Source organism: Meles meles, chromosome 6, assembly GCF_922984935.1.
Source record: "Meles meles chromosome 6, mMelMel3.1 paternal haplotype, whole genome shotgun sequence".
NCBI classification, from domain to species: domain Eukaryota; kingdom Metazoa; phylum Chordata; class Mammalia; order Carnivora; family Mustelidae; genus Meles; species Meles meles.
In genome coordinates this window covers 107169098-107277060 of record NC_060071.1, presented here as the reverse complement: position 1 = coordinate 107277060, position 107963 = coordinate 107169098, and the positions used below count along the sequence as shown (strand labels likewise).

General features: G+C 40.1%; 1 protein-coding gene and 1 pseudogene across 7 annotated transcripts; one reads left to right on the top strand and one right to left on the bottom strand.

Moving 5' to 3' along the window:
* Window positions 1-6952: 6952 nt before the first annotated feature.
* Window positions 6953-91506, bottom strand: FBXO34 (F-box protein 34). 7 transcript variants are annotated; one of them, XM_046010081.1, is made up of 4 exons: window positions 91374-91469; window positions 29777-29921; window positions 25448-25554; window positions 6953-10194 (listed from the first exon to the last, which is right to left on the bottom strand). In XM_046010081.1, exon 4 carries the CDS (start codon window positions 10182-10184, stop codon window positions 8046-8048), a length of 2139 nt encoding a protein of 712 aa, XP_045866037.1. In that variant the 5' UTR covers window positions 10185-10194; window positions 25448-25554; window positions 29777-29921; window positions 91374-91469; the 3' UTR covers window positions 6953-8045. The 7 variants fall into 7 exon arrangements, with proteins under 7 accessions (XP_045866037.1, XP_045866036.1, XP_045866042.1 ...); XM_046010080.1 differs by lacking the exons at window positions 25448-25554; window positions 29777-29921 and having other exon boundaries at window positions 91374-91506; XM_046010086.1 differs by lacking the exons at window positions 25448-25554; window positions 29777-29921; window positions 91374-91469 and adding an exon at window positions 90988-91216.
* On the top strand, window positions 37761-37909 carry LOC123945272 (annotated as a pseudogene).
* Window positions 91507-107963: the final 16457 nt, after the last annotated feature.

The following is a 107963-nucleotide window of genomic DNA, read 5'->3' as shown; positions in this document are numbered from 1 at the left end:
GCTTACCAGTTATATACTTTCTCTAAAGATGCATTTTTCTTGTGTAGCCATCATATGCATGTGCCCTACAGTGACTCGGTGCCTTAAAGACAGCTCCGTGAGGAGGTTGCCTTTGGAATCTGTCCAGACTTTTCAGGACAAGAAAGAAAGTGAAGTATCGGAGGTTAGAGGGGATCTGTTAAATTGAGAGGAGAACCAAGTAGTTTGGAGAATCACCCCCTCCAATCTGCCCTCTACCCCTTTTAGGTTAGATTATAGAGTGGGGTCACCTGCAGGTAGACAGGGATACCAGGAGTGATGACGGCAGAACTGTTGCCTGCAGAAAGCCATCCAGCAGCAGGAGGAACCCAGGCTAGCAAACAGAAGGGTTCCCAAATAGGGCATGTGCTTCAGGGCTACCACCCTTCTACCTCCTTAGGTAACACTTAAAAACACGTTTCTGTCTAGCGCATACTCCAGAGTAACGTCATGACTGATGCAGAAAGCAGGGTGAACCAGATGGGAAGCATGAACGATAGCTTTGTCCTTAGTGGTCATTAAAACTTACATCAGCAAAATGGAGTGGGCTTTGGGGAAGTCCTCTAAACTTCAGCTGTGAAATGCTCAATGAGAGAAAGCCACCAACACCATACTCCGAGGATCAGGGGAGAAAATACCCTGGGGGGAAAAAAAGAGCAAACAATCCTAAAATTTGTATGGACCACAAAAGACCTTGAATAGCCAAAGCAGTCTGGAGAAAGAAAAAGAAAGCTGAAGGCATCGTAAACCCCAGACTTGAAGATAGACTACAGTGCTGTGGTACTCAAGACGTGATGGTACCGGCACGAAAACAGATCAGTGGAACAGAATAAAGAGCCCAGAAATAGACCCACCTGTATACGGTCAATGAATCTATGTTATCAAGGAGGCAAGAATATACAATGTGGAAAAGACAGTTTCTAAATGGGAAAACTGGACAGCTACTGAAAGTGGACCACTTTCTTATACCATACACAGGAGAACCTAAAATGGAGTTAAGACCTAAATGCAAGACTTGAAACCATAAAACTCCTCAAAGAACACATACACAGTATGGGATTTGGGGACTATGCCAAAATAAAAAGCTTTTGCATAACAAAGGAACCATTAACAAACATAACAGTCACCTATTGAATTGGAGAAGACATTTACAAATGATAAATCCAATAAGGGGTTAGTATCCAAAATATACTTTATATAACTCACACCAAAAAAAAAAAAAACACCAAAACCAAAAACAATCCAAGTCCCAACCTGAGTATTTTTTCTAAAGAAGACAGGGAAGGGGGTGCTTGGCTGGCTCAGTCAGTGGAGCATGTAACTCTTGATCTCTGGGTTGTGAACTTCCCACACTGGGTGTAGAGATTAAAATCTTAAGACAGATGACCAACAGACACATGATAAAACCCTCAACATGACTCATCTCAGGGAAATGCAAATCAAAACCACAATGAGATACCACCTCAACACCAATCATAATGGCCAACATAAAAAAGACAAGAAGTAAGTGCTGGTGAGGATGTGGAGAAAAGGAAACCCTCAGGCACTGTTTGGTGGGAATGTAAATTGGTAGCACCACTGTGGAAAACAGTATGGAGGTTCCTCAAAAAGTAAAAATAGAATTACCATACGATCCAGCAATTCCACTACTGGGTATTTACCCAAAGAAAATGAAAACACTAGTTTCAAGTAGATAGATGTACCCTGTGTTTATGTCAGTGTTATTTACTATAGCCAACATATGGAAGCAATTCAGATGTCCACTGAGAGATGAATAGAGAAGATACGGTATATATACACAACGGAGTATTCCTCAGCCATAAAAAAGAACAAGATTTTGCCTTTTGTGACATGGATGGACCTAGAAGGTATTACATTATGTAATATGAGGCAGGTGAAGGTGATGAGGAGATACAAACTTAACCAGTCAGTAAGTCAGAGGGGCACCTGGCTGACTGAGTCTGTAGAGCGTACAACTCTCTCAGGGTCGTGAGTGCAAGCTCCACACTGGGCATAGAGCTTACTCAAAATGTAGTCACAGAAATGGAAAGTACAGCACAGGGAGGAATACTGCAACCGCACTGTATGTGACAGATGGTAAGTACACCTACCTGTGGTGAGCCCTGAGTCATGTATACAATTGCTGAATCACTATGTTGCACACCTAAAACTAATAAAACATTGTCAGCTACACTCCAATAAACGTTTTTTTAAAAGATGGGATTATAAATGAGTCCCTGTGTGTATGTATATTTTAAAAATGCGGGATTTTGGACACCCTGAATCAGAATCAGCACTGTCCAGTGGAGATAATGGAATTTGCATGTGACTAAATTTTATTAGTCTCATTAGAAAGGTAAAAATTTTTATATTTTATTCAAAATACCCCAAAATATTATTTCAACATGTAATCAATGTGAAAAAAGATGGGGAGCCAGAGAAGAGGGGGTCTGCAGAAAGGTCACACTGGTATTCTTGCCCTGAGCCACAAAATTCATATTTTATACAGGATGTACAAATTTAAGACGAGACAATTAAAAAAAAAAACACACACACAATTGTAGCCGCAACACTATCCTAGCTGCATTGTGGGGATTATGTCCCCCATAGTGCTGTCCACTATATACAACTGGATTTAATAGTGTTATTTACTGGAGAAGGCTTGCCCCTATACCTACACCCTTACAGTAAGTCCTCCTTGAATTCGCTCATTTTGGGTGTGCCCCTCTCCCCTTCCGGTTTCCTCCTGAGAACCTCTGCAGAGCACAGACCAGAACAAATTGAGGGGCCTTAAGCCAAGACTACTGGCCCCGGGAAAGAAGGACTGGGGGAGGTCCTAGCTGCGTCCTGGGGCAGCGTAATCACTACCTCTACTTAAGGAGTAGTGAGCCGGGGCTGAAATGCAAGAACTGTCCGCTGCAGGCTCCGTGCCCCGCGGGAGAACCCTGCTAGGCTGCCTCCAGAGGCTTGCTGAGGAAGACCGGACTGAAAGCCAACAGCTGAGTCCCAGGATGGGGAAGGCTGGTGGGCCAGGCCTGGCTCCACCCCTACTCGAGACTACAAGCTGTTGAGCAAATGGGACATCTCACCTCCTACCAGACGGGGACTGACACAAATACAAACTTGCTCTCCACAATTTACTGAGTGGCAACTTTTTGAAGAACTGCATCATACTCTTCGTACTACTTAACAGACACCTGAAAATGCCAGTTCACAGATCAACTGTTCGGGGGTGGTGGGCGGAAAGGAAGTCATTTAAGTAGCACAGGTGATACTGCCCTGATTAACTGGGAGATGGGTTGTGCCATTCCTCAAGTCAGTTTCTGCAGAGCACAGCTCAGCCTCAGCAAGAATACCTCCTCTCTCATGCCCTACACATTTCCCACCACCATGCAGGGTCTAGACCATTCTCTACTGGGTGATGGATGCAAAGGATTTCCAAGAGTAATTCAGCCATATGCCATTTCCCCCCTAAATGCCAACTTTAGAACTTAATTCCTGCTGTGTTTCATTGTTCCAAAGAGAATTTGAGACAGAGTGTCCCCAAACCAACTTGTCCTGAGGCCTTTTCTCTGCTCACTAAAGCGTGAACGGGAGGGCCTTTGAAGGGGGCTCATTTTGGTTTTTAGAGGAGCATCACCTCTCACCAGGCTCGTTGCATTTTAAGAGACTGTCACCTCTCTGTTCCTGACTCTCCGGCTACCAACACTAGTGGCTCAGCTCCTCTAAGATAACACCAAAGTCAAATGAGCCACCCAGAATAGGGGTGCTGCCTGACTGGTTTTGCTTAGGCATAAATACACTGGAAGTCACCCAAGGGAGCACGACCACAAGGATGTTTGCTCTTCCCATGAGGTTGTGCAAACACCAGCTATGGCCGTGAACTCAGGAACAGCATGAACGTCAATAGAAGGGATTGCACCTTTCCCACGGAGGTACTTTTACCAACTCACAAAGATTGCAACACTAGCTTGTTTGAACCCAGAGGAAAAACAGGGATAGAAAAGATCTGCTTCACCAAATGCCAGGCAATGTGCACAGTAGACAAAGCATTTCAATGGTACCTGACAGGGAGAGCTCTTACTAGTGCAGTCCGCCATATACAGCAAGAAGTTTGGCGCAGACTGGCTTCGTTCTGGTTTTGAGGTAGGCTGTCTCTTTCTGTGGGACAAAGGAGAGGACAAATTGCCAGTCTGCTAAGAATGAAGGCAGTGAAAGCTGTGGAAGATGCCTGGGAATACCCATGTAATAAAAAGTCTCCAAGGCTAGTCCAGACAAGTAGGCAGAGAAGCCCTTACAAGTCCAAGTTAGAAGGGATAGTGGAACAGAGCCCAGAAACAGAGCTCCTAGATCACGCATAATCATCAGCCCACAGCCTTCTGCAGCCACAAGGCCCAAAGCAGCCCGTGGTCAGGAGAGCCATGGGCAACAGAGTCCAGATCATACCAAATGCAGGACTGACAGTCACCCAGCAGATCGGGGCTGCTGTGCGTACGTCCCTAACCAAGAACGCCCCCATGGGACCAGCTATAATCCTCCCCACCAGCATTCTCATACTTCAATTTTTTTTTTTAATTTTTTTTTTTTTAAGATTTTATTTACTTATTTGACAGAGATCACAAGTAGGAAGAGAAGCAGGCAGAGAGAGAGAGGAGGAAGCAGGCTCCCTGTGAGCAGAGAGCCCGATGCGGGGCTCGACCCCAGGACCCTGGGATCCCGACCCGAGCCGAAGGCAGAGGCCCAACCCACTGAGCCACCCAGGCGCCCCCATTCTCATACTTCAGATGGAAAATTACAGCATCCCTCAGGGCCATCAGAACTTGCCAGCACCCCTCACAGTGAGATGGTCACCAGCAGCACGTACCACGTGTGAGGCACTGAGAGGATGGCAGGACGGAGCTACTCTCTCTGAACCTAGAGTAGTCAGGGAGCAAGATCGACCCATAAGATGGGACAGTGGCAGCCGTGTCAGACGGCAGCTAAGTGAGGTGGGTGGGACAGGACAGGGTGCTCCCCAAAGAGGTGCCCCTGAACACGGAGCGAACAATATGCTCAGGCGAGGTGCGTGGTCAGTTTGGAAGGATCCTTTCACGTGGCCATTTTAGTGCCAGAGTCATTTTGATAAGGCCTGAAAACAAATTTTTTACCTTTGCCCCTTTCAACCATTTCCAATTCATCCCTGCCTTGGATATCTGGTGTCATCTGCTGAGTAGGGGACAAAGCCAAACTGCCCCAGAGACGGGGCAGAGGGCTGACTCCCAGACTTCTCTGATTTTTTTTCTAACGGTAGGACAGGAAAACTAGGCCAGGCACATCAAAGCCTTTGAACAAAAGCCGAAAGGTGGAAGTCTTCTTTGGGTCCCCATGGCAGGGAGGAGGCTAGAGTCCTGGTGTCCACAATGTTCCTTCCTTTCTTGCAAGTCTCCGATTCTACAGCAGTGCAGGAAAGCAGGGAGTGCTGCAGGCTGACTGTTTTCAAAAGCTTGGCACTAGGGGGCTCTGAAGCACAGCGTCTTTCCCCGAAGAGAGGCGACACACCAGTCTACAGCAAGAGCAGGGATGGGGTGCCGCCTGCTAAAATCCTCCTAAAATCCTCCGTCATTCACTGACCTCACTGGGAACAGGGTCTGGCCGCAATGTTCAAAAGGGGTCATCGTCAGTGATTTCCAAGGCCCCTGAGGATCACATGCCAAGATGGGGTGGGGGCATTCTTACCTTGTCCTCTGCTTTCAGGCAGCCCTGAGTTATGGCTTTGTGTCCCATGCGAAAACCAGATCTGGAATGGCTGACTTGGGAAAACCAACCAAAACAATTGTTTATCCTGTGCACCACCTGGGCAAACGTAGAACCGAAAGCCAGTAACAATGCCAGCTGTGTTTTCCGGGCGCTTCCCACACGCCCAGCTGTACTCGAAATCCTGTGCGTGCAGATCTGCTTTAATCCCAAGTCATGAGCCATGACAAAGCTAGCAGGAAGGCGTGATGAGACGGCCAGTCTAAAGCAAATCACAGGGGAGGAGGGCAGGCACTGGAAACTTCAGCCCAGGACACTCAACTGAAAAGCATTTCCCACATACCTCCCTCCACTGGGGCAAGTCGTGAAAAGGGCACAGACACGACGATGGAGAGGTAAGCTCTTCTCAGCCTCTCCTTGTTCTGGGTCACAGGCTCTGGCCGAGTGTGGTCAGAGGTATCCTTATCATTGCCTGACAGGGACAGACCATTGAGAGACACTTTTCAGTGTTAGTATCCTGCCTTTTCAGGGAGGAGCAGCTTGCCTACCGATAAGGGGCAGAAGGGGCAAAAGAGCCCAAGGCGATTCCAGCGTGGAAGCCGCTCCGTGGCCACCCACCACCTCCACCACAGGTGACCCTTGCTCCATCTGGAACCATCCTGTCCCACTCTGCTTGGCTGATCTAGCCATAGCATACTCAACCTTTAACTGTCCTTTGGGGCCATGACGGCCTGCACTCACCACTTGCCCCTCAGCTCCCCCTTGGAACATTCATCATGCTTCTCCACAGCGTGAAGCTGATGGGTTCTGGTGGGTACCGGATTTCAAATGGACTGAGTTTTTAGGTCCTTCGCAGGAGCCTTCTGGGGCCCAATACCTTCCATCCCCACCCAGCAGACTTAGGTGGTCATATCCTCACTGACTTAATGATTATCTAGGAATGCCTAGACAAGCTGTGAGAACATCCTCCAACAGGAGATGCAGCAGGTACTGGGAAGACAACAAATTCAAAATAAGCATAAAGTGTTACAAAAACGTAAGCTCATAACGTTAAGATGGTCTTTTTCTCCGCAGCAGAAAAACAATTTTCTCTCCCCATCCCCTAACAACTCAAAAAATTTTTAAAATTCTTACGATTCAATTCACAACATAATTCTCCATTGATTACCTCAAAAAAGGAGGAAAAAATCGGTAACTCCGGTTCCATTTAAGATGCATGTTTTTATTGAAGTTAAAAAAAAAATTTGTAACCAGACAAAGAGTAAAGTAGACAAGAATGTTATAATCTGACTATATAATATCTTCTCATTCTTGGTGGATCACTAAAATATAACAGGATTGTTCTCTATGCTAATTATAAGGTTGTCCAGTTAAACCATTATTTGGTATCTTCAACAGGTTAACCTCTTAACTATTTTAGAGTTTCTTCTCAGAAACATTCATATATTATACAGGAAACATTCATAGTTTATTTGGGAAACATTCATATTTTATACAGGATGTACAAATTTAAGACGAGACAATTAAAAAAAACAAAAACCACACAATTGTAGCCGCAACACTATCCTAGCTGCATTGTGGGGATTATGTTCAGTCTGCTGTCCACTATATACAACTGGATTTAATAGTGTTATTTACAGAGGGGCCAAAAGCACTCATCTAGGGTAAAGGCGCTCGGGTTTAATGTGCACTTTCATAGCCCATGAAAACACAACCATTATATACACTGTAAACACCACAGGGCATGAAATCCATCTCCAACCACAAACTTCAATCTCACAGATCAAGCATACAAGGGCTAAGGTAAGGTGCCTGACTTTTCCTTTGTAAGCACACTTTTCATCCAAGAGTGCTGCTCTTCTTTCCAGAGGACGCTATTTGCTTATTTCAAATATGGTGCCAGTGCTTAAAACATTTCTGGAACCCCTTTCGGGGGACTGCCTGCATAGTCTGCAATGAACTCTTCTGAACGTCCTTGATGGTGGCGAGTCTTCGTCCTTTGGGGGTGGATTTGATTTGGGAGAACAGGCATATTCACAGGCAGGTGAATCAAACTGTGAGATACCATCCTGGACCAATGGGAGGCGCCACTCTAAAACAATGAGACCAGTTTCCTTATAGAGCTCATAAAGCAAGAGTTTAAAAAAATGCCTGAGCAATCAATGGCCGTCCTGCTGGAGGAAGTACAGATTCTCCTGGAGTGAGGGCTTTGAGAGGCAACATTCACTTGAATGGTAGATCTAGGTGGTGTTTCGCCATTTTAAAAATCAGTCCTTTTGTCACCTCTCCAGACTTCAGTACTCCTCTTCAGCTTCAGTCCCCTTTGCTTTCTTATGGATTGCCCGATTAAAGCTGTGGCAAGCAGGGACCCAGTGATTGTCGTGAAGCCCCAGCTTACAGCCGGGGAAGCCCTTCTGAGACCGGTGGCAGCACATCCAGTACCCTGGCCCGTAGGGCAATGCCTGGCAATAGGGCTTGGGATGCCACCGGCACAGGGACACATCCCCCTTCACGTATTTCTTCTTGCACTGCTTGCATGGGTCCTCTCTGTATCGAGGATCTCGCACCCAGCGGGAATCTGCCGGCCTGATGTTGTAGTATTCGATGATAAACTTGAAATAGCAGCAGGTACACTTGAGAGCCACTAAGCTCTTGGTGGGAAGTAACCTGAAGATTTTCACCATGAGGTGGTGGGGTAGAAATGCCATGTACTGCTGAGGCTCCAAAAGCTGCTGGATTTTAAACCTTGTCTCCAGAAAGTCATGAGACACTTGCTTCTTCCAACTGGACGTCTCAAGCACCGGTAACGTACTTTCCACAGGAGAGGCTGGCAGGTCAAACGCATCAGCGGAAACACTTTTGTCCTCGGAGGCGCTGTCGCCCTCCGCAGCATCTCGAAGCTGGCCCGCCTCAGGAGACTCCCTTGTGCCTTCACTCAACTGGGAGCAGTCTGACTGGTGCTGACCAGGTGGCAAAAAAAACAACATCCCTGGAAGTGGGTCTTCACAGGCCTTTAAACTAGAAGGCTGGCCCTGTTCTACCTGCGACACAGTGATACTAATGCACAAAGATTCCCTCCTTCTCTGCTCAGGATCCTGGCTCGGAAGCGGCACGAGCTCTCCGCTCGTACAATCAACAGCATCCGTGCGCGACTCCGTGGCCTGAGAGCAGGTGTGAGGAGGAAAAGGTGACCCGGCAAGTTCCTCTGTCATTTCCACATCATACCTACTGCCATTCTTCAGAGCACTGTGCTGATCTGGCTCAAACTTTGCACTGTCTGTGAGGAAATTCACACTTGCTGGCAACGGGGGACAGCCCCGGGGAGCACCGTCCCAGGCCTCATTCCCGTCAGGAGAACAACGGTCCGCTCGTGAGGGGCCACAGTCCACAGCTACAGACCCCACAGGATTCACCTGAGTGTCTGGTGCCTCCAAGGCGCCTTTGTTAGCTTTGCCTTCATCAGCCTGAGTGCCATTCGCCAGCAACACCCGGCCCACATTTCGACGGAAGCTGTTATTCCTCGAGAGGCTCCCAGGCTCACGCTGGCTCTGCTGCTTCAGGCACTCGGACTCCAGCCGGGCTACCATGTCAAGCACACGGACTGGCTCACTCTGCGGCTCACCGACCTCAGGACTTCCTCTTTCCGTGGATTCCTCACAAGCTCCTGGAGCAGAAAAGGGCTCGGAGGCTGGGAGCACGCCTCTGGGCTGCCCGGGAAGCCTCAGCACAGCAGGTGCGCTGGGGCAGTTTTTCGTACAAGTAGCTAGCAGGGCACTGGCTCTCTGCTCAAGGAAGGCGACCATCTGGATGACTGACAGAGGCCTCCCGGCATAGATGCCATCGCCACTGTCGCTCACATAATGCACAGAACAGTGCTCAATGCCACATGCAAAGGGCTCGGGCTGGTAGCACCTGCTGTTCACCTCCCTCATCCTTTCTAACTGTATTTTGGCTTTTTTAAGATCCCCTGATTTTTTCCTTCTTTTAGTAGCTCTCCCATCAATATCCCAAGAGCTTTTTATTTTCATAGATCCTATCCTATTGCTACACTGGTGGGCTGCAAAGAATGCAATTTTCTCCTTGGTGTTTCCCGGTTTCACAACAGCCCAGATATCGAGCGGCCCTTCCCCGTCTTCACCCTGGTGGATTGTTGCAGATGGTGCATTCTTTTTGGTTTTAATGTTCAAGCTGCTCTCTACAGGACTCTTCCCACTCATGCTGCACAGAACATTTGGAGAAAGAATCCCAAAAGGTTTTCGAGATGATGCTTTACCAAGAGAGGGTGAAGGCAAGACACTTGGTTTCATGTAGCTACCTTTGCATTTTTCATCATTTATAGCTTCTCGGTGGCTCATAGGAGTTCTCAGAGTTTCCTTGCTGATTTCCAGAGGTCGCACTTTCTTCTGGAGTTTCCAGTATGGCTTTAGGTGCATAACAGAGACTCTACAGGAAAGAAATACATATTTAATTAAAATAGTACCTTTGTTCTTAGAAAAGTTTTTTTTTAACATGAAATTTCGGAGCGTTGTAGCAAGTAATAGAAACATTTTGTCAGGCCATTAAATCTCTACCATACCAACTCTCATTTCAGCCAGTTTTTAATATACAGATCAAGAAGAACAAGAGCAAACCACTTTTTGTGGTGTACAGGCCAGAAAATAAATGGGTAAATTTGAGGCTGAACAGACAGTGAATTTCAGAAACTAACATTAGTTAACATTCTTACATAAAATTGGTCCTTTAAATGTTAAAAAAATAAATAACTTAGTGAAAGCTTCCAAATACAAGCTACAGTATAGAAGGAAAAGATTAAAAGAACTGGCCAGAATCCCTAGTGGACTGACACTATTTCTTTTTTTTTTTTTTTTTTAAAGATTTTATTTATTCATTTGACAGAGAGAGAGATGACAAGTAGGCAGGGAGGCAGGCAGAGAGAGAGGCAGAGAGAGAGGAGGAAGCAGGCTCCCTGCGGAGCAGAGAGCCCGATGTGGGGCTCGATCCCAGAACCCTGAGATCATGACCTGAGCCGAAGGCAGCGGCTTAATCCACTGAGCCACCCAGGCGCCCTGACACTTTTTTTTTGTTTTAAGATTTTATTTATTTATTTGACAGAGATCACAAGTAGGCAGAGAGGCAGGCAGAGAGAGAGGAAGGAAGCAGGCTCCCTGCTGAGCAGAGTGCCCAATGTGGGGCTCAATCCCAGGACCCTGGAATCATGACCTGAGCCGAAGGCAGAGGCTTTAACCCACTGAGCCACCCAGGCGCCCCCCTGACACTATTTCTAAGTCATCATAGCTAGCATTTTATTGGCTGCAGTCTGTCAAAATATTGTACTGCTTTCTAAGCTTTTCTCTTACTACTGAATATTTTAGATGTTTATAATTTTTCACCTGTTAATGTGCTTTGCCCATCTACCAGTCTTGATTTTTTTTTAAGATTTTATTTGAGAGAGCTAGAGAGCAAGAGAGTGCCTGCACATGAGTGAGCAGGGAGACGGGCAGAGGGAGGGGGGAGAGAGAATTTAAAGCCAACTCACACTGGGAGCCTGACACAAGATTTGATCTCACGACCCTAAGATCATGCCCTGAGCTGATATCCAGAGTTGGATACTTCAACAGCTGAGCCACGCAGGCCTCCCTGATTGCCTCTAGTCTTTATTTTCTAAATCATCTATTTATATAAGCTCTTAACTATCAAATTACCTCCAAATGCCTTAAATACAAAACCCATAATCCTGATTAAGTCTAAAAGCCATTTTGAACTAATTCAAATGCCATTTTATTCCTTGACCAAGGCTGGAAGAGATGGGAGCCATCTTATAAATTAGAAAGATGATTACATGTGATTACACACATTACATATGTGTTTTAGTCCTTGCTGTATCATTAATTAGCTAGACTTGGTGAGTGTACTTTGGATAAGTCACTTCCTCTCTGGGTCTGACTCAAAATGTATTTTAGTATTTAGTATTCTAACCCCTCAGAGGGGTTAGAATACTAAATTACCTAATGATCTCATCAATTTTTACAGTAAAATAGTCACTGTTACCAGAATTGAGAAAAAGTGTTTTGTAGGGATGCCTGGCCTCCTACAAAATAAACCTATAAAATAAACATCGACAATCAAAGGTTAGCGGCAAGAGCCCCCACAAGTCTAAGCATATAGAGTTTCCCTACTCTCACTTGTGGGGACACCAGTCTGGGACATACAAATTTGGCAACTTGGCATATTCTTCTATCATTCACCTTATAACATTTAGTGAGTGCCTAAACATATCAGTCTCTATGATAACTGCTTTCAGATATTAATTCTAGTTGTCAAGGATGAAAGTGATCATCCAGGACAAGTTTGTTCATCTTTCAACTCTTAATTTCTTAAGTCTGGGCTCAGCTAAAAGAAGAAACAGGAATCTGAATATCTTCTAGCTAAGTGAAGAAAAATCTTGCATTCAAGTCAAAGTATCTTTTCATAGATATCCCTGAAATAGACTAGACTGGTTTGTTGATGATTTTTCCCAATTTCTATCCTAAATCTCTGATGTACCCTCTTTTCCTGCAGTATAGCATTTTTAATAGTTTTCTATCATTTATATGTTTTTTACAAAAAGACCCACTGAGAATTTAAGAACAAGATGAATACATATTAAAAAAGCAGATAAATGAATAAAAAGAGACAACGAGTGCTAATTCTGTTAACAATTTTCTGGTTTTTCATATTCCCTTCAACTCTCCTCTAAGTGAAATGAAAGAAATGGAGGTTGCTGAAAAATCCAATAAATTCTCACAAAATGGTATCATTACAGAGTGTCTGTGAATAAATTTAAACTTCAGCAATGTGTGTGCCATTCTGCACTGCACAGTATGTTCTCTTCGCCTTCTTCCCCCACACATTATTTTAGGTGCTATTATTGATAGGGAGGGACATTAAGAAGAAACTAATGTAATTATGGAAGGCTTTTGTTTGAATTCATTAACCTGTGAAGTCAGCTCAACTGACACATTGCTAGCGGACAGGGTTTTAGCAGGATTAAAATAGGAGATGATCCCAAGGAACAGAAGTGAGAACTGGGAAGGAGAAAAGCCAGTGATATCCTGTTTGGATACAAACAGGGTGACTGCTGGGGGGGTGGGGGACGAGTCTGGAACCCCTGAAGGACGCACAACAATTAGGCATGGGCTCTTGTCCCCTACTTAAAGGCTGCACAGAATATCATCCTCCCTCCTTCTTTCGCTGGGCTTGAAGGTTCTGAAGCAGAAAACAGAAAAGTGTTGGCGAGACTTAGAGTGAAGCAAGAAACTGGAAACCTGAGTTTGGGTTGAAATCAGTGTAGACCAGGAGAGTCTGATGAAGGGCACCAGGGGCAATTGCCACAAAACCTGTAAGATAGCAGATTTCCATCTCTAACAGATTACACCAGATGGTGGCGCTGTGCCCGCCCCCACCTCATCCGCACAAACACAGACCAGCACTGTGGAAAGCTCCAGCCAGGTTTCCATGGTTGCCAATCTCTCCATCACAATTGTACTTTATGTTCACCATAATAAAGTCCTGTTCTCTTGTAATTAAACAAAATGAAGGGCTCTAGCACCTACCTACACATGAGTGTTCCTTAGACAATCAGAAATATCCTTGTAAAAAATTAAGATCCCTGGGCTCAATGATTCAGAACTTCTGGGACTGGATCCAGAATTCTTGTGATCTGTTTTTATTAGATTTAACTTGGAAAGGATTAAAGGTCATTGTTAGATCTGCTGTAAGACTGTCAGTGGGGTTCTGGATATGGGCTGAGGTAGAACTGTCCAAGCAGGTAACCTGTACGGAAGCATCTATTCTAACAGCTGGTTAAAGACAAACTATTTACGGGGCGCCTGGGTGGCTCAGTCATTAAGTGTCTGCCTTTGGCTCAGGTCATGATCCCAGGGTCCTGGGATAGAACCCCACATCCGGCTCCCTGCACTGTGGGAAGCCTGCTTCTCCCTCTCCCATTCCCCCTGCTTGTGTTCCCTCTCTTGCTGTGTGTCTGTCAAATAAATAAATAAAATCTTAAAAAAAAAAAAAAAAGACAAGCCCATTTTCTTGTTATTTTTTCCTTAAAACATACACACAAAAAAAAATCAATGGCCTTTTTATTGCCAAATTTCCTCTTTAACACCAAATCTTCAGTTTGACACTGCTTTTTCCCAGCTCTCTTCTCTTCTTCCCCAGCCTTAAACGTCCATGTTCCACAGAGTTCCTTCTTTTTTGAGACCATTATTACTCAGGCTACATATGTAAGTGCTGTCTTGTAGTTCTAACAACCACATACTGATGACTCGCCAGTGGTGTGCTATCCCAAACTTCATATCCTATTGCCTGCCTCACAGACATTGCTAGATGTCAGAAACAATCTCAAAAATCAACACAACTAGTTAATGAAAGCATCAAGTACCTTGAATCAAGCCAGAAAGTTGGGTTACTTAAAGATTCCTCCCCCCCCAACCATATCCAATCACTAAGTCACTAAAATGCTTCCCCTCCTTTCTCAAGAAACAAAAAAGTTCTTAAATATACAACCTAACCCTACACCTAAAGGAGCTGGAGAAAGAACAGCAAATAAAGCCTAAACCTAGCAGGAAAAGCGAAATAAGTATCAGAGCAGAAATCAATAAAACAGAAACCAAAAGAACGGTAGAATAGATCAATGAAACTAGGAGCTCGTTCTTTGAAAGAATTAATAAAACAGATAACTGCCTGGTCAGACTTATCAAAAAGAAAACAGACCAAAATTAATAAAATCATGAATGAAAGAGGAGCGATCACAACCAACACCAAAGAAATACAAACAATTACAAGAACATATATTATGAACAACTATATGCCAGCAAATTAGACAGTTTGGAAGAAATGGCTGCATTCCTAGAGATATATAAACTACCAAAACTGAACCAGGAAGAAATAGAAAGCCTGAAAAGACCCATAGCCAGTAAGGAAATCTCCCGACAAACAAGAGCCCAGGGCCAGATGGCTTCCCAGGGGAATTCTACCAAACATTTAAAGAAGAATACCTATTCTCCTGAAACTGTTCCAAGAAATAGAAATGGAAGGAAAACTTCCAAACTCATTTTATGAGGCCAGCATTACCTGGATCCCAAAAACAGAGACCTGATCAAAAAGGAGAATTACAGACCAATAACCCTGATGGACATGGATGCAAAAATTCTCACCAAAATATTAGCCAACAGGATCCAACAGTACATTTAAAGGATGATTCACCATGACCAAGTGGGATCTATTCCTGGGCTAAAAGGTTGGTTCAATATCTGCAAGTCAATCAATATGATACAATACATTAATAAAAGAAAGAACAAGAACCATACGATCCTTTCCACAGATGCAGAAAAAACATTTGACAGTATACAGCATCCTTTCTTGATCAAAACTCTGATTCAAAGAGAGGGAAAGATGGAACATACCTCAATATCATAAAAGTCATATGGGAAAAGCCTATAGCAAGTATCATTCTCAATGGGGAAAAATTGAGAGCTTTCCCCTAAAGTCAGGAACACGGCAGGGCTGTCCACTATGCCCGATGCTATTCAACAGAGTACTAGAAGTCCTAGCCTCAGCAATCAGACAACAAAAAGAAATAAAAGGCATCTGAATTGGCAAAGAAGTAAACTCTCACTCTTTGCAGATGATATTATACTTTATGTGAAAAACCCAAAAGGTTCCACTCCAAACTGCTAGAACTCATACAGGAATTCAGTAAAGTGTAAGGATATAAAATCAATGCACAGAAATCAGTTACATTTCTATATACACCAACAACAAGACAGAAGAAAAGAGAAATCAAGGGTCAATCCCATTTACAACTACACCCAAAACTGTAAGATACCTAGGAATAAATCTAACCAAAGAGGCAAAGAATCTGTACTCAGAACACTACAGAACACCCATGAAAGAAATTGAGGAAGACACAAAAATGGAAAAATGTTCCACAATAATGGATTGGAAGAACAAATACTATGAAAATCCCTATGCCACCTAGAGTGATCTACACATTTAATGCAATCTCTATCCAAATACCATCAGCTTTTTTCAAAGAAATGAAACAAATAATCCTATAATTTGTATGGAGCCAGAAAAGACCCCTAATAGCCAGAAGAATGTTGAAAAAGAAAACCAAATCTGGTGGAATCACAATTCCAGACTTCAAAGCTCTATTACAAAGCTGTCATCATCAAGACAGTATGGTACTGGCACAAAAACTGACACACAGATCAATGGAACAGAACAGAGAGCCCAGAAATGGACCCTCAACTCTATGATCAACTAATCTTGGCAAAGCAGGAAAGACTGTCCAATGGAAAAAAGAAAGTCTCTTCAACAAATGGTGTTGGGAAAATTGGGGACAGCCACATGCATTAGAATGAAACTGGACCACTTCCTTACACCACACACATAAAAAGACTCAAATGGATGAAAGACCTACATGTAAGACAGGAATCCATCAAAATCCTTGAGGAGAACAGAGGCAGCAAGCTCTTTGACCTCAGCCACAGTAACTTCTTCCTAGAAACATCACCAAAGCTAAGGGAAGCAAGGACAAAAATGAACTACTGGGACTTCATCAAGATAAAAAGCTTTTGCACGGCAAAGGAAAGTCAACAAAACCAAAAGACAACCAACAGAATGGGAGAAGATATTTGCAAATGACAAATAAGATAAAGAGCTCGTATCCAAAATCTATAAAGAACTTACACCCAAAGAACAAATAATATGATCAAGAAATAGGTAGAAGACATGAACAGACATTTCTGTAAAGAAGACATTCAAATGGCCAACGGACACATGAAAAAGTGTTCACTATCACTCAGCATCAGGGAAATACAAATCAAAACCTCAATGAGATACCACCTCATACCAGTTACAATAGCTAAAATTAACAAGTCAGGAAATGACAGATGATGGCAAGGATGCAAAGAAAGTGGAACCCTCCTACACTGGTGGGAATGCAAGCTGGTATAGCCAATCTGGAAAACAGTATGGCAGTACCTCAAAAAGTTGAGAATAGAGCAAACCTATGACTCAGCAATTATACTACTGGGTATTTATCCCAAAGATACAAAGGTAGTGATCCGAAGGGGAACCTGCACCCCAATGTTTATAGCAGCAATGTCCACAATAGCCAAACTATGGAAAGAGCCTAGATGTCCATCAACAGATGAATAAAGAAGATGTGGTACATATATACAGTGGAATATTATGCAGCCATCAAAAAATGAAATCCTGCCATTTCCAACGACATCAGTGGAACTAGAGGATATTATGCTAAGCAAAATAGGTCAACTGAAGAGAAGGAAATTATCATGTGATCTCACTGAAATGAAGAATTTGAGAAAACAAGACAGAGGATCATGGGGGAAGGGAGGGAAAAATGAAACAAGACGAAACCAGGGAGGGAGACAAACCATAAGAGACTCAATCTCAGGAAACAAACTGAGGGTTGCTGGAGTGAAGGGGGATAGGAACAATGGGTGGTTGGGTTATGGACACTGGGGAGGGTATGTGCTATGGTGAGTGCTGTGAATTGTGTAAGACTGATGAATCACAGACCTGTACCCCTGAAACAAATAATACATTATATGTTAATGTTTAAAAAGTTACAGTCTCCAAAAATAAATAGATAGATAAATAAATAAATAAATAAAATGCTACCTCTTCTTCATTTATAGCACAAGTGCCCTAGTTTAAGCAGCCATCTTATCTCTGCTACATGATCGCTACCTATAAGAAAGCCTAACCTCTTGGGGCATCTGGGTGGCTCAGTGCATTAAAGCCTCTGCCTTCGGCTCGGGTCGTGATCCCAGGGTTCTGGGATCGAGCCCCGCACTAGGCTCTCTGCTCAGGAGGGAGCCTGCTTCCTCATCTCTCTCTATCTCAGCCTGCCTCTCTGCCTACTTGTGATCTCTGTCAAAATAAATAAATCTTAAAAAAAAAGAAAGAAAGAAAGAAAGCCTAACCTCTTTACTGATGGAATGCAAAGTGGAACCTACCCAGCCCACCTATCAGCTTCACTCCCACTTTGCCCTACCATACTTCACACTTTGGGAGCTTATGCACAGAACCGCTACTATAGGACCCAGTAGTAAATGAAGGCCAACCATAGCACTTAAGATGCAAATTTTAAAGCAACCAGAACAATAACACTAACATAACAGTTTCAACATTGTTTTCATACTAACCACCACCCATTTCCTACTATCTGTTGATTATAAGGAATTTACTCAACACTCTGGGCTGGATATTACTTGTGCAATTTGTGAGTAAGACATAGTCGCTGCCCTTAAGAAGACAGAAAAGTCAATAGGCAATTACAGTAGAATGTGACGTGTGTTTATGAAGAGAGTCGGGTGCTGGGAGAGCCCATGCATGGGGGTGGGGAGGACAACACACAGATGGAAGGGGTGTAGGAAGGGATGAGATGGAACCGCCAATACCAAGCTTAGTCTTGAGGGTACAGAAATAAATAGGTCAGAGAATCCCTGATTTTCTAAGCTGAGCCCTAAAGGAGGATACATAAAGTCCTAAGAGGCTCAAAAGTAGATGAGGCTTTTAGGAAACAAGTTAAGTGAGAAACAGTCAGTCTAGCTAACGTGCTGTGAGCAGAGAGACAACAAGTAAATGGATTAATAAGCAACAACAGACAAGAACTTTAGCTGCTGGTTGTAAGTGGAGGTTGAGGGAGAGGTATCAAGGATGGGTCCTCAGCTTATGGTTTCAGCAACTGGATCAAGAGTATCAAGAGTGGCACCTTTTACTGAGATAGTGAAAAAGGTGCCTAAGCATTTTGGAGCAGGGGGAGAGAGGGAAGTTCGGTTGTTTTTGTTTTGGTTTGTTTAAAGATTTTATTAATTTATTTGACAAGCAGGCAGACAGGCAGGCAGAGAGAAAGAGGGGAAAGCAGGCTCCCTGCCGAGCAGGGAGCCCAACATGGGGCTCAATCCCAGGACCCTCAGATCATGACCTGAGCCAAAGGCAGAGGCTTAACCCACTGAGCCACCCAGGCACCCCAGGTAAGTTTGGCTTTAAAAAGTGTTGTCCGCAAGACAGATATCTAGTAGACAGACTGACATAGGTCTGGCCAAGAAAAACTGAAGATTTCTAGTGTTCCCCTGGAAGAACTACAGTGGGTGAGTAGGGCAGAGCCAGAAGTTCATGGTGAAGTTGTGACTCGAAGGTGATAAAGTGAACCTTAGCAACTCCTTCACAAAGGGTGGCTGTGAAGGAGAAAGTCTTTGTATGCACCTGTCATCTTAATCCTTTCCAGGAATAAGGTGAGATATAACAATGAATCAATTAAAACTTGAACAACTTTCCTCCACTGAAGGCCAAAATTGTTTTCAAATAATTCCAGTATTCCTTTTAGACTCTTAACTTCTTTTTTTTTTTTTTTTAAATAGATTGATTGATTTGACAGAAAGAGTGAGCACAAGTAGGCAGAGCAGCAGAGGGAGAGAGAGAAGCAGGTTCCCCACTGAGCAGGGAGCCCGATGTGGGGCTCAATCCCAGGACCCTGGGATCATCACCTGAGCCAAAGGCAGCCGCTTAACCGACTGAGCCACCCAGGCGCCCCCCCTTTTACTCTAACTTCTGTTTTCAGTTTTAAAAAGCTAGAAAAACTCTCGCCTTTAAACAAAGTATACAATCCCAAAATGAACCATGGAAGAGAATTTAACTTTGCTTAGAAGAAAAAAGTGCTTGGATAAATCCCAAAGTTGAAAGAATCATACTAACTTTAGTCTGGGGGCGGGGGACTTGACCAATGACAATGGCAACACAGGATCAGAAAGGATGAGATTTCTCCTACTGCTAATAATGGGCTTAGCGCTAAGAGGAAGCATAAAAATCAAAAGCAGATGCCTGTTTTCTAACTTGTCACTCTTAGTATATAGCTTTGCCTATCAAAATAGGTTAGAAGATATTTCCTGTTTCTTTCCACTTTATTAAAGGTACAGGAATGTACTCCAAAGAGGAGTCAACTTTTATTAGAATAGTAATGGGGGTGGGTGCCTGGGTGGCTCAGCCCATTAAACATTTGGCTCAGATCATGATCTCAGGGTTTTGAGATTAAGCCCCATGTCCTGCTCCACACTTAGCATGGAGTATGCTTAAGACTCTCTCCCTTTCCTTCTCCCTCCCCCTCTACCCCTCTCTCCACACACCCATGTTCTTTCTCTCCCTCTCAAATAAAACCTTAAAAAAAAAAAAAAAAAAAAAAAGAATAGTAAGAGCCACTCTTCCTTTACAAAAGGCCAGAGGAGGGGTGCCTGGCTGACTCAGTTGGTAGGGCAACTCTTGATCTCAGGATCCTGAGTTCAAGCCCCACATTGGGCATGGAACCTACTTAAAAAGAGAGAGGAATTAAAATAGACCAGTCCTTGAAAGACCATTCCCATGATACCTTTAGAGGGGATAAAAGGATACAGTAAGTAAATTCATTGTTTCTTTAAAAATGTAAAAGCTTCCAGAGAGTGGTGCCTGGGTGACTCAGATAGTTAAGCATCTGCCTTTGGCTCAGGTCATGATCTCCAGGTCCTAGGCTTGAGCCCAGGATTGAGCCCCGCATGGGTATCCCTGCTCAGCAGGGAGTCTGTTTCTCCCTCTCCCTACCCCCCCCCCCCACCCCATTCCTGCTCTCTGAGTCTCTCAAAAAGTCTTTTTTTAAAAAGGCTTCAGAGGGGGCGCCTGGGTGGCTCAGTGGATTAAGCTGCTGCCTTCGGCCTTCAGCTCAGGTCATGATCTCAGGGTCCTGGGATCGAGCCCCGCATCGGGCTCTCTGCTCCGCAAGGAGCCTGCTTCCTCCCCTCTCTCTCTGTCTGCCTCTCTGCCTACTTGTGATCTCTCTGTCAAATGAATAAATAAATCTTTAAAAAAAAAAAAAAAAAGGCTTCAGAGAACATCTTAAAATCAACTTCTTTTTATGATTAGCAAATCCAGCAGAACACTGCATTTATACATAATGAAATCTTTGTTTTTGCAAATGAAGCAATAAAGCTATTAAAATGATTTTTGAAGCCCCACAACCAGATAGTGGTGGAATTAGGATGAGAATTAGGAAAGAGTCTCCTGGATCTATTTTCCTTGCTACAAAACAAAAAATATAAAAAACCTAGGTCCAATTATGACACAAATAAAATTAAATAACTCTCACAGCATCTATTCAAACAGCTTTTTATCTTTCAAATTGGATCAGTTTTTCTTCAGTGCCACATAAAACCTCAACACAGAACTGTGATGAATTAAAGCAGACATACCATATCACATAATAAGCCATATAATCTAAAAGTATGTAGAAACGACTTCTACGGCTGTTAAAGTAGAAAAAGTTCCAAGACCAGGAGGGCGTGAATACAGGTGGAGGCATAAGAAAAGAATTCCCTTCATAAGCCTATAAACACTAACAGAATGCATCCAACTCCCACTGAGTGCCTTAACAAAAACAAAACAAAACCCTGAACAAACTACGCCAGAAAAGACAGTAATTCTCAAACTGACCTCCAAAATATTGGGGGTGGGGGACTAACATTCTCGGGGGAGGGAGTTCACTCCTTTTTTTCAAGGAACATCCCTAAAGCCATCTCATGGGATCTTTGAACTTTGCATGGGGAGGGCCGGATGGTTAACAGTGCACAATTTAATTGAAAAATCCTTTACTGTCCGTTAAAAGATACCAAGCAATAAAGAGATTAGCTTTTAGAAGCACCGTGCATAGTTTCCAGAACTCACTGCTCACAGCTTTCATCATTCTTAGAATTCACAATCCCATCTCTACCCCCCACCCCCCTTGGAAGCCAGTTGAATTTCTGATGGAGTTTCCTTACAATACAATAGGGTGGCTGGGCAGGGGGTAGCCAGACCCTCCCCCTGCTGCCTGGAGATCCGGGGGTAGGAGCAGAAACAAAGTTTAAGGCTGAGGTTGCCCCTGTGTCCTGGATGCAACAACCCGGAAAATCATGTTAATCAAGAAAACAAAACTCCCTCTAAACTCTGATACTGCATCCCCCACCAAAAAATCAAATGAACAAAAATAAGATGCTCAAGCCACAGCTCTAAGGTTGATAGACTCTTGTCCATGCCACAATGTTGTAGCTACCATCAGAAGTCCTCGATCAATCCTGGACTCAGTTCAGTCATCACCTGGGGTCATGAGGAATAGGACCTCTCGCTGGGTACACCATCCCTGCTTGCCGGGGATTCCAGTGATGTCACTGGGGAGTGGCAAGGAGCTGAAGTACTCCGTGAGGAAGAACAGGAAATACAGCACATACATGCTTCATGGTTATCTAATATAGATTCTGTATCATGATTAAAGACCAAACAAAGCTAACTTCCCAAGGGGGTGCCTGCGTGGCTCAGTCAGTTAAGCATCTGCCTTCAGCTCAGGTCAAATCAGGATGGAGCCCTGGGGGCTCCCTGCTCAGTGGGGAGTCCGTTTCTCTCTCTCCCTCCCACCCTTCTCTCTGCTTGTGTTCGATCTCAAATAAATGAAATATTAAAAAACAAACAAACAAACAAACAAACAGGGACGCCTGGGTGGCTCAGTGGGTTAAGCCGCTGTCTTCGGCTCAAGTCATGATCTCAGGGTCCTGGGATCGAGTCCCGCATCGGGCTCTCTGCTCAGCAGCGAGCCTGCTTCCCTCTCTCTCTCTCTCTCTCTGCCTGCCTCTCTGTCTGTCCACTTGTGATCTCTGTCAAATAAATAAATTAAAAAAAACAAACAAACAAACAAAAAAAACTAACTTCCCCAAAACAAGTGTATGATAAGCCTGATGGGACAATAAAGTATCTAAAACATACCAAAAAGGAGTATTACAAGTTGGGAAGGGTAGCCACTACTTTGCTCTTCTATTGTGATCACAATAGAAGCAATACCTAACAGTTTTACAGTACTGCAAAATACTGAGTGATCCGTTTACATGGATCCTCCTTCCCCCTTTTCCTGGAGTAGAGAGGAAGGCGGAGAGGAGGCTAGAGGAAAGAACACTTGCTCAGGCTATTCTGATTTATTAAATAACAGTTAGGGATAGAGACAAACTGAAATATTACGTTTTGTTAAGCTTACCATGTTTATATTAATCCAGTTAACAGTTTATAAAGTTATTTCCTATTGTTCCTGTGACATAATGCCAAACACCTAACTCTGCCATATCATAATTCATTGTTACCTGAGCTGATGAGAAATTTACAATTTGGTAGCTCCCACTAGAATGAACATCAAAATCCAATGAAACCCAATAAAGTTTAGTCCCACTCCAATCACTGATTATATACTGAAAAGTACATTGAGCATTACCATAAAAATTTCATCTCCATAGATTTTCAGATATTTAGCTTTCCTGTTAAAACCTTATTTTCCTATTCTAATATTTCTTTTTTTTTTTAATATTTTATTTATTTATTTTACAGAGAGAGATCACAAGTAGAGAGGCAGGCAGAGAGAGAGAGAGGGAAGCAGGCTCCCCGCTGAGCAGAGAGCCCGATGCGGGACTCGATCCCAGGACCCTGAGATCATGACCCGAGCCGAAGGCAGCGGCTCAACCCACTGAGCCACCCAGGTGCCCACCTATTCTAATATTTCTTAAAGAAAACAAAGGAAAAGAAAATCTCTACCCTCTCACATAGCAAAATTTTATTCCTTGAGTGACCTGATGCTTTTTACTTTGAAAGCAGTCATTCTTCCGTATATACATTTTATATAAATTTAACATATTTTTAAGGCAATACTTTCTTTGAAAGTAATGCAGTCCTTTCAAAGAACTGATCAGATCTTTAACATATATCCTCTTTGACATAAAGACGTCAACTCTCCTAGCATATAAATTTTAAAGATTTTAAGGCCAACCACAAACACAGTTCAACAATCCATTAGGTGCCAAATAACGTTTGATATGAAAAATCAGAGAACGGCACAAAATCTAGAGTGTATTGATACAACAGCACACCACAAGTCTGCCAACATACACAAACCCTGTGTTGGGCCTTAATCTTGAGCAAAGTACCACCACAGTCTATTGGGCACAGGCTGGCCCCTGGTGTGTAAATGAATTTAAAAATGGCTTATCCCTCAGGAAAGAAAAAAAGAGGCAAAAAAGTAAAAATTCAGGGTAACAAATATTAATGCACCAAGCAAAACTGTTTGCAGTACCAATGCAGACAAAAGATCTGGCAAGCATGTATTTCATGGAGCACTGGGTGTACATAAACAATGAATCTTGGGACACCAAAAAAGTAAAATTAAATTAAATTAAAATAAATAAAATAAAATAAAGACTTCCATCAGCAATCCTGGGTGAGGTGGAAGGGGTGGGGGAATTACTTCAGAAACAGGGCCCATGGTATTTACAGAAGAAATAAAGCCTAAGCCACAGCCCTGTGCCCAGCTGTTCAGGAATTACTCTTCTTTCTATCACATTGCCCTAGGATCGTCTGAACCCAGACTGAAGTGGCAGTCTATGCACTGGCTGTTCAAAGTACACTTTACAAAGAAATGAGGCTTATGGTCACTTGAAAACTGGAAAAGTTGCTGTTCTACGGCCTGTTTTTTGAGTTTACCAAAGCCAACTTAAATCCTGGTGTTAAAAATGATATTCCCAAAAAGTAAATGTGACAAATCTATACACCACACACACACACACACACACACACACACACACACACACACTATGCAAACACACATACACAAATCATTAGGCACCAGGAGCCCAAACTTATTATTGGACAAAAAAATCACATACCAGAGTTTATGCACTTATCTTAAATCTCATATAAAACTATCCCTTGAGTATACAGTGGGTCTGTCTTGGCCTTTATGTCCCCATGTCCATTCAGTTCTGCAGAATTTGACTAAGCCTGGAATTGCTAAAGCCAAACAGGAAAGACAGTGGTTTACAAACAAGGTATATAGAACTCTCAATTACAGGGTAAACTCTGGGCCTTCAGGACCAGCTTTACATAAATCCAGAATCCAAGTCAAGAGGGTTAAAAGGGCTCTTATATGTCCTATCCTCTGAAATTCCTGGAAGTATGTATTTACTTAACATGGCTGTAATCATATTATACATAAAATGTACTTTTCATCACAAATATTTTCCATGTTACTACATGGTCTGGAAACCAATCAATTGTAAATGTGTAAGTGCCATAATTTAATAAACTATTCCACCCAACCCTGGAGGTTATAATGTAAACTTCATGGATGCACTCTCTTAGGCACAGACGATTCCCAGAAGTGGAATGAATTCCTGAGTCAAAGTGTGACTATTTTTATGACTGGGTATACCTTGCCCAACCACTTTCCAGTAGAGCTAATTTACACTGCCACTACCCAAGAAAATCATGCCAGTTTTATGGGCAAAAGTTCTGTTGTTTAAAGTGAAAGCAAGCAACGCAGACCTAGAGATAAAAGATACAAATAAGTGAGATGAGAAAAATCTGTTTTCACTTCTAAAATAATAATAGCTCTAACAGCTCTAAAATGTTTACTGTGCCAAACACTGTTCAAAGCTCACAATCCCCCTAAAAACTTAACAAGTGCATACGCTTATTATCTCTCATTGTAGATGAAAAAACTAAAGCAGAGGGAGGTTAAGAAGTTTGCAGCAAGCACATCAAGAAGTCTGGATGTTCACAGTTAGGAGTCAAAGTACGCTCTTACCTATCACATTATGAAATGAGGATGGGAAGCCAATGAGGAACACATGGATGGGGCACTCCATACCACTAAGCTTATTCTCGATGTCATACATGAAGACTGAAGTCTAACTGTGAGAGGAAAAAGAATTTGGGTTATGGGTTCAGTTCTGGGTGCCCAAATTTGATAACCTACCTAAAATAAAACTATTCGTTTATTAAAATACTTAACTTCCTTTTAAGTGTTAGACTAGACCTTGGGGCTTCAGCATGAAGACAACTGACAGAATTCCTGACCTCCTGGCAAACTTGAGAAACATACATGGATCCCTTTGCTTTTCGTTAATTTGCAAATTTAAAAATGTGCAGAATAAAGGCAGACATCACTAGGAGCACTCAAATTCTATTTCTGGCAAAGAGAAACTTCAAAAAGTGAATGCAAATATGACAGTCTGGAACAGAAGCCTGAGTACAGATGATATTACCAGAGAATAAGGCTGAGCTGGAATGACTGTACAGAAAACACACAGGAGAATACACGCAGCACTACTCTCATATTGATTTATAATAGATTTATTTATAAAAATTAGTTCCAATGAATGAGAAGTGGTAGAGAATAGAAGATATGACATTAAAATATAACCAAAGGCAAATGGGGAACTACAAAATGATCAATAAGGCCAAAAGAATAAGAATATTAGTATCTATTATATTTAGATTTCATAGGTCCTACCATCTCTTTCCAGTACTAGATTATGTGAAGCTATACACAACATCTCATCACTACCCCATAAATGCACTGGGGCAAAAAGAAATAGTAACCTTGCTGTATTTCTTATTGACACTCAACTACCACCTCATCATGAGTGTGTCAGTTTGCTTGAGCTGTGATACAAAAGCCACAAGCGTGCATGGCTTAAACAACAGAAAAGTTACTTTTCATAGTTCTGGAGGCTAAAAGTCCAAGATAAAGGTGACAGTGGGTTTTGTTTTGTTTTGTTTTTTTTCCTAAGGCCTTTCTTCTTTGCTTGCAGATGGCTACCTTTTCACTGTATCCTCACAGGATCTTTTCTCTGGGTACACATGCCTCTGGTGTCTTTCTCCTATGTTCAAAATTCCTCTTTTCTCTAAAGACAGAGATCCCAGTTAAATTAGACTAAGGCCCAACCTGTCTACTTTTTTTAACTTAATCACTTAAAAAAAAAAAAAAAAAAAAAAAAAAAACAGGGTGCACACACACAGCAAGGAGCCCAACAGCAGGCTTGAACTCACAAACCCAGAGATCAAGACCCGAGCTGAGATCAAAAATCAGACACATAAATGACTGAGCCACCCAGGCGTCCCCCTGATCACCTCTTTAAAAGTCCTCTCTCCTGGGGTACCTGGGTACCTCAGTTGGTTAAGCTTCTGCCTTCATTCGTCTCAGGTCATGATCCCAGAATCCCGGGATCAAGCCCAGCATCGTATAATATATCTGGGCTCCCTTCTTGGTGGGAGCCTGCTTCTCCTTCTGCCCCTCCCCCTGCCCTGCTTTCTCTCTCTCTCTCAAATAAATAAGATCTTTTAAACACACACCATGCACACACACAAGCCCTCTCCACAAATTCAATCACATTCCCAGGTACTGGGGATTAACACTTCAACATGTGAAGAGGGGAGCAGGTTGCAATTCAGCCCATAACAATGGGGTAAATGTAAGAAACTCAGGGGTTAAGACTTGATGTCTTAAGATCACATAAAAGAAAAATAACAGGGGTGCCTGGGTGGCTCAGTGAGTTAAGCCTCTACCTTCAGCTCAGGTCATGATCTCAGGATCCTGGGACAGAGCCCTGCATCGCATCGGGTTCTCTGCTCAGCAGGGAGCCTGCTTCCCCCCAACTCTCTGCCTGCCTCTCTGCCTACTTGTGATCTCTCTGTCAAATAAATAAATAAAATCTTTTTAAAAATAAATAAAAATAAAAAAGAAAAATGACAAGTAAACTTATTCTGATCCTATCTTCATACAATCCAAGTTTTTTAAGAGAACACTTCAAATCATTCAAGAATATTCACTGCTCCAATAATTAACTCCTGGACAATCGTCTTCCTGCAAAATATGTCTGGAAAGGAAAAAAATGTTACCACTCTTATTAATTAAAATCTTATCTGTACAAAATAAGTGGTTTTTAATCTTTTCTTGCAGGCACTATAAGCCCTTTAAAATTCTGATGAAAGCAAATGAATCTTCCTGGGGAAAAGGGCACATATCCACAAAGTCTAGCATGATTGCTGTTTCAGGAGATTTACAAACCACCTCCTTAAAGTTCAGCAGGGTCCATGGACTCAGGTTAAAGAGCACTGACCTAAAGGACCATTTATTTATTTAAATTAAAATCTAAGTCTGGGGGTGGGGGGTGCCTGGGTGGCTCAGTTGTTAAGCGTCTGCCTTCATCTTGGGTCATGATTCCAGGGTTACAGGATGGAGCCCCACATTGGCCTCCTTGCTCAGCAGGAAGCCTGTCCCTCTTCCCCTTCCCCTGCTTGTGTTCCCTGTCTCACAGTCTGTCAAATAAACAAATAAAATATTAAAAAAATAAATTAATAAAAACTAAGTCTGGGATGCTTGGGTGGCTCAGCCAGTTAACCATCTGCCTTTGGCTCAGGTCATGATCTCCTGGCCTGGGACTGAGCCCCATGTTGGGCTCCCAGCTCAGCTGGGAATCTGCTTCTCCCTCTCCCTCTGCCTCTCCTCGTTTGTGTTTTCTCTCTCTCTCTCAAATGAATAAATAAAATCTTTAAAAGATAAAAATTAAAACAAATAAAATGCACTTTATACCATTTTTTTTTAATTTTATTTTTATTTATTTGACAGAGAGAGATCACAAGTAGGCAGAGAGGCAGGCAGAAAGAGAAAAAGAGGAGGAAGCAGGCTCCCTGCTGAGCAGAGAGCCCGATGCGGGACTCGATCCCAGGACCCTGAGATCATGACCTTAGCTGAAGGCAGAGGCTTAAACCACTGAGCCACCCAGGTGCCCGCACTTTATAACATTTTAAAGCTGTGTGTGTATACACACATATTGATATAAAAATCAACAGTACTGGGCGCCTGGGTGGCTCAGTGGGTTAAGCCTCTGCCTTCGCTCAGGTCATGATCTCAGGGTCCTGGGATCGAGTCCCGCATCGGGCTCTCTGCTCGGCAGGGAGCCTGCTTCCTCCTCTCTCTCTGCCTGCCTCTCTGCTACTTGTAATTTCTCTCTGTCAAATAAATAAATAAAATCCTTAAAAAAAAAAAAAATCAACAGTACTAAGAGTCAAATGATTTGCCCAAAGTCACCAAATCAGCTGTGCAGAGCTTCCCAATTATGAGTACAGTGTATTTACAGTGGTATTTCCTAAACCCTCAAATTCCAGTTGTTCTCCATTCTTTAAAAGGAAAATTAAGTCACAGACCAAAGTCATTTTGAGTTCATTTTAATAGAAATGGGTGTTTTTTTTTTTGCCCAGGAAATGATCAGACTCAAAGATTAACTGAACAAACACAGATCCAAGCTGAACAAAAAGCCAAAAGATAAGCATTGCATACCATCAACTCCTTAAGGGAAGGATGTCTGTATGGTATTTTATACACCCCCACCCCCACCACGAGATCAAGCACAGAACACTTTACACATAAGAGGAGCTCCACGAAAAGTAAACACTAGGAATTGTTCTGTAACAGCCTCTGGACAGCCCACATCTACACCAATCTGGTCTCCAAATAAAGGGGGAAATAATGGCTTAGGAAACTCCTTGAACTCAAAACACCTACCCTTCACTCTCACACAATCTAATGGATCCACCAGACTTGCTGGGTGGGACACCCAGTTGGACAAAGCAATCCCTGCCCTGCTCCAGAGATAATTTCATAAACTCAGTCCTCCAAATCCTACCTCCTGCATGAAAAAAACTGTATACCCCCATGACTTAATTTCTCTACAAAGCCTCAGTATCTTCTGTCATCAAAGGCTGATAACTTAGCAGTGGTTCTCCATCTTTTTTGATTCTGGACACTTCAGTATCTGAGAAAAAGTCAAATTCTCTGCCCAAGAAAAAAGGCCAGAGCAAACAATTCCGCACAGAGTTTTGGGAAATCTCAGGGCTTCTAATTAACAGCTCCTGCCTTTGTTCTTCCTTGCATTTTTCCCCTCATCTTCACAGTGGCCACTTGGCCTTTTTTCCCTACCCGTTACCACCATCTTTTTCATTCTTTACCCACTGGAACTACTGAAACTGCTCACCCAGATGGGGCCCTCCCTGCCCAGGTCTCATCCACTGCCCCACCCTCACCCATCAATATTACGGAATGGCTGCTATATGCCTCCCCTGGGACACTTACCATTGTCTATCTTGTCTTCCTCTCCCCTATTATACTGCAAAGTGAAAGGTATGAGTAATCATATTCCTTTCTGTAGCTCTCACAGAGCATGCAGCACAGTGCCTTGTACTTGGAAAGCATTCATTAGAGTGAATCAATGTCAAACCTAAAGATTTAAAAGAAACCAGCCAATCAGCAACAAGCTTTTAAATGGAACATTTTTGAGTAGTCAATACTTGGGCAGCCCAGCAAGTTGATGCAATTAAGCAACTCCACCCACTGTTTCCTGATCTAGTGCACTGCTAGCTCAGAAACGGGAGGTGGGTGAGGTGGAAAGATAGAGGCTACTCTCCAGGTCATGGTCACTTTTAATCTTGGTTACTTTTCTGCAAAGCAAAAAGTTTGGCTTAAGCAGCAGCTTTTTTCCAGCAGCCCTAGAGTTACCTAAAACATTCCCATGCAATGTCAGATTTTAAAGAAAAACCTACTCACCAGGCATGGGCAAATACTTCCACAAAAGGTTTCTAACTTAGTACTGTCAGTTTCACCAGAGTACAAACAACTTTCATGTTGCTAATAACCTCTAAGACAGAACTGAGATATGCACGCATTCAGGTATGAGTTAGGCAACCTCCCTCTCATTTTCAAAGCCCCAAACCACATCCTTTAAATACCAAAATACGGGGCACCTAGGTGGCTCAGTGGGTTAAGCCTCCGCCTTCGGCTCAGGTCATGATCTCAGAGTCCTGGGATGGAGCCCCGCATCGGGCTCTCTGCTCAGTGGGGAGCCTGCTCCCCACCCCCCGTGTCAAATAAATAAAATCTTAAATAAATAAATACCAAAATATACATACACTAAGTCCCAACAAGAAACACTGTAAAGTCTTCCCATGATTCTTTACTATATTAAACACAGCTGTCTAGGGTTATGTTCACACAGATTTTTTTTAAATGCCAAACCAACATTAGTGCTAAAATATTTCTGATAAATAGACTCTTACACACCCAAACTTGAAAGAATAAGGACACCAAGAAGTTTAAAAATACTTTCATCTTTAGGGGCACCTGGGTGGCTCAGTGGGTTAAAGCCTCTGCCTTCGGCTCAGGTCATGATCTCAGGGTCCTGGGATCAAGCCCTGCATTGGGCTCTTTGCTCAGCGGGGAGCCTGCTTTCCCCTCTCTCTCTGCTTACTGCTCTGCCTACTTGTGACTTCTCTCTCTGTCAAAATAAATAAATTTTAAAAATAATAATAAAAATAAAAAATAAAAATACTTACACCTTTAAAGGGCACTAAAAACATAAACTATGCCCTATTATCATGTTTGGGTTATTTTGGTGTAACAGTTATACATACATTAATTGTAAAGCCACAATTTGTTACTAATTACTTCCACAGAAAATCCTAAGTTCTCTGGTTCTAAATTAATTATAAAGTATGCAGAGTTCACACCCAGAATCTTTAGGTACTTCAATTATTAACAAACTAAACCACAGAGAAGAACCTGGTACCCAAGATCAGATTTCATTGCTGGGCTAATAGGTGGCAAAACTATACATACCAAAGAACAAAGCCATACACAGTAAGAATTAGAAATGATACAAAACTCCTTCACCCCCAAATTTCTAGTGATAAGCCTATTCCCACTGCTAATCTTATAGAAACAGGCTGTTAGTATAAATAACTAATTGTAATTCACAGACTGTTGAATTTGTGACTCATGGGTTCAGCTCTTGTCAGCCCCAAAGCAGGATCCTACTCCCTAGGCAAGATAGTCTCACAAGCGAACAAAGAGTAGCCCACTGGAAAAAGAAAACAAATATCTTCCCTAAACATACCAGCACCTTAGCTGTAAGGAATGTTTTGTACCTAACAAAGCACTTTTGCAAACATTTCATCTGGCCCTCTTTCTGTTCCTCACCTCATTTGCATCTTAGGTCCTTTGTACCAGCTGCTCCCTCTTTCCTTTCTCCCCAGTCTCTTTATGCCTTCCCCACTATGGTCCACATATCACCACAAACCTACAACCTTCAGTGTTTTTGTATTGCAGTCTGTAACCACTGTGAGAAGAGAAGATAAAAGCCAGAAACTGAAACTTGCTCAAAATCAAGCAGTGATGTAGCCGTAACTTCAAAGGTCAGCATTTTCTAATATACTACAAACTCAAAACACTACATCTTAAGTTATAAAAGATTCAAATAAAGAGGCACACCAAATTCTCTCTATGAAAATACTCTGTAACATGTCTTACTTTAGGAACTGACACTCAGTCCCACCTAATTTTAAACATTTCCCTCCAACTTTTTGAAAGCAAAGGAAAAGACAATCTGAGAAAGAGCTTTGTATCCAAAAAGCCTTCTACAGTCATTAGTAAAGAACTAAATATGACCCAGAGGCAAACCAGAAGCTAACCTGTACTAACTGGAATCTAATGGAGAGGTGACAGTGCTAACCCCAGGTTCATGCATAAGTCAGACCCTTTCTATCAGTTCATTCAGTGTTTCATATAGCAATGCCCTCCAGGACAATAACATTAACTATAATTCTTTTGCTCTGAGTAAAATGTATAGGTGAGAAAAATACTAAATACCCAAGGATAGTCAAACAGGAAATTCTTCTTCAGTTCCTGAATTCAATTGGAAAATAATTGTTTAACACCTACAGATATACTCCAATGTGCTTGAAACCCTGATTTAATGAAGGCAAAATGAAAGCCGGTATGTGAACAAAGGTTTTAGCAGCAACCCAAAGGAGAAAAGTAGAGATGAGTTATCACAGTATCTTTAAAATATGTGGGGCGCCTGGGTGGCTCAGTTGTTGGGCTTCTGCCTTTGGCTTGGGTCATGATTCCGGCATCTGGGGATCGGACCACGTCGGGCTCTTTGCTTGGTGGGAGGCCTGCTTCTCCCTCTCTCTCTTCTTGCCTCTCTGCCTACTTGTGATCTCTCTCTGTCACATAAATAAGTAAATAAAATATGACAAACACAGAAGAATTTGCAGAGTGAATGTCAGCATTCATACTGTAATCAATTTAGTTTTTCAAACTTTCAGACTTTAGTTTTTTCAGACTTCAAAATAGTGTCAAAATAATACTCAAGTATTACATATGCTATGTATTTGTTTTCTCTTTACAGTTGTGTAAGATTTAGAAGCATACAGGGTTCACTAGTAACTACATAATAATGCAATGTAAAAATTTTAAAGTTCTATCAATATTAAAGGGTTTCAATAAATTTCCTTTGGATGGGATTCACATATTAGACAAATTTTCAAAATACTGCTCCAGATCAGAAACTATTCAGTGCAAGAGTAGATGAGAGTAGCATAAGAAAAACTATTAATATATTTATGAGTGTATGCAACAGAGATTTGATTAAAACTACACACAAGGTAGAGAACCCTAAACCCACCCTCATTCAAATATGTAACACTAACATTGCACTCAAACTGCAACTATTGGGGTACCTGGCTGGCTCAGTCAGGAAAGCATGCAATTCTCTCTCTCTCTCTCTTTTTAAGATTTATTTATTTGTCAGAGAGAGAGAGAGAGAACGCACAAGCAGTGGGAGCGGCAGGCAGAAGGAGAAGCAGGCTTCCTGCTGTGCAAGGAGCCCAAAGTGGGACTCAGTGTCCTAAGCTTATGACCTAAGTTGAAAAGTCAGACACTTAACCAGCTGAGCCACCCAGGCAACCTGAGCATGCAATTATTGATCTCAGGGTCATGAGCTCAAGCCACATGTTGGGCACAGAACCTACTTAATTTCAAAAAAAAAAAAAAAAAAAAAATTGCAAATATCTGTGGGACCTAGAGAGATCAGGCCTTTCTTATTCCTGGGAGTTTTCACCAATCCTTGAAGTTGGTGAGTTTTCTTGCATTTCACATCACAAGTATAAAATAATTTCCAGGGGCGCCTGGGTGGCTCAGTGGGTTAAAGCCTCTGCCTTCGGCTCAGGTCATGATTCCCAGGACCTGGGATCGAGCCCCGCAACCGGCTCTCTGCTCCACAGGGAGCCTGCTTCCCCCTCTCTCTCTGCCTGCCTCTCTGCCTACTTGTGATCTCTGTCTATCAAATAAATAAATAAAATCTTTTAAAAAATAATATAAAATAAAATAATTTCCAATCTCTAATTTGAACATTCAAGCAATCATTTCTCCTTCTATTCAAATCTCAGTTTGGGAGCTAAGATACTAATTCAATCTTTCATTCACTCATTATTTACTGAGCACCTACTATGCACCAGGTACTCTTCCAAAGACCAGGAATAAAGTAGTGAAAAAATATAAAAATTCTCATCCTCATTATATAAATGTTCTAGCTCGAAGATAAACTAGTAAAGCATATGTACATAAAAACTCTTTAGGAAAGAAAAGGAAGTACTGAGCATATGTATCATACATAAATAATATATTTAATGCAAAAGATTTCGGAAAGCTATTTTACAGTCAACCATATAATGAAGTGAAAAAAAAAATTCTTAATAAATAGGGACTCATTAGGGGGGCACCTGGGTGGCTCAGTGAGTTAAGCCTCTGCCTTCAGCTCAGGTCATGATCTCAGGGTCCTGGGATCGAGCCCCGCATCGGGCTCTCTGCTCAGCAGGGAGCTTGTTTCCCACTCTCTCTCTGCCTGCCACTCTGCTTACTTGTAATCTCTCTCTGTCAAATAAATAAAATCTTTAAAAACAAAACAAAACAAATAGGGACTCATTAGGAAGAATACAAGTGTCATTTACATGACAAATCTAGAAATGGAATAAGAACATCAGTATAGGGGCACCTGGGTGGCTCAGTGGGTTGAAACCTTATCCTCTGGCTCAGGTCTGATCCCAGGGTCCTGGGATCGAGCCCCGCATGGGGCTCTCTGCTCAGCAGGGAGCCTGCTTCCCCCCACCTCTCTGCCTACTTGTGATCTCGCTCTCTGTCAAATAAATAAATAAAATCTTAAAAAAAAATATCAGTAAAATAGAAACAAAATGGCACATTAAGCAAGGTCTCTTTTGGAACTGAATTCAAACCTGGTGTGTGCTCACACCGTTCCTGAAATACTCTATAGATTTGAAACAAATTTTAGAAGATTTATGAAGAGACACAAAAAAACTTCAAAGAGATTTGAGACAATATAAGGGAAAGGAAGAACACCTAGGAATCACATTAAAAATCAAGACATTATTCTTTAGGCCACTAACTGTTAGCATACGAGTACAGTATTTCCTAAGTTTTAAACACAAAACTAAATTTGATGGAAAGAGAAGACTGATATCATAGCTATCTGATACAACTCAGCTCTAAATTTCTTGCATGATTACAGGAAACATACAAATCAAAACTACAGATAAGTGCCTTCTACAGGTTCCTATTCGGGAAGATGGCAAGGGGAAAGAGAAATATCAGTAGAGGAACAAAAACCAGGCAAATCAAACAGGAAAAGCATTATCTTTGAATGTAACAGGAAAATAAAGGCTAGCTATAAGGTTAAAAAAAAAAAAAGCAGTATTAAAATTAAAATTTTCCCTAGCATGGCCCTAGAAAAAAGGAAATGGGAAGGCTCAAGGGCAAATTTTATCAGAAAAATCAAATTATTGTAAAATTTTCTTTTTGGTCGTAAACAAAGACTTAAGTCCCAAAATGCCTTTTCTAAATAAAAGTTGCACAGGTATTTTAATCCTATTCCACTATCACATTTCTACCCATATCCCACAAATCCAGTAACAGAAAAATTCAGTGACTATGCAAAATAATATTGAATAGAATTCTATTAAAATTTTAGAAAGGGAGTGATTCAAAGGCATCAAGAAATTTAAAACTTGGTTAAACATCCTTTAAAATCATCCAATCTTGTTATTTCATGCCCAAAAGAAAACAAAAACAAAGAAAGTGTAATGTTTATTTGGTTTCCTGAACAGAACACTCCTTACTCTGGGGATTATCTATCAAAGAACCATGAGATGACCATCTAGCCATGTCTTCATACAGGACCAGAAAACCCACTTTTATCACTGAACTCTTGAGCTGACAAGGCTCTAAAGGCTAGCTTATACTAAAAATTAGTGTAGATTTATTAGGTCATAGTGGGGATCAAAATTCCAATTTCAGAAATTGGAGTACCTGAGTCCTCCATATTTGTCTCCTCTCCTGGTACCAATATTATTAAATCAGAAGATTTGGGTTACAAGTGAAAAAAGCAAAGAAAGAAAAATAACCTAAGGAATAATTCAACCAAGTTATGATGAATCCTGATGTACATACAGTTTTTGACTCATGACTAATTATACCCCCTTAAGAACCAAAGAACTTGGGATGCCTGGGTAGTCAGTCAGGTGTCTGTCTTCAGCTCAGGTCAGGATCCCAGGTGGGATGAGTCCCGCATCCATCTCCTTGCTCAGTAGGGAGTCTGCTTCTCCCTCTGCCTGCTCCTCCCTCTGTTTGTGCTCTCACCTGTCTCTCTCTCACAAATAAAATCTTAAAAAAATTTTTAAAAAGAACTTCCTCAACACAAGAAAATTCAGGACCCCCATCCCTTCCTAAAGGCAGAACAAGCATAGCTTGCAATTTTTTTAAGCTCCTCCTTAAAGCCTAATCAACTTCGGGTTTTTTTTTTTCTTAAGATTTTATTTATTTATTTGATAGAGATCACTATAGGCAGAGACGCAGGCAGAGAGAGAGAGGAGGAAGCAGGCTCCCTGATGAGCAGAGAGCCCGACACGGGGCTCGATCCCAGGACCCTGGAATCATGACCTGAGCCGAAAGCAGAGGCTTTAACCCACTGAGCCACCCAGGCGCCCCTCAACTTCGGTTTATTAAATACTTTCTAGTAATACAGCCAAATGGATTTTAACTTCCTAGGTATTCATAATCTTCTGAGCTTGAGCTAATTCCCTTGTTCTAAATCTCTTCAGCTGCTAACTTAACTAGACCATGTTCTTTCCTTTTTTTTTTTTTTTAAGATTTATTTATTTGAGAGCGAGGGGACAGGAGAGGCAGTGGAAAGGGAGAAAGAGAATCTCAAGCACACAGCCCAATGGGGCTGAGATCATGACCTAAGCCAAAACCACGAGTTTGGACACTTGACCGACCAAGCCACCTAGGTACCCCTAGATCAACGTTCCTTCTAAAGATGCCTGACTACATCCATTATCATCCATCTCTCCCAAATTTTGAGTCTTCGCATTTCAAAACTGAATAATATACTGACTTTAAAGAGAAGAACATACTGGAGCATTCATTCTTGCAGTAAAAGTTATTCCATGGAATTAATTTTAAAAACATTTCTAACGTTAAGAATGGGAAGAGAATATGAGAGAAAAATTCAAAATATGCATCAATTTTAGAAATAAACTGCTTTTTAAAGACATTTTGCACAAATCTCCAACAGCCCTTTCCTGGGCCGCCATGCAGTGATTCTCTATAGTTTTCAGGGCAAATTCTCTACCCCACCCTCCCAGAATCTCTAATTAAGTACAATCAGTTCCCCATATGGGATTGATTGATTGGGGAACAATTTTAATAAAATGTGAATTTTGTGTTTGCTTTTATTAGAAACACTAAGTACATTCAAAACTGCACTCAGAGGGTACACCTGGGTGGCCAGTCGGTTAGGCATCTGACTTCAGCTCACGTCATGATCTGGGGGCTACTGGGATCAAGCCCCACACTGGGCTCCCTGATCAGTAGGAAGTCTGTTTCTCCTTCTCCCTCCGCCCCTCCCCTCACTTGTGCTCGCTCGCTCTCTCAAATAAGTAAATAAAATCTTTTTTAAAAATGGCACTCAGCTTATATAGAAATACAGAAATATAAAAAACACAAGCACACACGTCAAACATCTTTTTAAAAAATTTTTTAAATAAATGTCAAGTCTACACACCATCCATACTGTTTTCTTGGAAATTTTAGAATACTTTGCGGCAACACATGTGAATTCACTGAGATGTCCCAGGGCTCCTCTGACAAATCAGAAACTGGCAAAGTGTTCCATCCAATCTAATGGCTCTAAATACAACCTATATGTAGCTTTGCGCAGTGGCAGTATCGTAGCCAATGAGGTTTATCCGAGGCGCGATTATTGCTAATTAAATACAACCTATATGTGCACCAAGGGGCCAGCCCAAGAGGCCAGGCCTCCAGGTTTGTATCCTAACTATTAAATCTCCACCTGGATGTCTCAAACTCGGCATGTCCAAAATCAAAATCCTGATTCCCTGCACACATTCCACCACCATCTTTCCTCAGTCCTCCCCATTTTGGTAAACAGCAACCCTATTTTTCCAATTTTTCCAATTTCCAAAGCCAAAATCCTTGAGTCATCCCTGACCGCATTTTTCTTTCACAAACCACACCTGGTATTCCCGTTGGCTCTTCCTTCTAAAATATACTCAGACTCCAACTACAGCTGACCCTTTAACAATGAAGGAGATTAGGGGCACAGACAACCTCCCCACCTCTATGCAGTCAAAAATCTAAGTATAACTTTTTTTTTTTTAAAGATTTTATTTATTTATTTGACAGAGAGAGAGATCACAAGTAGGCAGAGAGGCAGGAGGAAGCAGGCTCCCTGCGGAGCAGAGAGCCCCGATGCAGGGCTCGATCCCAGGACCCTGAGATCATGACCTGAGCCGAAGGCAGCGGCTTAATCCACTGAGCTACCCAGGCGCCCCCTAAGTATAACTTTTGACTCTTCCAAAACTTAGCAGCTTACTATTGACCAGAAGCCTTACCAATAACAAACAGCTGTTTAACACATATTTTGTGTATGTATTACATACTGTATTCTTAGAATAAAGCTAGAGAAAAGAAATTAGGAAAATCATAAGGAAAATACATCTACAGTCCTGTACTATAAAAAATGCACAGATAAGCAGACCCATGCAGTTCAAACCCATGTTGTTCAAGGGTCAACTTGTACCAGCCACCACCTCCACTACCATTCTGTTCTAAGCCACGGTTTCTTACCTGCACTAGTTCTCTCAATTCTACTCCTGCTTTCCATATGGTCCACTCTCAAACTCAGCATCCAGTGTAATCCCACAAAGGAAAAGGGAAATTCCATCTATCATTTTCTTCTGTACCACACTCCTATTAAAAATAAAACCACAGGCCCAAAATGGCATCATTTGGCGAAGTCACCAAATGAAGTAATACCTGACCTAATTGCAGTATCACCTCCCCTAGAAATGCAGTCTTAACCGGTCAGTCAGGAATTTTCTGATTAGCAGAAATGAAGTAATTTGTCACAATGACCCACTCCATACCCCAGTGGAAGATGGAGTAATCAGCATAATCAGACCCCTTGCCCTTCCCTTTAAGGGAAGGGGATCTAGCCCAAAACCTTTTTTTTTTTTTCTAATAACCTTCTTGCTCCACCCTTCTTCCCATAAAAACCTTCCATTTTGTACATATCCTTGGAGCTCTCCTTTACGTGCTAGGTGGGATGCTGCAGATTCATGAATCACTTAATGAAGCCAATTAGCTCTTCAAATTTATTCAGATGAATTTTGTCTTTTAACACCCAGGTATTTACTGTATCACTATTTCCATCTTTCTGCTCAAGTGTCATCTTCTCAGCGAGGCACCCCTTGACTATCCACATAAAGGAGTGCTAGTCCCCACATTCCTATTCCTTTTATCCTTTCTTTACATTCTCTGCAACAATTGCTCCCTCCCTCCTGACATGTATCCATGTTGGTGCATCTTCCTCTGACTGAACATCAGCTCAAGAAGACTTCTGTTCACTGCTTTACGAGGTCTGAAAGAGTATATTACAGACAAAACTTGTTGAATAAAAATCACCCCAATTGTTTCAAGAGAACTTCAATGTTCTAAACGTCAAAATGTCCCCAGAGTTTGTGTAAGTGGGAGTGTTTCGATCCTGAATGTCAAACTTGCCTGTTTTCCTGATAGTAATTTATTAAACTTACGCTTTTTTAGGGGGCACCTGACTGGCTCAGTCAGTAGAGCATGTGATTGTTGACCTTGGAGTCAAGATGTCGAGCCCCATGATGGGTGCAGTGGTTTACTTTTTAAAAATGCTTTATTTGCCATCACTATCCATATTATTTGGCTAGTCCAAAATGGATTTTTTTTTTTTTAAGATTTTATCCTTAAGTAATCTCTACATCCAACATGGAGCTCAAACTCATAACCCCAAAGATCGAGAGTCGCATGCTATACCAACTGAACCAGCCAGACTCCCTTCAATAGATCATATTTTGATTTACCTGAACTCTCTAATTCTATTTATAATCTAAAGGATTAGATAGCCCTCTATATTTTACTAGCTACCTGAAAATTTGGTTTTATTTTCTGACACCCTCCAAAAGTCATGGTAGATGTTTCAGGCAACAAATCTCAAATCCTCATCTATTCTTTTTCTCTCTCCACCAACCCTCTCCCCAGAACTAAGCTTTAAATACAGCTTTAAACACATTTAAGGAAAATCTCTGAGATTTAGATCCCAAACAACCTTGCTCCATAGCAAGATCTAACACAAGGCAATTCAAAATCTAACCACGAAAATTAAATCAAAGATTACATCTGTGACCCTTGCCCACACAATTTCGGCTAATCTAAAACTCATTTTTTACCTTTGCCTCATTTAATTCCCTAAGTCCCCATGATCTTCCCTGCCAGCTGTCTTCAACATGTATGACATGGAGGTGAGGGGTGAATTAATGAGCCTTAAGAGGAAGCTACTTGATAATTTTCAGGCAGAAAGTAAGCCCATCTAGATTTGTTTTGGAGTCTTTGGAATGTGACAGAACCTTAAGTGGGGACTTTACTTCCTCTACAAACTATTTCATCTGTGACTTATGTTTGCTGAAGATATTTAGACACACCTTGAGCAGGCCTGTTGTCTAATCTACAAAAAGGTATTTGGATTGTCTTAGGTCCTTCTGAAAAGCAATGGACCAGCATCCTGCCCCACTTCAAAATTGAGTTGGCTTCTTGTTACTATGGTGATGAGCACCCTATGAACAGAAACAATTTGCCACTTGCTTAAAATACAAAGCATTTTGTAGCTTTGTTTTTTATCAGGAACAAGGTGAGAGGAGCAGTAGAACCAATTATGGAATATATTTATAAACACTTAAAAGGAGTGTGTTTCTTGATTCTGAACAACAAGATTTAAAATTGTTTAGTTTACAGGAAAAAATGAAAGAAATAAATGGACTGAAGGTAATAAACATGTTGGACTATATTCTAACATGAATAGCTCTATACCATTGCTGAACTTGCCCCACTACAAATTTTCCAGAACGGAGGTTCATAGATTGGTTTTCAGACTGGTCACACATACACAAAACACATTAGTTTTCTCACTTGCATTAGTCTCCTAATAGTCTCCTACAATGAGTTTTCTGTATGTGTAACAACCATCAGCCTGGAAGTGAAGAAAAATCCACTCAACCAGATATCAACCAAGTAGTTCAAGCCCAATGCTCCTGAAACATTAGCAGTTTGAAGGACAGATGCCACAGTGCAATAAATTCCTAAAAGGAAACAATGTTCAGTGCCTATTCCTGATTTTCAAAAAATTCTTACCAAACAGGAAAACTTGACCTTAATAAAAGGAAACTAACATAAATTTATAGAACACAGCATACCCAACAGCAAAATATTAAAAAGATTCCCATCCTATAGCCAGGAACAAAACAAAGATGCCAGCCAGCACATTACCAAAAAACAAGAACCAAAATATTCAAAGGGAAGAGACAAAAATCTCTCCTTATTTGCAAACTACAGGTTATGGGGTTTTCCTGTTAAAAATCAAATTAAATATTACTTGGTCTAATAGCTCAAAAACTTACCAGACAAAAGATCAAAATATAAAATCAAACAAAAAACACTAAACAAAGAATTACCACGTCCCAACAACTCTATTCCTAGGGATATACCTCCAAAGAACTGAAGATAAGACACTCAAACAGTTGTACACAAATTTTATAGCAGCACTATTTAAAACAGGTAAAAAGTGAAAGGTGAAAACAAACCAGATGTCCATCAGTGGACGACTGGATAAACTATGGTATATGCATACAACAGATTAATGAAGTGATGGTACAAGCACTTGTAGAGAGCAAGAAGGGAGCACCTGGGTGGCTCAGTCATTTAAGCGTCCAACTCTTGGTTTTGGCTCAGGTCATGATCTCAGGGTCATGAGAGCAAGGCCCGTGTCGGGTTCTGCATTCAGCAGGGAGTCTGCTTGAGATTCTCTCTCTCTCCCTCTGCCCACCCCTCAGGAGAAAGGTATTTTAGCTATGAGGTATCACCAATGAGTACCAGTTAACAACACCCCAGAACTGATAACGAGCAGAAGCAGAGGAGATCTGTAGGGTCCAAAATAGATTAAATCCCTTTAAAAAGAGAGAATTTTTGCAGCAAACTGTCAGATTCTTCAGACAATGACCCTTCTATGTCCGATCACTTAAAAAGGGCATTTACCACCAAAGGCTCTGCCTGACTGACCTCCAAACTGAGATCATCCACTCCTTGAACACAGTAAGCAGTAAGTGCCAAGGGCTGACCCAGACAGGACAGAGGCCTTACTTACCTCAACTGTGGGCTCATAGACTGACTGCTCAGGCAGACTTCTCATTTGGTTTGTTAACTCCCTGCCCCCTGTGTTATCATGTTTGTTGTGTGACTTGTGTTCTGCTTTGTGTGCCCTGTAAGAAGCCAAGTGAATCACGTGATGAAATGTCATTGAGTTTGGAATCCTGAACCCGCTTTATAATTATGTTAACCCTGCTTCATGAGTGAATGAAGCTGACATTGTGAAAAGACACAACTTCTGAGTGCACCTTCACAGTATGCACATGACAATACTACAACATGGATGAACTTTGAAAAGTGTTGAGTGAAAGAATCCAGACACAAAAGAGCCCATATTTTACAATCCATACACAGGAAATGTCCAGAATAGGCAAACCTAGAGACAGAAAGTAAATTAATGGTTGCCTAGGGGCTTGTTGGAGAGTGGGGGCAAGGGGTCAGAGGGTGGGGAGTGACAGGTATGAAGTTTCTTCTAAGGAGTTATGAAAATTAGGTGATGGTTGCACAACTTTGTGACTATACTAAACACCAGTGAACTGTATACTCTTAAAAGGCGAATCTTATGGCATGGAATTTATATCTAAATTAAAAAAGAAAACAGTCAATAAGATTTGTGGTGGGAAAAATAAAATTCCCAAAACATACATAAAAACTAGAGTAATCAAAACAGCATGGAAAGAGATCAGAAATAAATAGTTCAAGAAAACAATATTCTAAATGATTAAAGTAGGATGTTTGAATAAACTGAGAAAACTGGATATCTGAGTGAAAGGTAGATGCCTACTTCATCATAAAAACTTAAAAGTGCCAGAATGAGTAAAATGTAAAATCCAAGGGCGCCTAGGTGGTTCAGTCAGTTAAGTGTCCAATTCTTGTTCTCAGCTCAGGTCTCCATCTCAGGGTTGTGAGTTCAAGCCCGGAGTGGAGCCTACTTTAAAAAAAAGTAAAATCCAATTCTGCCAAATATGAATGATTTTAAACTCTTAGTGGGAAGTAACTCCTCCTTCCTTAAATACACAAAATACTGAATATTTGACTAAATACAAATTCTAAATATCTATTTGTGGAGAAGACACCATAAAGTTAAAATATAAACAAAAGACTGGGAGAATAGTATTTGTAATATATACCAAGAATTAATTTCCATGATATTAAAAACTTCACCCAACCAATGGAAAGGACGCAGGAAAGAGGGGACAGTATTTTCGTATAATACTATTGGTATAAAACAAAACTGAAAAGACTACATGTAATTTGCAAATACACAGAAAAATACATTAATGTCCAGCAAACTGATCAGCTGGGAGGAGAGTTAGGGACTTTTTTTTTTTAAATCTATTTTCAATATTTGGGTTTCTGACCACAGTATCTATATTAATTTTATAATACCAAAAACAATTTAAGAAGGAAAAAAGTCTGAGAGGCAAACTTTAAGTAGCTGAGGGACACTAAAGGATTTTTAAGGAGAAGTAGCATGGTTGGTTCAGTATTTTTGACAGATCCCTGGAGCAGCTTTATAGAGAATGGATAGAAGATACACCAGTTTGGAATCAGTATTGATTCATTTCATTCAACGAATGTTAAACACCTACTGGGTCTTGGCACTCAGCTAAGCATTGGGACCAGTTAGAAATGTCACAAGTTATCCCTCCAAAAGATCATATATACCTACTTTGGGCAATGGTGCAAAGGAAATACCTATTCTTTTTTTTAGTGGGAGGAGAAGTGAGGGATGTATGTAAAACTTTTGTCATTTTAAGACATCTGTGGATAATATCCTTCTGATATTCCTTGTATTACAAGAGGACCAAGTATTCCTGATAAGTATAACCCATATTTTGACAACTCACTGAAGAAAAAAAGCAAACAAACAAACAAACAAACAAAAAAAAAAAAAACAGTATCAGCTTTGCTCTTACAAGTAACTGTCTTATTTTCAAGATTCTTTAACTTTGGAAAGTCCAAGTCCTAAAAATCTCTAAAAGAATAGATTTCAAAGCCTTCACTAGTCATTTTCCGTCCTTTTAAAAATTCTTTGGTTTTGTCAAAGATGAATAAAAAGAGGACACAATATTAACAGCCCTAAAGAAAAACATTTTAGTGAATCATATAAAAGATATTTTTAATTATGCCTTAATCTGCATTGGTTTCTTTTTAGACGTGTTCCCATTTTATCACAGCCATCTGCTATTTCAACAACAGCAAGCCAGTTTTAACAAGTTTTAATAAAGACTATGACTGTACATAAAAATTTTTAAAACTTTCTCATCTTAAAACTTACTTAAATGTCCCCTAAGTGAAAGGAGGCAGAAAAAAGAAACTGCTGATAAATTTGGTGAAAAGTTCACCCTACCACTTGGCTTAGGACATTTCAAAATCTGAGCAGTGTGGCAGCAACTCGGTTATACCCTAAGGCTCACTGCTTTACCATCTACAGCTGAGAAAAGGAGCTCTTCTGAGGTTGCTGGTCAGCAGACAATCACTGTCATTTTGACAAAGCCTACTGCCCGAGTGAGCTTTCCTTTTTTCTTTTTTTTAAGATTTTTTTTATTTATTTATTTAACAGACAGAGATTACAAGTAGGCAGAGAGACAGGCAGAGAGAGAGGAGGAAAGCAGGCTCTCCGCTGAGCAGAGAGCCCGATGCGGGGCTCGATCCCGGGTCTCTGGGATCATGACCTGAGCTGAAGGCAGAGGCTCCAACCCACTGAGCCACCCAGGTGCCCCCCCGAGTGAGCTTTTCTTAAATCTACCACAGTGCTACCATAATTCTCCCCAAACCATGCAGACAAGGTCCCTCATTTATAGATTTCTTATTTCACATGCATGATGTGGGCAACACCAAGGTAAATGCAAGTCCATTTCTGAGGACTTGCATTTATGGTATGGTAAGTATGGTATGCATGCCAGTCACAGGACCTAAATATCTCAAGACAGTCCCAATTTCACAGTATTCTATTGTTTTCACCTACGGTGATTTGTTAAAAACGTGATGATGATTTAATAGACTCATGTAAGTTTTTTTATTTTTCTTATTTTATTTTTTTTAAATATATATTTGACAGAGAGAAATCACAACAGGCAGAGAGGCAGGCAGAGAGAGAGGAGGAAGCAGGCTCCCTGCGGAGCAGAGAGCCGATGTGGGGCTCGATGTGGGGCTCGATCCCAGGACCCTGGGATCATGACCTGAGCCGAAGGCAGAGGCTTTAACCCACTGAGCCACCCAGGTGCCCCTGTAAGTTTTTTTTAAGTGAATAAAGTTCAAAACACAGATAAAAAGCTTTTCAGGCTTTCCATAGAATTTTGGTCCTGAGCACATAATCATATGGGAAAAAAACCTAACCTAATCCTTTCAACCAATCCTGAGAAAGAGATGCATTTCTTCCCAGGAAGGAGATCACCAGAAATTACAAATGATTTTTTAAAATCCAACCAAACAAAAAGAAAAAGCCATAAGGACATATGAAGAGTCTGACCTGGATTTATAAACCAAAAACAAAACCCTCTAATTAAAACACAAAAGGTGGTGAGGAAAGTAGAGACAAGAAAAAGGAGCAATAAGCAGTGGTTGCCAGAAGCCCTTTTTGCGGAAATGTTTTGGGTTTGGTTTTTTTTTTAAGATTTTAATTATTTGAGAGAATGAGCAAGACAGGGAGGGAGCAAGCACAGGCGGGGTGGAGGGGCAGGGGAAGAGAGAAGCAGGCTTCCGCTGACCAAGGAGCCCAAAGCAGGGCTGGACCCCAGGACCCTGGGATCATAACCTGAGCCAAAGACAGACACTTAACCAACTGAACCACCCAGGCGCCCCAGAAATGCTTAATTTAGCAATTGGATACTGCTGTACACTTATATCCTGTTACATATTTATTCTTTTTATCCACAGCAAAAACCTTTCAGGTATCTTAAATGCTAGAGTGGCCCACATTCTCTTTCTTAGAGATTACAGGCAATTGTTTTTACTTGAGCGACTACCCTGGTACCCTATGACATTCTTACTCTGACCTTCTCCAAAGGTAGCCATCAGTAGACAAGGGGGTATCTTAATGGACTATGAAGTAGCCTGGTATTAAATTAAAGGAAAGGAGAGTCCAACCAACCGAAACACATCAAATCTAATGTGGGGAAAGGGCACTGATTTTGAACAGAAGAGGTTACAAGTAGAGACAGAGTCTTAAGATTAGAAGACTCACTAAATGATGGAGCAACCAATGCCTGCCTGCTTCAGAGTGGATTAGGTGACCAGGTCACCAGATCAGCCACTGAAGGACAACCGGAATCGCTATAGACCTAGGATGATTAAGTACTATTATCCCAATTCTTCTCAAACCAAACTATGTGACCTGATACTGCACTATGTGTTTCCTTACGCCCCCACACATCCACATAAAAACCTAATGGCAGGTCATCTGATTTAATACCTACTTACAGTTACTTTCTCCTTTATGAAAAGGAAAAATCTCCTAGATTCAGAAGAATTATCTCCTTACTGTATTTATAGGACTTGCAAACCAGCAGGTGATTGGCTAAGCCTATTCAGAATCCCCTTAAATTGCTAAGGTTATGTACCTATTTATTTCAAGAATTATATCCTATTTATTTATTTATTTCAAGAATTATATGAAATAAATAGGTACATAACCTTATCTTCTGGGTAATACCAAATGGTGGACTAAACACACACAACTATTTGCTGATCCTCCCCAAACACCTATGTATTGTATTGTAGCGTAGTGTAGTGTATTGTTTGTTTGTTTGTTTAAATATTTTATTTATTCATTTGACAGAGAGAGAGAGATCACAAGTAGGCAGAGAGGCAGGCAGAGAGAGGGGAGGAAGCAGGCTCCCCACGGAGCAGAGAGCCGGATGCGGGGCTCAATCCCAGGACCCTGAGATCATGACCTGAGCCGAAGGCAGCGGCTTAATCCACTGAGCCACCCAGGCGCACCTGTTTTTTTCTTAAGATACAAACCCAAAGGTACAAAGAGTACTAGAGATTACAGCCACACATTTTGCAAAGCTGAAATATAAATGGCTAAAAGGTAAAGGACTCAAAGACCCAAGAAAACTGAATCCTAAGGTAAGCATCAGGGAACACTCCCCCAAAAGGATAAGCAGAGATACAATGGGAAGGGTTAACAGAAAATCTTTCTAAAATGAAATTCCCAGATGCAGTCTTTCAGACAGGCAGACAAATGCCCTTCCCTCACTCTTAAAATAGGCTGAAGGTAATCTAAAGAGAAAACAAAGGGTTATATGGACTAAGGAATCACCAGATAAGATGAAGGCAGTTTAAGTTAACATACTAGATCCCTATCCACGCTGTGTTGGTAAATACAAATGTTTAACAACTACCTGGGGGAAGCAGGGGTGGGAGGGGAGGAACAAGGGGAGTTATTTGTAATATTTGCTAAAATTTTTATGGTATAAATACTCTTACCATGGCTGCTTCAAGCTAAAAAACACCACTGTACGCAGAGTTCAGAAGATATGCATGGTAAGCTATCATTAAACAGTATTTCCACCATATAAATTAGATGTAATAATATCAAGAGCTTCCATAATAACAAAATGTAGTAAAATAATTAGGAGGTGATGAATTTTTAGTATTACTGATATGATTAATATTTCATAAGTTTGTTTAATCTTTAGTAACTGTTACATTTAGCAAGTGACTCACAAAGTTCCTAAAAATTTAAGAATTGTCTCTGATGTGCCAATACTAGTCACCAACCCTAGCCCCCCATCAATACCCTTTCCCAAAAAAATTAAAAAAAAAAATCCCCCCCTCCCCCCAAATTCAGTCAGGCCTTCATTTTCAGGCATGGGAGATTAGGAGAGACTTATCAGGGGAATATTACCAATTAGTCTAGGAAAAATTTAAAGAAAATTACACATTCTCAATCAAAATTCGTTCAGGGGATATCTGGGTGGCTCAGTCAGTTAAGCATCTGCTTTGGCTCAGGTTATGATCCCAGGGTCCTGGGATCCAGTCCTACTTTGGGCTCCCTGCTCAGTGGGAACCTGCTTCTTCCTCTCCCTGCCACTCCCCCTGCTTGAATGCGCGCTCTTGCGCGCTCTCTTACGCTCCCTCTCTCACTCTCGCTCTTGTTCTCCTTCTCTGACAAATAAATACATAAAATCTTAAAAAAAAAAATTATTTGGCCAGATCTTCCTGTGGTGAAGCTTACAACTGCTAAGTTCTACTGCATATTGAGAGCTTCCGATCAGCTTTCTAAGATTCCACTACTAAATATCAGCAAATAGCCAAGAATTGTTAGGCCTCTCTGGCATAAAAAAGATGAAACAGAAAAATCAAGTTGGAAGGGAGAGCAGGGTCAGCTTCATAGGTAAGTGACCTACACAGTCAGAGTGCCCTGCACTTAGAAGAGCTCTGTGTTGGGTTTAATTCTTTACTGTTATTGTCTTGAAATTCTTCATAAATGACCCACACTGCCACTCTGTACTTGGCCCTGCAAATTAGAGCTAGTTCTTACAGAGTTTATGCAAACAGAAGAAAACTCTGGGGGAAAAGACAGCATGAATATTTTCAGAAACATAAAAGAAAATATCACAAACATGAAGAACAGTAAGCTTAAAAAAAGAAAGAAAGAAAAGAAAAACTAAGTGAAAGTGAGCAAAACCATGCCTTCTTGGTAATTAAAAAATGCAATAGCCAAAATGAAAAACTCATTAGAATAGCATAACAAGATTGGAAGATCAATTCAGCAAGTCCATTATCTGAGTAACAGAGTTCAAGAGAAAATAAGAGGGGAAAAAAAGGAAAAGTAGGGGAGAAAATCGGGATGCCTGGCTAGCTCAGCTGGAAGAACAAGCAATTCTTTTTTCTAAGGTATTATTTATTTATTTGTCAGAGAGAGAGAGAACGCAAGCGCATAACAGTGAGCACAAGTGGCAGGCCTAGAGAGAAGCAGGCTCCCCACTGAGCAAGAAGCCCAAAGCAGGACTCAATCCCAGGGATCATGACGAGCCAAAGGCAGATGATGATGCTCATGCATCCCATGAGCATGCAACTTTTTTTTTTTTTTTTTACTGATCTGAGAGAGAGAGATCACAAGTAGGCAGAGAGGCAGGCAGAGAGAGAGGGGAAGCAGGCTCCCTGTTGAGCAGAGGGCCGGATGGGGGCTTAATCCCAGGAGCCTGAGATCATGACCTGAGCCACGAAGGCAGAGGCTTAACCCACTAAGTCACCCACGCACCCGAGCATGCATGCAATTCTTGATCTGGAGGTCATAAGTCTGAGCCCCACGCTGGGTGTAGAGAGTAATTAAATGAATTTAAATAAAGAGAGTGGGGAGAAAGTCATCAACAAAGTAGTTCCCTGATTTAAAGGGTTCATCCAGTACTCAGCACAACAGACAGAACCAAACTCACACTAAGTCACCTTACCGTGCAATTTCCAACACTGAGAAACAAAGAAAAGAACCAATCACATAAATTATCAGGAACCCAACATTTCAGAATATATTCTGCCAAAATAAAAGCATAAACCAATAAACAGGAAAACAGGAGATCTAGAAAACAAGAAATCCAACACAAAGAGGTAAGAAGTATCCCCAAGACACTGATGAAGGGAAGTCCCAGGATAAGAGCTGTGCATAAAAATAGTGGCAACCAGTCCAGATGGAAGCACATCTTTAAGAATATGGGAAACTAAGTGAATATCTGAAGTGTCAGAACTTCCTGAAAGGAAATATGGACAAGATACAATCTGAACTACATTAGTGAGTAGTTTCAAATTAAATGTAAATAATAACAAAAAAAATTAAAATTTCAGGGAAACCCAAAAGCTGTATAGAAAAGTACAAGTTTTCATAGATTACTCTATGGCTTAACTGTGAATAGCATGTTCAGTCTTTTTTTTTTAAGATTTATTTGAGAGAGACAGTGTGTGTGCAGTGTGCATGTGTGCATGAGCTGGGGATGAGGGAGGGCAGGAGCAGAGGGGGAGGGAGAAATAGACTCCCTGCTGAGCAGTGAACCCAATGAGGGGCTAAGCTCCTAGGATGCTAAGATCATGAACCGAGCCAAAGGCAAACACTTAATGAACTGAGCCACCCAGACACCCCGCATGTTCTGTCTTAACTGTGTACACACTGAATATCAATCTAACCCAAGTTATAAACAACTACATTAGGACCAGAGAAGAAAAAGTAAAAAGGGTACCTGGGGAAGTCAAGGAAGAACTAAACCCTGCCAGAATGGGAAATCCAGAAATATTGCCTAAAGCTGAGAAATCAAGAAATCAGAATACAAACATGCTGTTATGAATGACAGTGTTCAGAACCTGCTACCCCAAAATATGGTGCCTTGGTATACTGAGTATTTTAAACTGAAGAAATGTGAGAAACAGCAGGTGCAGCAAGGACTTTCTGACCTTCCCTTCTCTCCTGAAGTGGGGCCTAAGATCTTCAAGTAAGCGATGTCCTTCCTATACCTGGAGGAAAGAAACATCCCTTTTTGTGAAGATGGAGGGATACAGAGAGAAAGCCAAAGGAAATGGCTTTGCTAAGTTTCTCCAGTTTAATACCCTTAGTTTACTCTAATACGATCACATTTTTTATGACATTCCACTCTTCCAACAAATGTAGTATAAAAATACCCAGGCTTAACTATTTCTTTAGGTCTTCTTTTCCTTATGAAGCCTCCTGTGTCATATAAACCTTTTATTAAATAAATTTGTATGCTTTTCTCTTGTTAATCTGTCTTTTGTCAGTTCAACTTACAGGGCCCCAGTTGGAGAACCTAGACGGGTAGGAGGAAAAAAAATTTTCCTCCTCTACAGGAACACAGAGATAAATGCAAAAAGAATCAGCTGTAAGAAATTAAAACGTATGCCTCCAGAGAGGGAGAGTGGGAGATGAAGTGGGAGGAGAACTGCTGCTTTTCAAAACACGTCTTATAAAGCTATTAAATCATTATGCACATTTAAACTTTAATAAAAAATACAAAATAAAATCATGAGAACAAGCAGAAAATCTTCAGAATGTTTTAGATCATGACTCCCCTTTCATATTACAAGTTTTCTCAACAAATTTCTCCTTCCATTTGTTGTAGTTTTTCAAAATTTTCTACAAAATGTATTACTTGTATAATAAAAAGCATCTTACTACTGTCTAATGATGTAGGAAAGATGTTAGGGGTTGGAACCAATGGCCAAGAAAGAATTCTTCAAATGTCTTTGGTGCAAAAAGGTGGTTTTATTAAAGCATGGGGACAGGATCCATGTGCAGGAAGAGCTGCACTGGGGTCATGAGGAGAGGCTGATTATATACTTTCAAGTTCGGAGGGGGATGGGGATAGCTTAAGTCTCTGAGGAATTTTGGAAGCAAGGTTTCCAGGACCTTGAAGGGGCTAGCCCTTGTTAGGAAAAGGTCATCTATTGCTATCTAATAAAACTTGGTTATGAGACCCTTCAGATTTTTATCAGTGGGTCATATGCTTGGGGGATGCCTGCAATAATATATCTTGGGAGGTAGAGATAAAGGAAGTTTCCAAAGGAATTTTTATATGTTAAAGTAGACTTACAGGATCCTGGGGGGTCAGGCTAAGATTAAGAATCGCTTTTGCCGGGGCGCCTGGGTGGCTCAGTGGTTAAAACCTCTGCCTTTGGCTCAGGTCATGATCCCAGGGTCCTGAGATCAAGCCCCACATTGGGGCTCTCTGCTCAGCAGGGAGCCTGCTTCCTCCTCTCTCTACTTGCTTCTCTGCCTACTTGTGATCTCCGTCTGACAAATAAATAAATAAAATCTTGGGAAAAAAAAAAAAACATCATTAAGAATCCCTTTTGCCCTTAGCAAAGTATTAACATCAAGGCAGCTGAGCTCCTACAGGAATATCACTCTGCCTGTTTCAAGAACCTGTCTATGGGCTGTAAGTAGTACGGAAATTTAATTTTTCTTTTGCCTTTGTTTTCCCACACCACCTAATATTCAAAATCGTCCGTAACTCTAACTACTAGTTAAGGATATTGCTGGGTCACATGATACCTAATCTGGCACAACTCAGGAAAAGGTGGTGGTTTACCTTCCAGAAGGTAGTTAGCTCAGCAGTTGATACCAAATGACCCCATATCTCACACTGGGTTTCCCTAGGCAAGCCTGCATTCTTTCCAAACACCAGAAAGAGACTTTCCACTTAACTCTGTGAAAAATTCAAATAAACATAATTAACTCTAGAATGTGACTTTAAGGGGGCAACAAATTCAATTTCTTTCATACCTTTACTATGCTTGACACTAAAAGTTTTCAGTACACAGAAATTGTAATATACCATATGTTTTATTTGAACACAACTGGAGAGCATTTGTTTTTATTCTGTCTTACATAGCTGTCAGGTCAGCTATTAGCTGTCAGCTGTCTAGCTAGCTAGAAAAGTTATTATGGTCAGAGTTTGCAAAACACAGTTCAGATAAATAAATGTCACATCCTCTGTTCACCTTCACAATGAATGATGCGGATGGTCATGGTCATCACAGGATGTTTAAGAAGGAATTTGCTTAGCACAGAGAACTAAGCCAATCTGCAAACATATGTAGGCCAGCCAAGGCAGCTAGCTACACATGTTTTCACTTATTCCCTTAAGAGTGATTTGGTTTGTTTGGATTTGGTATAGAACCATTTCTGGATTTAAGGAAAATTAAACAAGGTTTTACAGCTTGTTATGTTGGCAGGCAGGCAGCCATGAAGAAATCCTAATCTGAAAAAGATTCCTTTTGCACTTAAAATTAAGGTAGGCTAGACATATATAAAGATGTGTTCTACATTTCTCATCTTCATCCTGCCTAAACATGGCAAAGATTCTCTTGTCTTCATTATTAATTAGTAAACCCTGGCATGTCAATGTGGCCTGCAGGATCATGAAGACTCCCCTCACACACACCCCACCTAACACCAGTAAAATATCTGGCATAAAATACCAAATTTTTCTCAAACTGGCAACCAGAACAAGCTGCTACCAGGAGAATTTTTTCCTTCAAAGTCAAATCAAATTTTGCCAATGTACACAGAAAAAATTTCAGATTAATGACTGTTAACCACTTTAATCTTATGATACTCAAAAACTTCTTGTTCACACTAGAGTGCTTTAGGTAAATAATACTAATCTCTTCCGGCTTCTAGATAGCTTTCAGACTTAGGGGAAGTTCATCTAGTTTCTTGCTACCTCCATCCACCCCAGCTCACTGTCCCCAAAAAAAGAAGCTTGAGTCTTTTGTTTTTGAAACAGCTTGCTATTTCCATCCCGAGTTTTCCCAAACTATTTCAGGGTCCTAACAATTTTGCCAGTGACTAAGTCTCCCCCTGGGAATGGCTGCCTCATTATCACTATTAAAAACAGTCACTCCTAATACTGACTGATAAGGATCTGGAAACTCATTGTAACTTCGAGAATGCAAATCCCACCCTACCCAAAGATAAATGCATTTCAAATGGAAAAACAGACTCACCGAAGGACCGAACTCCAGCAGGCTTTGTGTTCCAATTACAGTACTGAATTTTGTGCATATTCCTGATTCTCACTAACATGAATAATCTGTTACCATTTCCTTCCTCATACTAATACATACATTACTAAGAGCCCAACAAGCAAAACAAACAAGGCGAGCAAAATACAAATGCACTCTCACCCACAAAAACTCAACAGCAAATGTCCTAATCCTAATGTTTCTAAGGTAATAGCCTTCCAACTCATCTTCTGTTCAAAACTATTTTGTGCAGTACATGTGTTGTGTGGGTAACTTTTGTTCTTGGCAAGCTAGTCCTTGCTTGGAATATCAAGAGCAGATAAACTCAAAGAAGAGGTCTTTTCCTATATACCTCAAATGGAACAACTACTTAGAAACTTAATTACTGCAATATGAATATCCAAAATAGAGATGATCGTAAGTTTATTTGTATCACTGACATTTTGGTTCTATCTAGCTTCCCTGTGTTACTGAAAAAATCACATAATCCATCAATCCGGAAACCCAAGAGAGTGATATAGAGATGATTCCCCCACAAATACAATCCCCCCCATAAAGCAGTATCCAAAAGTTCTTTCACATCAACCATGTAACTCCTGCAGTCACTGAGGAGAACACGCAGTTCAAGGGTACTTAACCCTTTTCATGCCATAAATTCCCTTGGCAGTATATGAAAACTATAAACTTTTTTTTCCTTTAAGATTTTGCTTATTTATTTATTTAAGAGAGTGAAAGAGCACAAGGGTGGGGGTGGAGGGGAGCAGCAGAGGAAGAGGGGGAAGCAGGCTCCTCACTGAACAGGAAGCCCGATGTGGGGCTCAATCCCAGGACCCTGGGATCATGACCGGAGCCCAAGGCAGACACTTAGCTGACTCAAGACACCTGGGTACCCCTGTAAACTTTTTTAAAGCAAAAACACACAAACATATACACACCAAGTGTAGGGGCCTACTTAGCCAGAGTGACTCCATCTCCGTTAAACAGACATTTTGTTGTTTGTGCAGTAAAACTTAAACTGACCCTGCCGCCCTGCCCCCCCCCCCAAGAGGAACTTACTTAAAAGCAAGTCTGGGAAACCAGTAAAATATGGTCAACTAGTCCCTGATAACAGAGCCCAAATACAAGGACGAGTCAGGCCAGGTGGAGACATCCAATCAGTAAAGCACACATACTATCTCCCTAACTACCAAAGAATGTGGGTCCCGCCTTTTGCGCGCCAAACTCGGGTGCCAATTCTGACCAAGGTGATGTTAGTTCAAATAGTTACTATAGAGTGAATTGTAATTCAATTGGCCACCCACGTGTGACCTAGCATGACTGTGCAACTTTGTCTGTGTGTTACAACCTCATTGGCCACCTGTGTGTGGCCAGGCTCAACCACATAGCCTTTGCTCTATAAAAGTCAGTCTGTGAGGCTGGAAGGGGTTGCTCTCTCCATAAGAGACGGCCCCGATCGGTAGGTTTGATTCTCGGTGCTGGAGCGAAATAAAGCTTTGCTTGACCTTTGTTTTCTATCAGTCTCGCTCCTTTGATCACGGACCCCATCACAAGAAATCCAATTACATTAAAATACAGTTATCAATTTTTTCTAAAAATTCATATAGTATAAAATGCATTTCTTACTTCTATAATATATTAAAAAAGACAAGCTCTAATGGCAAGTCTATTAACTACCATAGCTTCCAAATTACAACCAACATAAACGATATTTTCAAGATACCTGCAACAACAGCAGTATGACAAAAGTATCTGTGATTTCACAAAGTCACAAGGACTGCTTGCTAATTTGCTGTGGTTTAAGGGAAATGGTAAATTTCAGTTAGAGATTAGTAAAAAACAAGTATCTAGCATTTTTCTTTTCTCATTCAAGTTCATGGACCCTAAAGCTTTTAAAACATAATCATTCTGGAGCATTTCAAGAGGCATTTACAGATCACCTGGTTCAACCTCTTCATTTTAAAGATAGGAAACTAAGGAGGAACTGAGGGTACTACTGCCTCAAGTATCTTGATTCCAAATCACTGGGTTCTGTTTATAGTAAATCACTGTTTCTTCTGAAAACCTGAACTTCACATCTAGGAATACTTAGCACTTACCTCAAGCTTGCATCTCAGTTTCAGCATCTATACAACGAAGATTATAATCCAAACATGGGAAAACCTTAACGTGAAAATCAAATGTAAAAATCCATGTTAAAGTACTATAGCAGCAGTACCTTTAAAGGTAAGGCTATTACCAGAGAATTCCATAAGAAATCAAAGACAAGTTATTCTTGTTTCTTAGTATACCTTAAGCATCACTGAATTCTGATTTATTTAATGCATTAAATATTTTATGCTACTAAGTACTATGTACTACATAGTACAAATATCACCCAAAGGGTAAAACTGATCCTAAAAATAAGCCACTTCAAGTATAAAATGATACACTTAGAAAAAAAAGTTTTAGCTTTGGAGTCGCACTATTAGAAGTTATATGCCTGCAATTCTAGGTAAATACTTATTTTCTCTGATCCTCCATTTCTAAATCAGCAAAGCAGGAATAAATGCTAACAACCATATGTGACTGCCAGGAAAGTCATTAAGTGTCAGTCTTCTTCTCTTCAAGGGGCCAATGAGGAATAGAAGATTCAAAAATAGGGGTGTCTGGATGGCTCAGTTGTTAAGTGGTTGTTGCCTTCGGCTCAGCTCATGATCCCAGGGTCCTGGGATGGAGCCCTGCATGGGGCTCCCTGCTCGGCGGGAAGCCTGCTTCTCCCTCTTCCACTCCCTCTGTTTGTGTTCCCTGTCTCACTGTGTCTTTATAAAATATATAAATAAAATCTTTAAAAAAGAAAAAAGGAAGAAGATTCAAAGATAACCTTGCAAAGCAGTAAGCAAGCTTTTCTGACTTCTACATTATGGATATTTGTTTTCTCCTCCTTCATCACTTCATAGTTATCTAACAAAAGATAATGCAGAGCAGAAATAATACCCTTCCTTAATGGTCAGTACAGAATCTCTCAGCAATCTAAGACAGAGCTATTCAAATAGCCAGCAACTTTTTCGATAGAAAATTCTTGACACAGTACACATAAATTACACAGTACAGATAGTATTACTATGCACTGAAAAAGGAAAAGGATTAAAACTAAAGACCATTCCCAAATTTCTAAACAGACCAAAGTAAACAAATGTTTGGAGGACAAGAGTCACCCAAAATAATTCAGACAGGTAAGTACTTAAACATGCAGGTGAAAAAATAAATGCTAAGAGAGGCAAGGGCACCCACTTCTTTCCACACATTTTGTTTTGCTTGTCTCCACAAAAGAAATCAAAGTGGTCGACTGCAGACATGTCAAAGTTACAGTGACAAATATGCAAACACTTTAGTTGACTAGGAACAATATACAGAAAATACAGTAGGTAGTCCAAGGGCACACAAAAGGCTCATAGTACAAAGCAGATTTGTTAAACACTCAGGGCGGAAAAAAGAACCATTATCTGCTATGCCCTCCTGTCGCACCCTTTTATTTGTAGTCATAACTGCAAGCTGTTTTAAAGACAATGGCAATGTTATTAAGGGTACCTTCATGCTGTGCCAAAGCACATATACACAGCAATTCAGAACAATCAGTCTTACTTTCATAAAAGCAAAAGTTGCAGCCAAATGAAATGGGTGGATACCATATTAAACAATCTTGGAATTAGCTAATAGGATATAGGAAAAAATGATCCTAATGCAGATGCTAAATTCTCTTCCTCCTTTACACAATAAAAATTTTTATTATCTGCAAGGCCCTAGGGGAAGAAGGTTCCATTTAGTAAGACCTAAATATGGACTGGGTCTTTTTTTTTTTTTAGATTTTATTTATTTACTTGAGATGGAAAGAGAAAGAGCACACAAGGTGGGGGTGTGGGGGAGAGGGAGAGGGAGAGGGAGAAGCAGACTCCACACTAAGCCAGGAGCCTGACATGGGGCTCCATCCCAGGACCTGGGGATCATGACCTAAGCTAAAGGCAGAAGCCCAACTGACTGAGCCACCCAAGTGCACCTAAAAATGGACTCTTTTTAAGCACAATGATTATTTCCTTCCATAATCTATAAACTTAAAATATATGTACTGGATCCTAGATGTGACATAATATAATTTTTAAAAGGATGTTGTGTAGAAACAACTAAGTAGAAACCTTTAAATATAAGCCATGCAACTCTACGGAAAACCATGTGCTTCACAAACATTTAAAAGTGGAAATTCACTGTTGGCAATAAGTAGCAAAAAAAACCCCTTGGTTTGTAGGAGGATTCTCTTGCTATTATACAGGTTTTAAATGTGCACTTGATCTGTCATTGTAGTTTATCAATACTTTATTCAATCTACATTAATTACATTAATCCTTTATGAACTGACTTCAAGGCAAAAATCAGAAAAGGTATGAAAAAGACATTAGTCTGATATGACTTTATAAACACATCAACATGGCCTTTACGTACACACAGTACTTTTATTAAGGTGGAGGAAAAATAGGGGATAAAATTCAGGTCTTGGGAGAAATTCCACTACTGAGCTGATTCAATGAAAAATTTTACAAAAAATTTTAATGGTTTGTTTTTAAAAGTTCTATTTTTGAAAACTTTTTTCCACATGCAATTCTAATACATTAATTAGAACTTATATTTTAGATCAATTAATTGCTAATGTAGAGATACCTATTGCTCAAACTAAAATGAAAGGGGAGCTTAAAGGAGAGTGTCTTCTCAGGCCAGCTAGTCTTTTTTTTTTTTTTTTTTTTTTTTTTTTTTTTTTAATTTATTTATTTGACAGACAGAGATCACAGGCAGGCAGAGAGGCAGGCAGAGAGAGAGGAGGAAGCAGGCTCCCCGCTGAGCGGAGAGCCCGATGCGGGGCTCGATCCCAGGACCCTGAGACCATGACCCGAGCCGAAGGCAGCGGCCTAATCCACTGAGCCACCCAGGCGCCCAGCTAGTCTTAAAAGAATCCCAAGGGTTTAACTTCCTCTTGGGCACTTCCTCAGTAGGTAGAGAATCCACTGCCTTAGTGTGCTAGGAACCATTTATGATCACTTTTGCCACAAAGAACAAAAACAAAGTAGATAAAACCCATATTTTTAATAAATCTTAAAAATCTATTTTGAAAAACAAACTGGTCTCACACAGAGCTCCAAACCTAGAAAGAGGATAATAAAAATGGGTTGGCCATCTAAATTATTTGCAGTTTATAGTGAGCTTAAACAAAATGGTTTATCATTATTTAAGACTGAGGCCATATTTTTTATTTTATTTTATTTTTGTTAGGTTAATTCTAGTCAGTAACATAATAGTATTATATTAGTTTCAGGGTTTTTACAGTATAGTAATTCAACAGTTCCATGCATCACCCTGTGCTCATCACAAGTACACTCTTTAATTTCTGAGGCCATACTTTTAAACATATCTGGTAAATGAGGTGAGAGTGAGGCAAGAAAGCACTACAAACAAAAACAAAAACAAAAACAAAAAAAAACAAGAGAGGCATATCTCATGTCTCAAAATAACATTCCCAAAAGACTGCCCAAATCAAATTTTTTGTAAATTGGCTCCCATTTTCCTCTTCATCTCTAAAAAAAGGACTGTGTAATAGCCCCCCTTTTGGGGGGGAGGATATGGTCATACATAATAAGGAAAAACATGTATGGTACTATAAACCTTTTCTAAATTATATAAGTAATAAATTCTTTTTAAAACAAAATAAAATATAAATGAGAAAATTCAATCTGTTTTAAGGATTTGGAACCTACTTAAAGGTCAAAAGAAAAACAGCTTAACTGAACAGAACATAGAAGACTAATAAATCATTCATTTCAATCAAACCCCCACACCTCACCCACCCTCACTACTTTGAAGTACAGGAACTCGGCTATTCTCTTGACATTTGTAAAAGCTGCAGTTTGGTGTATTCTGCCTGTTGCTTTTGTTTCGTAATTAATTGCTATGGATGAAAGAAAAAAATCATTCAAAAACAATTATTCAACTTCACAATAAAATGAAGTGGTGGGTGAGAATTGAGGAGACTGGACTATAGAAAATTCACTGAAGGTTTCCACACCACCCCCACCACCACCAAATGATTTAGGATTATGCCTAATCAGTACCCAAACTTATATTCTGAAAGATATTTTCATGGACAAGATTGACAGTGATGAGACTGGGGCTAGTGCTTCAAGTGTTAGAGATAATCTATTCCTAACATAAAAAATACAGCACTCAATGCTGGCAGATTTTTTTTTTTTAAGTTTCAAATAATAGAATGAGACTACCGTTGTAAAAATTCAATTCACAAGCATAAACACAGACTTAAAGGCAATTTCATCAGAACTGAGACATATACTAACTCATATTAAACAATTTCATCACTTTAGCAACGGAAGTGTCACTGTAACCTCATCCATAAATCCAAATATTATTTCCTTTGTGTATCCTTACAAGAATCAGATTGGTTCTTATTTTTCTGATGTAAAATTCTGTTTGTTTAATATATACAAACATATACACATTCTTTATAAATACCTGTTCCTGAGGCCTTCTTACATTCACAGTTTTTTAAAAGTGTTAAATGAGGTGGTATTTCCCTCCCATGATTCAGCTTACTCCTAAAAATTCGCCTCCAGGATTCTGTCTGAAATCTAGCAAGTTACCTATATCTGGTTATTGCACTATCTTATATACTTCTCATATTGAAATTATAGCATCAATCCACTAAACAAAAACAAAAAAATGACTCTAGTCAGGTACAAAATCACTCATCAAAATGCCAATTCTTCCCCTCAAAAGATTTAAATATTCAGTTTTACAGTGACAAAGTCTATGTTATTCAGGGAAGTCACAGTAGTTGAATTTAATATATGTCAAAGCCCTCATTTCAGATGCCACCTTAACTCCAAATCTAGTATTACAGGAAGGGAACATCACTTGGTAGGAAAACCTCACAAAATCCTCTTCACTGTGGAAATAACCCCCCCCCCCCCAAAAAGGTTCTGTTTTTCAGCCCCTACTGAGGGTGGTGTCAGATTCTCAGAAAGTGGCATAAAATTTTTGTTTATCCCAAGGAAACACAGAAGTTTAAAAACACAGGCCTTGTTCATTGGTTTATTCTTTAGGAATCAATAATGATGTTTTCAAATAGAGTAAACAAACAAAATTCTCCAAATCTAAAAGCAAATGCATTAAATACTCTGCTACAATGCCCAGTTTTGTAATGCTAAACAAGCAAGTTCTGAGAACGAGGGAAGGCAATCATAATAAACACACTATTTAAAGTCTTCTAAACCCAGTCTGAGGTATTAATTTAACTCCTGGCAACATAACAAAATATTTCAGTTCCCAGCTTTAAAAGAAGAACAAAAAACTAAACACTGTTTCAAGTTAGATGTTTTAAAACATTTTGATAATAGCTCCTTAAAGTCTGTCCTTCCAAAATCATTAACAATCATCACTGAACACCTAGTATTTTCCAAACCTTAAATGAGACCCAAGGAACAAACAAATAAGACAAGCACTACCCCAGCCTTCCAATGATGCTGACATTCTAAGACAGAAGACAGAAAAATAGTTACATAACATCTGAGAGCTAAAACTATAAAACTCTTGGAAAAACTAGGCAATAAACCTTGGATTACGCAGTGGTTTCTTAGATAGGACACCCCAAAGTACAAGCAACAGAAGAAAAAACACAAAATGAAAAACTCTGTATTTTCACTATCAAGAAAGTGAAAAACACAACCTCCCACAAGGGGAGAAAATACCTGCAAATCTTATATGTGATAAGGGATTTGTATCTAAAATATATAATGAATTCTTATAACTCCATAATAAAAAGACAACCCAATTAAAAAATGAGAAAAGGTTATGTATAATTTCTCCAAAGATATACTAATAACTAATAAACACATGAAAAGATGCCCAACAACAGTGCGTGGGTGGCTCAATCAGTTAAGCTAGGGTCATGATCTCCAGATCCGGAGATGGAGCCCTACATTGGGATCCCTGTTCAGTGGGGAATCTACTCCTCCCTCTCCCTCTGCTGCGCCCCCTGCTTGTGCTGTCTTGCTCTCTCTCAAATTAATTAATTTTAAAAAGAAAAGATGCCCAACATCCCTGGCCATCTAGAAAATGCAAATCAGAACCACAATGAGATTACCACTTCACATCCTCTAGGATGGCCAGAATCTCAAAGAGATGAGAAGTATCGGCAAGGATATAGATAAGGTGGAATTGTCAGACACTGGTGTTAGACATGTAAAACATGCAGCACCTCTGGAAGACAATTTGGCAGTTCTTCAAAACTGTTAAACATAGAGTTACCACATGATCCAGCAATTCCACTCCTAGATCCATATATACTCAAGAGAAATGAAAACATACATCATAAAAACTGTACATGGATGTTCACAACAGCATTATTCCTAACCGCCAAAAACTGGAAACAACCTAAATGTCCATCTAGTGATAAATGAATAAACAACCTATTTATATCCATATAATGGAATTTTATTCAGCTATAGAAAGAAATGGTGTACTGGTATATAACAAAACATGGGTGAACCCTGAAAACATTATGCTAAGTTAAAGAAACCATACACAAAAGACCACAAATATAATTCCATTCATATGAAATGTCCAGAAAAGCAAAACTAGTGAGACAGAAAATAGATTTAGTGGCTGGCAGTTGCTGGAAGGAGTGAAAAGTATGTGAAGTGACTGCTAATGAGTACAGGGGTTCTTTCTGCTATCTTCATAATAGCAAGTGGTACTCTCACGACTTCAATCAAATGCTCTAAAATTGATTTTGGTGACAGTTACACAACTCTGTGAATAGCACTGAACTATACACTTTAAATGGATTGTGTGGTATGTGAATTATATTTCAATAAAGCTGTTACAAAAAATGCTTACAAAGCACTGTGAAGAAGTACATAGTATTTTTCTTTAAGATTTAATTTATTTGAGAGACAGAGTGCCCATGGGGCAGGAGAGAACAACGGGAGAGACAGAATCTCAAACAGAATCTATTGAGCTCAGAGGCCGAGGTAGGGCTCGATTTCATGACTCTGAAATCAGGACCTGAACTAAAACCAAGAGTCAGAAGCTTAACCAACTGTGCCAATCGGGTGCTCCAAGAAGTACAGAGTATTAAGGAAACATATAAAAGGATCCCTAATCTAATCTGAGGAATCAGGGGACGATTAAACGAACACCTGAATGCATAAGCATTTTAAAGATTTTACTTATTTATTTGATGGGACATCTGGGTGGCTCAGTCAGTGAAGCACCTGCCTTCGGCTCAGGTCATGATCCCGGGTCCTAGGATCAAGCGCCACATCAGGCTCCTTGCTCAGTGGAGAGCCTGCTTCTCCCTCTGCCTGCCACTCCCCCTCCTTGTTCTCTCCACCCCCTCTCCACAATTTAATTAATTAATTTAAAAGAATTTGAGATAGAGAAAGGACACAAGGATGAGCAGTGGGGGGTGGGCTGGGGGCCAGAGGAAGAGAGAGAAGCAGGCTCTCTGCAGAGCAGAGAGGGAGCCCAACACAGGATTCAATCACAGGACTCTGGGATCACAACCTGAGCTGATGGCAGACACTAATCGACTGAGCCACCGAGGTGCCCCCACATAATCATTTTAAAGCATCCAAGTGCATGGGATGTCTGGATAGCTACTAGTAGCTAAAATAATACAAAAATGGCTGGAGTCGAGTGATGAAGTGGAAGAGACAGTAGTTACATGGCTTAGACTTACTGAACCTTTACCTAAGTGCCAGGCACTGCTTACTCCAAAGTCTCAAATATACTTAATCTTAATAACTCTGAGGTATGGATGTTAATATCCCCATTTTACAGGGAGGCACTGTGTAGGAAAGTCAACTTGCCCAAGATCACAGCAAATGGTGCTACCATGACTTGAATCAAAACATTCACACCCCAGAGTCCTATACACTAACACTTCATAACCCATCTTTTCCTGGAAATTGTCTACAGATTACAACAGACATAGCTTTCAATCCTGTAACAGTATATTCAACCCTGTAACAGTAACCAGATACATTATACTTTTATACACATGTTTACTTGGTTGAACAGGAGATGAATGCCTGAGTTTAGAGACCATGTTTTATAATAGTAACTAACCTTTAAATTCTGGAATCGCACTCAGTAAGGCAGGCTGACTGATCACTTATTAGCAGCTCTGAGAATTGACACTTCCTAAAAGATCTTGCACTTAACTTGGAGGGCGCTTACTCACTATCGCCATTTCATTTGTCTGTGTGTATGACTCCTAAACCAGTATAGTGAAATGTGCTTAGAACTTGTTAGCAGTTGTGTAATAAAGTGAATCAAGCTTAAGCTTCTAGGATGAATACATGCATGGATGACAGTACCTATTATTGAGCCCAGGAATAATACATTATATGTTAACAAAAATTTAAATTAAATTTAAAAAAAAAAAAGAAAAGAAAGATGGTTAGAAGAAAAAATCTGAGTTCACTTTTCAACAAGTTGAGCTGGAGGAACTGTGAGACAGCCAAGTCAAAATAAGTAACACACAACTGGATCTGTGGACCTGGTCCTCAGAAGAACTAGACCAAGGAGGTAAATTTGGAAGTCTGGGCACAAAGCACGGTAACTTAAGCTATGATAAGATAATAAACTAAATGCCTAGGAAGAGAGCATAGACAGAGAAAGGGTCTTAAAACACTGGTTTTCAAATATAAGCAAGCATCACAATCACATGGAAGGCTTGTTGACGTACAAATGGCTGAGAGCCATCCCCTGAGTTTCCGATTCAGTAGGACTGGGAAGGGGCTGAGGATTTTCATGTCTAACAAGTTCCCAGGTGAGCAGAGAATAAGGAACTTACAAAGGAGAACGAGATGAGCCTAGAGCAAAGGAGGAGAAATGCTACTACAATTAATTACCAAGGTCACCAGTAACCTCCTTACTGATGATTCAGTGGAAATTTATGACTTCTAAAACTAAATTCTACTTGCAACAAGTATTTAATGAGCACTCACCAAATACCAGGCACCTCTGTTGTCTATAACCCGACCCTATCCTTCTGTCTTGGCCTCTGAAATGCCATTCACTCCTTTACTGTTTCTGCTTCTTTTCTGAATACCTACATATCTGTTTGCTTGTTCCTCTCCTTCCACCCACTCAAAACATTTCAAGATTCTCCAGGATTCTGGGTCTTCTCTTCATCATGCAAGCTCTCCCAGGGCAATTTTGCTTAATTCTGTAACTCTGAACACCATCTTGTTGCCAATAATTCTCCCATACCTCATCTCTAGAACTGGCTGCCTCTAGGCTTCAGATCCTATTTCCAACTGCCAGCCCAATCAGACGTTTATACACTAAGCCCCCTTCTTTCCATATTTTCTCTCCAAGAAGCATAACCATCCACTCAGAGACCAAAGCCAGCTCCCTGGGAATCTTCCTACTAAAGTACTTGTTCACAACTTTAACTGCAGATTAGAACCTCCTGGGGAGTTGTTTTTGTGGAGGTTTTTTGTTTTGTTTTTTTTTTAAAACACCTCACTTATAGGTCTAATAATATGACAACAATAATTTTGTGTCCTTAACACGTATGCATGTAAAATGCTTAGCAAAAAAAAAGCTTTGAACACTCAAAAACAGGGAACTATATAAACACTTGAATTTCAGCTCATCTGAGGTCTTTTCTGAACAGAATCAACACTCTTTAAGCTATTTTATTAACAAAAAATTTTTAAAAATTCTAAGTCTCTCTAATGTAAACTTACAAAAATTAGGTTCAAAGTTATATTCCTACTTTTGCCAAATATCCTTTGATATAGATCCTTATAGGTGATTCCTAAAGGGAACGGTGTAAGTTGTTAAATAGGTCTATCACTGGAATCATGGATCTGCAGTTGAAATTTGGCCCATGGATAAGACAACACAAACCAGTGAGTGAGGTCTGTTGTTCACAGAGCCATTCACAGAGACACTGGTGAACCAGCCATAGATGGAAAAAAAGAAAACACCAATATATTCTAACAAGCTAATAAGAAAAGCCCATTATAGGATATAATGTTACTTACAAGTGTTTCCAAATGAGACATTCAATTCTGCAGTGATATCAAAGCAACATTGCACCTCTCATCTTTGGTGCTATTTTGTATTTTGAGTATTTTCAAAAGAGAATGACGAAGATTTAAAACAGCCGCTATCTTCCAAAGTATAATGCTTTGCTTGTATCCCTAGCCCAGTAATCTTAACAAATTACTTTTTCATAAAAAGAGGTGCTGCACTGGGCAAATGATGAGTCAGTAAGTTCATTTAAGGCTATAGAATTCTGCCATTTTCACCTAAGATGGTATTTCTTATAACCTGAGCATAACAGGACAGCTCGAAAATAGCCTGGAATGGGTCAGAAAATCAAGGAATAAAAGTTACCAAAAATTGCAACTGGAATAAAGGACAAAGGTTCTTTTTATTTGGTTGTTTGCTTTAGTTGAACAAATTCATGTCTTATAAATAAGTTAAATAAACACATACACACACATACATATACACACATGACTAAGTGGCTCAGACTGTACACGCTGGTTCCCTCTGACAGACCTATTCTTGACCCAACTTAACCCTTTAGACTAAGTATGATTTCCCTGGCACCAATCTTATACCTAAAACTTTCTACAGAAGACAGAAGAGTCTCACAATTACGGCCACGCTTAAAGAAAAGAAAATAAACATTCAAAGGTCTCTTCCATACTTAGTACTGTTCTAGATGCTTTCACTCTCAAGACCCACCCAAAGGCCACTGATAAACATACTGCCCTCATTTTATATGAGGAACTACTGTAACTTCAGTATCTGCACATTTAAGAAGGCGAAGTATATGAGATATTGCATAATATTAGGAAACAAAACTCTTTTTAATATTGCTTACAGGGCTGCTTCTCATGTTGTTCATTATGTGGAGTAGTCCACTGCAGTGCTAAGGAATCTGGCTTACAACTTCTAATTAGCTATCAACTCACCTTACAAGTACTGTTTCACCAAAAAGAAAAGGCCACACTTTACATGGTGAGTGGCATTATATATAGTATTTAAATCAAATTCTAAGATTACAAAATAATAACCTTTGTTATCTTCAGATTACAAGAATATTTAGTATGCTCAATGGTGATGTACCAGCTTAATAGAGAGGACATAAGAACATGTTAAACTAAGCCACATTGATGTAATCATTAAAATCCAGACTCAAAAACTCTAAAGGACCAATAACCTGGTGTCTTTGATACATAAAATTACAAGGGAGAGGGAAAAAAAAAAGAGTGTTAGTGAGGGAGAACCTCTAGATTAAAAAAGACTTAAAAGTTATTGCCAACCAGCAGGAAGGTAGTGACCTTATGTGGATCCTGATTAAAACTATGACATTTGAAAAATAAATAAACTATGACATCTGAGATAACTGAAAATTTGAATACTGGATAGCTGATGATATTAAGGAATCGGAGGAGGTAAATACATATATACATACATACATTTTAAGAGTCATTATCTTTTTTTAAAAAAGATTTTTATTTACTTATTTATTAGAGAGAGACAGAGGGCACAAGCAAGGGGAGACCCAGGCAGGAGAGGGAAAAGCAGGCTCCCCACTGAGCAGGAAGCCCAACAGGGGGAGTGATCCCAGGATTCTGGGATAATGACCTGAGCCCAAAGCAGATGCTTAACCAACGGAAACACCCAGGCGCCCCAAGAGTCATTATCTTTTAAAGATACACTACCTAGAGTACAAATGAAATAATATCTGGGATATGTCTGAAAATAACCCAAGAGGAAGAAAGTAGAAGAAGAGATGAAAGAAAATTGGGCACTGAATTGATAATTGTCAAAGCTGGGTCATAAGTGCATGGGGGTTTATTACATGGATTTCATCTACTTTTACATGTTTTAAAATTTCTATGTTAAGTTAAAGTTAAGCATTTGCAAAAACAAATGTTTATGTAAATAAAAAAAACAGGTCAGTTAAAAATGATACCAGTAACTTGAATATAACTGGGTTTTAGATGACATAAGGAATTTGATGATACTAACATGGAGAGTAAAATTCAGAAGTTAAGCATCACAGCAATTTGTTAGGTAACATAATGGCATTGTCATTATGGGGAAACATACCTCTTCAAAAGACACATGATATACTTAGGACTAACAGGACATGATGTCTAGAATTTGGTTTAAAATTGTTTTTAAGTGGGGACAAGAATAAACAACTACAGCAAAATGTTGAAACTAACTGGTAAATATATAGGGGCTCACTGACTCTCCTTATGTGTTAGCATTTTAAAAAAGTAAGTAACAACAGGAACAATAGATTCCAAGAACTTCCTCCACTAAGTGAGAGAAGAAAAAAAAAAAGATAAATAATTCAAACTAAAGCCCCCCAAGTTCAAATAAGGGTCAAATTTGGAGGGGGTAGGGAGACAGGAACCACCACATAAGAGTTTTTCTTTTAATTCACCCAAATTTCACAAATAGTCAGCAGAGTGTGGTGAGGAAGGTCTCACAGTGTTCCAACATAATGGGGGCATACTCGATTTTTTTTCAAGAATTATTTCCTCCTACCAGTCCTGCCCTACACATCCATTTATAAAGAACCTTTCAATATTTTCTGAAGTCCAAGAAGTAGGATTGTCAGTGTGTTTTGTACGGGAACAAAGTTTCCCTAACATCCCAAGCACATATGATTCTGATTGTACAGAGAGGTTTCTGGGCATGAAAATAGTGTTTTTTCATTCCTAGTTTTCTGGCTGGGCTCCAAGGCTACTTTTCTTATCAAGTAATCTTTAGCAAGATCCTTGTGGGGGGACCTTTCAAAGATTTTTATGAAAACATTTGCACATATGCATTTCAGCACTTTAAGTAATGATACCAAGTGTTTTTTGAGGTTCTTAAGAGAAAAACACATTCTAAAATTACCTAATCCTACCAAAATTTCTGCTGTGGGCAATCACCACCATACCTAAATTACATAATTATTATTGGCAGAGCAAAAAGGAAAATTAACACCTTCTGAGAATTCACTATATGCCAAGTATTTAACATGTATTTTTAAATAAATCCTAGTATTTTTTTAAAAGATTATATTTGAGAGAGAGAAAGAGAGAGAGAGCATGCACACATAAGCAGAGGGAGCTACAGGCAGAAGGAGAAGCAGGCTCCCCACTGAGCAAAGAGCCCATTGTGGGACTAGATCCCAGGATCCAGGAATCATGACCCGAGCCGAAGGCAGATGTTTAACTGACTGAGCCACCCAGTTATCCCCCTGTAGTATTTTTTTTTTTTTTAAGATTTATTTATTTCAGGGTTGGGGAGGGGCAGAGAGAGAGGGAGAGAATCCCCAAGCCAACTCCCCACAGAGCACAAAGCCAACACAGGGCTCAACCTCAAGACCCCAATATCATGACCTGAGCTGAAAACCAAGTCAGCCACTCAATCAACTGAGCCACTCAGGTGCTCCAGGTGAGTATTAGTATTGTCTGAATATTACAGATGAGAAAAGTGGGGCACTGAGATGCTAAGTAACTTATAACTAAATGGCAAAACCAGATTTGAACCCAACCAGTCTAGCTCCAACATCTGGGCTGCTCTCTGCTATACTACTGTATACCTCAAAACTTTTCACTTTAAAACATAGGAAAGAATATTTCTAGACCCTGGATCATTGACTCTCTTCATAATCCTAATGATCTTTGAGATTTACATTATTAAAAAATAATTTAACTGGCAGATCCTTCAATAAAATTAAACCATCTGAAGAGAATTAACAGCAGCTATTATAGGCCTTAGCACCATTCATCAAGAATAATGAAGCACCTTAACTGCTCACCCTAATGGAAAGCTCACCAGTTGACAGACCCTAGGTAGGTACAGAGATTCCAACCATTTTATACTGTTTCATTCTTCCGTTTGCTTGGTTAAATCAGAATCAAATATCTGTATCATGAAAGAGACAAGGAAAAACAAAGTTAAAAAAATGTGACGAAGAAACAGAATTCATAAAACAGAATAGATCTTGTTAAAAGCCCTCTAAGATCCTCAGAAACAGTCAAAATTTTGCATCCATAAAGCAAGACAGGGTGCTATGAAAAGGCAAAAAAGATTGAGAAAAGACTGTTGGAAATAAATTTAAAAAGGCAATATAAGGTTTGAAGTTGTGAAATGAAATTTTAAAAGTAGACAAAAACAGAGACAAAAAATGATCAAAGGAGACAGAGCATCAGTCCAGGAGGTCAGCATATGATTAGCAAGAGTTCCAAAAAGAACAGGGAACACAGTCAATGGTACTGTAACAGTGCTGCATGGAGGCAGACGGCAGCTGCACTAGTAAGAAGCACAGTTTAACACAGAGATATTGCATCACCATGCTCTACACTTGAAACTAATGTAACATCGTGTGTCAGCTATGCTTCAATAAAAAAAATTAAAAATTAAAAAAAGAATTCCAGAATGAAAGGAGAAAAAAATAGGAGGAAGTTTCTGAAGAAATATAAATTTTCCACAAAAGATGAATAAGTTAATAGATTTAGAGAAGTCTTCCACTTAATAGGGCCCACTCAGTGCTCAAATGACTAGAAGCCCAAACCAAGACATAGTACTGGAGAATTTGAGACAACAGAGAAAAAAAATACTACAAGCTTTCCAAGAAAAGACAGCTCATCTACAAAGAAACAAGAATCAAACTAGCCTAGGACTTTTCATCAATAATGAAGGATACTAACAACTGAGAGCAATGCTTTAAAATTCTGACAGAAAATTATGTTCAATCTAGACTTCCATTCCCAGCCACACTAACAACAGTTTAAGAAAAGAATAAAAGCTTTTTCAGACAAGGAATTGCTCAAAAATGTACCTCCCACACATCTTACTTTAGTATGTACCCTAGCAAAACAGGCAATAAAACCAAGAAAGAGGACTATATGGGAAATAGGAGTATAAAGAAGGCAGGTCACAAGATGTCAGTTGAGCAGCAATTCTAAACAAAGCACACAGAACAGAGCAGGAGGACAGTGGGTATCAAGGAAGGTAATCATGAAAAAGAGACATACTAAAAATTTGATACTATCTTTAAAAAATAGAAAAAATTAAGGAAGCTATAAAAGCAAATAATACCCCCCCCCAAAAGAATACAACTGAGAATTCTGATATGGAGAGGGCAACTTACCTGGAAATAAACACAAAGCCTAGAATCTGTGCAGGTGGGTAAGTGGTGGACAGTGTGGAGGATCTTGAAAATAAACTTAAAAGGAGAAAATCAGACTGGTAACACCAAGAGAGCAACTCTTCAAAGCAAGGTTTGAGCACCTGGATCCAATCCTACTCTATCCTCCAGGACACTCAGTTCTAGGAACCAATTTTCTCTTTCACAGTTATGGCTGCACTGATTTTTTAACACATACAAGGTCTCTTAAACACTCCTCTTTCAAAGCAGGAAGTCAAAAGATATCGCCTACTATTAGTATAATAAAAATAAATACATAGTATTTACCAAGGTAACCGGAGAGCTAAAAATAATGACAGAGCTACTGCAGAAAGAAGATGGGAAATGGGATAGAGGTGTTGGGAAATAATTTGTAATGGGTCTCTGTATCTTTCAGGCAAGACTCTGTTTGCTCATCATTCTGGACTGTATTTTCAAGGCTGTTCATATAACATACAGCCTTGCAAGACAGAGAGTGTTTTCTTCAAGAACAAAAAGCAGGCATGCTTAGTCTCCCTCTGGAACAAAGGGCAGGCATGCTGACTGTCTGTAATAAAATATTTGAAATCTCTAAGCTCAGAGTTTTCTCTAGTAACAAAACCCACTATGTGAATAGGTATTATGTGGTCTCTCTGCAGCACCCTGTGGGAACTGAGGCTCAAGACATGGGCACAAATGAATGCTGATACTCTGGCTACTGCTACTGTTATGAATAATGAACTGTACTTCATCTCTAACTCTGTAGAGTCTTCCACCAGCATCCATGAAACTGTGACAGTAGGCTAACTTGTTAGCTTCAAGTAGGGTAAAATCTCAGATCCCTAATAATTCTTAACAGGTGGTAAATGAGAGCTAAATCTTGACGATCAGGGTGCCTGGGTGGCTCAGTGGGTTAAGCTGCTGCCTTCGGCTCAGGTCATGATCTCAGGGTCCTGGGATTGAGTCCCGCATGGGGCTCTCTGCTCAGCGGGGAGCCTGCTTCCCTCTCTCTCTCTCTGCCTGCCTCTCTATCTACTTGTGATCTCTCTGTCAAAAAAATAAATAAAATCTTAAAAAAAAAAAAATCTTGACGATCACTACAGAACATCAACAAATAATGCTTAAAATTGGTAAATCAAGAAATGGAAAAGGATATTAACAAGGGGAATTATGATTCAATCATAGAAACAACTGAAGTGGTTCCACTGGAGAGGGAGCTGAGGCAAGGAGGGGTAAGGAAAGGGGATGACTGCTTTCATCATAAACTCTTCTGAACCATTGTATTTTTTCCCCCACCATGAACATGCATTCGAGAAAGGAGCCTCTGCTGGCTACTTCAAAGGGGCAAAGAGAAGTATTAAGAAAAAGCTTTTGTCAGTATTTTATCCCACTAAAGCTGAATGGGAGCATCAAGAAAAGCACCTCATTCAGTAGGACATTCTCATCACAGTTTTAGAAACCTAAAAGGGAAACATCTCCCCAGGGATCATCTCAGGCCAAAAAAGTCTCAATGTATCTGCAAAAGCAGTACCTCATGTCTTGCTCTGGAGCATTTTTTTGAAATAAAATGATTCTATCTATACAATAGTGTCTTACAACGTGAAGCACATTATTGGCTTCAGCATATGAATATGTATCCTTAACCATAATTTCCTGCAACTGCAGATTCTAATTCACCCTCCACAAATCACTGTTTTTAAGGCAAATTAAAATTAATTGTTCCTAAGCCAAACTAAATTCAAAAAACAGAAGATCTGTTTAGGAGCCAGTCCTGGTTTTATTTAAAATACACTTTAAGTTGCATTAGTTAACTTTAACATACTACTGTTCCAATCACAGTGGCCTCATTCAATCAACTGAACTCATGCGAAGCTGGAGCAAATAAAGATAAAAGTCTCTGGGACATCAGGGTTCCACTAAGTTGTTTCTAATTTCTTTTTCACTACAAGGTGCTCTTCACCAGGAAAACATTTTGGGTAGTGAAGTTTCTCTACATGTCGTACTGTTCGGATTTGAATTCCAACTTCAACAAACTTATGGCTAAGCAAACCTCTTGGCCTCTAAAACTTCTTAAAGTTTTCCCAAGTAAAAGGGGACAAGAAGACATTTGTCATAGGGTCTTAATAAAGATAAAATTCACATAAAATGTTTAATATAAGGCCTGCTCCAAAGAAAAGGAAGGAAGGAAGGTATTTCTATTGTCATTCCTCACTTTGTGGAAAGCCACCTCCAGTAGGGAATAGATGCTCCAAGTGCACACAGTGGAACACACTCAAACCTAGAGGCTCTGTCTTATTAACTGAATCACCACTGAAGGCCACAACAACTTCACCAAAAACGATGCTAGAGGCTTGAAGCAGGTGATGTATTTCAACAAAGCCAAAACTCTGTCCCTTTTCCACCTACAGAATATAGTCCTTAAACCTTGCACAGGTTTTGCCTTGGTATCGGAATGGAACACAGCGGTCTTCGAAAGCAAAACATTTAAGTAATGAGAACAGACTTTTAAGTACAAATTTTTAAAATAAAGATTATTTTATAACTTACTTTCTCACGTGTTACCTTCGTCCTACCTTCATTCATTCAAAAAATGCTTGCTGAGCACCTATGATACACTTGAAATATAGTAAATAGTCTAAAGCCCCTAACGGCTGAAGTAAGAACTGGGGGTGAGAGAGACAGTAATAATCTTAGGTAAATTATATAGTATATGTTTAAAGGAGATAATTGTTATGGGAAGAAACAGACTAGGATAAGGAAAGTTGGAAGTACAGTGAGAGGGAAGCAGTTGCCATTTTAAACAGAGTGGTCAACATGGGCTTGAGAAGGTGTATGTAAGAGATTCAGAGGAGAGGAGGAAGTTAGGCACGAATATTTAAGAGAACAGTGTTCTAGGCACAGGAAAAAGCCAATACAAATCCTAAGGCAAGCACATGCGTACCTGATTAGCACCACCACTACCTAACAAATAAGCAAAAATGTCCGCTATTATAGTCTCTCAACAATATCTCCCTCTCTGCCCAAAAAATGTGTGCTAGCAAAACCAAAAGAAAGAAATCAATTTATAAATTCAGCAAATGTTTACTGAACACCAGCCATGTGCTAGACACCACTTTTATGCTAAGGACACAGGAAAAAACAAGACACACCACTTTGTTCTAAATTATGAAGACCTTAGGAAGGGGCCTGAGGAGGACTACAAAAGCCACTTATTAAGTAATTTTTTTTTTTTTTTTTACTGTTCTTTAACTTCTTAGGGCTTCATTGCTCAAAAAAAAATTCACAAAAACTTGACCTCCAGATAAAATGGGATACTATACTGAAAGTATCTTTAAAGTCTCTATCTTTAGAGCATAGATATCAGCCATTAAATTTCTTTACCTAAATAGATGATCATTTCAAAAGTACTAACAATAACATTATATAGGGCACCTGGGTGGCTCAGTTGGTTAAGTGTATGACTTTGGCGCAAGTCCTGATCCCAGGGTCCTGGGAATCAAGCCCCACATCAGGCTCTGCTCAGCAGGGGAGTCTGCTTCTCTCTCCCTCTGCCTCTGCTTGTGTGCTCTTTTTTTCACTCCCTCTCTCTCAAATAAATTTTTAAAATCTTTTTTAAAAAATATATTATATAAATAGTTTCTCCCTCCTGCCCCTGAAGGACGAATACATTGCTAGTGGGAATCTAATCATTTTTCTGCCACTTTCCCAGATACACTTCAATTAGAGAAAAAAAATGCAATCTACTAAGTGAAAGGTTCAATGCTGTATGCTACCGTAGCTGAGTAAAAGGTCTCTGCTCTCTTAAGACATCCTGTAGTTTGGGAAAACATATGTATACAATCCTTTTTTGAACGCTATTTCCTATTTCTTTTTTTTTTTTTAATATAAAACCCACATTGCGTGGGCTTTTTTTTTTTTTAAGATTTTATTTATTTATTTGACAGAGAGCTAAAGAGCACAAGTAGGCAGGAGTGGCAGGCAGAGGCAGAGGGAGAGGGAGAGGGAGAGGCAGGCTCTCTGCTAAGCAGGGAGCCCGATATGGGCTTGATCCCAGAACCCTGGGATCCTGTCCTGAGCCAACTGAGCCACCCAGGCTAATTCCTACTTAAGTATTCCTACTTAATTCCTAATTAAGTACAGCTAGCTCATAATACCACCTGGTTGTATGGAAAATTACTATGAATTTTTTTTCCTCGAGTTCCAACCAGAAGTTTATTTTATAGCGCTAAAAACATATTTTAAAAACACTTATTATTCTGGGGCATCTGGGTGGCTCAGTCAGTTGACCAACTCTTGGTTTTTGGCTCAGGCCACCATCTCAGCCTGCAGGACAGAGCCCCTCCTCGGCTCTGTGCTCAGCAGGAAATCTGCTGGAGATTCTCTCCCTCCCCCTCCACACTCTGCCCCCACACCCAGCACACTCTCTAACAAATAAATAAAATCTTAAAAAAAAAAAAATCACTTATTATTTTGTAAAAAATTACAATTTAGCAGAGTATATTTTACCTAATTTATCTGAGCCCACACTGCAACTGGAGAATAAAAGGTTAGAAAGAGAAACACAGGAAATATTATAGAAAAGGAACTGAATTGAATAAACTGGTAGATTACTTTCTTTATCCCCAATTAAGTTAATGGGTACTTAAAGATTATCTGGAACATGTTTCTACACGTTAAGGAATGTGATGTGAGAAAGGGGGAAAAAATTACCGCATTTTAACCCTGTGTCCTAATCTACATTTTAAGAGAGGAATTCCTGAAAAACACATTACTCACTTGTCTTCCTGTTAGTTTACTCTGAAGTAGGGGCATACCTGACAGATACTGCGGGTTCAGTTCAGACCACCACAGTAAAGCAAATACCACAACAAAGCAAATCAAATGAGTTTTTTGCTTTTCTGGTATATACAAAAGTTTTGTTTACACTATACTGTAGTCTATTAAGTATGCAATAGTGTTAGGTCTAAAAAGCAAAGCAGAGGGACACCTGGGTGGCTCAGTCAGCTAAGCACCTGCCTTCAGCTGAGTTCATGATCCCAGGGTCCTGGGGACTCCTTTCCAGGGGGTTTTCAATTTATGTTGCCCAGGAATGGCAGCTACAGCCTTACAAAATGAATTTCTTAAATAAAAGACTTGAAAATCAAAATGACTCCTTGGATCCATGGGCCACAGAATGAATGTAGTGTTAGCAGTCACGAAAACAACATCCCCATCACAGCTCTCCAGTGGCCAATAAGTGGTGATATTTCAATATCTGAGAAGTAGGTTTCACTCAATAGTGAGCTTAAAAATATTGGGTAAACCATGTCATGAACAGAGGCGCTGTCATCCAGGCTTTGTTGTTCCATTTAATAGAGCACAGGCAGAATAGAGTTAGCATAATTTTTAAAGACCCTGGAATTTTGGGAATAGTACATAGGCACTGGCTTCAATTTAAAGTCATCATTAGGGGTGGCCGGGTGACTCAGTCAGTTGACCATCCAACTCTTGGTTTTTGGCACAGGGGTTAAGCCTCTGTGGGTTAAGCCTCTGCCTTTGGCTCAGGTCATGGTCTCAGGGTGTTGGGATCAAGATGGAGAGGGCTTGGGGCACCTGGGTGGCTCAGTAGGTTAAAGCCTCTGCCTTCGGCTCAGGTCATGATCTCAGGGTCCTGGGATCGAGTCCCACATTGGGCTCTCTGCTCAGCGGGGAGCCTACTTCCCCCTCTCTCTCTGCCTGCCTCTCTGCCCACTTGTGATCTCTCTGTCAAATAAATAAAACCTTAAAAAAAAAAAAAAGATGGGGGGGCTCTCTGCTCAGCAGGGAGCCTGCTTCCCTCTCTCTCTGCCTGCCTCTCTGCCTACTTGTGATCTCTATTTATTAATAAATAAATAAATTATTCATTTATTATAATAACTTATTTATTACAATAAATTATTTATTAATAAATAATTTTAATAACTTAAAAGATTGTTATAATAAATAATTTATTTATGATAATGTTTATAATAATTTTAACAAATTAAAAGGTTATTTATTATAATAAATAAATAATCTTTTAAAAAATAATTAATAAAGTCATCATTAGCATTAGCCCTTTAACAAGTCAACCTATCCTTTGAAGACTTGAAACCAGGCATGGACTTCTCTCTAGCTACGAAAGCACTAAAAGGCATCTTCTTCCAATATAAAGCTTTTTCATTTTCATTGAAAATCTGTTGAGTGTAAGCCACCTTCTTTAATCATTTTAACTCTGTCGTCTGGGTACTTGCTGCAGCTTCTACACCAGCATTTGCTGCTCCACTTCGCACTTTTTGGTTACTGAGATGGCTTCCTAAAGCTCATAAACCAACCTCTGCTAGTTTCAAACTTTTCTTCTGCAGCTTCCTCACCTCCTTCAGACTTCACAGATTGAAGAGAATGAGGGCCTTGCTCTGGATTAGGCTTAAGGTGGTAGCTAGTTTGATCTTCTATCCAGACCACTAAAACTTTCTTCATATCACAGTAAGGCTGTTTTGTTTTCTCTTCATTCGTATGTTCACGGGAGTAGCACTTTTAATTTCCTTCAAGAACTTTTCCTTTGCATTCACAGCTTGGCTGTGTGACACAAGAGGCCTAGTTTTCAGCCTGTCTCAGCTTTGGACATGTCTTCTTCACTAAGCGTAATCATTTCTAGCTTTGATTTCAAACTTTTTTTTTTTTTTTTTTTTGACAGCGATCACAAGTAGACAGGGAGGCAGGCAGAGAGAGAGAGCCGGGAAAGCAGGCTCTCCACTGAGCAGAGGGCCCGACTCGGGGCTCAGTCCCAGGACCTGAGATCATGACCTGAGCTGAAGGCAGAGGCTTTAACCCACTGAGCCACCCAGGCACCCCTCTAGCTTTGATTTCAAAGTGAGAGATATGTAATTCTTCCCTTCACTTGAACACTAAGAGGCCACTGTAGGTTTATTAAGTGGCCTAATTCCACTACATTATATCTCGGGCAATAGGGAGAGGCCCAAGGAGTGGGACAGACAGAGGAACAGCTAGCTGCTCAGTGGAGCAGTCAGAACACACACTTACTGAGTTCACCATCTTATATGGGCACAGTTCGTGGCACCCCAAAGCAATTACAATCAAAGATCACTCACTGCAAATTACCCAAACAGAATAATTAAAAAGTCTGAAATACTGAAGAATTACCAAAATGTGACACAAACACACACACTGACCAAATGCTGATGGAAAAATGGCACTGACAGACTTGCTCAACACTGGGTACCACAAACAATCACTCTGTAAAAAGTGTAAAATCTGCAAAGTGCAATAAAGTGAAGCACAATTAAACAAGGTATGCCTGTATTTATGAGTATGGCTTATGAAACATGATTGGAAATGTAGTGAAGTAGCAGCTTCTTAAAATCTTCCTATAAAAAGGCTGGCATGTGGGGCGCCTGGGTGTCTCAGTGGGTTAAGGCCTCTGCCTTCAGCTCAGGTCGTGGTCCTGGGGTCCCGGGATCAAGCCCCACATCAGGCTCTCTGCTCAGCGGGGAGCCTGCTTTCTCCTCTCTCTGCCTACTTGTTATCTCTGTCTGTCAAAGAAAGAAAGAAAGAAGTTAGCATGTAACCTTTGCCCTTCTTGCATCTTGTAGTGTGGAAGAGGCTCCAATAGTTGAAGATCCAGCTAGGGCAATTAAGACATGGGCAACAAACAGTGGAGTAGTGATAGTATGGAAAGAGCCAAGGGGTAGAGTAAGGAATGAGGAGAATGAGGATAGGCAAGAGGGCTGGGGCTGGCTCTTGACTGCAGGACTGGTTATACACAATTGTCAAAACTCATCAAACCGTCTGCCTAATATCTGTGCATTTTACTGTATTCATCATGTCTCAAAACAAGAGCAAGAAATAGCATGAGTGCTTTATCAGCCCAAGATCCCATATCTGAACTTTAATAAGAGAAGTACTTTGTTGTTTAACCCACTGCTAGTTTAGATTTTCTATAACTAATATAACAATACATAAAAGACAAAAATCAAGTGAAAAAGGCAACGTAATAGTATACAGAATCTTCTACAACTTAATGTAAGGAGGGGAAAAGTGTGCCCAACAGAGAGGAGAGAGGAGAAAACTCAAGTTTTTGCACCTTTTAGTATTTTGAACCACATGAACAAATTACCTCCAAAATTACATCCAAAAAAATGCTCATTAATCCTATTAAATATTCCATTTAAATTTTTTGAAATTTTGGTATATGCAGATTTTAATGACCTGAACTTATATTAACTTTAGTTTCAAAAAGATCTCACACTGGACTAATTACCCGGAAAACCACTAGACACAAAAACGACAAAAGAATATGTCAGGAGGAGGAAAAAGGCAAGGAGACTACGGAGTACTCTTCTTTCGAGGAAAAAATTTTTTAAAAAAGACAAGAAATTTTAACCCAAAAGGGAGGCATTTGGGTCATTCTACTGCTGGAAATATATTATTTATCTTTTAATTTCTCATTATCTACTTTCAGTAAGAACAAACAAAAGCAGCTAGCAAAATCAAAAAGGCCAACAGGCTTTTTCCTCTGACTAACTGAAACAATCATACAAAAGGTTCTTTCTTACTGGGCAAGTATAGATTACGAAGAGTTACAAATAGTAACTGTGAAAGTCTGTGAATCAGACTAGAAATTGAAATAAAATGAGGATTTCTGAGAAATTTATCAAACTGACCTTTCCTGGTTTTCTTTTCTCAACGCTTTGAAAATTTGCGTATTTTAATCCTGTTACCTTTTTCTTGGTATAAGCAATGTAAAAAAAATTTTACCTGATTCTACAGAAAAAAAGGATTAGTAATTGTCAAACTAGTCCTAAAGGTATTTACTGAAGAAACCAATTAAGACTTTTAAAGGAATTCCCACTGAATTATAGGACTGTGGTCAAGAGGTAACATGTATTTAAACCACAGCCATTAAACAAGAGAAAAATTCAACAAGTGTTTAGTAAAAGAAATCCTTAGAAACCTGGGCAGGGGCGCCTGGGTGGCTCAGTGGGTTAAAGCCTCTGCCTTCGGCTCAGGTCATGATCTCGGGGTCCTGGGATCGAGCCCCACATCGGGCCTGCTTCCTCTCTCTGCCTGCCTCTCTGACTACTTGTAATCTCTCTCTCTCTGTCAAATAAATAAATAAAATATTAAAAAAAAAAAAAAAAAGAAAGAAACACTGGACGGGGGGGCACACGAACAGACCTTTAATAACATAAAATCATAATATTTAAGTAGTCCAACAAATGAGCTGGCAAGCAGATTTTAATCTTCAAAATTAATTATATCTTTTAAAGAAGCTGGCTGCCCTTAATGCCCTTTTTAATGTCCCTTAAAAGAGGGGAAATCCATGAGATATTCATAAAGCAACAATTCTTAAAAGCTTTACAACTCCTCATTCTCTCCTAAAAGAGGATAATAAAAATTTAAGCAGGATAGACAAGGTAGATTCACCAAAAAAGATAACAACTACAGTTAAGAACCACATTAATTTTTTTGGTAATATACCCAAGGATATTTTGGGTTAATGAGAAGATCTGTATGCAAAAGCTACGCCCTTAGATCAAATAAAAAAGGGGGAAAATAATTCATTTTTTCAATTCAGAAATACAACAGTTACTAATAACATGGCTTAAGTTTTCATTTAAATTTCAAGACCATCAATATTTTTAGAAAACCAGTAGCTCTAAAATGTTTTAAGTGTAATTTTTAAAGGTAAAAATATTTTATACTACAGTCTTACAAATATATGCAATTTAAATGTAAAGTTATATTTTGAGGAAAACATATCCTGCTAATTAAAAAAAGTGAACTTTCTAGAAGTTAATATATTTTAGTATTTATTAAATATATTTTATATTTTAAAAAATATTTTAAAAATATATATTTAATATTTATTAAATATTATATATTATGTATAATATATATTATATAAATATAATATATTTTAATATTTATTAAAATATATTCCAAACAGATATTTATATTTATATAAAATATATTCCAAACAAAAACAATTTTACTTAATGATATTTGCCAAAAAGACAGGAAAACCCACAAGGTGTTAAAAAATAAGACAAAAGAATATATTCTTAAAAAGACTCCTATTTGCCATGGACACCTAGGTAGCTCAGTTGGTAAGCATCTGCCTTGAGCGCAGGTCCTGATCCCAGGCTCCTTGTTCAATGCGGAGCCTGCTTCTCCTGCAGCCTGCACTCCCTCTCTGACAAATAAACAAAACAAAAACAAAAACAAACAAAAAGACCATTTTTTGGCGATTTGCCAAAGAGTATATACAAGATTTGTAAAAGAGTGCTAAAAGAAAAAGTGACAGAAGTTAACTAATGTGCTTAACATATTTGCCTGGCATCTTAAACATACTGCACTTTTCTTAGTAAACGAATAGTAAACAAATAGGTCTTGAAATGCCACAAGTTAAAAATGTTGGTTTATAGCTATTTACCAAGATAACCATATAACATGTTAAATATAACACAGGCAAAATATCAAATGAAAGACAGGATTCATGAAACATATAGCTACATATGATCTTCAGAATTATTTTCAGGATCCATTTTCATCATTCTTTTTGTAGTATTCCAAATGAGCTAAAACATTGTAATGAATGGTAGGGCTCTTCAACTAGAAGACTGCCTGAACTAGAGAAACCTATCTCCTAGGGCTAAAGTGACTACTGTGCAGAAAGTACCACAAACCTCCAGAGAATAATCCTGATGACTGAACTTGAAATAAAATCTCTTGGCCTACTTAGGAAACAAGTTTGCCACTCTTGGTTCCTGGACAATAGAGCAAATGTGTCCTTTCAAATTCCTTATTAAACTCAAAATTTCATCTTCAGAAACTCCAGCTAATCGATAATTCCTTACTGTAGCTCCAAGAGTGATCTTACAGCTTCAAGTAGACTACTTTATAACCAAAATTAATTAATTTTCAAGAACCAAATGAATACTTCAATACATAAACTCCTACAACTGAATTTGCTAGAAGGTGTCCAAGTTAACCAGCAGAGTAGAAAACAAAACAAATTTAAAGCTACAAATTTAAATCCCCCTTAAAGATGAGAGGAAATGTGGCACCTGGCTGGCTCAGTCTGAGGAACAAGCCGACTCTTGATCTCAGGATTGTGAGTTTGAGCCCTATACTGGGTGTTGATATAAATAAACGGGGGTGGGGGAGGATGAGGGGGAAAAGCTAATAAGCCTTTAACTATGTATCTACAATTTGAAGACATGAGATATGAAGCTTGGTATTTAGTAAGGGAAGTAAGATAAATAATACTCATGAAACAATAACAAGAAATGACAGTACATAATGAAGGGCTAAGGTGCGCCTGAGCACTCATTACACACAGCGGAGTTCCAGAAACAGACTGCAGAGGGACTGCAGAGTCCAAGAAGGTTTTATGGGAACAGGTTCCTCATAATGGATGAGGACATCTGCAGAAATGGGAAGGAAAGGCACAGCTCAGGAAACTACCTAACTGAACCCCAGGTTTGTTGCAGGCAGTCCCAGAAACATGTGAAGAAGAAAGATGGGATGAATCACCTTATGAAAAGTCTCAAAAGCTACTTTTAAATGTGATGCAGAAAAGTAAAATTCCAGTGGGATTTTTGTTCAATTAACCCAACAAGTGTACAAAAAGACTGAAGAAAGTAAATAATGGATTTATGAAAGCTACAGAGACTATTATAGAAATCTAAACCCAGAATGATCACTGGTCTAAATCTGTGCTATCCAGTACAGAAGCCACAAGAGACATTCAGTTTTTGAGCATCTGAAATATCACCTGTCTTAACTGAGATGATACTTACATGTAGTATGAACATCAAATTGCAGACTTTGCATGAAAAAAAGAATGCCAACCATCTCAGTAATTTTTTATATTAACTACCTGTTGAAATCATGTATGGGATATATTATGTTAAATAACATTATTAAATTCTTATATAGAATTATAAATTTATAAATTATAAATTATAAAAAGAATTATAAAATTCTTTCAGCTGTTTCCTTTTACCATTTTTAATGTGGTAATCTAGAAAATTTTAAACTACATGTGGCTCACATTATATTTCTACTGAACAGCACTGCTCTATGGTTATCTCAACTTTTCTGACCACTCCCATGATTTGAAAAATTTTAACATGCACTTACATAAATGTACATACTTCTAAATTTTACATATATATATGTACTACCAAACTTCTATATTTTACATACAGTATAAAACAAACACAAAAATAAATACTAAAAGGATGAAAAAATTAACTAGAGGTTCTAGTACTTTTCTTTTTGCAACCCAGTGGACTATCCCATATGCTCCATACTGGTGGTTTAGGATGTTAGCAGAGAGACTGATCAAGGGAAAGATAAATCCAACTAAAAGATTCACTAAAATTTAATTATTTGTAGACTATGGGAGCAAAGGAGAGGGGATGAGTTATGATGACATAATGGACAACTACTATTTGCTACTCAGCATTCAATAGCCCCTGAATTTCCTGCAGGACAAAAAAGCTAAGCCATCACGTTGTTTAGGTAGCAATGACCCCAACCTCAGCTCCAGGGTTAGGTCCAGGCTGGCTAAACCAGTTACCAAATCTTATCTGGCCTTAGTGGTTGGTTCAGAAATGTCAATTTAACCCAAAGTCAATGAGATGCATAAGGCATTTGCTGGGGCTCCTGGGAAGAGAAAGTCCCTTCTAGCTACACTTAAACTGAAGTGCACAGATCCCCTAAAAGGTTTAGGTTATAGAACTCAGGGTGTCTGTAAAATCAGACGAAGGGATGAAAGGTATCTTCAACTTCACTGAATTTAAATGAAATTTGGCATGTCCTTCTTTTGTGAATCCAGTCAACAGACCACAATATTAGTAATACCAGTCACTCTGGCACCAGCAGAAATCACAGACAGTTTCCTATCTCATTATCATTGGTTGCAGACTCCCACAAATAACAACAATGTTCATCACTACCTGGAAATTATTAGACTCACTCTAAATCTTACTATTTAACAAAGAAGTACATACCAGCTTTCAATTTTTAAAAGATAATTTGATGACAGTATTTTAATATAATTGCTCTTTATTAGACCTATGTACTTAATTTAAGTGAAGGCCCTTGGCAGCTGCTGATATGTCGGGATTTCTGGCCAGTGTTCTAAATGTCAAAATGAAGAAATTCAATGAAGCCTGGGTAAATCATGGGAATAACTATGACTCTCTTAAGGTAGCCAAATGCCTCACCTCTAATAATTAGTGATGTACAGGAACAAGAGTCCCACTGTTCCTATCTAATCCAGTAAAACCACAGCCAAGGGAACATGGAAAGATGACCCTATTGAACTTGACTCTAGTCTGCCATGGTGAAGTGACATGAGAGGTGTAGAATGAGTGGGAGGCCACTGGTGCCCCATCCCCTCCACAAGGTAGGATGAGGTTGGCCAGCCTTGAGGGCCACAGATGAAATAATCTTATTCTTAACCATTTGGTTTTTTAATAAAAATAGAACAAAATAAAATTAACATATGAAAGGAGTCCTACAGGCTTCAGACTGCCGAAGGAGTGGAGGAAGGAAGGAACGGAGGAAGGAAGGAACGAATGTCAAGACCCCTGCCCCTACAGCTTCTGAAGCACTCATCCCTCCCCTCTGGATCTAATGGCATGAGACCTAGAGCTTGAGCTGCTGACAAACATTCTGGGACCACAAAGGGACAAACACATCAGAAGCAGAGCTCATTAAATAAAGGAAAAAAGAGAAAGATGAGATTCTGATCACATACAAGTATACAAGTGTATCAAGCTTCACCTTTGGACTTTTCAATATTGTGAGCTAGCAAACTTGAGTTGGTTTTCTGTTATATCCAGAACATGAAAATCTAAATGGTACACTTGATTTCAATAGTTTCTATCTCGGGAAACTAGAACAATATGCATGGTCTTTGCACTGAAATAGCAAAATTATAGAAGACTTGACTTTGTTACATTGAGGGAATCTGGGGAAAATGAGTTTAGATTTCCACAAACTAAGTGTCACTCAGTACTTACCCTAATCCATTCTCACACAGATTTCCTGTTTTACAGAGACTGAACTACTAAAAACTACATTTTCCAGATGCCCTTGAAACAAAGGTTTCACATTTGTCCTAAGTGCAGCTAAGCTGACATACCTGCATAAGAAACATAAGGCAAAAAATAAGATGTAATAATAGTTCTGGCCAAGAAAGTTAAACTACCTTTTTTTTTCAGGAAGTTAAACTTCTATCAAGTATGGTGGCAGCAGCTTTCTGATTCAACAACAAGGCAGTGTTGGCCTGCAGTGGCTCCCTCAGCAGGAAGTCTGCAGTGTCATTCTGGGGTTTATTCCTAGAAGCTCCACCTAGTCTGCTCGTTCAGCCCAAGAGTACATCTTTCTCAATAAATCCCATCTACTACAACCACTTAAATAAATACTCTTGCTACAGACTCCTGAACAAGTACAAAGTAAACAGGGATATACAAAAAGCAGCTTTCAGAAACCTAACAAGAGTAAACAGTTTATGGATATGGAAGTATCCATGACCTGGAAAGAATTATAATTAAGAAGCCCTAACAGCTAAGGGTCAGATAACAAAGAGCACAATATAGAGCCAAGAAAAAGCTTTCAACAGTTTAAATCTGTTTAACTGCAGTTGCAGTTGCTTCCTCTAAATGCATATAACATTTACTTATCTCTTTTCAGAAACTGACACCTAACTAAAACCCAAAATGAATAATAAGCTTAAAGAAAACAGAAACTGTGTTCATTTCTTTATATTCTGAACACCTAGAACAATGCCACCTAACAAAGTAGGACCTTTGAAAAGGGAGTTTCAGAATAAAGTGGTGGAAGTAACACTTGGAAGGTACATGAAGGAACTTTCTCTAGTGAACAGTAATGTTTAATACCTTGACAGGGTTATGGGTCACAAAGATGTACTCATCCAAGCTAGCAGTATGGTATATGAAAGATCTGTACATTTCAGTTAATATAAATTTTACCTTAAAAACAATTAAGAGGGGCGCCTGGGTGGCTCAATCAATTAAGCGTTCGACGTTTGATGTAAGTTCTGGTCATATCTAAGGGTCTTGAGATCAGCCCTGTGTGGGACTTAAGATTCTCACTCATTCTCTGCCTGCACCCTCTGCCCCTGCTCATGCACTCTGTCTCTTAAAAATACAAAAATTGGGGCGCTTGGGTGGCACAGTGGGTTAAGCCTCTGCCTTCGGCTCAGGTCATGATCTCAGGGTCCTGGGATCAAGCCCCACATGAGGCTCTCTGCTCAGCAAGGAGCCTGCTTCCCCCTCTCTCTTTGCCTGCCTCCTCTCTGCCTACTTGTGGTCTAAATCTTAAAAAAAAAAAAAAAAATTAAGTAAACAAATAGTTCACGATGGGCACACGTAAGTATTTGGGGGTAAAAATACAACTAAATAGAAAATGGACTGATGAAAGGACAGAGGAAGAGAGAGGCAGGGTAGGATGGATGGATAAGTAAGTACATATGGCAAAATATGAATTATAAATATAGAATCTAGGTTTGTCAGTACGTAGGTATTCCACTGTTCAACAAATTCTTGCAACTCTTCTGTGATTAAAATTTTTCACAATAAAATGTCAGGGAAGGGACACCTGGATATTCAGTCATTAAGTGTCCGCCTTGGGCTCAGGTGATGATCCCAGGGTCCCGGGATCAAGCCCTGCTAAACAGGGAGCCTGCTTTTCTCCCTTCCCTCTGCCGCTCTCCCTGCTTGTGCTCTCTCACTCGCTCACTCTAATAAATAAATAAGATCTTTAAAAAAATAAAAATAAAGTGGAAATGAAGGGTGTGAGAGGCTCATTTATTTTGCAGGTTTGTCAAGGAAAGGAATGAAAACAAAAGACAACGGAACAACCTTAGAGAAGAAAGAGAACATATATACATGCTTCAGAGTGGGATGTCTGGATTCTACCCCTTCGCTCTAGCTCTAATTTTAGACTGCCTACACAGACTAGTTCTGGCCTTGAGTGCCTGTTCTTCACTGAAACAAAGTGCTCACTCACTAAGTTCCACTCATTTTAGAATAATCAAAATCTGTGGCATCTAGACCCTTTGCCTGTATGACAATCTGTTCCCATTCTTTTCACCCGAGTTTCTAAACACCTTTTTTTTTTAAGATTTTATTTGACGAAGGGGAGGCACAGCAAGAGAGGGAACACAAGCAGGGGTAATGGGAGAGGGAGAAACAGGCTTCCCATGGAGCAGGGAGCCCCATGCGGGACTGGATCCCAGAACCCTGGGATCATGACCTCAGCTGAAGGTAGACGCTTAACGACTGAGCCACCCAGCCACCCCCTAAATACCTCCTCAAACTAGCCTTTAGATGAGACCTTTGGCTAACCTAGCATAACGTAAATGGTTCACCCTCTTGGTCCAATTCTGGCTCCTCAAACCCATGGCCCTTCATGGCAAGGGAATATTAAAACAAAGGTCAACAACCCTTGCAGCAAGGACAAAACGGCATGTCACAGTCCCTGGCTAAGTACCTGGTACAGGGGTACTCAAAAAATGTCTGTTAGATGAATGAAACCCATGCCTCATGATAATATTTAATCACACATATTAATGCTTAGTTTCATATTTGTACCTACATTGTCCTGAGGGTGGGAAATGTATGTGCTAGGATTCTGAAGTTTATATTTAAAAGGAGAAGATCTGGAGTTTCCTCTGTGGAGAAAGCTAACTAGAAGATGGAGTTGGAAACGACAGGTTGATAAACTCTTTCAGCTAATGTTAAGAGACACCTACATTTTAATCATTAGTACTCTCCTAAATAATACAATACGTTCATCAGCTTCAAAATACCATAAACATCACCTAAAGAAAAGTTCAATATACAAAGACAAAGAATGGCAGGAATTCAATTTCCAGGTAACTTAAATGCATTTGGGGAGTTAATTTGCTCTGTCTTGTTGCTTCCAAAGGACTATATATTATGCACTTACTGAATTTTGCCTTTGTCACACATGACTTAACAAGGAAGGCATTCATTATACCATAGTAGCATCCCTCAAGTATCTGGTTCTAAACAGCTGCAAATTTTGGAAGGTAACACTAAATGATGTCTCTAACGATTATTATGTTCTCCCCCAACAAATATTAAAACAAGATTAAGGCTTACTAGATTAACCAAACTGTCCAAATTAAACTGAGCATAAATTTAAGTTTAGAAAATAATGTAAAAATTTTGCATAGAAAAAAAAAAGAAATTTTGCACAGGAATTTAAATTAATAGAATTTCCAAAGAATTTGGAAAATTCAAAAAAATACAGCACTTTCATTCCTCATATTTGCTTTACCTGTCTGGAAGATGCCATAGACACTAATGAATGATTTAGTCTTTTCAAATGCAGTAACCACATAAGATAATGAAAGATTTTAAAATAATAAACCCAATTTCAAATAGATTCCCATTTATAAGTAAAAGCTACTTCCTAGACCCAAAACTTCAAGGCCTGGGTAGAAAAACATCCTGCCAAAGGTGGAAACAAGCTGTAAAAAATGTTTCAGAAGAATTATGGCTCGTTAAATAATTATACAACTGTATACATAAGCTGGCTTTTTAAAAAACCTGTTATTGTTCCTCAGTCACATCAGAATACACTAAAGACATTATTCTCCACCTATTATCTCATTTTCCATTAGGGAAAAAAATTCCTAACTACGAAACACAATAGAGGGGAAAAAAGCACTGCCAGGGAGTGGTTATTTTATTATCATCATTTATATGTCTTTTAACTCACATTTAGTTTGACTTTCATCCCTTCCCATATACACAAGTACATTTAATTTACACAGAGCCACATAGCCTGCCCCAGAGAGGTTCCTTGGAAAAGACACATGCAAGTGTCCTTCTGAACCTCCTTCAATTTCATTACATAGTATCTTTTTTTTTCCATTTTATTTATTTTTTCAGCGTAACAGTATTCATTGTTTTTGCACAACACCCAATGCTCCATGCAAAATGTGCCCTCCCTATTACCCACCACCTGTTTCCCCAACCTTCCACCCCAGACCCTTCAAAACCCTCAGGTTGTTTTTCAGAGTCCATAGTCTCTTATGGTTCGCCTCCCCTTCCAAATTTTTTTTTTTAATAAACATATAATGTATTTTTATCTCCAAGGGTACAGGTCTGTGAATCGCCAGGTTTACACACTTCACAGCACTCTCATTACATAGTATCTTGCCATGATCCTTTCCTCTTAGAGTTGGCTAACACCCTATCAGCAGTTTCACCTTAACTCTGTAAATATCAGTTATGAGGATCCAAACACTCAAATTTTGTCTTCAGAGCCTTCGAACAACATATTAACATATAATTCCTAATTTCTTAAAAGAAAAAAAATAACAACTTTCAGTAGTACACACAATGCTGTCAAATTTCCAAGGTACAGTGAGTGAGGATCAAAATGAGATTTAAAAGAAAGCCTTCTTTGGTGAACTTTCAGTCAAATCGAACAGTAATTAATGAGGGTAAATTTTTGTTTCATTTCCTGTGTTAATGCACTCAGCATAACTCCACCAGCATGCTGGTGCAAAATCCAGAGAGACAATCCCTTATCGATCACTTTTAAAGAGCAAATGGAGAAGAGGAAGTATTAGCAACGAAAAACTACCATTTCAAGTCAAAGTCAACAAGGAAGGACTGAAGACTCCTACCCACGCTTCCTGCTAACGACCCTAAATTGTGATTATCCTTCAATTTTAAGGCAACTACCTTTCAAACTAGATTCTATTTAAATGATCCGACAGAGAGGAAGAAATTATATTGATATGCTGAAATACCTGAAAAGGGTTAGTAATGGCAAGTGACTAGCTTCTTTTCTGGTCTGGCCTGATCTCATTTGAAAGCTTTGGGAAAAAACACAGTATTCACAGACGAGGCACTTTAATGAAATTCGGTTAGTTTCATATTTGAAAGCAATACACACAAAATTTTAGTTACTTGTCCAGACAAGCCATCCTGGGATATGTTATTGTCATAGCCCAGTGTTAGTAGGAAAGCAAGAAAACGGCTTGTTGAGTTATAACCATAGGAAACCCTCAATTATCCGTGATAGCACAGGACAAAGCCAACTTAGAAAAATTAAATCGTCAGGTAATGACTACTTAAAAATAATACTGGGTTGATCAGATCTCCCTCCCCGCTCCTCCACAACAGAAAAAGTTCATTTAAGATCTTCTCCCCCTTTTCCTAGCCACTCTCTAACAAAAATGCAAACAAGCAGATACCGGATATAATTCCAAGACTGTGTAGCAAAAAAGAGTGAGGCAAACTGAATTATCAGCACTCCAACTGGTTCCATTTCTAAAGCAATTCCAATCACAAACCATCAAACTGTAAGTTCAGCTTTCTGAAAGGCAGTTACACACTCAACTCCCCCCCCACCCCCGAACTTACATTTTTCTATATCAAATGTGTCTTATATTGAACTGTACCAACAATACTTGCTTGAAATGATGTTAAAGAACTTGACAACTATTACAACTATGAAATGCTGGTATCGAACCACTTTCGATTCAAATCCGCGGGTATTCCAGGCGTCGATAGAAGACTGAACTTCCTTTTTCTCCCTCCCGGTCTTCCCCGCCCTTCCGCGCGCCAAGGTCCAAGCCGGGGCCTGCTGTGACATCACAGCCCATCTCTTGGAAACCTCTGACGTCACAGACACGAGGACCCAGAGTGCTATGACCTCATTGCTGGCTGGGGCCGACCCGCAGTCGACTAGCGCCTGCTCCGAGGCGAGAGAAGCTCCCGAGCCCCCGTCCGGCCCAATCCCCGAGGAGGGTTAAGGGCAGGCGTCAGCTCACCTGCGCCGGGACGGAACGGATAGGGTGGCTAGCCCAGGCGGACGCGACCGGGCGACGCGACCCCCACCCAGAGCCCGACCTTCTCACCCGCCACGGGTCACGGAGGTTGAGAGAGCAGGTCCAGCGCCTCCTCACGGCCTATCCGTGATCTCCGGGGCTTCAACCCGGACCAGGGACCCGGTTGTCGCCTGCCGGCCCGTTCGACCTTCCGTGGCCCGTGGGGGCGCTCAGCGCCCGGCCAGAGCGCGGGCTGAGGCCGGCCCGGGAGGAGGCGCGGGCCACTCGGCCTCAACCCCAGAGGAGCCGAGCGCGCCGCGAGCCCGGGACCCGCGGGCGGCGCCCCCGCCCCCACCCGCCCCGCGCCCCGGGAGCGCAGGCAGGCGGGAGGGGGCGGGGAGCGGCCACCGTGGCCGCAGCCGCAGGACCCCGACCGCGCTGCCCTCACGCCACGCCCCACCGCGGCCCCAACCCACCTGCGCTCCTGCTCGGCTCGGGGCTGTACACCCCGCTGCGGCGGCGGCGGCTGCAGGCCTGGCTCGCTCTCCACCGCTGAGGCGGACCGAGCGCCCAGCGCGGCGCGGCGGAGCCCAACGCTCGCCCCGAAACCCATTTGTTTGGCTAAAACGGCGTGACGTCACGCGCCGGCCCAATCGACGGTTGGCCAGGGGAGGGGCCTCCGTACCGGTGGGGGGGGGGGGTGTTGCAGCGACTCCTGCCGGGCATTCTGCGGTACTTCGAACGCTGGGGACAGAAAGAGTGAGGGACTTAAAAACGGTGAAGTACTGCGGGCCCCCAAGTGGTGGAGAAGAGCGAAAGCTCGGGGACGTGCTGTAGCGAAAGGAATCAACCCCCAGGCGAGCCGGAAAGGTGGCAATGGCCAATGTTCAGTCTGACCCAGGACCAGTTTATTAGCACTCATGGGTGGATCTGGAGCTACAAATGGTTTTAAATGCTATTAGCTATCCTCGTAGACTCGGGTTCCAATTTTGGTTCTGCTACCAGCTTGGAAGGCTGGATTTCAGAGTTCTCATCTGTAAAAGGAGAGAGTCCCTTCTGTCATTCGTTTCTATGCAAATCATGGCAGGACTGCCGCACAGAGATAAACTTTTGAGATTGACAACCTCGAAATGTGGTCTGTAGAAGCTCAGGAAATTATAAAGGAATATATATAGGATAGGTAATTAATACTCAATTAATTTACTTTCAAATCAGAGTGCCAGTGAGGAAACTTTTTATACCCGGGCTTTAAAATTATCATTGCTTTCATTGTAAAAATAATTTTAACTGCATTGTAGAACATGAGGACAATAAAGAAAAATTCCTTTCACATAAACATGGCCATTCTCAGCATCTGGTGTATTTTCTCTTGGACTTTTTGTCCTGTGCGTATTTATTTTACAATGTTATCAAAAAGTGCACACAAGGGGCACCTGGGTGGCTCAGTGGGTTAAGCCACTGCCTTCGGCTCAGGTCATGATCTCAGGGTCCTGGGATCGAGCCCCACATTGGGTTCTCCGCTCAGCGGGGAGCCTGCATCCCCCTCTCTCTCTGCCTGCCTCTCTATTTGTGATCTCTCTCTCTCTCTCTCTCTCTGTCAAATAAATAAATAAAACCTTTAAAAAAAATGCACACAATTTGGGGGATCCTCTTTTTTCACATGTGTGTTTTTCATATTTCATGTAAGCTTCATAAGCATTTTAACAGCTGAATAAAATTAATTGGACATGAAAAATTTACTGAATCCTCTATTCTTGGGCATAACTTATTCCCCTCTTTGCCATTACAAAGAAATCACAAGACATTCATGAATGTAGATTTTTTAAGATTAATGTCAGAAATGGAATCATTAGGTAAAAGTGTATCCATACATTTATACTTACTAATACAAACTGCCAAAATGATTTTTTAAAGGTTGTACCAAGTTATACTTAAATTAGTGGCTTTGATTTGAGCCAGCCCTTTAAAAAGTAGTTTTGTAAAATATAAAATAAAATTTTAAAAAGTAGTTTTGTCCAATTATAAAACTACTCTGATAAAATACATATGTATAAAATCTTAAATATCAGGACGCCTGCGTGGCTCAGTGGCTTAAGCCACTGCCTTTGGCTCAGGTCATGATCTCAGCGTCCTGGGATCTAGTACCGCATCCAGCTCCTTGCTTGGCAAGGAGACTGTTTCTCTCTCTGCCTCTGCCTGCCACTCTGCCTGCTTGTGCACACTCTCTCTCTCTGACAAATAAGTAAATAAAATCTTTTTTAAAAAAATCTTAAATATAAAAAAAATTTAATTAAAAGAATAAGGTAAACAAATATTTCCCATAATCTCACCTCCAAGAAATAATCATTTAATTTCTTCATCTAGGCCTTTATCTGTAAAATAATTTTTTTTAAGATTTTTATTTATTTATTTGACAGAGAGAACACAAGTAGGCAGAGAGAGAGGGGAAGCAGGCTCCCCACCCAGCAGAGAGCCCTAACGCGGGACTCAATCCCAGGACCCTGAGATCCCGACCCAAGTGGAAGGCAGAGGCACAACCCACTGAGCCACCCAGGCGTCCCTGTACAAATAACTTTTTTAAAAATTGGGAAGGAATCATACTGTACATATTGACATCAAACTTCATGTCTGATTTAATATGCAATCAGTATTAGCTTAATATATCATGATCATTTGAAACTTCTCTGTGTTATATTTGACTCAAAGTTCTAAAATGTAAATCCATCCTTTCAGGTTCATTGCAAATACTGTCCTGTTTAAAATGTTTTGCTTCCTTAGAGGAATCAAAAAAATTGATTTCCTTCATTTTTTCCTCTGATGGCCTTGATTTTACTCCACACACATCTTCCATGTGTGTATTTAATATCCTCTGCTAGATTCTAAACTGCTAGAGGACAAAGATTATATCCTCATTCCACCAAAAGATCTTGTACTTGATATGGTTTCATGTTTAAAGAGTAATTATAATGTTAATCTGTACTTTTCTCATGATGGTAGATAAGTATGATCTCCACTTAATAATAGTATTTACAGCAGCTAATTAATACCCAACATTTATTGCATTGACAATGTTTGATCCACACTATTCTGTGTATTACATACGTTCTTTCGTTTAATCAGAAAAACACCTCTCTGAGGTTTCATATTACAGATGAGGAGGCCAGGGTTGGAAAACTTAAACCATTTGCCCAGGATTGTAGGTGGCATAGAGCCAAATTTAGCAAAGACTCCAGATTTTCACCATGTCAATGTACTGTTTGGGGGAATTTCAGATGAGTTAAAGACAATGAAACGACAAAGCATGACAGAGAGATCATCAAACTAAAATGACAATGGTTTGCATGCGGAGAGCACACCTTCATTTTCAAAAGTCCTATTAGAGACTCTGTGGTCTAATTTCTCAAACTGTCTGTGGTTAATGACCAGTTTGCTTTTTTTCTTAATACACTCTGAACTGATTGTTTTGTAAAATATAATAAAACTACTAGAAAAGTGAAAACTAAAAAAGACAAAATAAAAGCCCAAATTCTTTATTATTAAACTCAGCACATGGAAAATTACTCTGTCAAATTGCCAGTAAAATTTCTAAAACTCTTATTCTATATTTCTGTTCTTCAAAGTTTTGTTGTTATTGTTGTTGTTTTTTCAGTATTGCCCATAGCTAGCATGGAGCCCAACATGGGGCTGGAACTCGCAACCCTGAGGTCAAGACCTGAGCTGAGATCAAGAGTCAGACATTTAACTGACTGAGCCATCCAGGCACCCATTCTTAATTTCTGTTCTTTTTTTTTTTTTTTTAAGATTTTATTTATTTATTTGACAGAGAGAGATCACAAGTAGGCAGAGAGGCAGGCAGAGAGAGAGGGGGAAGCAGGCTCCCCGCTGAGCAGAGAGCCGGATGCAGGGCTCAATCCCAGGATCTTGGTCTTATGACCTGAGCCGAAGGCAGAGGCTTTAACCCACTGAGCCACCCAGGTGCCCCCTTAATTTCTGTTATTATCACAGACTCATCCTAAAGCTGCCCAGTGGGCCACACTTTGAATAGCACTAGTTTGGGGGAAATAAGATTAGGTCAGAGGGCAGTGAAACCATTTTAGGCTAGTTGCTCCCTTGATTCTCTTTCTCCATTTACACAATGGGAATGATCCCCAAAAAACACAGCTATCAGAGTCAGTGCAGTGCATCAGGACACAGACCTTGTGACAGACTCTCCGAAGGGAGCTCCTCAAAAAAGGCACCAGTGTGGCACAGTGAGGCCACAGTGAGTGATAAGAAGCTGAAAGAGGAACAAGATGAAGTTGGCCTGAGATGGAAGAGTGGCAGAAAAGTCCTAAATATATGTTGTATACAACTTTGGTTACTCCAGCAATGATTAAAACAATTATCTCAAACCATCAAACATATTAAATCAAATGGGGCTGTTTATATAGATCTGGTTTCTTTATTCCTCTCTGCTCAGAAAAAAAAAAAATAGAAAACAAAAAATAAAACTAAGAACCTTCCACCCATTCCTTAATAAGCTCACTCTTACCTCTAAAAGAAAAACATCGGGGCGCCTGGGTGGCTCAGTGGGTTGGGCTGCTGCCTTCGGCTCAGGTCATGATCTCAGGGTCCTGGGATGGAGTCCCACATCGGGCTCTCTGCTCGGCAGGGAGCCTGCTTCCTTCTCTCTCTCTCTCTCTCTCTCTCTCTCTGCCTGCCTCTCATCTCTCTCTCTCTCGCTGTCAAATAAAAAAAAAATTTTTTTTAAAAGAAAAACATCTCCCTCCATTCCCCCAAACTCTTCATCCTTAACCAAATCTACAGCCTCCATTGCAGTAAAAAAGAAAGCCAGAGACAGAATCTGTTAGACTTTGCTTCTAGGTCCATCTTCACTATAGAACTAGATCACTGGGTGTTAGAATGCCTTTCCCTACCTACTTAACTGTATTATTATGAAGTTTTAATTAGAAAAAAGGGGCGCCTGGGTGGCTCAGTGGGTTAAAGCCTCTGCCTTCGGCTCTGATCATGATCCCAGGGTTCTGGGATGGAGCCCCACATCGGGCTCTCTGCTCAGCAGGGAGCCTGCTTCCTCCTCTCTCTCTCTGCCTGCCTCTCTGCCTACTTGCGATCTCTGTCTGTCAAATAAATAAATAAAATCTTTAAAAAAAATAAATTAGAAAAAAGAAGGTTGTCTGGGTGGCTCATTGGTTAGGCATCTGACCCTTGATTTCAGCTCAGGTCATGGCCTCAGGGTCGTGAGATCAAGCCCAGTGTCAGGTTCCATGCTAGGCATCCAACTTGCTTAAGAGTGTCTCTCTCCACCTCTCCTTCTACCCCTACCCCTTCCCTCTACACCCATTCTCTCTCTTTCGCTCTCTGTCAAAAAAAGAAAAAAAGGGAAAGTGCTTTCAGGTTCACCAAGTTAAGGCATGCACTTAAACAGGCCTAAGGAAAAGAAGTCACTGGAGCTTGCTTAAAGCTCTGAGCCCATATGCATGTAGGAAGTGTGGAGGTGGCACCGGGAAGCTGGGCAGAGGCTACTCAGTCATAAGAGATGACTTCATTCATGATAAATTGAAGAACAACTAAGGAGAAACAGAAGAACAAAGGCAGCAAACTGCCAACAGATGAATGTATCTCACAATTGAGTTGTAGATTGTGAGAGATATACATAAAGTTGAATATTGAAATCAGAAAACCATATTACTTACCTTTTTTTTTTTTTTTTGGATCTGTGACCCCATGAAAATCTGATAAAAGCTAAAAACCAAGAGACTCTCTACGGGGCGGGGGTGAGGGGGAGACGTATTGATAGATACACAGATAATTTTTTAAATAATTTTAATTTCTCCAAAAAAGTTCTTTAGAATAGCTTACTTTATGGTGCCCTGCATGCTTATGAAAGGAAGTAAAAGAAATGCAGGGTGGTGACTGACAGCCTCCTTCAGTGAAATGCCATGGCAAAATCCAGTCAAGGTCCCAAGTTCTCCTTCCCTGTGCTATTGCCCTTAGAAGCTCTCCTTGTTTTCAGTACCCTTGACATTTCAGATGACGGTTTCTATAACACCAACCCAATGGTCCACAGCAATTTCTACGTGTATCCCACTTCCTGAAGCATATAAAAGAGGCAATTCCCCTGCCAAACTCTTCATAGTCTGATCATCATAATTAACACTTGGGTAGATTTGATACCCGGCCATAAGGGATTCCAAGTCCCTTCTTTTTTTTTTTTTTTTTCCCCAAGTCCCTTCTTAACGTTTGACTTTTTACTAGAAATCTATACATAAACAAGAGTGTATTCTAGATGTTCCTCTATTGAAACTCCATGTAGTCCGCAGAATCCAAGTCAGGCAGTTCAGCAAGAGACAATGAAGGCATTTTGTTAGCTCTATCAAATCAGGCCATCTCTGTTCCATCTCGAGGCCTTTGGGCCTGCTCGTCCCTCAGCCTAGAAGGTTCTTCTCTCCTCTCTGCCACTGCTTAGCCCTGACACAATCTTAGGCATTGGCTTGCAGTCTCCACAGAGCACTGGAAACACTGGAATTTATATTCAGAAGGGTCTTGGAGGAAAGACGGAGCTAAGCTGGGGAACCATTTCCCTATCAAGTCTAGTTTTTACTTAGATTCTATTTTCCTTTGGGGTGACAAGAGGAAGTGGGTAGAGCCTCTTCAAACCAGGATGTCCCTAGCCATCCTTTCACAAAATTGTGTAACATAATTTACACTAGTTTTTTTTTAAATAATTATTATTATAACCCCCTGCAGACGGGCAGCTTCAAAAGAATGGAGACGGGACTTCATTCATTACTATATCCTAATGCTAAGCCCAGTGTCTGACAGAAGTTACTCAGTAAGTAATGGTTCAATGATCTCTTTTAAATCCTAGAACTACTTTTCTGCAAGGACAGCAGTGATCTATATTAAGAATAGTTTAATTCCAGCAGTTATGAGAGCTAGAAGACATTTTTGAAAGCGGGGCAGAAAAAAATAGAGGATCTCACTGCTCCTAGAAGAGTTTTCCTAGTGAGATTTTCCCCAGGAGATGTTCTCTCCGTAGCCAGTGGAGTAAGACCAAAAACAATCATCCAGATAAGGCCATAGACCTATAGCCTGAAGCCACTCATGTGGGAACATCAGGTGTAAAGCTAGAGGGTGGAGCTTCTGAGAGAACCAGGAGGTCTAAACTCTGCTTGAGAGATTGAAAGCCAAATAACAATGCTGCCTTAAGAAACAGAAAGGGGGGAAAAAATCACAAAAAGAGAATGAAGGTTTGCATATCCCACAAATTATTATAGCACAGAAGAAATTAAACCTAGCCAAGAATTATGCTACATTCCAAGTACAAAAACACAACAGGCAAAAGGAAAACAATTCATCTCATACACACGCGCACACACACACCCCATCCCCAAGTCCATCAGTTCTTCTGGCTGATGTTAGCATAAAATCAGAACTCCTTACTACACCCCATTATATAATCAGACATGTCCCCTCCCTCAATCTCTCTCCATTCTCCCCCTTTTCTTGGCTGAGATGTTGCTTCCTCAGCTTTCTAACTCTCCAATGTAGTATTTCAGTCTTGTCACTTTCCTTCACAGTACCTATGTCTGATGAAAGGTACTCATTAGGGGCGCCTGGGTGGCTCAGTGTGTTCAGCCTCTGCCTTCAGCTCAGGTCATGATCTCAGGGTCCAGGGATCAAGCCCCATATAGGGCTCTCTGCTCAGCGGGGAGCCTGCTTCCCTTCTTCTCTCTCTGCCTGCCTCTCTGCCTACTTGTGATCTCTGTCTGTCAAAAAAATAAATAAAATCTTAAAAAAAAAAAGAAAGAAAGGTACTCAATAGATGGCTGTTGAATTAATAAAAATATTCATGCTTTTTCTCCCCAAACAATTAACTCAGGATGCAAGTGTTTAACACCAGTGGATGACAAAAATTATAAGAGTAGAAAGTCTTACACATCATAAACAGGACCTGAGTTAAGGGAGAATCGAAGGTGGTGCTTCAAGAACAAAACTAAAAGTAGGAACGTCAGAGACCTATAGAACCCAACCAACCTACCAGTCACGATTTGGGTGCTTCAACACACACTATCCTTGATTATATTTTCTAGATTACCAATTGGTTATAAGGATATTTGTATTATCTCTTGGCATTTAGACAGGAACTAGCATTCTCTGGGTAATACCAGATAACTCATCCTTCTACCTTTCATATTTTCAATAAGTCCTTGATCTGTTTGTTGAAAAATGGCAAGAAAGAAAAAGGGTGGGGTAGGGTGTCCCTGCCCACTGACTACCTCTCAAATAACAATTCCCTTTTTCTTCTTTGTTAACAGAATCCTGATCTCAGGCCTTCTCTGTGCTTCAGGGGAAGAGAGCCCAGACCCATGGAGTGAATTATGACTGACCTAAGCCAGTAGTTTTCAATGGGGTGATTGATGACTTTTTTTCCCAGGGTACATTCAGCAACATCTGGAGACATTGCTGATTATCACATCTTGGGAGAAATGGCTATTCTGCATCTAGTAGGAAAAGACCAGAGGTGCTCCTCAATATCCCATAATATACAGTTCAGCTGGTCCCCCACAAAAAGAATTATTTGGTCCAAAACGCCAATAGAGCCAAGGTTCAGAGACCTTGCTCTAAGGTAATCAGTGTGGTCCCAATCTCCTTCTCAGGGATTGGTTCAGGCATGGGTGTGTGATGCAAATCTAGCTAATAAAATGCAATGAGAAATCGACTGATATACTTCTGGAAAAGGCTTTTCTTACCATTAAAGGAAGATACTCATTTTCTGTTGCAATGCATTACTTTCCTAAGTAGAACCATATTTACCAAGAATGAGAGAGAGAAACATACAAAAAGAAAGAGTCTCTCCTGTGCGGCTAGATGTCATTATGTCTGTGTTCAGTGTCTAGAACTACAGTTTCTATCTGGGGACCATGAGAGTTGTTAGCTGAAGAGAGCATACGAGAATGGCCAAGCAGAAAGGTGTAAGTAACCCACATCCTTGATGTCATCATTGCACCTCTGACTTACCCAGTCCTTGAGTCTCCTTGTTATGTGAGATAATCAATGTTGTAACCATCTAAGTCATTTATTTTATAGGAAAGTAACTGAAAACATCTTCATTCACTACACACACACACACACACACACATACACACACACACATAAATTTGGGGAGCCTGTATAGGAAATAAAATGGGCAGGTGAAGACATTACCTACTTTTGGGGGAACAAGCTTTACAATAGTCTGTTATAAAAAAATTTTATTTTACCATGCTCTCAGAATAATCAAACTAATGATATCAGAAGTAAATAAAAATCAGTGGGAACAAAATCTTTGTCAATGAATATGTTTGTAATCTTTGAATAAAGGAAGAGAACTAATATGATGCCTTGAAATCTTTAAGAAAATGACATTTTCCAACCATTGAAATTTAATTTGAGGGAACCTGTCTTCCTAAGACTAGCCAGTCTGTCCTTATTCTTCCTAAGTTCTATACACCTAATTCACAGGCACCTGCTATAGCAGAGGAGAGACGGCCTAGCTAAAATAACCTAGTTATATCAGCTTTGCTAACCTGGTCCAGGGGATCGATTTTGCTCAGAATTGAGTTTCTTAAGAAAGCCACTAACTTTTTCTGCAGTTTTAGGATTTGCTGACATTTTCTACCAAGTATAGCTATGCTTTTCATGCCCAGTCTTGCTCTGAAATACCAAAGATGCTTTTCAAAAAGTACAGAGCTCAGTTACCAGCATTTCCTTGCAAAAATCATTTATCAATTAAGTACTGTACTCAAACTGGATTTTCCCTGGAAACGTGTACAGTGTTTGGGCTTCTTTTGAATGCCCACCGCATGCTTTCTGTCCCACCACTCTACAGTTTACTGTTGCTCTAACGGAATCCCGATTTCTCACCACACCTCCCCTTCTGAGACTGCTGAGCTATGTGTAATTTTTGTGTGTATGCACGCCTCCAGCAAGATACCTCCGGCAAGGTCTGAAAAGCAATACATGTATGTATTATTAAAGTACATTGGGACACCTGGGTGGTTTAGTCGGTTAAGTAGCTGCTTTGGGCTCAGGTCATGATCCCAGGGTCCTGGGATTGAGCTCCACATGGGGCTCCCTGCTCAGTGGAGAGCCTGCTTCTCCATCTGCCCCTCCCCCCTGCTCATGCTCTCTTTCTCTCTCACATGTTTGCTCTCTCTCAAATAAATTCTCCTTTTAAAAAAATAAATTAAACCTGTTTTGTCCTTTTTCTTGATGTCCCTCCCCTCAACAAAGCCAGCGTGTGCCTTTAAAGTGGTAGAGTGATGACCTTATTAAAGGTCTGACTTATAAAAGGTCTGACTGTTCCTCCTTGTTCAGAGCTACTCCAAAGTCAGCATTTCCACACTCTGATTCCATGCTCCTTAAGGCTTCATTGCTCCCACGACTTTTGCCATATGTTGCTTTTGCTGTTGCTACACCTCTCTAGCTTTCGTAGGCTTTCCTTCTCTCCTCTCTGTGCCTCCTCCTCCTCCCATATTTCTTGACTTTCTTAGCAAACAGCTTGACTTTGACAAGCATCACTAGCTGAAGATCACGGACTCCTCTTGGTGAGGCTCTCCTGGTCCTTACATACTCCCACTCAAGCCTCTGCATCCTGAGTGCAGGTCTGAGCCCTCTTCCCTTGAGTCATTTCCTTCATTCTCTGCTACTCAGAGGCTACTTTCACATGGCAGCATGCATTGCCTTTTTTTTACATTTCTAGTCTCAGCAAGGCTCTCAACCTCCACTCTGAACAAAACCCACGCGTGATTCATACGTGTGGTAACAGTTAAGTTCACTAAACACGTCTCAAACATGTCCTCAATGTGTTTTTACATATGTGTTATTGTCATTTCTGATTCCCAGTCTCCTGCTTTGAGGAGGAAGTTGTGCTCTGATAATAGAAACCCTATTGGAACATCACAGAAAAAGAGATGTTTTTCAAGCTCCCAAATTATGGGCTAAGGCTTCCTTCCTTCAAAAAGCTACACAAACCATAAAATGAGTGAAATTGGTCATTTTCATTTTTTATGCTTCCACCCTTGTTCTTATACATGGGTAGTTATCAAGCAGTCCAGAGAAGAGGCGCACACCATAGTTCACACAAACAGGTTATCCACCTACCACAATATCATCAGAATATCACAATATTCTTCCCTAAAAGTAAACAGAATTACTCACCCCCATCACATATCATCTCATGATACTTTGCTGCACTTTTGCTATTAAATTGACATTTTATTTTGTTTTTAAAGATTTTATTCACTTGAGAGAGAGCTTGAGCAGGGGGAGGGGCAGCAGGAGAGAGACGAGAGACTCCCCGCTGAATGCAGAGCTGGAAGAGGGGCTCCATTCCAGGACCCTGAGATCATGACCTGAGCCAAAGTTAGATGCTTAACTGACTTAACTGAGTCACCAGGCATCCCACTTTATTTTTTAAAAAGTTTATTTTTAAGTAATTTCTACGCCCAACATGGGGCTCGAACTCACAACCTCGAGATCAAAAGTCACACATTCCTTTGGGTGCCTGGGTGGCAAAGTTGGTTAAACGTCTGACTCTTGGTTTCAGCTTAGGTTGTGATCTCAGGTCATGAGAATGAGTCCCACATTGGCTGGCTCTGTGCTCAGTGGCAAGTCTGCTTAAAGATTCTTCTCCTTCTCCCATACCCCTACCCCTGCTCTTGCTGTCTCTCTCTCAAATAAATAAATCCTAAAAAAAAAAAAAAGTTCCACCTACTGAACCAGCCAGTCATCTCGCACTTTAGACATTTTAATGTGATTTATATACAGACCTTACCTTCTCTCTTTGTGAGCTCTTTAAGGACCCATGCTAAATATTTAGTGAATCAGAAAATAGATGATCTCTGAGAACAGTTTTGTTTACTGTGTCAAAACATTCAGAGGGAAAATTACCTTTTCATCAAATGCAATGATATCTGAAAGACCAAACTTATCAATTTTAATAAGTGGAACTAATTTAAAGCACATGACACTCTTTTTTTTTTTTAAGATTTTATTTATTTATTTGACAGATAGAGATCACAAGTAGGGAGAGAGGCAGGCAGAGAGAGAGAGAGGAGGAAGCAGGCTCCCTGCCAAGCAGAGAGCCCGATGTGGGGCTCGATCCCAGGACTCTAGGATCATGACCTGAGCGAAAGGCAGAGGCTTTAACCCACTGAGCCACCCAGGCACCCCAGCACATGATACTCTTCAACAGTCACAGCTCTGTGATCCTTTTCTGAGTAGTTTAGAACTAGTCGTTGTGGCCGGGATGCTGTTGGAATGGATCTTGCTGGTCTTTCCAAAGGCTCGCGTTTTTCTCAGGGCCTTCTCAAAGGTGAAATGACTTACAGGTTCTCTCTAGAGAGCTTGATGGCTCACATTGGACCTTATCCTGGACTGGACTGCAATTTGGCACACTGATGTCTGAGATAAATGATGTGAATCTTCTTGAAAATTACTAAATTGCATTAATGAATTTGTGGTTGGCTCCATACCCTCCAGATCTGTACACAAAGAAAGCACAGAACTATATGGCTAACCTGTTACAGAGCAGTACCACGTAACAACCCAGCACAGTGGAGAATGCTAGGAGCCAAGGCATACATATAGAGAAATCCACATGATTCCATTATGTGTCTTTAATGGAGCTGTGGCAAAGCCGTTGTCTTTGGTCACCACATCAAATACCCAACTCTTGACCCCTATGCATCATATAAATTTCAAATATGTTGTTGCTCTCTGTTTACTCAGCAAAGCTCTAAACAAAAAGCTGAGTAATTCGAACCTTTTATTTTGCTGAGGTATAAAAATCTTACGAGAAAAAGAAGTCCTGCCACTTATTTCAAATGAGTTAGTGCCAGCGACCTATGTCAAAAGCAGCATCCATTATTAAGTGCCCCATGGTAAGAAGAGCTAGTAACACCCAAATATACTCAGGAGGGATTTCCAGCTATGAAACGCCCGTAGCTCTGTGCCAGACAGTCTGTAATCTTTTCACTTACTGTTGTTTACTGCCTGCAGGGGGGAGAGAAGCCCCAGAGGATAAGAACTCGGAACTTAATGAGGTCGATTTATTTTTCCCTAAATAATTATGAAGGTAACATCTAAATGTCTCTTCCACAATAAACAGATCAAAGTCTGACTGAAAGTATTTACAGGCAGTGGTTCTGAAGCTTGGCTACACATTAAAATTATTTAGAAAGCTTTTGAACAGTTGGATGTCTAGGTACTAGCCCAGACCCACTGAATCGTAGTCTCTGGGAAGAGGACCCCAAGCATTTGTGATCTTGATGCACAGGGAAGGTTAAGAATTACTGCCCTAGGGCCAGGGATATGTTAGTAAACTGACTCTTGGGGATGAGGTTGGATTACTCCCCGAACTCTGACTAGTTAGTGTGTGTGCCTTTGTTGTGGTGCAAATACTCCCACTAAGGCCAAGTTTAACTAATGTGGAGCTAATGGGAAGAGGTGTGTGCAGTCAGCTCTCAGGAGCCTCTGGGTGCCCATTCCAGCATCAGCTTTAGGGGTGAGGAAGTTATAGTGAAGGGGTAAGAAAGCAAAACATTATATCCCTGGTTTTTTTACACATCACAGATTCAATTCCTCAGAGAATATAAGGAAAAACTAACATCGATGATTTATTTATCATTCATCAGTTTTTGCTTGTTCCACTGTTTTTAAAAACCAAAATTTATTTTAAAATATCAGTCTCATAAATAGAATTACTATCTTTTTCTTCTTTACTAATAATACTTGAAATTAGCTCATTTTTGAAATAAAAATTTACTTAGACATATCAGTCTTATAACGAGAGTAACTTCAGTATTCAGTGTTCAGTATATGGAAATAAACTTTGAGTTTCAAATGTCTCTGGTTGTGACCACATGTTACGGGAGACTTTTTCAAACAGAAACAGCTGAAATATTATCCTAACATCCTCTAGAAATAGAAGAGAAAGAAAAAAATTCGCTTGTAAAAGTCTTTTTTAAAGAAACTACATTTAAAAAACACTATCCTTTGAATTATAATCCTAATGAGTTTATATCTAAGCAATTGTATAATCACTGAACATATAGCAGAGAAGATAAATGAGAGAAAATTCAAAATCACTTAACTAGGAACACAAAATATGATACATTATCTAGAAATCAAAGAAGATGGAAATAGTTTATAACAAGATTCACACCTTTTTTTAGAGGGATAGGGGCAGAGGAAAGGGGAAAGAGAGAATCTTAAGCAGGCTCCCTGCCTAGTGCAAGCCAGATGTGGCGCTGGATCTCACAACACTGAGGTCATGACCTTAGTTGAAATCAAGAGTCAGAGGCTTAACCAACGGAGCTAGAGGCGCCCCAACAAGGTCCGCACCTTATGTAGTATGCGTTTAGAAAAGCTATCTAAGAATTATACTCCTATTAAGTTTCCATTCAATTATACTCCTATCAAGTTTCCATTCCATCAAGTAAACAATAAAATCAAAAGAGGGAAAAAGTTTATTTTATGTTCTTTAAAGATATTATTTATTTATGTATTTGAGAGCAAGGGAGATAGAGCGAGAGCATATGCACAAGCCAGGGAAGGAGCAGAGGAGGAGGGAGAGGGAGGGGGGAAAGAATCAAGCAGATTCAAACTGAGCAGGGATCTCAGAACCTCAAGATCATGACCTGAGCTGAAACCAAGAGTTTGATGCCCAACCAACTGAGCCACCCAGGTGTTCCGAAAAAAGTTTATTTTAGAAAATAAGACATCATGTGTTTCTGATTTATTTTACTGAACTTATTAATAAAAACAAAAATACTGGACTACTAACTATGCAACTAATTTTCAAGATCACATTTTAAAAATCTATAGTTGTCATACATTATCGCAAGAATTTATAATCCTATCAAGTTTCCATTTGAGTCACTATATAATCACTTAAAAGAAAAAAAATCTAATTTACTGTAGTTGAGTGAAAAAAAGTAACCTGCTATAGTCTTGGGTCTTCAGAAGTAGGGTTAAGGAAAGCAAGTTCATTTCAGAAGGTGATTCACATTGTTTTTAGGCTACATGGACAAGAGACTGAGTCTAGCCTTGTTGCCAACAGAGGATGTCCTGGGGTCAGAAGTCCCTAGGAGGAGGGTAGAAGGGATTCCTGAGGACCTTCAGCCTCGCTTTCCCAGAATAAGGGGAAAAGGGGGGAACCTACTTCTCAGGAATTTCCCTCTGTCCCCTCTACAACATCCCTCACAGGAGGATAAGAGAGAAATTACCTGGGTCAGAGTCTCCCTGTTCAGGTGGGATACTGAACAACAACAAAAAAGATCTTGAGCTTCTGTCAGTGTGAGGAGTACAAGGACAAGCTCTATCTTTCTCCTTTAGGGGATCTGTGCTCATGGAATTGACCTGATGGAGGGATCCTTTTTCTGGAATCCTGACTCCATGAGAATGGCATCTAGTCCATATAGGACTTGGGACCCTGTATCTCCACAACATCACAAATGGTTCTTCTTCCTAAGGAATCTGGTCATCAAAAGGATTCCCTAGTGATCTCAGGCCTCTCCAAACATCTCATCTGGAATGTAAGGAAAATAAGGATTTTCCCCCAAATTTCTCAATGCATGTATTTCTCTTCTTAAATTATTAAGGTTTAATCTCCAACAGCTGAGCTCTCAACAACCATTAGTATGAGCCTTTCTTTCATGGGGAAGTAAACTAGCTTTGGTAAATCAGAAATTCTCTAGAATTTTTCTGGAAGAATTTTTGTTTCTATTTTATAGGTGTTCCACTCTTCATACTCATGGGTGATCTTCACATCTCTGTTTAAAAAGGTTCTCCTCTATCTTCACAGGGTAAATTCTCTCCACATTGGTTATTTGGTGAAAATTTATTTCATTTTCTTGATGCAACTCAGAAGGAAATTTCTGCCAGAGCTCTGACCTCTCCCTTTCAGTTTTTTTTCCCCCCCTAAATGCAATGACACTCATTTGGAGACTTCTAATATGATCTTTCAATGCATTAATTATCCCCTTTAGTTAATTTAGTGGACATTTCGGGTTTTTTCTTTCCTTGAGAGATTTTAAATAAATATTTGACTCAGCTGTTTTAATTCATTTCTTCAGAACTCCTTTCATTCATCTTCTAGGAGATGGTCATTTTCTAATGCAGTCACTATACCCAGGTTCAAGTTCCCACCATCTCTGCTGTCTTCTCCAAGAAGGGCAGCCCCATGTCCCATCTTCAGCACATGCTCAACAGAGGCTTGCTCCAACATTCTTTACAATTTAGCACCTGTCCCATGTGCCCTTGAGCTTTTCTGACTTTTTCTTTCTGTTGGATTCATTTGGTTACTCTTCCTTCTATTCTTCAGGGTTTTTTGTGAGTACAGTTTTAAGCTTCCCTGAATATCAGATCTCTCATTCAATGCATCTTTTAGTGTTTCTGAAGTTGATTTTCACTCTTGTCATGTATTTTGAAGGCTGTTTTGGTTGTAGCTACTTGTGATCTTATGTGTTCTGATGCATCTTCTAAAGAATGAGTCTTTCTTACAATGTCAATCATCAGCTTGACTTCTTTTAAACAGTTTTTTCTTCTTTCAGTTCTTTTCTCAGAATCTTTATTTTAAGCCCAAGAAGAGAGATGGGAATTTTCAGCTCTTTATTAGTGGTCTCCAGTTTTTATATTTCTGATTATTTTTCCTCAAATGTGACATCCATCAAAGTTTATTCAAGGCCTCTAAATCCTTTTTTTTTTTCTTTTCCTGAATCGTAAAGGATGTTACAGAGACAAATGATAAAATTGCATGGAGTCTCAGGATTAGATAGTATTATCATTGTTAATTTCTTGATTTTGAAGGTGATATCTGGATTATATAGTAGAATGTCCTCCGTATACCCCCTAAGTATTTGGGGGTGTGGGGCAACAGGTTAAGAACTTACTCCTAAATAGTTCAAGATCAAATGTTATCTGCATTGTACTTGCAATTTTCTGTAGTTTTAAGAATTTTTTTAAATTAATAAACTTTATTTTCTAGATCAGTTTTAGGTTCACAGCAAAATCAAACAGAA

Bases quoted from the DNA above. Each gene is read 5' to 3' on its own strand.
- FBXO34 (XM_046010080.1), bottom strand. From the start codon at position 10,184: ATGCACCTAAAGCCATACTGGAAACTCCAGAAGAAAGTGCGACCTCTG.